The sequence below is a fragment of the Taudactylus pleione genome, unplaced genomic scaffold, assembly GCF_031769625.1.
Source record: "Taudactylus pleione unplaced genomic scaffold, aTauple2 ptg000021l, whole genome shotgun sequence".
Classification (NCBI taxonomy): Eukaryota; Metazoa; Chordata; class Amphibia; order Anura; family Myobatrachidae; genus Taudactylus; species Taudactylus pleione.
Genome location: NW_028284423.1, coordinates 13,827,688 through 13,971,866, shown reverse-complemented (window position 1 = coordinate 13,971,866; position 144,179 = coordinate 13,827,688).

The window sequence follows — 144,179 nt, the reverse complement described above, 5'->3', positions numbered from 1 at the left end:
TACGAACTAAAATTCCTTGTTGCAATAATCGCTCGATTATTGGAAACACCCCTAGTTCCACTTCCTGTTTTAGTGGGTACTGGGGAATTTTTGGAGCTTGCCTTCCGCTTTTTAAGTTTATCATTACCGGGCTTACGTTTGCCATTAATCCAGTGTCCTGTCCATCTTTTGTCCAAAGGGAATCTGGAATTTGGGACAACATTTCATCTACTTGTGATGGATTTTCTTTTAAACCTGTAGATTGGTATATTATCCTTTGAGGGGTGTCTAACATATCCTGCACCTCGTATACCATTCTCTCTGGGATATCTAAATATACACCATCAGGGGTGCAATATATGACACATCCCATTTTACATAACAAGTCTCTGCCCAGCAGGTTAGTAGGAGCCGCGGCAGCCAGAAGAAAAGAATGTCTGGTATGCAACGGCCCAATACTAACCTCTGCGGGCCTTGTTAAAGGATAACGTTCCACTTTACCTGTCACACCCATTGTTGGTATTGTCTCGTTGGTCACCTGTAAATTAACGGGAGATTTCATCACTGACTTGGTCGCCCCTGTGACTACAAGAAAAGGATATTCAGTACCAGCTACATCAACCATCAAGACTGGTTCTTCCCTATTACTTCCCGTTAACATGACTATCTGTAGACTACAGGTATGACCTGACCCCTAGCGTTGGCTACCATTCTCCAATAACGCATTTACGGCTACAATTGAAGCTGGTGCTTGCTGAGCATTTGCTGGTCTCTGTGCATATCCCTTATGGGGGTGTCCAGATTTTCCTTGATGTGGGGTCCATACTCTTTTTACTGTGCAGTTTCTACTTAAGTGTCCTGTTTGTTTGCAATTAAAACATGTCCGTGATTCAGGTGAAAGCATGTGTTGTTGTGAAGTTTGAGCAGAGGGTAAATGTGGTGGATATGGGTAAGGATAGGGAGGGTAAGGGTATTGTGGGGGAAAAGAAGTGGGTGGATATCCTGGGACCTGTGGTTGCATTGGGTTAGTGGGATAGAGTTGTGTTTGTTGTTGAGTGGGGTTAGTGAGAGCAACTTGTTCTGACATGAGTGTGTGTGCAAGTGCAAGCGTGTCTGTTGGCTGTGATGTTAACGTCATTCTCTCCAGAGCTTGTATACTGACAGCCATTAATTTTTCGCTCTGGGTCTCCCTCTTTTTTGAGATGTTTTTGTCATGTTCTATGGCAGACTCTATGAGGTTATCTATTGTAAGTCCCCGCCAGCAAGGCTGTGAGGTCTGAACCCGAGTTTTTAAATTCTCTTTTAACCCATCCATTAATATCGTGACTATCATTCCCCTGTGGTGAATGCCATCTTTAATCTCTTCTATCCCAGTGTACTGGGTGATAGCCTGCAGAGCCCGGTCGCAATATTCTTCTGCAGTTTCACTCTCTTTTTGTTTGATTGTGAAGATTTTGTTCCAGTTAACTACTACTGGAAAATGTACACCCAATTGAGTCACAATGCGGGAAATGTTACCTTGGTTTACTTGGTCTGTTAAGGGAACGTCGCCATCCAATACACAGTCCGTGATAAATTTTGTCACGTCGGTATTGCGTGGCAGGCAGGCCCTTAACACCACACGCCAATCTTTATTTGTGGGCTCATGAGAACTACCCAAATTTCTCAAAAATCTTTGACATTTGGCTAGTTCTTTTTTTGGATCAGGGAAATCATTTATGATGGAATTTAGTTCTGCCCTTGTCCATGGACAATGCATCACTACTTCCCTCATGGGTACTATACCATTTGCATCCGCATTTCCATTTGGAACAGTTATTGTCCGAATGGGATGCAGACCGGCAGCGTTGCCACCTCTGACCTTGTTACCTGGCTGGGGGTTTAATCTGCTGCTGATACGTATGGTATTAACAACTTCCTCAATGGGTGCAGAGTGTATTAACACTTCCCTTGCTGTTACCGATGGAGATGGCGGCACCATCCGTGATTGTGGTGATGCAGCATCTATCATTTGCACAGCATGGGAAATGGCAGACATTACAATAGGCTCATCTTCTACATCATAAACATTTTCTTTATGGTTACTTAAGAGGGGGTACAAATTACTTGTTACATTTTTATTGGTATTTTTGGTAACTGTACTTGCACCTCCATCCACATAAGGTGGGGGAGGTGAGCGTGAACTGCTGGCAATACTCTCCACGACGCTACTTTGCCGCATGTGCGCGCCAATTTGCGGCTCGCCCGTATTGTAACTCAGCGTCGTGGATGTATTTTCTGACAATGCGTTCGCAATGCTAGTTTGCGTCGTTTGCACATTTTTAAGCCAAGCATCCCCTTCATGCTGCCATATTTTTAAACATTCAAAATACTTAATCTTTTTCTCTCGGGATCGCACCATACTGGTGTGATCCTGGACATTATCTAACACATTTTTGTCAAAACTAGCAATTCTGGTAAACGGTCTAACACTCTTTCTCGTCATATTAAACCATATATTACAATACCTTATTGCATAAGTACCATATTTGGTATGCATGATACGACGGGCCGACCCGATCGGCGCTTCCATTAGCAGCACATAATTGCCTAACATTTCTACTGTTTGCGTGGCTCCCATTCTGAGACAACTCCTATGCTTTTCAATAAAAATTTAAGCTGGTGAAAGACAATCAAGATACTTTCACTTACCTGTGAACGATTTAAGTCGGCGGCGTCCACACACCTGGATAAGATTTGATAAGGCAACTTCCACACCTAGATAAGATTTGAAACAGGCAACTTCCAGACTCGGATAAGCTTTAGTAAGGTAACTTCCAGACCTATCAGAGTTTATATGTCGGCCACTCTCACGCACCTCTATACAACAAAGACAACATGTACACCTGCTACTGTGTTTAGAATGGTAAAGCTGCTTACCGAGTGACTAGGCTAACCCTTGCACCTAGCCCTTAAGGATCATATGGTACCCTTAACTTTAGGGAATAAATTACCCCTACCAACAATACACTCACTGTTACACACTTTTTCTCTGTGCAGAAAATAAACGTTAACCCAGATATTGGTAGATAGAAAAAAAAATGTAAACCTCAATGGCTTTGTTCAAACACATGGCAGCAGAACCGAAAGTGCGTATACGCTATTGTGCGATCGGCCGCATACACAACTATGCGACTACCACACAAGCGTATAATTACTTTTTTTTTAACTGCGTACACAAAAATGCATTTTAGCTGCGTACGCAATACTGCAGCACCCCTCTAAACACAAGGTTCTATCAACAGAGGAAAAAAAACAAACTTTTTTCCTCTCTTGTCTCTGGATTCTAATCAGCACTTCCTCTACACAATAACCGGTAGTACGCTCTCAGCAACACTGTGGTAATGAAAGACTAATGAGTCTCTCAAAAGGCGCCTCCACCCTTTTGCTGAGAGAGGACTGACCGAGTGTTATTGTGTATCAGATAGTGTGATAAACCTACGAGCCCCCAACTGTTGAATCGTCCCTATTAACCTTTAGTATATTCCTTCCTATAAACCTCTAAGATTCACCTGCCTAGAACCTCCTCGACAAAAACCTGCCTATAACCTCTAAACAGAACGCTAATTGCATACGCAGTATAACCACAAATAAAAACAGGAGTTGAATCTGTGGTTCCAACGCACAAGTATTATTCAGGTAAAAGTACAGTCAGTTACACGCAATCTATACATACACAAGTTAGGTGTAAAAGGAAATAATACAGACCCAAGTACAGTATACTTACGCTGCGCCTCCGGACCCAGAGATAGACCTCAGACTAGAGATCCTCAGTACACCCAAAATTCAGCATGGACTGGAAAACCAGTATTCAGACACATGTAATTATTCCCCCCCAGACTGAAGCAGGACAAAGGGAAAACTTCCTGCTGATCTCATTGATTCCCAGAGGAGAAGCATATGTTACAGCACATTTAACAGGTTGTTTCAAATAGACTTCCCTGCCTCCAACAGGGGTCTTTCTAGTAATGCCTCCTGTAACATTCCATCAGCTAAACATTTTGTTGCTTGTAAGTTCTGCGATCCGTAACTTGAGTTTGCATTATGTGATCTCTCCACCGATAACACCGGGATGCTGTAAAAAGCGTACGCATCAGAACGAAACCAAACACACCTTGCTTATCATGTATAATACCTTAGTTATCAAAAACCTCTATTTCTTAGCATTTAAACTAACTTAACCAACTTGAATCATACAATTTGATGCTAATGGAACCTTGTGTGCAAATATGTAGTGTGTGAGTATTCGGGGTTTGATATAAGGACGCTAGTTAATTTGGGGCAGATGCGTGCGCATAAAGCTACTTTTTCAGCGGTTTCATACTAAGTCTCATGCATTCGCTAATATGCGATTATTTAATTACGCCCTTGTGAGTATAATTGTGCGTATGAAAAATGGTGAAAGAAGCGATCGCATAGTGCTAATAAAAATATTGCCACATGTACTATATTGTGAGTTCACCTAAAATGGCGCTTTAGGCGGCCTTTCGCAAAATGGCGTCTTGCGATCGCATTTCTAAAATGGAGTCTTGCGGCCATTCGCAAGATGGCGTCGCTGTGATTAAATTTTAAACTGAACTTGTCTCAGCCAATTATTCAGCTTCGACAGGACATATATACATTGTGTAACTTGACACACACTCTAGCACAGAACAATGCCCAGATGCGTACAGATCCTAAGGGGTAAATTCACTAATATTCGAGTTTGGTCAAGATTGCAATCTCATCAGAGTTTAGGCATTTTTTTCATCTCGCAAATTTACTAAAGACAAACTCGGGTGAGTTTGGGAGAGATATCTAATTTTTCACTGAAAAACTCGGGTGAGATTGCAAACTCAATTAAACTCACCAGTGGCCAAACTCCAAAGTACTTTTCATGAAAAAGATACAACTCAGAAATTTACTAAGAAATGAGATTACAATCTCGGGAGTAATTGTAGCAAACTCGCAGCTAATTAGAATGATCAAATATACCACCTTCTGAGCTGCGAGCTTGCCAGAAACATACACAGTTCAGAATGATTTGTGTATGTTTGTGCATTGCAACAATCTCTGAAGTGTTAATTTAAAAAATAAAATGACGTAGAGTCCCCCCCCAAAAAAAGCATAAACAGCCCCGGGTTGCTTAGCCAGTCCTGGTTCCTATAAATATGGGGTAAAAAATTATCCCCCAATATTTTAGGAACCAGTGCCTGGCTGCTTAGCCATTGCAGGTTTTAAATATAGGGGGGGATTGTGTAGGGGACCCCCTATATTTAAAACCAGCATCAGGCTCAAATCTGGCTGAGTGTAATGTCACAGCCAGGGGACCATATTACCAGGTCACCGCAGCCAAAGCATTTGCACCCCAAGCTGGTGAGCCAAAGCCGGGGATCTCAGGGGAGGTGGGGACCCCCCAATAAAAGGGTCCCATCTCTCCTGACACTCCAGGCTTCATTTGAAGCCCGGGGCTCTTCCCCGCACCTCTGGGCTATGGGTATGAGGGTAATAGTATTTAAGTAGTAATAAACTATTGTGTTTTACTATGAAACTACAGGTGCCAGCATGCCTGCTCTTTGGCACTTGTGGTACTACAAGTGCCAGCAGGTGGCCGGTACCCTTACCCCCACTATAATAAAAAAAAAAAGCCACAACACACACTGTAGAAAGTCAAACTTTATTACATACACTTACCTCACTCACACATACTTACCTGCTGGCCATCACTCGGTCCGCTTCTCCAAGTAGAATCCTGGGTGTACCTGAAAAAAACAACACTCACCTCCTTCCTGGTGCTGGTCTCCGTTGCATCCCCGTGTCTTTGCAACAAACAAACCAGCAACCAGACCAGACACTTACATTAGCGGTGTAGTTTATTACGTTCTGTACTGAACCACACCACCAAGCTCACATGTTTGTTATATATATTGAATACTGAGAAGACTGGGTTCAAATTATAGTGCCTGCATCTAGCCCAACACCCACAGGAGTAAGCACAGATTTTTTACTATAACATATCTATCTATCGATCTAGATAAATATATATATATATATATATATATATATATAATCAAATGGCTGGCACTCCACATAAATGCAAAATAAATTACTTGCCTTGGTGCCTTCCTGGGAGTTCAATAGAACACCCACTTACATATGTAGAAAGGGAAAGATGGCACTCACATGTCTGATGAAACGAAAGAATCAAACTTGACAACTGTGTCTGCCTTGTTCAACGTTTCAGTCTCACATGACTTTTATCAAGAACACAATGAAAAAAACAAATACACATACCTTTATAGTGGAATGTCCAAGGTGATTGTTGCAGTGTAATGCTCCATGCTGCCGAGGGCCAGAGTCTGACATCATCACTATGCATCAGACACTCAGGCATCACACAGCATAAAGCAGTCTGAAGCCCCCGATGGATAGGAGGAAAAATGAACACTGTACATCATGGATATGTGTGAATAGATAGTGAGGCACTGACATGCAGTGCTAAACATGATGAAATGTCAACATTGTGTCAACCACTGTGTTCCATAATAGTGAATGTGAATAAAGTGAAAATGTAAAACTATTATTCTAAGTGGAAAACAAATGAGAATAATAATACATATACAAAAGATAATAAAAAATTAAGAAGATATAGATAAAAAAACTAAGTATGTAACCATTTTACATTTTCACTTTATTCACATTCACTATTAAGGAACACAGTGGTGTGGAGTTTTTATGTTCCTTCTTTTTATAGGAGCGATTTGTATTTTGTTACTTTGTTTCTTCAATTTTTTATGTGTGGGCATTGACCCACACCTTGCAAATTGCATTATATATGGTGACACGATGTTGACATTTCTCATTACGGGTGGGAAGAGCTGAGGACCATGCCAAAAAAGGCAGGACATGCTGCGCCTCAGAAGCTGCAAACATGTCAAATCTATCTAAAACAATAACAGAATGCAGGCTAGACCAAGTAGCAACTCGGCATTGAAAATTCCTTGGGAAACCCTTGTGAGCAGCCGTCCATAAGGAACTGACTGAGCGAGAGGAAAGCTTAGACATAGAAAAAGCGTTGGCTCCATAGGGGAAGCCAATCTGAAGAACAGACAACTCCAGCAGGCCAGCAGCTTTGTGGAGGCTGGTAAGCTAGGACAAACAGTAGCATACAAAACAAAAAGAGTGTCTGCCTTACTTATGGCTGCAGACCTGTCCACAGAAATACTAAGGACCCTAACAACATTTTTAAGGGTCTAGAATGCAGGTGAATTTTGAGGAAGAACCTGTACCACAATCAGATGTTGATGTGTAAAAACCGAAACCACCCTTGGAAGAAAGTCCATTGTCATATGGGAAACCACTTTATCCTTGTGAAAAACCAAGTCTGGAGGATGACAGGATAGAGCTCCTAGATGAACAACTCCTTCCTGGCAGAGGCCGGTGCGAGAAGAAATGTAACCTTCCATGAAAGGTATTATAACTCCATTGACTGTAGAGGTTTGAACAGAGAAGACTGTAGGAAGGAAGTATGAGATCCAAATCCCATGGAGCCGAAGGAGGAACATAGGGTGGTTGAAACTGAACCACACCTTGAAGAAAGGTTGTACTTTAGCTGAGATCTGAATTTTCAGAGAATCCAGCCATGAAGAGAAACTAGCTAGCCTAAGAAGCAGAAAACTGGCTATTTTAAATTCTGTATGGAGAATCTCTCTATGTCCGCACCTTGAAACATAAAACCTCCAAAACTGGTGGCAATGTTTAGAATAAACTTCTTTTTGGGTGCTAAGCCTAGCAGGGCTTACCCTGCATGGGTTCCCTTCATATTTTAAGATGGCGCTTTCAACAGCCATGCCATCAAACATAGCTGCTTTAGGTCTGGATATACAAAAAGACCCTGTAGGAAGAGATACCCTCTCTGAGGCACTGGCCATGGATTGCTGATGAACAGGAGTAGAAGGTGAATCTGGAGCTACCAGTAGAACCCTGGCCATCACCCTTAAGATGCATTGTAGAATCTGAGGGAGAAGATGAAACGGAGGGAACAGGTAGACAAAATTGGAACTGTCCCAGCATTGACAGGGCATACCCTGTCACAATCTCCAAGTCTCTCATCAAACAGCAGTAGAGAGGCAGTCAATAATATTGTGTTAAAGCCATGAGGTCGACCTGTGGAAGACCCTAACATAGGACAAGCTGTTGAAACACCTGTAGCTGTATCCCCTGGATCCATCCAGGCAGCCAAGGTTGTCTGCCTACCAATTGTCTACTCCCATTGCAAACTCTTTCGCCCAGGTGTGAATTTGGCTTACCTCTTCATAGCTGTCCAACCTCTAGAGCCGCCGTGCATGAATGCCATTGTTGTGGTGAAGTCCGACTCTGTCTGCTCTGCCCCGCAACAGGTGATCTGCTGTAAGAAAAACTTAGAACACCATCTACAATTCCAAAATATTTATCAGCAGACTCACTTCTTGTGATGCTTAGCGGGCTTGGATCCTTAATTTCAGCCTCCCATCCTCTCAGACTCACTCCTGTGGTAAAAAGAGTCCAATCCCAGACTCCAAAGCTCTTCTCTCCAGTAGGTATACTAAGTTGAACCTCAAAGAAGAGATATTCGAGTTCTGGAACCTAACCTAACCTGTTGGTGAATGAAAAGGTGGGATTCTGTACCCCGAGAGGTGGTGAAGCTGACATGACCTGGAGAAAATCGTCCGTAAAGAAGGGCCTTGAATGCCGTAACCATCTATCTCAGGAGGCATATGGAAACATGCACCAAAACTAGATAACATAGAAAGACTGTCCTTAACATCTCTTGAATGGAAGTTGCTGTTTTGAGGAACAAACACTTGCTGACATAAAGTGTCCCTGATCATACCCAGAAATTGTAACGTCAGCTAGTTGCAGATGAGACTAGGGAAAAATTCAGAATCTACCTATGATGAATGAGACTGCTGTGAGTTACTGAGATTTTGTTCAGTAATGGGACCCTGGAAAGGGCCTCCAGCAGAAGATCGTCCAGATGAGGGATGATAGTTATCCTTTGTATTCGAAAGAGAGTCCTCAGCACAGCCATGATTTTTGTGAATACCCTGGGGGCTAAGTAATAAGCTGAAGGATAAGTGGAATTGAGAGTTTCAATACAAATCTCAGAAATGCCTGGAGAGTCGACTAGAAAGGGATTCTTGATATCCAGAGATACCCTGATAATTTCTAGTCCCACACTCCCCGAGAAAGGAACTCTATTCTTAGGAATAGATGGAGATACATAAAGGTCAGAGTAGGTCTGACCAAGCCGCCCGGCTTTAGAACAATGATGAGAGCAGAATAAAACCTATTTTCCCTGGTCTGGGGACCTGGACCACCACACTCATGGTATAATACAGTAAACGATGCTCCTGTCATGCAAACCTGTGGTAAAAATACCAAGGTAGAGGAGGAGACTAAAAATTCAAACTGTATCTCGAGTGATAGGAACCTGGACCCAAGCGTCCATACCAAATTCCATTCCTACTACTCTAAAGTCCATAAGATGCAGTCCCACTCTGGGGACCCCAATTGAGAGGAAAACCCAGCAAGCACTATGCTTAGTAGAGATGCTGCTGTGAACAAGCTGGGGCACTAAAGGACCTAGGCAAGGGTGCTTAGAAAGAACTACTAGGGGGAGGAACTGCAGGCACAATATAAAAAGAGTTACCTCCAGTAGCTTTAGAAATACAATTATCTGGATCTACTGTAAGTAATACACTACACACCCCTCCATTTGATGGCCACATCTACCCAAGGCTTGTCACACCCCTTCCCAGGGCCCCTGGCATTGCATTCCCCTGTAGGTTCTTCATGTCCCTGTCCGATACTGCATAAGCCTATAACAACTGGTGTTCCCAGGGTGTTTATAGGGAGGTGTGGCCGTAGGTTATATAATAGGGAGAACATACAAACTCCACTCAGCCAGAACTGCAGTGGCAACTGAACCCCCAGCGCTGCAACACAATAATGCCAACCACCATGCTACACAATAGGGAGTTAGATGATTGTACCATGTGTAAGCTATCATGCACAATATTAGCAGGTAAATAATCGTAGATACGACATAATACATACAGACCCCCAAACACACAGCAGTGTAGTCAAAAATGTCAAAATAAGAAATTTTGATATATAGAGGAGCAGGAGAGAGCCACACTAGCCTAATAGCGCTCCTAGCAGTGCCACAAAATACTAGGCATTGAAGGAAGTATTCACAGATACTTAAATGCTCTCCTGCCTTGCCTAAACCCTGCTGTTTACTTACAGTCCTGGATTAGGTTACCAGTTCTATGCAGCAGCCTTTTATAATTCAGCACACAGGGTCTCTTCGGGTAATGGCCGCCAGCACTTTCAGAGAAGTGCTGGGGCCGCTGTGAGGGAGAAGCAGGACTCAGGAGCTAAGCTTCACCCCTGGAGCTAAGCGCTACCCCCACAGGACTCAGGAGCTATGCTCTGTCCCCTGCTATGGCGCTCAATCTTAGTGATGAGTGCACTATGCACATATACTGTATATGACAAATAACATATGTGATGGTGGTCCGGTACTAGCATTTCCCATAGTGTTGAAGGCTTGACCTCTAGAGAAAGGGAAACCTGACTGGGGACTGCCCGGGTACATTAATGGCTATGAGAGTCAGCACAGCGCTACACATATGGGACACTGCTCTCTGCCCATCTTAGGGAATGCTGTACTGATTAACACTGGCTTTTTTTTACAGCCAAGTGTAGTGAGCAGCCACAGTGCCTCCAATATCCTTGACTGTGCTGTGTGATAGACCCCATGGATATTGTTAGTCAGAGCATGTTGCAATATACACTGCCTTGTAATATATTAACCTGGCTCCCCCACTACTCGGGGAGCCAGGTTTCTCCTCACTGAGATGCTCTTGCTGCCTGCGGCAGTGTGACTGATGGGGGCTGCTATGCATGCTGTACGCAGTGGCATTTGGGGCAAACTGTATAGTAGACAGAGGTCTAAGCAGTCAAGGACCCCAGGCGAAGTGCATGCACTTGCGAACAGGTCCCCCCTACAACTCTTTCATTGCAGACAGGGAGTGCAGCTACTGCCTGTCTGTCCTCAATGTAATCTTCTTACTTCAGCGCAGCAGCGCTCTTTCAATTAAAAAACCCTGAGGAGAGTGTGGCCCTTATTCAGAGCCGGATGCTCTGACAGAGCGCTCGCTCTGAATCAGGGCGTCTTTTTTTTTTTTCATGAACGGCCTCCTGCCCACTCGCATTGCAGTGGGTTGCCACCCACAGCTAATGCGAGCAGCCAGGATGATGGTCATGATGGTCAAGACCATCGCGACCATCGGGCTTGCGACGAGACCCTTGTGGTAGGGTCTTGTGGCCGCAAGCCCAAGAGAGCTTTTGGCTCAAAAAGAACAGAAAGCTCTCCCACTGGCATCACTTGTAGCCCCAAATGGTAGGTGTTCCCATGGGAATGCCTACATCTGGGCAGCCACCCCCCAACCCACCCGCCAAAGGGGGTGTGCTGTCATTCAACATCGACAGCACGCCCCCTTTGGTGCGAGACCCGGAGCGATGGATTGCCCGTCGCTATACGGGTCTCATGCATGTGCACGACGGAGCCGGCTCCGTCGTGTGCATGCGCTCTGGGCCACCATCGACTCAGCTGTAAGCGCTCTGCGCTTGTGACCGGGTCTGAATCAGGCCCTGTGTCTGTACATCCAGCTCCACTCAGGCACAAACTTAGGACCTGATTCAGACCTGCTCGCTAGGATGCGATTGCTCGTTGCTGAGCAATATTTGCATTCTGCGCATGCGTATGCATCACTTTGAGCATGCACGAACCTCGACAGATCAGGAAGCACTCACTTGCTCAGCATAGACAGCCCAGTTGAATGAGTGCCAGGCGAGGCCGTTTGTGGGTGGTAACAGGGGCAGGCCACTAGAAACGGGGTAGTGGAAGTACGAACGCAGGCGTGCCTGTGTGTTTCAATGCCATTTCATAGGCGTGCATAATTAACAGGCAGCGTCATTGTACATGTCACCTGGTTGTATTTCACACTGAAGGGATTGCAGTGCTTGAGGCAAGGTATAGTCAACTTCAAGCGCTGCGAGCACATCCGATGGTGCTTGATGTACCAATGTTTTCATGCACTTCCTGGAGATGACGTGGGCAACTGGGCTTCTTATGAATGGCTGGTGGGCATCTGCATACACAAAATAATCACTCGCCAAGACATAGTGGGCATGCTAATGCCTTGTGATAGCCTGCCTTGCTGGGCGTGTGCTGGATTTGCATACGCTGGGAGTGAGCGATCACATCTAGCAAGCAGGTCTGAATCAGGTCCTTAGACTTGGGCTTGTAGGGGGGTATAGAGGGGGAGGAGCTAGTCACACTTAAAATTTAAAGTGCCCAGCTCCATTTAGCACCATCTATACCCCACTATCTTTAGCCTCCAGTGTCCCCTGGTGGATGAAGGAGAAAGATATGTAGAGTACAGTATAGGTAGCAGGGCACCTAGCATTGCTTAGCGTGTGTAGTTGGCAGTGGGGGGTGGATGAAGCAGGGTTCCGCCCTGGACACACAGAACATATATAGCAGCAGCTTCAGATCCACCCTCACCTGCACCACATATAGCAGCAGAACCCGATTGCTCCCCCATCCCCACCCCCTCACACCACATATTATCTGCGTCAGATCCCAGAAGGCAACACATAATATAACAGAGGTCTCCGGATACCCCCCATCCCCCCCAGTACAAGGTCACAACAGTGGCAGGTGGCCAGCTACTGCTCCAGGATTCCTGTCTGACCGGCAGCAGCCTCCCTAACTAGCCCAGCACTTGCACTTGCTGGGCTGGGGAGGGAGGGTAATGCTGCTGCCAGCCAGGCAGGGATGCTGGAGCGGTAAAAATAACCTTTCAGTGCTACACACATGCACAAGAAGATACATATTAATCGCATCTCAGCACAGATGACTTCGCCGGGAGAGGCCATTTTCACTTTGCCTGTCCCCGCAGCAAAATTCTCTTAAATATGATGAAAACAAAAATGCAATAGCAGGCATTATTTATTAATGGAGAAGTTTTTGTTTATTAAATAGCCCCCTAAATTTTGTTTTATACTTGGCTAAATCTTGAGATATTTTTTCTCACTTTGAAATTTTGTATAACCTCTGCAACTGAAAATTACCATTCTGCTTTCTAATTAGTTTTACCTGAATGTACAAAATTAGTTTCCTGTAAAACATCTTGCTAGCTGCATCCACTACTGTTATCTGCCCTACAGCTTTTACTCATGCAGAAATGATTATCTGTGTTCTGAATGCAAAGCTAATGTAAAGTAAGAAAGAAGACAATAAAAAGTGATTGTGCACAGAGGGTGAAAACAAGCTAGAAAAGTTTAAAGTGGAGTTTTCTTTATATACGGTTAGTAAATCGAATGCCCACAGACTAATTACCAGTTGTACAGTGCTCAGTGGTAGAACATTAAAGCTGCAATTACCTCAAAATTAAGTGTGTTGCTTTAAAATATATCTCTTTGATTAACTGTGTGAAGACACATTTTTTATTAGAGTTTTCAATCAAGGTGACATTAATGATTTATAGTTTGATAAGTATCACAATAATATGGCACACAGTATAGGAGCTTATGCAGAGCTGAATGTATGCCTGTTTGTGGAACATGTATAGTATGTTTTTGCATATTCTCTGGAACTGAGCATTCGCAAGTTGTTCTGTCCTCTCTATAAAATTCCCTATGGCTTGAGTATAAGTTGATGGAAACCCCTTCTGCTTTCCAATAAATACCAATGAGATGTGAAAATCTAAAAAATAGTGTTTCATTGTAGTAATTAGATTTGTAAAGAGTTTTGGTAGAGAATTTTTAAAATTGGAATGCAAACAAGCAATGGAATGGAATTACAATATTCACATATAATTTAAATTTGAAAAACATGCAATACGTACAGTATGAGTTATGGTAAGGTATGCAAACAAAATTAAATACATACAGAAGAATCTGCTACAGTATAATAATGTACTGACTTTAGCATGCAAATGCATACATATATCAAATATGAACTGTCAGCAAATCTAATGGTAGCTAATTTAATTCAAAATTATTACAATTCTTGTTGCTAAGGGGAGAATATAGCTGCACCTGTTTTATGGGAAATGCAAGGCTAAAAATGGTGTACCTATGCTATTATATACCCAGGATGCAATGGGGTGCTTCATTTGAAGCCTTTGAGGTCCTGTGAAGCAAGTTATGGTAGCAAACAATAGGACAGCTCAGATTTTCTGTAAAGTGGAGATGCTTGTAGCCTGTAGCCTTATGAAGCCCTCTCTCAGTCAATATGCAATGAGTTTGCAAACTTCTAGGCTGGAATCACCACTATGTCATCAAATGAGTGCCAAGTCTCCAAGCCTGCAAATGTAAGCCACTTGTCTTCATGAATCAATTGATGTAAAAGACATTGCTGAAATTATCCGAATGTTGCGGCCCTCCACCTGTGATCTGGATCTGGACTTTGCCTCTACCAGGCTTCTAATAGGGTGTATGGACATATTTTGCCCTGTATTTTGCAAAAATAGTACAATGCTCTTTGCAGACAGACATTTCTCCTGGACCACTAAAGGAATCACTTGTTAAACCTCTTCTTAAAAAAAACTAATTTAGATACCAACTGCATGCCATCTACAGACCTGTCTAAAACCCTTCTTTTCTAGGAAGGATATTGAGAAAGAGGTTGCATCTCAACTGGAAACACACCTGTCAACCCATGATATTTATGATCTATTCCAGTTAGGATTCAAGAGAAGACATAGCACTGAAACAGCCCTTGAATGAACTGATTGCAAGTAACAGAAGTGACTGTTCAATCTTAATTCTTATGGATTTCTCTGCAGCATTTGATTCCATGGGATGCTAATTGAGCACCTGAAAGATTTCTGTGGACTGGATGGCACGGTCCTTAGCCGTTTAAAATAATTTCTCACTGGCAGGTGACAGAGAGTTTTTTTCTGGAGTATACTCATCATCACCAGAGCCACTCCCATGCAGTGTTCCACAAGTTCTAAACTATCTTCCATGTTTTTTTGAAGTATACACGCTACCACTGGATTAAATAATCAGATGCCATGGCCTGATCCACTACCACAATGCAGATAATACACAACTATCTTTCACTCCAGGTACTGACAATTCAATAACAATCCTAAAATAGAGGTCCTTATGATAGGAGCTCACTATTAAAGGTCAAGACTGCAGCTTAGCAAACCAACTGGATGTATTCTTGGGGTTCAGAATGACAAAACACTGAACATGTGCAGAATCTGTCTTGGAGTTGTCCTGGATTGTGGCTTGAAAATTAAACACAAGGATAAATCATTCTTTCTTCTGATGAACATAGCCAGAGTCAAGCAATTTATTCATTCAGAAGCCTAAAGTCATATTGTACATTCATTTGTATAATCACATGTACACTACTACAATACCCTCTACCTTCTAGTTAAAAAAAAAATTGCACTGTTTGCAGCCTTTACAAAATGCAGCTGCCAGGCTGTTAACTAACCAGCCACATTCCAGCCACATAACTCCCATTCTCTACTCCCTTTACTGGCTGCCTGATAAGTGGCAAAACTATTTCAAGATTGACTTACTGAATTTTAAAATCCTACATAACCAGGGTCCAAGGTGTCTTAAGCAAATTCTGATTCATTATTTCTAGGGGTGAGCGGATTCGGATTTCTGAAATCCGAACCCCCCCCGTGCCCCCCCGATCCGAGGCCGATCCGATTCAGGCTCGACTTTTCCCGCCTGACTCGGATCTGAAATCGAGGCAAAATGTCATCATCCCGCCTTCCGGGTCTCGCGGGTTTTGGATCCTATATAAGGTACCCGCGTCAGTGCCATTTTCTCACTCGGCTGTGGACAGAGAAGAGGGAGGGTGGGAGTTAGGGCTGGCTTGGCTGTGTAGTGTAGTGTAGTGTTGTGCAGTGTAGTGTTGTGCTGTGCTGTGCTGTGCTGCTGTTGTCCATACGGGCTGGGTCCACTCCTTCAAAGTCCATAGGGGCTGGCTGGACTGTGTTGTGCAGTCAGTTGTCCATAGGGGCTGTGTCCACTCCAAAGTCCTGTGCAGTGTCCCAGTCCTAAAGGGGTGCTGTAGTATTGTCCACAGGGTGCTCTGTCCTTCAGGGGTGCTCCCCCCAAGTGCAAAAAAATTATATTTTTTCTGTGTTTGTGAATTGTGTGCACTGTGGCTGCATGTGCATCAACAAAGGAGCAGCGCCAAGTGTGCGCCTGTGTCCCATAAGAAAAGGGCTGGCTGGCTTGTCCGCTAAAGGGTGCTGTAACCCCCAAAGTACACTCCAAATAAAATAAAAAAATATTTTCTGTGTTTGTGAATTGTGTGCACTGTGGCTGCATCTGCATCAACAAAGGGGCAGCGCCAAGCGTGTGCCTGTGTCCCATAAGTAAAGGGCCGGCTGGCTTGTCCGTTAAAGGGTGCTGTAACCCCCAAAGTACACTCCAAACAAAATAAAAAAATATTTTCTGTGTTTGTGAATTGTGTGAACAGTAGCCGCACATGCATCAACAAAGTAGTGCCAAGCATGTGCCTGTGTCATAAGTAAAGGGATGGCTGGCTTGACCGTTAAAGGGTGCTGTAACCCCCAAAGTACACTCCAAACAAAATAAAAAAATATTTTCTGTGATTGTGAATTGTGTGCAATGTGGCTGCACATGCATCAACAATGAAGCAGCGCCAAGCGTGCGCCTGTGTCCCATAAGTAAAGGGCTGGCTGGCTTGTCTGTTAAAGGGTGCTGTAACCCCTAAAGTACACGACAAACAAAATAAAATAATATTTTCTGTGTTTGTGAATTGTGTGCACTGTGGCTGCACGTGCATCAACAAAGTAGTGCCAAGCGTGCGCCTCTGTCATAAGTAAAGGGAAGGCTGGATTGACCGTTAAAGGGTGCTGTAACCCCTAAAGTACACTCCAAACAAAATAAAAAAATATTTTCTGTGTTTGTGAATTGTGTGCGCAGCAGCCGCACGTCAATCAACAAAGTAGTGCAAAGCGTGCGCCTGTGTCATAAGTAAAGGGCCGGCTGGCTTGAACATTAAAGGGTGCTGTAACGCCCAAAGTACACTCCAAACAAAATAAAAAAATATTTTCTGTGTTTGTGAATTGTGTGCGCAGTAGCCGCATGTGAATCAACAAAGTAGTGCCAAGCGTGCGCCTGTGTCATAAGTAAAGGGCCGGCTGGCTTGACTGTTAAAGGGTGCTGTAACCCCCAAAGTACACTCCAAACAAAATAAAAAAATATTTTCTGTGTTTGTGAATTGTGTGCGCAGTAGCAGCACGTGCATCAACAAAGTAGTGCCAAGCGTGCGCCTGTGTCATAAGTAAAAGGCCAGCTGGCTTGACCGTTAAAGGGTGCTGTAACCCCCAAAGTACACTCCAAACAAAATAAAAAAATATTTTCTGTGTTTGCGAATTGTGTGCACTGTGGCTGCATGTGCATCAACAAAGGAGCAGCGCCAAGCATGCGCCTGTGTCCCATAAGTAAAGGGCCGTCTGTCTGGTCCATAAAAGAGTGCTGTAACCCCCAAAGTACACTCCAAACAAATTGAAACAATCTTTTCTGTGTTTGTGAATTGTGTGCGCAGTAGCCGCACGTGAATCAACAAAGTAGTGCCAAGCGTGCGCATGTGTCATAAGTAAAGGGCCAGCTGGCTTGACCATTAAAGGGTGCTGTAACCCCCAAAGTACACTCCAAACAAAATACAAAAATATTTTCTGTGGTTGTGAATTGAGTGCACTGTGGCTGCACGTGCATCAACAAAGGAGCATCGCCAAGCGTGCGCCTGTGTCTCATAAGTAAAGGGCCAGCTGGCTTGTCCATTAAAGGGTGCTGTAACACCCAAAGTACACTCCAAACAAAATACAAAAATATTTTCTGTGTTTGTGAATTGTGTGCGCAGTAGCCGTACGTGAATCAACAAAGTAGTGCCAAGCATGCACCTGTGTCATAAGTAAAGGGCCCAATGGCTTGGCCATTAAAGGGTGATGTAACCCCCAAAGTACACTCCAAACAAAATAAATACATATTTTCTGTGTTTGTGAATTGTGTGCTCAATAGCCGCACGTGCATCAACAAAGTAGTGCCAAGCGTGCGCCTGTGTCATAAGTAAAGGGTCGGCTGGCTTGACCATTAAAGGGTGCTGTAACCCCCAAAGTACACTTCAAGCAAAATAAAAAAATATTTTCTTTGATTGTGAATTGAGTGCACTATGGCTGCACGTGCATCAACAAAGGAGCAGCGCCAAGCGTGCACTTGTGTCCCATAAGTAAAGGGCTGGCTGGCTTGTCTGTTAAAGAGTGCAGTAACCCCCAAAGTACACTCCAAACAAAATAAAAAAATATTTTCTATGTTTGTGAATTGAGTGCACTGTGGCTGCACGTGAATCAACAAAGGAGCAGCGCCAAGCGTGCGCCTGTGTCCCATAAGTAAAGGGCCGGCTGGCTGGTCCATTAAAGGGTGCTGTAACCCCCAAAGTGCACTCCAAACAAAATGAAACAATATTTTTCTGTGTTTGTGAATTGTGTGCGCAGTAGCCGCACGTGCATCAACAAAGTAGTGCCAAGCGTGCGCCAGTGTCATAAGTAAAGGGCCGTCTGGCTTGACTGTTAAAGGGTGCTGAAACCACCAAAGTACACTCCAAACAAAATAAAAAAATATTTTCTGTGTTTGTGAATTGAGTGCACTGTGGCTGCACGTGCATCAACAAAGGAGCAGCGCCAAGCGTGCGCCTGTGTCATAAGTAAAGGGCCGGCTGGCTTGACCGTTAAAGGGTGCTGTAACCCCCAAAGTACACTCCAAACAAAATAAAAAAATATTAACTTTGTTTGTGAATTGAGTGCACTGTGGCTGCACGTGCATCAACAAAGGAGCAGCGCCAAGCGTGCGCCTGTGTCCCATAAGTAAAAGGCTGGCTGGCTTATCCGTTAAAGGGTGCTGTAACCCCCAAAGTACATTCCAAACAAAATAAAAAAATATTTTCTTTGTTTGAGAATTGAGTGCACTGTGGCTGCACGTGCATCAACAAAGGAGCAGTGTCAAGCGTGCGCCTGTGTCCCATAAGTAAAGGGCCGGCTGGCTTGTCCATTAAAGGGTGCTGTAACCCCCAAAGTACACTCCAAACAAAATAAAAAAATATTTTCTGTGTTTGTGAATTGTGTGAACATTAGCCGCACGTGCAACAACAAAGTAGTGCCAAGCATGTGCCTGTGTCATAAGTAAAGGGATGGCTGGCTTGACCGTTAAAGGGTGCTGTAACCCCCAAAGTACACTCCAAACAAAATGAAAAAATATTTTCTGTGATTGTGAATTGTGTGCACTGTGGCTGCACATGCATCAACAATGAAGCAGCGAAAAGCGTGCGCCTGTGTCCCATAAGTAAAGGGCTGGCTGGCTTGTCTGTTAAAGGGTGCTGTAAACCCTAAAGTACACGACAAACAAAATAAAATAATATTTTCTGTGTTTGTGAATTGTGTGCACTGTGGCTGCACGTGCATCAACAAAGTAGTGCCAAGCGTGCGCCTCTGTCATAAGTAAAGGGAAGGCTGGATTGACCGTTAAAGGGTGCTGTAACCCCTAAAGTACACTCCAAACAAAATAAAAAAATATTTTCTGTGTTTGTGAATTGTGTGCGCAGTAGCAGCACGTGAATCAACAAAGTAGTGCCAAGCGTGCGCCTGTGTCATAACTAAAGGGCCGGCTGGCTTGAACATTAAAGGGTGCTGTAACGCCCAAAGTACACTCCAAACAAAATAAAAAAATATTTTCTGTGTTTGTGAATTGTGTGCGCAGTAGCCGCATGTGAATCAACAAAGTAGTGCCAAGCGTGCGCCTGTGTCATAAGTAAAGGGCCGGCTGGCTTGACTGTTAAAGGGTGCTGTAACCCCCAAAGTACACTCCAAACAAAATAAAAAAATATTTTCTGTGTTTGTGAATTGTGTGCGCAGTAGCAGCACGTGCATCAACAAAGTAGTGCCAAGCGTGCGCCTGTGTCATAAGTAAAGGGCCGGCTGGCTTGACTGTTAAAGGGTGCTGTAACCCCCAAAGTACACTCCAAACAAAATAAAAAAATATTTTCTGTGTTTGTGAATTGTGTGCACTGTGGCTGCACGTGCATCAACAAAGGAGCAGTGCCAAGCGTGCGCCTGTGTCCCATAAGTAAAGGGCCAGCTGGCTTGTCCGCTAAAGCATGCTGTAACACCCAAAGTACACTCCAAACAAAATAAAAAAATATTTTCTGTGTTTGTGAATTGTGTGCACTGTGGCTGCATGTGCATCAACAAAGGAGCAGCGCCAAGCATGCGCCTGTGTCCCATAAGTAAAGGGCCGTCTGTCTGGTCCATAAAAGGGTGCTGTAACCCCCAAAGTACACTCCAAACAAATTGAAACAATCTTTTCTGTGTTTGTGAATTGTGTGCGCAGTAGCCGCACGTGAATCAACAAAGTAGTGCCAAGCGTGCGCCTGTGTCATAAGTAAAAGGCCGGCTGGCTTGACCATTAAAGGGTGCTGTAACCCCCAAACTACACTCCAAACAAAATAAAAAAATATTTTCTGTGTTTGTGAATTGAGTGCACTGTGGCTGCACGTGCATCAACAAAGGAGCATCGCCAAGCGTGCGCCTGTGTCTCATAAGTAAAGGGCCAGCTGGCTTGTCCATTAAAGGGTGCTGTAACACCCAAAGTACACTCCAAACAAAATACAAAAATATTTTCTGTGTTTGTGAATTGTGTGCGCAGTAGCCGTACGTGAATCACCAAAGTAGTGCCAAGCATGCACCTGTGTCATAAGTAAAGGGCCTGCTGGCTTGGCCATTAAAGGGTGATGTAACCTCCAAAGTACACTCCAAACAAAATAAAAAAATATTTTCTGTGTTTGTGAATTGTGTGCTCAATAGCCGCACGTGCATCAACAAAGTAGTGCCAAGCGTGCGCCTGTGTCATAAGTAAAGGGTCGGCTGGCTTGACCGTTAAAGGGTGCTGTAACCCCCAAAGTACACTTCAAACAAAATAAAAAAATATTTTCTTTGATTGTGAATTGAGTGCACTATGGCTGCACGTGCATCAACAAAGGAGCAGCGCCAAGCGTGCGCTTGTGTCCCATAAGTAAAGGGCTGGCTGGCTTGTCTGTTAAAGAGTGCAGTAACCCCAAAGTACACTCCAAACAAAATAAAAAAATATTTTCTATGTTTGTGAATTGAGTGCACTGTGGCTGCACGTGAATCAACAAAGGAGCAGCGCCAAGCGTGCGCCTGTGTCCCATAAGTAAAGGGCCGGCTGGCTGGTCCATTAAAGGGTGCTGTAACCCCCAAAGTGCACTCCAAACAAAATGAAACAATATTTTTCTGTGTTTGTGAATTGTGTGCGCAGTAGCCGCACGTGCATCAACAAAGTAGTGCCAAGCGTGCGCCAGTGTCATAAGTAAAGGGCCGTCTGGCTTGACTGTTAAAGGGTGCTGAAACCGCCAAAGTACACTCCAAACAAAATAAAAAAATATTTTCTTTGTTTGTGAATTGAGTGCACTGTGGCTGCACGTGCATCAACAAAGGAGCAGCGCCAAGCGTGCGCCTGTGTCATAAGTAAAGGGCCGGCTGGCTTGACCGTTAAAGGGTGCTGTAACCCCCAAAGTACACTCCAAACAAAATAAAAAAATATTAACTTTGTTTGTGAATTGAGTGCACTGTGGCTGCACGTGCATCAACAAAGGAGCAGCGCCAAGCGTGCGCCTGTGTCCCATAAGTAAAAGGCTGGCTGGCTTGTCCGTTAAAGGGTGCTGTAACCCCCAAAGAACATTCCAAACAAAATAAAAAAATATTTTCTTTGTTTGAGAATTGAGTGCACTGTGGCTGCACGTGCATCAACAAAGGAGCAGTGTCAAGCGTGCGCCTGTGTGCCATAAGTAAAGGGCCGGCTGGCTTGTCCATTAAAGGGTGCTGTAACCCCCAAAGTACACTCCAAACAAAATAAAAAAATATTTTCTGTGTTTGTGAATTGTGTGAACATTAGCCGCACGTGCAACAACAAAGTAGTGCCAAGCATGTGCCTGTGTCATAAGTAAAGGGATGGCTGGCTTGACCATTAAAGGGTGCTGTAACCCCCAAAGTACACTCCAAACAAAATAAAAAAATATTTTCTGTGATTGTGAATTGTGTGCACTGTGGCTGCACATGCATCAACAATGAAGCAGCGCCAAGCGTGCGCCTGTGTCCCATAAGTAAAGGGCTGGCTGGCTTGTCTGTTAAAGGGTGCTGTAACCCCTAAAGTACACGACAAACAAAATAAAATAATATTTTCTGTGTTTGTGAATTGTGTGCACTGTGGCTGCACGTGCATCAACAAAGTAGTGCCAAGCGTGCGCCTTTGTCATAAGTAAAGGGAAGGCTGGATTGACCGTTAAAGGGTGCTGTAACCCCTAAAGTACACTCCAAACAAAATAAAAAAATATTTTCTGTGTTTGTGAATTGTGTGCGCAGTAGCAGCACGTGACTCAACAAAGTAGTGCCAAGCGTGCGCCTGTGTCATAAGTAAAGGGCCAGCTGGCTTGAACATTAAAGGGTGCTGTAACCCCCAAAGTACACTCCAAACAAAATAAAAAAATATTTTCTGTGTTTGTGAATTGTGTGCGCAGTAGCCGCATGTGAATCAACAAAGTAGTGCCAAGCGTGCGCCTGTGTCATAAGTAAAGGGCAGGCTGGCTTGAACATTAAAGGGTGCTGTAACCCCCAAAGTACACTCCAATCAAAATAAAAAAAATATTTTCTGTGTTTGTGAATTGTGTGCACTGTGGCTGCATGTGCATCAACAAAGGAGCAGCGCCAAGCGTGCGCCTGTGTCCCATAAGTAAAGGGCCATCTGGCTTGTCCTTAAAAGGGTGCTGTAACCCCCAAAGTACACTCCAAACAAATTGAAACAATATTTTCTATGTTTGTGAATTGTGTGCGCAGAAGCCGCACGTGAATCAACAAAGTAGTGCCAAGCGTGCGCCTGTGTCATAAGTAAAGGGCCAGCTGGCTTGACTGTTAAAGGGTGCTGTAACCCCCAAAGTACACTCCAAACAAAATTAAAAAATATTTTCTGTGTTTGTGAATTGAGTGCGCAGTAGCTGCACGTGCATCAACAAAGGAGCAGCGCCAAGCGTGCGCCTGTGTCCCATAAGTAGAGGGCTGGCTGGCTTGTCCGTTAAAGGGTGCTGTAACCCCCAAAGTACATTTCAAACAAAATAAAAAAATATTTTCTGTGTTTGTGAATTGTGTGCGCAGTAGCTGCACGTGAATCAACAAAGTAGTGCCAAGCATGCGCCTGTGTCATAAGTAAAGGGCCGGCTGGCTTGACTGTTAAAGGGTGATGTAACCCCCAAAGTACACTCCAAACAAAATTTAAAAATATTTTCTGTGTTTGTGAATTGTGTGCTCAGTAGCCGCACGTGCATCAACAAAGTAGTGCCAAGCGTGCGCCTGTGTCATAAGTAAAGGGCCGGCTGGCTTGACCGTTAAAGGGTGCTGTAACCCCCAAAGTACACTCCAAACAAAATAAAAAAATATTAACTTTGTTTGTGAATTGAGGGCACTGTGGCTGCACGTGCGTCAACAAAGGAGCAGCGCCAAGCGTGCGCCTGTGTCCCATAAGTAAAGGGCTGGCTGGCTTGTCCGTTAAAGGGTGCTGTAACCCCCAAAGTACATTCCAAACAAAATAAAAAAATATTTTCTTTGTTTGCGAATTGAGTGCACTGTGGCTGCACGTGCATCAACAAAGGAGCAGCGTCAAGCGTGCGCCTGTGTCCCATAAGTAAAGGGCCGGCTGGTTTGTCCATTAAAGGGTGCTGTAACCCCCAAAATACACTCCAAACAAAATAAAAAAATATTTTCTGTGTTTTGTGAATTGAGTGCACTGTGGCTGCACATGCATCAACAAAGGAGCAGCGCTAAGCATGCGCCCCTGTCCCATAAGTAAAGGGCTGGCTGGCTTGTCCATTAAAGGGTGCTGTAACCCCCAAAGTACACTCCAAACAAAATAATAAAATATTTTCTGTGTTTGTGAATTGTGTGCGCAGTAGCCCCACGTGCATCAACAAAGTAGTGTCAAGCATGCGCCTGTGTCATAAGTAAAAGGCTGGCTGGCTTGACCATTAAAGGGTGCTGTAACCCCCAAAGTACACTCCAAACAAAATAAAACAATATTTCTGTGTTTGTGAATTGTGTGTCCAGTAGCCGCATGTGCATCAACAAAGTAGTTGCAAGCGTGCGCCTGTGTCATAAGTAAAGGGCCAGCTGGCTTGACTGTTAAAGGGTGCTGTAACCCCCAAAGTACACTCCAAACAAAATTAAAAAATATTTTCTGTGTTTGTGAATTGTGTGCGCAGTAGCCGCACGTGCATCAACAAAGTAGTGCCAAGCGTGCGCCTGTGTCTTAAGTAAAAGGCCGGCTGGCTTGACTGTTAAAGGGTGCTGTAACGCCCAAAGTACACTAAAAAACAAAATAATAAAATATTTTCTTTGTTTGTGAATTGAGAGCACTTTGGCTGCATATGCATTAACTAAGGAGCAGCGCCAAGCGTGCGCCTGTGTTCCATAAGTAAAGGGCCGGCTGGCTTGTCTGTTAAAGGGAGATGTAACCCCCAAAGTACACTCCAAACAAAATAAAAAAATATTTTCTGTGTTTGTGAATTGTGTGAACAGTAGCCGCACGTGCATCAACAAAGTAGTGCCAAGCGTGTGCCTGTGTCATAAGTAAAGGGATGGCTGGCTTGACCGGTAAAGGGTGCTGTAACCCCCAAAGTACACTCCAACAAAATAAAAAAATATTTTCTGTGTTTGTGAATTGTGTGCACTGTGGCTGCACGTGCATCAACAAAGGAGCAGTGCCAAGCGTGCGCCTGTGTCCCATAAGTAAAGTGCCATCTGGCTTGTCCGCTAAAGGGTGCTGTAACACCCAAAGTACACTACAAACAAAATAAAAAAATATTTTCTGTGTTTGTGAATTCTATGCACTGTGGCTGCATGTGCATCAACAAAGGAGCAGCGCCAAGCGTGCGCCTGTGTCCCATAAGTAAAGGGCCATCTGGCTGGTCCATTAAAGGGTGCTGTAACCCCCAAAGTACACTCCAAACAAAATGAAACAATATTTTCTGTGTTTGTGAATTGTGTGCGCTGTAGCCGCACGTGCATCAACAAAGTAGTGCCAAGCGTGCGCCTGTGTCATAAGTAAAGGGCCGGCTGGCTTGACCATTAAAGGGTGCTGTAACCCCCAAAGTACACTCCAAACAAAAAAAATATATATTTTCTCTGTTTGTGAATTGTGTGCACTGTGGCTGCACGTGCGTCAACAAAGGAGCAGCGCCAAGCGTGTGCCTGTGTCTCATAAGTAAAGGGCCAGCTGGCTTGTCCACTAAAGTGTGCTGTAACACCCAAAGTACACTCCAAACAAAATAAAAAAATATTTTCTGTGTTTGTGAATTGTATGCACTGTGGCTGCATGTGCATCAACAAAGGAGCAGCGCCAAGCGTGCGCCTGTGTCCCATAAGTAAAGGGCCATCTGGCTGGTCCATTAAAGGGTGCTGTAACCCCCAAAGTACACTCCAAACAAAATGAAACAATATTTTCTGTGTTTGTGAATTGTGTGCGCTGTAGCCGCACGTGCATCAACAAAGTAGTGCCAAGCGTGCGCCTGTGTCATAAGTAAAGGGCCGGCTGGCTTGACCATTAAAGGGTGCTGTAACCCCCAAAGTACACTCCAAACAAAAAAAATATATATTTTCTCTGTTTGTGAATTGTGTGCACTGTGGCTGCACGTGCATCAACAAAGGAGCAGCGCCAAGCGTGTGCCTGTGTCTCATAAGTAAAGGGCCAGCTGGCTTGTCCACTAAAGTGTGCTGTAACACCCAAAGTACACTCCAAACAAAATAAAAAAATATTTTCTGTGTTTGTGAATTGTGTGCACTGTAGCCTCACGTGAATAAACAAAGTAGTGCCAAGCATGCACCTGTGTCATAAGTAAAGGGCCGGCTGGGTTGGCCATTATAGGGTGATGTAAAGTACACTCCAAACAAAATTAAAAAATATTTTCTGTGTTTGTGAATTGTGTGCTCAATAGCCGCACGTGCATCAACAAAGTAGTGCCAAGCGTGCGCCTGTGTCATAAGTAAAGGGTCGGCTGGCTTGACCATTAAAGGGTGCTGTAACCCCCAAAGTACACTTCAAACAAAATAAAAAAATATTTTCTTTGTTTGTGAATTGAGTGCACTATGGCTGCACGTGCATCAACACAGGAGCAGCGCCAAGCGTGCGCTTGTGTCCCATAAGTAAAGGGCTGGCTGGCTTGTCCGTTAAAGGGTGCTGTAACCCCCAAAGTACACTCCAAACAAAATAAAAAAATATTTTCTATGTTTGTGAATTGAGTGCACTGTGGCTGCACATGCATCAACAAAGGAGCAGCGCCAAGCGTGCGCCTGTGTCCCATAAGTAAAGGGCCGGCTGGCTGGTCCATTAAAGGGTGCTGTAACCCCCAAAATGCACTCCAAACAAAATGAAACAATATTTTTCTGTGTTTGTGAATTGTGTGCGCAGTAGCCCCACGTGCCTCAACAAAGTAGTGCCAAGCATGCGCCTTTGTCATAATTAAAGGGCTGGCTGGCTTGACTATTAAAGGGTGCTGTAACCCCCAAAGTACACTCCAAACAAAATAAAAAAATATTTTCTGTGTTTGTGAATTGTGTGCACTGTGGCTGCATGTACATCAACAAAGGAGCAGCGCCAAGCTTGCGCCTGTGTCCCATAAGTAAAGGGCCAGCTGGCTTGTCCATTAAAGGGTGCTGTAACCCCCATAGTACACTCCAAACAAAATAAAACAATATTTTCTGTGTTTGTGAATTGTGTGCGCAGTAGCCGCACGTGCATCAACAAAGTAGTGCCAAGCGTGCGCCTGTGTCATAAGTAAAGGGCCAGCTGGCTTGACCATTAAAGGGTGCTGTAACCCCCAAGGTACACTCCAAACAAAATAAAAAAATATTTTCTGTGTTTTGTGAATTGTGTGCACTGTGGCTGCATGTGCATCAACAAAGGAGCAGCACCAAGCATGCGCCTGTGTCCCATAAGTAAAGGGCCAGCTGGCTTGACCATTAAATGGTGCTGTAACCTCCAAAGGGCACTCCAAACAAAATAAAAAAATATTTTCTGTGTTTGTGTGCGCCTTAGCCGCACGTATATATCAATTTAACATATATGGAAGACCAAACTTTCTCCGATAAAAATAAAATACGGAAAGATCAAGAACCACTTCCTCCTAGTGCTGAAGCTGCTGCCACTAGTCATGACATAGACGATAACATGCCATCAACGTCGTCTGCCGAGGCCGATGCCCAATGTCATAGTAGAGGGCACAAACAATCCCAAATGACAAAGTTCAGGAAAATGACCTTGAAAAAAACATTTAAATCATCAGAAGAGAAACGCAAACTTGCCAATATGCCATTTATGACACGGAGTGGCAAGGAACGGCTAAGGTCTTTCCCTGTGACTAGTGTGTGTCATACTAGTATGACTAGTATGTTCTTGACTAGTGGTTCAGCTTCACATGACGATGGAAGCCCTCCTCCCGCTAAAAAAATCAAACAAGTTAAGCTGGCAAAAGCACAGCGAAGAACTGTGCGTTCTAAGAAGATATCACAAATCCCCAAGGAGAGTCCAAGTGTGGTGGCGGTTGCGATGCCTGACCTTCCCAGCACTGGATGGGAAGAGGTGGCTCTTTCCACCATTTGCACTCCCCCTGCAAGTGCTGAAAGGAGCACCCACAGTCAACTTGCTGATATGCAAATTGAAGATGTCACTGTTGAAGTACAACAGGATGAGGTTACTGGTGTAGCTGGCGCTGAGGAGGAAGTTGGCGAGGAGGATTCTGATGGTGATGTGGTTTGTTTAAATCATGCTCCGGGGGAGACAGTTGTTGTCCGTGGGATAAAAAAGCCCATCACGGTCATACCTGGGCAGAATACCAAACATTCCACCTCTAGGCAATATTTCTATCCAAATCCGGACAACAACTGTCTTGCCATATGTACCATATGTAAAGGTGAAATAAGTAGGGGTAGGGACGTTAACCACCTAGGAACATCCTCCCTTATACGGCACCTGCAGCGCGTTCATAAAGAGTTACTGTCAAGTTCAGAAACTTTGGCTAAGACTGTAAGCAGTCCAGGGACACCTAAATCCTGTTGTCCTGTTGTATCCAAGCACCTGCAAACCACACCGTCAACTCCCTCCTCGTCAATTTCCTCCTTAGTCAGGATCGGAAGTAGTCCTGCAGGCCATGTCACTGGCATGACTGACTCTCCTACCCGGGATTCCTCCGAAGGATCCTGCATTGCAATGCCTCCTGCTGCTGCTGTTGCTGCTGCTGGGAGTCGTTCATCATCCCAGAGAGGAAGTAGGAACACCACTACTTTTACTAAACAATTGACCCTCCAACAGTCCTTAGCGAGGAGGATGAAGTACGACAGCAGTCATCCTAAAGCAAAACGTATAACTGAGGCCTTGACTGCTATGTTGGTGTTAGACGTGCATCCGGTATCCGCCATTAGTGCAGTGGGATTTAGACAATTGATGGAGGTAGTGTGTCCCCGGTTCCTAATCCCGTCTAGATTCCACTTCATTAGGCAGGCGATACCGAGACTGTACAGAAACGTCAGAAAAAGTGTCCTCAGTGTCCTGAAAAATTCCATTGTACCCAATGTCCACTTAACCACAGACATGTGGACAAGTGAAACAGGGCAGACTAAGGACTATATGACTGTGACAGCCCACTGGGTAGATGTATCACCTTACGCAGCAACAGCAGCAGCGTCACCAGTAGCAGCATCTCAGAAATGCCAGCTCGTTCCAAGGCAGGCTACACTGTGTAGCATCGGTTTTAGTAAGAGGCACACCGCCGACAACCTCTTTAAGAAACTGAGGGAAATCATCGCCCAGTGGCTTACCACACTTAGACTCTCCTGGGGATTTGTGTGGGCATTACATCTGGGCAAATTCCAGCACGTCCCATGTTTTGCTCACACAATAAACTTGCTGGTGCAGAATTTTCTGAAAACCGACAGGGGCGTGCAGGAGACGCTTTGGGTGGGCCGAAAAATTTCTGCCCACTTTCGCCATTCAGCGACTGCGTGCCGAAGACTGGAGCGCCAGCAAACACTCTTGAACCTGCCCCACCATCTCCTGAAGCAAGAGGTTGTAACGCGGTGGAACTCAACCCTCTATATGCTTCAGAGGACGGAGGAGCAGCAAAAGGCCATTCAAGCGTATACATCCACCTATGACATAGGCAAAGGAGGGGGTATGCACCTGACTCAAGCACATTTTAGAATGATTTCCATGTTGTGCAAGGTTCTCCAGCCCTTCAAACTTGCCACACGAGGAGTCAGTTCAGACACTGCCAGCTCTTGAGTCAGGTCATTCCCCTCATCAGGCTTTTGCAGAAGCAGCTGGAGAAAGTGAAGGAGGAGCTAAGATGGAGCGATTCCGCTCGGCATGTGGGACTTGTGGATGAAACCCTTCATTCGCTTTGCCAGGATTCCAGGGTGGTCAATCTGTTGAAATCAGACCACTACATTTTGGCCACCGTGCTCGATCCTAGGTTTAAAGCCTATGTGGTGTCTCTCTTTCCGGCCGACACAAGCCTGCAGAGGTGCAAAGACCTGCTGGTGAAAACACTGTCAGCTGAAGCGGAACATGACACGTCAACAGCTCCTTCTTCATTCTCCTGCAACTGGGGCTGCCAGGAAAAAACTTAGGTATCCTAAGCAACCCGCTGGTGGTGATGTTGGGCAGGCAGGACCAAGTTTGGACATCTGGTCTGGACTGAAGGACCTGGCAACAATTTCTGACATGTCTACTGTCACTACATATGATACTGTCACCATTGACAGAATGGTGGAGGATTACATCGGTGACAGCATCCAAGTAGGCATGTCAGACAGTCCATACCTGTACTGGCAGGAAAAAGAGGCAATTTGGAGGCCCCTGTACAAACTGGCTCTATTTTACCTGAGTTGCCCCCCCTCCAGTGTGTACTCCGAAAGAGTGTTTAGTGCAGCCGGGAACCTTGTCAGCGAAAGGCGTAGGAGGTTGCTTCCACAAAATGTGGAGAAGATGATGTTCATAAAAATGAATTATCAACTCTTCCAGGGAGACCAGCCTCCAGAACGTACAGAGGGACCTGTGGTGGTGGATTCCAGCGGGGACGAGTTAATACTCTGTGAGGATGAGGATGTACACAACACTGAAGAGGGTGAGGAGTCGGGGGATGAGGTGGATGAGGATGACATCTTGCCTCCGTAGAGCCAGTTTGTGCAGGGACAGATTAATTGCCAGCTTGTTTTGTGGGGGCCCAAACGAACCAATCATTTCAGCCACAGTTGTGTGGCAGACCCTGGCACTGAAATGATTGGTTTGTTAAAGTGTGCATGTCCTGTTTATACAACATAAGGGTGGGTGGGAGGGCCCAAGGACAATTCCATCTTGCACCTCTTTTTTTTCTTTGCATTATGTACAGTTTGGGGCCAAGTTTTTCAAACTGCCATCCTGTCTGCCACTGCAGTATCACTCCTAGATGGGTCACGTGTTTGTGCCGCCCACTCATGTCGCTTAGCATAGTCATCCAGCTACCTCGCTGCAACCTTTTGGACATAAAAACACTATTGTGAGGTGTGAGGTGTTCAGAATAGACTGGATATTAGTGTAAATTAAGGTTATTGAGGTTAATAATAGCATAGGAGCAGGAAAACCAACACATTCTGTGATTTTAGCTGTTTTTATGCTTTTTAAAAAAAAAATACAGATCCAAAACACAAAACCCAGAACCCAAAACACGGAAGGGTGGTTTTGGCAAAACCAGTCCAGATCCAAAACATGAAGAAAGATCCAGATCCAAAACCAAAACACAAAACACGAAAAGTGGCCGGTGCACACCCCTAATTATTACCCAGGTTGCTAACTGCAGTCTGTTGATGAAGGTCTATTATCAGTACCTAGAATCTCCCTGAATTAATTTGGAAATCAATCTTATAGCTTTGTGGCTCCGACTATATGTAATTTGCTTCCCCGCACAGTTCGAGAGACCTCCTCTCTAGAAACCTTCAAAAACAGACTCAGGACTAACATGTTTACTCAAACATTTCACTAACGTCCCTTTAGTTCGTATAAAAAATACAACTCAAATGTTAAGTTCTCTTTTTTGTTAAGCTTATTTTGTACCTTACTGTATGTGTTTTTTTTCATGCAAATGTTAAGCACTTTGAGGCCCATTGGGATAAAAGTTCTATATAAATAACATTATTATTATTATTATTATTATTATTATTATTATTATTATTATTATTATTATCATTATCATTGTGAGTAAGTGGTACAGTATGTGGTCATACCTGCTAGAATAATCTGGTTCAAGCCAGGCTGTATCATATCACTTTTGTATGCAGGAGATGTTGCTTTTGCTATACAATAGGTTGCAGACTCGAAGAAAAGGATAAAGGAAAAGCTCCATCTCTAAAAAATCATCTTGTAACAAATAGTATAGAGACCAGTAAGCGAACAAGTATATGCTCAAAAGGGTTTTACAGATGTGGTATCTATCTAATGTGTCAGACTGTTAAGGGAACTAGTAAAATTAATGAATTTAGTATCAATGGTAAAACATATATAATCAAAGATTTTATAACGTGCAACTCTAAGAATATCATTTATGTATTAGAGTGCCAGTGCTGTCTTTTTTATGTAGGCAAAACAAAAAGGAACCGACCAAACTATATATAATATTAGAAAGAGTTTGGAAACACACTCAGTTTCCGCACACTTTAAAGAAAGGCACAATTCCAAAAAGTGTTACATTAAATCTTTTTGTGGGATACAACAAATCTCACCATCATGGAGGTGTAGAGATACTGAATTATGTCTATCCCAAACTGAGATGAGATGTATACATAAACTAAAGACACTAGCCCCCTATGGCCTGAACGGCGATTTTGAAATGAAATGTTTTTTTATAAGTTTTTTAAGTTTTTTATAATTGATTTTATTGATTTTTATTAACTCCACTTATCTATTTATCCCTTATGTGCAATATGGACTTATATTACAATGGACTTCATCCCATTGAAAATTTATCCCCTATGTGCAATATGGACTTATGAGAAAAATGGACTTTATCTCATTAAAAAGGATTGATTTCCAGTAAATCCTATTATGGAATGCATAAAGAACAAAATGGAATGCAAGCAGGGGCCATCTTGCTTCCGGAGGATAGAAGGGTGAAACGCACGGAAGTGGCAAAAGAAATGTGAGCCGTGAACATCCAGCTTTCGGGAATTCGTCACTTCCGGTATGAAGAGACACCACCAAACGAACATTTGTAGGAGGTTAGTATCATTGATTGTATTATTGAGTAGGGTATTTAAGGTCGCCGCCATTAGCAATCACCGGGCTCCTGATGAAGGATTGATTCCGAAACGCATTGAGAGCTGGTGATTGCGACTACTATAAGGACTCTGGATCTACCCACCCTGGAAGAGTACTATAAAGGGGGAGGTGTACAGGAGTGTCCGGGACTCAGGTTTTACCATCCAGACACCACCTTCCACTCTCCCAAAGGGACAGTGAGATCACTCCAGAGACTTACATCTCAAAACGCTTACATGCTGTTTTATTATGTGAATAATATGAGTGTTTTTTAAACCAAATGTTTATTTTTGTGTGAAAACGTCTGCACCATTATTTGTTTCATTGCTATTTTGGGTAAACCGGACATCTGAGAAAACACAGAAAGGAGGTCCATTGGTTTTATCAACTACATATTGGTTAAATGCCCTTATTCGTTATGGAATATGTGAGTGTAATAAATAAGCAAAGTGGATTACAATTGTAAAAGGTTCTGCACCATTATTTGTATCTTTTTATTTTGGGGGGGCAATCTACTTCTGAAAGGAATAATGTTCCAATGAAAAACAGAGGATATGAACAACATGTATCTCTAGAGTAAAAGTATTTAAAACGTTCATGGGCAGTTGTAGTTAATTTCACATTTTGCCATTTCTATACACTGGTGTATATCCCTTATTGTTTATTATCAATCAGCACCAATCTAGGCAATTCAATTATCATTTTTGAATATCTGTGTTTATGAGTGTGGTGTAAACTGATTTGGATTTACCTATAGGCTGCTGATTTTGTTGCGCAAAGATTAAGGTCATATTACTTTTTCAGACTCAAACACCTGGCAGGGGGAAGGTTTATCACTCATGGGTTCACCTTATCTACAGTTCTATTGCTTGTAAATTTGCAGTATGTCACTGACTTGTGGTTGCACTGCACAGCATGATTGGCTTGTTTCACTGATGAAATCTGGTTGTGAACCTTGCACTGATGGATGATTACCACATGTTTTATAGGGGATCAGTATGATTTACCACCGACCGCATGGCCGGTGGTTCAAATCCCGACAGCAGAAGCCCGGCAGTGAGATCCCGACAGGAAAGTATTTTTTTCTATTTACTAACCTAATCTCCCCCCCTAACCCTCCCTTAGGGGTGCCTAACCCTAACCCCCCCTTCCTCTAGCCTAACCCTAACCTCCCAGGAGTGTGCATAACCTTAAGAACTCCCCGAGAGCCCCTAACCCTTCCCCCCATGGCTGTCCACGCCTGACGCCCGGCTTACCTTTGATCAGAAAGCCGGGTGTCGGCGTAGTTGGGCTCCCGACACAGGTCTAATGACCGGCGTTGGGATTTTGATGCCGGTCATTAGACACTTGCCGGGATTAAACAGTCGGGATGCCAATGGTCGGCATGCAGACCGTCGGCATCCTGACTGCATCCTGTTTTATAGACCTGATGGACATATTCTGTGTGTTGCAGTGAATCTTGGGATTCAAGCTGTGAGCCAAGGGCCTGATTCAGAGTTGGGAATAGAGTGAGATATCTCTCTCAACTGATCATCTTGGTGAAACCATGCTGCACTGCAGGTGTGGCAGATTTAAAATGTGCAGAGAGATTTAGACTTGGGAGGGAGGTGTCCAATTGACATCTAAATTGTAGAGTAATAATAAAGCTGTACAGTATTTGTGGGCTACATGTAAAAGCAGCCAGTATTTATCTACATGCAAAAAAATATATGTATTTACACCCCTTGCATTGTAACATGGTTTATCCAGGTACACAGTTAAGTGCTATCTCTCTCTCTATTCCCAACTCTGAATCAGGCCCCAAGTACGTTGATGGTTGTTTTAATATCATGGACTTCTGCAGTCTCCAGAATTTGGTTTTAGCTATGGCTGCTGCAGCTTCTTTCTACAGTCTGTAGCAAACTACTCAATGATTGCCTCTAATATGTTTTTCTTCATAGATTTTTCAACCTTCAGACATGATTTCTCTACTTCTTTCTCAGCTTTCAAATGTAACCTGTCTACTTCTTTATCTACTTCCAAATGTGATTTCTCTATTTCTTTCTCTGCTTCTAAATGTGATTTTCTGGGCAAAATTTTCTAAGCGATGGGTTCTAAACCCAAGCAGTTTGGTAGCGGTTTGACAGCGGGTTCTAAGGTGGTTTAGTGGCGGTTTAACCACGGTTTCTAAATGACACCAAAACCGCTGACTAGTAATTTTAGCCCTAGCCCTGTTCTATTCTATTCTAAAATGTGTTTTAATGTTGGTTTTGTGGCAGTTTTGCAGTGGTTTTGGCTTTACTAAATCTGATGATAGCAAAATTGCTGCCAAACCACCACCAAACCGCTGGGGTTTAGAAACCGCTGCTTAGTAAATATCGCCCTCTAGATTCAATTGCATTTCTTGTTCTGCAACTTTTGCCCCTACTTTTGAGGCTTCAGATTTTACAAGGGTAATGATAGCTGCATTACATATGAGGAGTTTGAGGAACCACAGGACCTTGTTTTGTATGAAGAAGTCATTTTCTGTGACATGGTGCTGATGTGTTGATGCTTGACTGTGTAAAGACTACTAAATTGCAGTATGCAATACTTGGGTGCTTTCAAAATTGCATACATATTTTTCCTGTGCATACTGTATTTTGGAGCAACATACTCCTGATTTCTGTCCAACCTGCATCAGGCCCATGGAGAAGAGATGCTTTAGAAAGTTCAAAGCAAAACTGCCATCACATGACTACTGAGGAGCATCGCAACTTACAGGAGCGCACTAATGGCCTGATTCTGAGTCACACATACAGTAAGTTCGAATGTAACTGCATCTATTGAGTTTTAGCTAACTGCACATGCACCATAGCAACATATGCCTCTTTGCACATGTCAGATGCATCACTGCCTTTCCTCTCTATCCATGGAATGGGTTTTTCTGCGTGACAACTGAAAGGGAACTGTGTATACGCATGTAAGAGAAGATAACTGCTGTGGAAGTGTTGTGGGAATATAGCCAGAGTTATACCATATTCTAAGTCATGTGTATGCCAAGGGCTCACCTTTTTTGGTTGTACCGTATCTCCTGCACCTAGCATTGGGTAGATGTAAGTGCAGATAATATTGATAACTATACATATGTCCTAATGCGTATATCACTAGGACTTACAGATAAGGCCACCATACACCTACTGATGGATAGCCACATCCTGCGATGGGATTGAAAATGCTTATCCACCGGTCGGAAATGCTGTCAATGTTCTATGATCGGTCGGTGGATCTGTAAAATTCTGCATGTTAAATTTCATTGATTTGCTAATCACGATCATATTCTGATCATGATCGGCAAATCAGTGAAATCCAGCATGTTGAATTTCTCCAATCCTGAGATGCCAGGTTCACAACATCGGGGCGATCCATCGCATATGTATGGGCCCCTATAGTCACATTAGTATGCCATTTACAATCCATTCATATTCATAATGAGGCCACATTCGGTGAGATTCAGAAACAGGCTACACTCTTCTGGTAATAAGCAGTGGCTACAATATAACTGTCCCTGACATAGCCATTTTCAATTTTCAAATGGAATTATAGGGTTAATAATAAGTTAACATGTAAAAACTAGTTTTAAAGAAAATAACACAGTATGTGACATTACACCTTTAACTGGGATTTTTTTTTACTTACTGAAACAAACAGCTGCATCTGTTTATCTGATCATTCTAATGAACAGTTATTAACCAAATAAAAAAATCTTCCTATTTCCTCATACAGAACATGACCAAATATCTCAATTACCACTTCTCTATGCTAATAAGAGAGAATAAAAAGAAGCTGAACTCATATTAATAATTTTATGCATTACAATAAAAATATGTAAATAGGTGACATCAAACTGAGGAAGAACACAACACTAAATTGAAGGAAAACATTTCTACATGATTCAATGGTGATGTGAATGCCGTATAAAATGATACATTCTAAAATATCACACCACAGGGAGCCATGAAAACTGTTACATTTGAATAAAGGGGATGTATCCACTTCAAGTGCTAGATACTGATTTGTGTTATGATTTCTTTTTTCTAATGCCCACTTTCCAGAAAATCCATAATGGCACACTTGCATTTCCATATACATATTGCACTACTTCATTTCATTTTTAGTATTTTGTTTATTTTTTATTATGAAAGAAATAAGACATTCCTAACAAGATTGGAAACCTGAAAGAATGAAGGGAAAACAATATTAACATTATTAGCACTTGCAATATGGGAGAAATATGCTTTCAGCTTACACACTTTTCAAGCAATTAAGTATTTTGGTTTAATCGTTGGCTAGTGAATAATATTATAAATAGGATTATAAAGAAATGAATGAGAGTTTAGTGTTAGCTTCACTCAGATGGAACAGAAAATATATTTGGCCATTTATCTTATTTTAAATAGGTTGGAAATAGCAATAAGTGCTCATAAATAAATAATAAATAAATGTCCAGCTAAGTCATTAAAAAAATAATCTATTTTAATACTGCAAAGGTAGTTTATTGAAATTAGTGTTACAAATACAGTATAACGTTAATATTATTCCTTTTGTTTGATGGGTACTTGTGTACTTTACAGACTCATTGCAGAGAGAACCCAATGAGTGTATTAAATGGCACTTGTGTACTTTACGTACACAAGTACTGAAAGTTGTCCCCACCTAAAGAAGATAGTTGTCCGCTCGCCATGCTTTGGGCTCGGTGGCTCGCTACGCTCGCCACAAGGTTATGTTCCCCCTCTATGCCCACTTGGATGGTAGGGAATGACATTGGATACTGGGAATGATGCTGGACACTGGCTGATGATGTCAGGGTCCTCTCTGTGAAGAGGATTTAGACATTACCATGATTGATAATAATAATGAGTGTAGGACACTTGTGTTCTCTGTGCAATGAGTCTGTAAAGTACACAAGTACCGTTTGATGAATTTGTAATTACTTTAGAAGGGATGTAGATTTGAATACCAGTCAGTATTGCAGACAGATCGTGCATGTTTTTGCACTGTGCATGTCGCTTAGCCAATTGTAGCCAGAAGAAAGGGAAAGTCATTTACCCCTATCCAGTGTGTCTGTGTTAGAGCACCTGATTCCACAGAGGAGAGAATCTGTACTCACCAACACATTCTGTAACAGTAGTGATTCATCGGCTCATGACTGGGACCACTAGCTAGCACACTCTAAACCCCACAGGAAAAGTCAAAGAAAAGGCCCACTTAAACAAGGTGATCTCATAAATAGAGGAACAAATGTTTTCTAAAGATGAAAGCAAAAAGGAAAGAAGGAAAATGTCAACAACATCCACTGAGAATGAGGTGATTCTTGCCAAACATTTCAGTTTTGAAACCAGAAAGCTCTTAGTCGGGTTGGGGTGGCCATATACGCACATAAAGGAAATACTGGCAACATACTTTGCCCAATTAACTAGGACCACTTCTGGACATAGAGCCCCCAACAAAAGATAGCATTAATTGATTATTGCTCTAACCTCTATGACAAATGTAAGTGTAATACCCTGCTGTGTGAGGTATTACGTCTGACATTGTGTTTCACACTACAGCACATGTGTATGCCATTACACAGGCAGCCCACAAATTCCAGCAGCCTCTGCAGCTACTCAAAGGGTTACATGGGCAGTGTCAAATGGTCATACATGTGACAGTTGGCAGTGTGTGGGAGTTGCTCAGGAGAGAGCTGAGGTAACTGATTAGGAGTAGGGATGGGCAGAGTGATTCACTTTACTGAGTTGAGCAGAAGTCAGTTGAGTGTCTCGAGACAGTGGCTCGGGACATGGCTCTTCAGAGCTGGAGCAAGCTGGGGTGCTGGCGACTCTGAGTGTGTCACTGACAGCTCTGCCCCCCGCAGCCCAGCAGTGCAGATCATGCTCCTGCACTGACTCTCCTAAGTCAGTGCATACCCCCGAGCCCTGTCAGTAGCAGCATGATTCCGTGTGAGTCGCTGACAGCTCCGCCCCCTACACTGCTGATCCGACCTCATCATACTTCTGCACTGACTCAGTGCAGAAGTATGATAAGATCAGATCAGCATTGTAGGGGGCCGTGTTGCCACTGACTTAGGCTCCCATTGACAGAGAGGCTAGAGAGGTGGGTGTCTTGACACACCAATCATTGAGTGATTCGAATCATTCGAACATCTGAGACACTCACTCAGGAGCCATCTCTAATGAGGAGAGCAGAGCTATGGTGTGAGGAGGCGGATGTAAAGATGTGTGGCTCTTTCCCTGGGTGCCTGTGGTAGATAATCTGTGTTTGCTGGAGGGTTTGCCATGCTGTGCATCAGCCCATTCAATGGAACAGCTATGAGCTGAAGTAGTGATTCCTGACACTGAGTCTTATTCAGTGGAGCCAGATAGAGAGCAGTGAATACAGCTCTGTAAGTAGAGTAATCCTCCATGTAACTGCACCTTACAATACATACCTAGGACATCCAATAGCTGCTTACCCTCCCAAAGACAGTCACTGTTTCAGCATAACAGCTGGCCACAAGAGGAACTGCCTTCTTACAGTACTTGCAGGGAGGTACTGCTGCTTAGCCAATTGTTAATGCAGGGGGCAGTTGCTCCATAGTTGGAGGATAGATAGAGCAATTTACGGATACAGACTCTCACCCTAATGCAGCTGGAATATTGAAAGAGTTAAAATATCTCCAAATAATTGCCCAGAAGTAAATAACCTTGACAACAGCAAGACTACCAAGCACCAGAAAACCTTAAGAGCAAGGAGTTTAAGGAAGTTGCTAGTTGAATTCTGTAAAGTAAGGGTTAGTGCTAAATAATACTGATCGATCATATGTGAGGAATATTTTCACAGAATTACACTACTACTTATTGGTTCAATGCCTGGAGTCAGCGACTTGGTAGCCATTAGTTGCTATACTCTGCTAAAACAGTTGCAATTATTCAGTTAAGCTTTCATCACTCCTTAGAAAAAGCTCCAATGCTTACATTAAAAATAACAGTAACATTTTCTAGCTCAACTAGGTCCAGGGAAAGTTGTAATTATAGCCATTAGCCAGTTAGCAACTCTGGAAGCACTAGAAAAAAATGAAGCGAGTTGTGCACCATCGAGGCCATGACCTGGGTTAATGCCCTGGGGGATATATAATTGCGATTTATATTTTATACTGCAGTATAAAGTCTTGTTTGCAATTATATTGGAGTTATTTGTGTTCAAATTGTAAGTAGTTTCATTTTGTAAAGGCTTTACCACTTATCTCTCCAACTGTACTCTACTGCCAGATTGAGTTAATAATATTTTATTGGAGAGTTTTATTCATAAGTTTGAACTAAGTGGTGAATTTCATAAGTTTTTTAACTTGAACTCTATATTCTATGGTTGTCACAATATTGCTTTACATAAATTTGCTTGCTCATATGTTAATCAATTTGTGGAGAAGTTCCCTATCTAAAAGTTTCTGAAAAAGTGCTCCTGAAAAATAAAGTCAAAACCGATTTCTGCTTATTGTAGTTGACAAGTTGTGTTGAGAGTATTACTCCAAGAATGAAAAGGGTTACAAAGGTATAATGGTAATTCACTCATTTTGGGTTTAATAAGATAGAATGGAGTACCCAAGCACAATATGCATAGACACAGGGATTTAGCTTAAAGACTAGTACTTACCTGCACATTTAGGAAAATAGGGGAACTTGCTTCTCTGTCCTAGATACAGTAGATATTTGAGGAAGAGGTTAAAGGAGAAGATCAGAAGAGATCCCTGGCATATCACCTTCTTGTGTATCAAACCTGTAAGTAACTCAATACCTTGAACAGTGGTTGTATATCACATAAGCACAAAAATTATCCCATACATTACATAAATTACACCCCCCCCCCCCCCAATTAGGAACTTAACAGCTTTTGGCCCATCACCAATATGTCAATCAAAATTACCAGAATTTAAAGGTACAGATGGCAGGTGAAAACCCCAATGTCCCTTCCTCATGGTTTAATAATCCTCAGGCTAACAGACTTCTGTCCTTCTTACTGCACAAGATCACTTTCACAGACTAACAGGACACCCTTTTGTATCAGAATCTCAGCAGTCACACTTGGGTTAGGATATCCTCCCCCCACGTCATAAAGCTCACATAGAATAAACATTTAGATTACTCCCAATTCACTACTAGAAGGAAGCAGTGCTATATTCATTTTTCACACTACTTCATTATACAATACTGTATTTCACAAGTAAGACTTATTTTTAAAATAGATATATACATGTAACATTTTACTATAGAAACACAGGCATAATTAATGGCTGATTTCACTTGAGATCAATAACACTTGTCCACATGGTATAGCCATCCACACTTCATAAGGCATATCAGATAAGACATTTCTACATATATGATATGCAAAATATATTAAAGTGCTCATTAGATATGGTTTACTTTCTTGGTGTCCACCAATAGTTCCTAAGTCTTGAGAATATGCCGCAAAAAAAACATAGTGTAGTAGGTTCATTCAAGAGTAATCAGATCCAATTAAAAAGTTGCATATCTCAAATTATATATATAGTAAGCCCTTCTTATTTTTTAAAATTCCTGGGCTTTTAAACCATTAATCTCTCATAGGGCACAGTAACTGGATTTTAATAAAACTAATATTATGTATCTGAGGCCAGAATTCCTCTGCATCAAAAAGCTTTCTAGTAGACAACACTATATTGTGGAATCTGTCTGTGTATAAGCTGCACATACAGTATAACACATCTTGTATGGAGCGTTTAGACAATACTGTGCAAGTTATATGCTACGCAGTAAGCATGCAGCTGAGTGGACACAGGGGATTCACACTGCTGCATGATGGCTCTTTCAATGATGCACTTCATGTAGCTTTACATTAAGTTGGATAATGAAAGTAATGTAAAGTAGTACAGTAATTCACAAGTAGTCTTTCTATTAGGTTTTTAGTTTTACTTATTATTTACAGAAAACCTGAAGATAATTAAAAGCTGTAATACTGTATTCAAATGGCTTCCAAATACAGCATTTTAAATTAGATGCATTATTGAAGATTTATAGGTGTCAAAGGAAAGGCATAACTAAACTGTATGGGGTTTATATAATAGTGTGCATGTTGTGAGAATCAGCGTGATATTTGTGATTTCGGCTGCAGTTTTAAAGCGCCAATAATAAGTAAAACCAACCTAATTTTACCTTTTAGATTATTGCTGCTTTAAATTTACAGTAAAGATCATCAAAATCACACTGCTTCAGACAATACACACCTACATAAACCCATATGTCTTTCTTTAGTAGATAATCAGTGTTTGAAGATATAAGTGAATATAATTCTTATAGTAAATATAATTCTTAAAGCAGTAGACACAGGGGTTAAAGTGAGCCATAACACAGTTCCTTCAGTTCTATTAGAAGACGGAACCAGTTCTGCCTCCTCCAGCCCACCATTCTGGGTGAGTCAGCCCTGTGCCGCAGGGAGTTGCTGGGCGCCCGCTGAGATTTTGTTACCAGCGGGCACCCAGCACCTTCCCTACAGCGGCAGCCAGAGGCTGGAGTTCACTCCTGAGCTCCGGCTTCTGGCTCTCGCAGTGGGCACTATGGGACAGATGTCATGACGTCTCTCCCATAGTTTTCAGGAGCAGCCAGTCAGCGGATGCAGAAGCGGGGCTTAAGGTATTACTGTTTTTTTTATTAAGGGGAATTATTACAGGGGGCATTACTACTGGGGGAACTAGGAGGCATTACTACTGGATGCACTAGGGAGATTTGCTACTGGGGGCACTACTACAGGGGGCATTGTTACTGGGAGCATTACTACTGAGGGCAATACTTCTGGGGGCACTACTACTGGTGGCACTACTACTGGGGGCATTACTACTGGGGGCACTACTACCAGTGGCAAACACAGGATTTCTAAAGGGGGGTTTCCAAATGCTTGATTTTAGAGTGAGTGTGGCTTGTCCATGAAGAGGGCAGAATTAGTACTTTTCCAGCTTTAATATGTAACATACTAAAGTATATTGTGTGGCATAATTCCAGCATATACAGGACCAGCGATCACAGTAAGCCATTAGATGCGGCAGTAGGTCCATCCTGTCTGAGCAGAATGTTTTTCTTCAGATGTGGGCACCATTCCAGAGCATTGGAGCAAGTCTGGGGGAGCGGCAGAAGAACCTAGCACTGCCCTGGACATATATATGTACATATTGGTCTCTTATGTACTGGTTAGTGTATTATTATACAGTATTAATAATTTACCCTATTGATGGTCTATAGCAGTGTACCCATAACAGTGCATGTTTTTCACATGTCCTAGTTGGTGCACAGGTATATTTATTATAGGGATGTGCAGGCTCGGTTCTACTCGGTTCCGTTCGGTTCTTTTACCGAATCTTATTGGCTATCCAAAACTCGTGACAGCTGAAACCCAATAAGATTCGGGAAAAAAATCCGAACGGAACCGAGTAGAACCGAGCCTGCACATCCCTAATTTATTACTAGCTGACACATTTTAAAAGATCCACAGGTGGTGCTAATCATTTAATTTGTGATACTGAGAAGAACATGCAGCGCTAGTAACATTCTATTATATTACTATTTCTATTGTGGTCATGGTGTGTGCAGGGGAGGGGGGTTTCCAGGCAGACGGAAACCCTCCCTGCATTTGCCTATGACTACAGGGAGCACTATTACAGGGGGCATTACTACTGTTGGCACTACTAATGGGTGCATTTCTACTGGGTGTACTACTAATGAGGGCATTACCCCTTGAGGCATTACTAATGGGGACACTGCATAGGGGGCACTGCATAAGGGGCATCACTCCTGGGGGAACTACCACTGTGGGCACTGCATAAGGGACACCACTACTGGGGACATTGCATAAGGGGCACCACTACTGGGGACATTGCATAAGGGGCACTACTGCTGTGGGCATTATGTGTAAGGGGCACTACTACTGAGGGTGCTATGTGTAAAAGGGGCACTACTACTGTGGGCATTGTCTCCCTATCAGATTCTCCTCCTTTTTACAATCCTTCAAACGGGCTCTCAAGACCCACTACTTCATCAAAGCCTTCCAGCTCCCATCCTAACTTGCTGCAACATGCTCCTTCTTCCGTTTACCCCATCTGTGTCACACCTGTTTGTTTGTCCCTCCCCTTTAGAATGTAAGCTCTTACGAGCAGGGCCTCTACCCTCTTGTGCTTCTCCTTACTTTCACCTACTTCTTACCCCCCACCATGGTACCTAACACTTGGTTGCTTATGCTCTGTTGCATATCTAGGTGTTATGGTCACTTATGTATCAATGTATATTATCCATGTCCTTGTCCTATTTTTTACTGTAAGTCCGTTGTCAAATTATTTGTTTATGTACTTTGTAAGGTGCTGCGGAACACTTGTGGCGCCATATAAATAAACGATAATAATAATAATAATAATAATAATAAGGGGCACTAATGTGGGCATTGTGTAAAAGGGGCACTACTGTGTGTTATAACATGAATAAGGGACACTACTATGTGGTGTAATGTGAATCAGGGGCACTATGTGAGGTGTAATGTTAATAAGATTGTACTACTGTGTGGTGTCATTTTAATTGGGGATACTGTTGTGTGACCACTCCCCTTTCTTTTGAGACCATGCCCATTTTTGCAGCACACAAAATGGATGCCAATCGGCATTTTAATAGCTTTTTGTCATAAACAGTGATTATCTGAACTGTACTCTTGTTCACACAAACACTTATTTTGTGTTTACTGCTGTCCAGTCTTGTTCATCTTCTAATGTATTTGCAGGGGTTGATCCTGGTATGGTCTTCTGCTGCTGTAGCCCATGCACTGCAAGGTTCCTTGTGCTGTACATTCAGAGATGTTCTTCTGCACACCACTGTTGTAACACATGGCTATTCCAGTTACTGTCGCCTTCCTCTCAGCTTAAACCATTCTGGTCATTGTCCTCTGGTCTTTCTCATTAACTAGCTATTTTTGCAAACAGGACAATGGGCCTGATCTAGAGACGGATGGTAATGCAAACGCACCTGCATACTCTCAAGGATCGCACTTGCTAAAATATGCAAATGTAGCAGATTTTGTATTGAGATGCCCACCAGAGCCCTTTTAGTTGCCCACATCTACGTACACAAACACAGCATTGTATGCAGATCCTTAAAACATTGACACCTCGAATAATTCTATGGTCACTCAGAGTAGACATTGCAAATTGAGTTGCTGGTGCTTTGTACTCTGGGCCTGATTCAGAGCCGCTCATAAGCGGCCGCTCGCTCGCTCCGAGCAATGTTCGCACATCTGCGCATGCGTATGGGTCGTAATGCGCATGCGCCAACCAGTCATTGCGGTCGGAAATCGTGCACTCGCAAAACAGCGAGGGCCTGCTAATTTGAGTGACAGAATGAGGCATTTGTGGGTGTTAACAGGGGAAAGTGCTTGAAAACGGGGAGTGGAGATCCAAACGCAGGCATGCCAAATGGTCAAAATGGGCGTTTAAAGGGTGTGCATAATTAACAAAGCAGCGTCATCGACCACGTCACTTGGTTGCCTTTTAGCCTGAACTGCTCGCAGTGATTCCGGGAAGTAAAACCTACCACAAGCACTGCGAGCAGTTCAGACGCCTTTCGATGTACTCGATTAATCTAATAAATAGCGGAGATGACGTATGATGCGAACGGCCAGGGGGCGTCTTTACAAAATAGCGAGCGGATGTTTCGTTCACTCGCTCAGACATAGAGGCGTCAACAGACCGCAAAGAGCGAGCGCTCAATTTAAATAGCCGGCACCTTTTTCTGAATGACCGTTCACAAATAGTGACCGGCTCTGAATCAGGCCCTCTGTGTGCATGATCGTTAACACCCTGACACGACCATGTTTTGGCCAAACTCTGTGTAACCACCCACAAAAGAGTCTCTTCCTGTCAATCAAGGAAGTGAATCCTTGCAGCAATTGCAATTCATTCACAGTGTGTTTGTAATGCGGCTGCAACGCATGCACAAACCACTGATAATTGCTCAACTGCGTAAAGTTCGGAATAGCGTTCAACTCTGAGTCAGGCCCAATGCTCATTGGATGTTTTTTGTTTTATGCACCATTATCTGTAAATTCTAACAAATACGTTTGTAAGTCTTATTTGAGTTCCAGCCCTACAACTTAATGTTATCGTGAAACAAATGATTGTGGAGAGCCCTGATGAAGGACCTATCATATTTAGAAATTATATATTGAAGAGCTATTAAATTATGGTAAATAGATTAAATGCTTAGTAGATGATGTATTCCAGTCATGTTTCATACATGTTGATGGGATTAATGAACGATGTTATTTTGCTATGACCAGTTTACATAAATCTTCTTTTTCTATATAGATGAGTCCGTAGGAAAAATGTGTTGTGGATTTTATGATCTCTTTTGCACAGAGTTTAACATACAGCGAATAATGAAATTGAATGTTATAGATTAATATTTGATCAATGAGTTTGAATTAATTAGTTCACAAAGTCCTTGTAATGGCTGTTTATCCTGATTAAGTAACTTCAGTGTTAATATTTTATAATATCTAATTCTATTATCTGCATGTGAGGAGACTAACAAATAATAATGACACATAATATTACAATTTAAGAAATATTTTGACAGGGACTGATCATTAAATATCTCAGTCAACTTAGTTTGAAAGAACCACTTCAAGAAGTCCATGAGATCAATGTGATTCCTGGCTAAGGGTCTGATTCATAGATTGGCGTAGTGCCGATGTTTACACAGGTGAGCAATGTTTTGCTACTGTGCAAAAACTCCAAAGATCCCTTACAATACACGCGCGAAAACCAAGTGTCCTGTGCAATTCATTTACAATTGCATACAGCATCGTTGACAGTTGAGATGGGGTTTGCGATCCCTGGGCGTTTCAGGGTGGAGACTGGAAGGTGACCTAAAGTGATCGCAAAAAGGGGTTGTTTTCTGGGTGTGTTATGGGAGTGTCACGGGCATGTTTGGGAACTCTGCTGCATTCACAATTGAAATCCACAGCTTCAGAGGCCATGTTTAGTTGGATTTCTGGAAAGTAGATAAATGTCGATGGTGTGACCAATGTTGCATCGATGTTGGAGTGTTTACAATCTCAGTGCAAATGCCCAGTCCATGGAGCCTGACAGTGGGCATCTCACCACTCACACACTCCATCGCACTGTCCAGCACAAAAGAAAGGCTGAAATTAGCATTTGCATATTCCAGCAACACCTATTGTGAGAGCAGCTGCAAATGCGGCTGACTTGACCTGCAGATAGCAAAGGTAAGTCATGGTACATCACTTAGAAAATGAGTACTGAAAGTCAGGATCATGACATAAAGCTTTCGTGTTTTGCATATCCTTGTGTACCTGACCAGCATTTATAATTTATTTATTGGTACATTAGTATTGGGATCATTGTCATTGAATACCGACAGTCAGAATCCTGACACATTTTTGTAAGTATTATAACCCTTACCCTCACCAAACCCTCCCACAACCTAGCCCTAACCGTCACGTCCCACAGCCTAACCCATCCCTCCCCTCCTGCAGACTAACCCTAACCCTCAACTTCTGCAGACTAACCCAACCCTCCCCTCCTGCAGATTAACCAAAACCCTCCCCCTACTCCCTAACCCTCTCCCTAACCCTAACCCTAAGTCTTCTGCCAACCCTAATACTTACCACCTGCATCTGTAGGGATTCTGACATTCGAGATGCTGCTGTGAGTTTAGTGACTGCCGGCATCTTGACTGTCAGGATGTTGCATTAAAATCAATATGGACCAGTATTACGACTAGGCAACTTTAGGTTGTCGACTAGGTTGCTAGCGTTTAGTGATAATATAACTCTGTCAGTGTCTTAATTTCATTGCCCCAACACAAAGCACATACTACTGACATGGATGAACGCAACCAGCAATTTACTACCTGTGAAGCTGCTGATTGCTGCTTTTCTATGTTGGAAATGGGCTGGGAGTGCAGATTGGGATATGTTGTCATAGCCCAGTGCTATGCTCCCAGGAGAAGATACCACCCCACCCCCACACAATGTTACTAGCATAAGAGGGAGTAAGATTGTACCTATGTAGAGTTACCTAATGATAGGTTCTCATCTAGGTTATCCAGGATCAGTACCATCATAACAGCATTGTAGGCCCTGGCAAAGCAATGCACTGGGGCCCCTAACCACCCATTCATGGGAATATAAATGTAAACAGTCAATAAAAATATGGTATTTTCAACAAAATCAATGATTAAATGTAAAAAAAAATGATGTAAAGCAAGGATTACGAACTCCACCTCTCTATTTACTTCTCCACCTCACAATGTAGTTCCTGCTTTGCATTTAATTAGCTGTGAGTAAAGTATTGGGGCCCCCCGAGAGAGGGAGGCCTAGGGGGATGTTTTCCCTGTGGTCCCCCCTTAATCCAGCTCTGTGGCTGCAGGCTGGGTGGCTGGTAGAGAATGTTGCCTGGTCGCTTTTATTATAATAAACAATCAGAGAGACCGGGAAGCATATTTCTCTACCTTAAAGAGGAAGAGGTGGTGCTGTCACTCCTTATATCAGTGCATCTCAGAGCTGTCACTCCTTATATCAGTGTATCACAAAGATACAATCACCCAAATAAAATACAATTAGTAAGAATTTTTTTTTAATATTATCATATAAAATTTCTAAAATGAAACTTCATGAAAACCTACTGTAAAAAATTGCTGTTGTTCAAATTTAGGAAGTCACATGTAGCAAGGAAAATTACAGAGAAATAGGAAAAAATAGTGCAAATGTTGCAGTGGGTGTTATAAATACTGAGTGAGAAAATAATGTGGATAATAATATTACCCTTTATTCACATAAAATAATAAAGTCAGACAGTGTATAGGATATATAAAATATACACAAAAACGCATCCTAAAAGTACAATTGCACATGCAAATATAAAATAATTAATCCAGACCTATTGTGTCATGAAAATAAAAAAGTAACTGTGATGAAAGTTCTAAACTAGCAGTGAGGTAAGGAATGGTGAAATTACTGTGTCCACTTGGATAGACAAAGCAAATAAATTAATAATCCTGTAGATGGAAGAAATATCTGCAGCGTCGTGCAGCCCCTATAGGGAAAGTTTCTGCAGTCCACCTTGTATATGGATATACTCTAATTGAATTGCAGGTACAGTATAGTTGAACTGTACAAGATAATCCCTGCAGCTATGTGCTCTCCTTCTGGGGTAAGCTCCATATATCCACCTTAGATGAAGGAGTGGGGGCTTCGGAAGAGCCCACAATTGTGGACTCTAGGTAGCTGGTGTATTATAGCCAGTAAATGAGTGTGAGCAAAAGTACAATAAATGTCAGCTTGGAAAGTCTGTCTAACGCATTTCCCTGTGAATCAAAGCTTCATCAGAGGCATACTGATCCTCATTCAATGTGTATACTAAATACTCTCCATAATTACCCTGACATGTACCTGTGGAGCACCATGTGCCATTGATGTGAGCATGAATGTCAGCTTCGAAGGTGCACAAGGGCCAACCAACATGCTACAGTGGAGCAGCTCACCATCAAAATTAACCTGGAGGTCACCAGACGTGTGTCTAAAAATTACAGTTCAGAGAACCCTGCTGCGTATGGGGCTCCGAAGCAAATGGATAGTCACTGCACCTATACTAACGAAAGTGCATAGACGGAAAAGGCTTCAATTTTCATGCCTGCATCGGAATTGGACCTCCGCACATTAGCGAAGGGTTGCCTTCTCCGATGAGTCACGTTTTCCTGTTCATCGAATGGATGGACATTGGCATGACAGGCGAGAAACATCGGAGAACTAACACCCTGCAACTATTGCTGGAAGAACACAAGCTGGTGGTGACAGCATTATGGTCTGGGGAATGTTTTCATGGCATTCTCTGGTCCCACTCATCCATGTGGAAGGCACCCTCAACAGATTTGGTTATGAATGTATCCTTGCAGAGAACGTACACCAATACATGCTGATTGGCTTTGCTGAGGTGGATGGGATCTTCCAACAAGACAATGCAGCATGTTACATGGCTAGATATGTCCGACAGTGGTTGGACGAGCACAACCAAGACTTCCAAGTACTTCCCTGGCCCCCTAATTTCCCAGACTTGAACCAGTTTGAGCTTGTATGGGACCACCTCAATCATTGTGTTCACTCTTTGGATACTCCAACATGCACCCCCCATTAGCTGTGGGATGCACTGCAGTCAGCATGTCTCCAAATACCTGTGCCAACCTCCTTGCACCTTATTGAGTCACTCCCACGTCTAGCTGCTATCAGTGTTGCATATGGCAGTTACTCTGGCTATTAGTTGGTGGTCATAATAATGTGAATCGACTGTATATATATATATATATATATTCCATAGACAAAAAACCTTACGGTTTCATATGTCCCATTAAGGCTGCTTAGACATGATCTGAAAATTCACAAAACCTATTGATGTTCTGCCACTCAAACTTCAAAAAGCAATGAAATTACGATCATTAAGGCTGACGCCTTAATGGATGTTTTCCTTGCGCAAAACTGATATGGTATGCCATCACACCCTGTGGTTAACGGTAGATTCAGCACTCTCACATAATGAGATTGCTGTCACTCACAAAATGGTGGAGCTGCTTATTCACAGAATTGTGTGCTCATTGGAATACGCACATGCAGTCTATGCAACTGGGGTCAAAGCTGAAAATAGAGCTGTGCAGATGGGATAAAAGTGGAGTGGATGGGAGAAGGAGACACAGCAGCGTGAATAGGTGAGACACAAAGGCGTGTAGAGGAGGGAAGGTTATGCAGTACAGAGGGGGGTAGCCAAAGTAATGCAGATGGGTGGAAAACAGTGGTGCGGATGGGGAGAAACAGAGTGGCATGGTTTGGAGGACAGCGACGTGGATGGGGAAGAGAGTGGCATAGACATGGGAAGACAGAGCAGTGCAGATGAGTAAAGACAGATTGGTGCGGATAAGGGAATACAGGCTAGCACAAAAAGGAGAACACACAACAGTAGGGATTGCGTAAGAAACACGTCAGCTTTAATGATCGTAATTTCATTGTTTTTTGAAGTTTGAGTGGCAGAAAATCAACATGTTTTGTGAATTTTCAGATCATGTCTAAGCAGCCTTAATGAGACATATGAAACTGTAAGGTTTTTTGTCTATGGAATTTCATAGCTTTTTTAAAATGTATTAACTATCAGGGTTTGGATGAGCAAACCAGGCCACCTGCAGGGAAGAAGGGCAACAAAATGGTACTCTAATGCAGGTAGAAGAGGGGACAGCACACAGGAGGTTGGTTTGGGAGGTGCAGAGTGCGAGACGGATGTAGGCGTGTGGGGTAGCAGCAGCAGTAGTGGTGCAGAGCAGCGGCAGTGGTACACTGCAAAAAGGGCATCAGTGGAAGACAGAGGGCTCACTGGTAGTGCTTATGCACATGAGAAAATCAAATCAATAAGCCACAGATGGACGAATGCAGCAGTGAGATCTATGCATCTATGTTAAAAGTTGAATGTGTAAAAAAAAAAAAATGCATAGCCCCCCCCCCCCAGAAAACAGCCAGCCACGGGCTTTGGGACAAACAATGTGCCCTGTATTAAGCACAACCAGCACTAGGCTTTTGAGAACCTGTCCTGGTTGCCAAAATATGGGGGACAAATGACGTATTTACTACAACCAGCACAGAGCTCTGAGCCGGTCCTGGTTCTGGAAATACAGGGGGAAAAACAAGCAAGTGCTCCCCCTGTATTTCCCAACAAAAGCACCGGACTCTGTTTAGCAGGGGGGTGATGCCTTTCACCAGGCCCCCAGCTGCAGCATCACCCCTGACCGCTAGTCAGCCCAGGGTGGGGATCCCTGGGGGCCCCCCCAAGGGGTCCCCCTCCTCAGGGCACCCCAGGCTGATAGCCCGGGGCTATCCCCGGCACCCCTGGGTGGTGGGTGCTGGGTTGATTATGTATAGTGTGGTGCATAAGAAAAGATAAATATTGTCTTTTGCAATAGTACTACAGGTCCCAGCAGGCATCCCCCACATGCTGGTACTTGGAGAACCACAAGTACCAGTAGGCGGGGTATTAAGGGCCTGCTGGCACCTATAGTACCCCTGCAAAAGAAATATTAAAATAAAACACACAGACACAGTCCTCTACATCTTTTATTTACTGGGACCTTCACCTTGAGCGCAGCGGCCAGTAAGCTCTTTTGCACAGCAGCCGCACATCCAGGGTTTCTGCGGCATCTTCACCTGGAGCACGGCAGCCAGTAAGCTCTTTTGCATGGCTGCCGCTTATCCAGGGCTTCCCGTCATCTTCATTCTTAAGCTAGTCTCTCCAGCTCCTCGGCCGAAGGACTGAATGGAGGCAGCTCGCACTGCTGGCTGTATTTAAGCCAGCCGAGGGGGCGGGGCGATGATGTCGTGAGCCATGATTGGCTCACGGTTGCCATCTTTGAATTTCAAAAATGGCGCTGAGGCGCCATTTTTGAAAAGAGCACGCTCGGTTCTCACCATTGAATTCAATGGTGAGAACCGCTCATTGGCTGATAGGCGGAAGGCTCGCCTCTCTCTGCCAATGAGCGCTCTGCATTGGGATTTCTGTACTGAAATACCGGGCAGAGCTGTCATTCAGGCAGCTCCGGGTATCTCCGTTTTTTTTTTTTGCCAAGACCATGGATTGTGATGAGGACCTAATCCACGCATAGGAGGAGGTGATTATGGAATTTTTTTTCACAGGTAATCCATTGGTTTGTCTACTGGAGAAGAGGACAGATTGGCTTCAGGGATACATAGGTGAGTATGTGAGATAGTGTGTATGCATGTGTGAGTACATGTGTGTGTGCATGTATGTTTTAATAAAATTATACTTTTCTACGGTGTGTGTGTTTTTTTTCAATATTGCTTTTGCTGTGGAACTAAAGGTACCAGCAAACCCGTAATGCCCCGCATGCTGATACTTGTGGTTCTCCAAGTATCGGCATGCAGGGGAAGCTTGCTGGGAACTGTAGTTCCACAGCAAAAGCAAATATTTCTATTTTCAAATGCACCACATTTTACCGGGGAGCTGGAGAGACCAGCTGAGGAATGAAGACTACAGGAAGCCCTGGATGTGCGGCGGCCACGCAAAAGAGCTTACTGGCTGCCGCGTTCCAGGTGAAGATGCCGTAGAAGCCCTGGATGCTTGCGACATCATAGCCCCGCCCCTTGGCTGGCTTAAATACAGCCAGCAGCGCGAGCTGCCTCCATTCAGTCCATCGGCCAGGGAGCTGGAGAGACCAGCTGAAGAATTAAGATGATGGTAAGCCCTGGATGAGCAGTGGCCGCACAAAAGAGCTTACTGGCCGCTGCGCTCCAGGTGAAAACACCGCAGAAGCCCTGGATGTGCAACGGCTGCACAAAAGAGCTTACTAGCCACCATGCTCCAGCTGAAGGTCCCGGTAAATAAAAGATTTAGAAGACTATGTCTGTGTTTTTTATTTGAATATTTCTTTTGCAGTGGTACTATAGGTGTCAGCAGGCCCTTAATACCCTGCCTACTGGTACTTGTGGTTCTTCAAGTACCAGAATGCAGGGGATACCTGCTGGGACCTGTAGTACTATTGCAAAAGACAATATTTATATTTTCTTATGCACCACACTATACATAAACAACCAGGCACCCACCGCTCAGGGGTGCCGGGGATAGCCCCGGGCTATCAGCCTGGGCCTGGGGTGCCCTGAAGAGGGGGACCCCTTTATTGGGGGGGGGTCCCCAACTCCCCAGGGATCCCCAGCATGGGCTGACTAGCGGTCAGGGGTGATGCTGCAGCTGGGGGACCGGTGAAAGGGCTCCCCTGGCTGTGGCATCACCCCCCCCCCGCTAGACGGAGTCCGTTGCTGGTTCTGGGAAATACAGGGGGAGCCCTGTGCATTTTTCCACCTTATATTTCCAGAACCAGGACTGGCTCAGAGCCCTGAGCTGGTTGTAGTAAATACAGGGGACCCCTAAGTAATTTGTCCCCCATATTTTGGCAACCAGGACAGGTTCTCAAAAGCCTGGTGCTGGTTGTGCTTAATACATTGGACCCCTATGTCATTTGTCCCCTGTATTTAGCACAACCAATACTGGGGCTCCAAAGCACGGGGCTGGTTGTTTTCTGGGGGGCCACAGGCAGCCAGTCATTGTTGTACTTAAATGCAGGGAACAAATGACACTGGGTTCCCCCATATTTAAGCACAACCAGTACTGGGCTAGTCAGAACCAGCCCTGGTTGCCAAAATAAAGGGTGACAAATGATGTAGAGGTTCCCCGTAAGTTATGCAACTAGCACTGGGCTCTGATCCGGTCCTGGTTCTGGAAATACAGGGGTAAAAAATGAGTAGGGTCCCCCTGTATTCTCCAGGACCAGCACCAGACTATTTCTAATGGGGGGCTGATGCCATAGCCAGGGGAGCTCTTTCACCGGGACCCCCAGCCACAGAATCAACCCTGACCAGTCCAGGCTGGGGATCCCTGAGGAGCTGGGTAACTCCCCAATAAAGGGGTCCCCCTCCTCAGGGCACTCCAGGCCCAGGCTGACAGCCCAGGGATATCCCCAGCACCCCTGGGCAGTGGGTGCTGGGTTGATTATGTTCTGTGGTGCATTTTAAAGAATATTTTCTTTTGCAGGTGAATTATAGGTCCCAGCACATCTCCCTGCATGCTGGTACTTGGAAAACCACAAGTACCAGCATGCTGGGCATTAGGGCCCACTGCTACCTGTAGTCCACCTGTAAAAAAAATATTAAAATAACACAACACACTTTAATATTGTAATATTTTATTTTACAGGTCTTCACATGGGGGACGGCAGCCTTTAGGCTCTTTTGCATGGCCGCCACCACCTCAGGACTTAGCCGCCAGGGCTTCAGCATTTTCGCCTGGCGGGCACCACCCCGCCAGGGCTTTGGTGCCTTCACCTGGTGGATGCCAATCCACCAGGCCTTCGGTGTATTCACCTGGCAGGCACCAACTGACTTCAACTAGTGGGCGGTAGCCTGTGATAGCTCTTTTCATGGCTGCCGCCCACTAGGACTTCTGGCATCTTTGCCTGGTGGGCGCCAACCTGCCAGGGATTCGGTGTCTTTGCCTAGTGGGCGGAAGCCTGTGATAGCTCTTTTTCATGGCTGCCTCCCACTAGGACTTCTGGTGTCTTCGCCTGGTGGGCACCAGCCCGCCAGGGGTTTGGCATCTTCACCTGGCAGGCACCAACCCACCAGGGCTTCCACATCTTCACCTAGTGGGCGACAGCCTGTGTGAGCTCTTTTTCATGCCTGTCGCCCACTAGGACTTATGGCGTCTTCGCCTGGTGGGCACCAACCTGCTAGGGCTTCGGTGTCTTTGCCTGGTGGGTGCCAACCCGCCAAGTCTTCGACGTCTTCACCTAGTGGGTGGCAGCCTGTGATAGCTCTTTTTCGTGGCTGCCGCCCACTAGGACTTCCGGCATCTTTGTCCAGCAGGCGCCAACCACCAGGGCTTCGGCATTTTCACCTGGTGGGCGCCAACCTGCCAGGGCTTTGGCCTCTTCACCTACTGGGTGGCAGCCTGTGTCAGCTCTTTTATATGGCCGCCGCTCACTAGGACTTCCGGTGTCTTTGCCCGGTGGGTGCCAACCCACCAGTGCTTCGGCGTTTTTTGCCTGGTGAGCGCCAACCTGCCAGGGCTTCAGCCTCTTCACCTAGTGGGCGGCAGCCTGTGTCAGCTCTTTTACATGGTCACCGCCCTCTAGGACTTATGGTGTCTTTGCCCGGCGGGCGCCAACCCACCAGGGCTTCGGCATTTTTGCCTCGGGCGCCAACCCGCCAGGGCTTTGGCCTCTTCACCTAGTGGACGGCAGCCTGTGTCAGCTCTTTTGCATGGCCACCACCCACTAGGACTTCCAGTGTCTTCGCCCGGCAGGTGCCAACCTGCCAGGGCTTTGGCGTCTTTGCCTGGCTGGTGCCAACCCGCCAGGGATTCAGCATCTTTGCCAGGCAGGTGCCCACCTGCCATGGCTTCTGGTGTCTTCACCTGGGGGGTGGCTGCCACCTCCCCAGGGCTTCTATGGTCCTCTGCAGGTGCCGCTGCTGCCTCCAGTGACGTCACGAGTCATGACTGGCTCGCGGCGGCCATCATTGAAAATCAAAGATGGCCGCTGTGAGCCAATCATGGCTCACGATGTCATCGTCGGTGGCAGCTGCGGGATCGGCGCCTGTTCTGGGGTCGGCGCCAGGCCTGGATCTGAGAGAATCTAGTCCCCGCCAGCCATTCTGCCGAGTACAGCAGAGGCGCCAATTTCAAAAATAGCGCTGAGGCTCCATTTTTTAAATGGGTGCCGCTGTCGTATTCGGCATAATGGCTGGTGGGGTCGGAATCCTCTCCGGTCCAGGCCTGTCGCCAATGCCCTCACCGCCGCTGGAGCCTCCATCACCAACATCCGTGCCCCCACCATCACTCGCGTCCCCCGCCAACAACCGTGACCCTTTGCCCGCAGCAGCCGCTGAGGTTCCCACCGCAGCATCCGTGTCCCCGCCGCTGCTATGCCCGCTACCACCTGCAAATGACAGCCATCTTGGTGCACACAAGTGAAGCCACTATGACTACACCTGCTGGAAGCTCCTACTGCGGCTGCGCAACAAGTTGAAAAGCTCTATCTTTATAATGGCACATTCTTGAGGTAATAGTTTAAAAACTGTCACTTTCTAATTTACCTGAACCCCAAAAGCACATACCTTGGTAAAATAGCTACCTAATAAAACAAACCTCAAGTCTAAATTCTACCACTACCCTCAGTTTTGCGTTCCCAAAAAACCTCCATAGACTATAGCAGAAAAGTTGTCCTAATTGAGAATGTCAGAAAAAAGTGACAGTTGGAGATTTAAATTACTCCCAAATCCTCATTTTTTATGTTTATGCCCTGAAATTTGGCCCTTATAATATTTATATATATATATATATATATATATATATATATATATACACAAGCAACAAAGAGGCAGCGGCACTCAAGTTTAAATAAACCAAACAGACAGGGTCACAGACTCGTTAGTGTGTCTTCAACATTTCAATCTGGTAAGATTTTCAGCAGGAATATAGACAATAGCTAAACAACACTTACCTATATTCATGTACAATCTCCCCAAACGTGTTGCAACCGGAGTCCATCTGCGCAGCATGTGATGTCAGCATGTCGCACAGCATCAGCGCATGTGACATCAGCCACTCACAGAAGTAACTAGGTAACAAAAAACATTGTGTGTACCATCACCGACTTACAGAGAATCAAAATTAAAATAGTTTCAACTGAGATGTAGAGAAATTATATGATACTGAATGCAGTCAAGGAGTGGTAACGATGTATACACATCTAATAATAAATAATATGCATGTGCAAATGTAAGTAACTAAAAAAACACAACAGGACAGCTTTTCATTCATGCCATTAGGTTACACTGAGTTTATTATGTGGATCCAGCATCCTTCACATCGCAACAGCGCTTTGGCTCTGTCACCTCCTCTGATACTCTCTGGCACTGAATCAATAATTTTGTATCGTAATGTGGAGAGAGAATGTCTGTGTTCAATGAAATGCCCACTATCCTTGCCCTCCAAGGCTTGTCTAATGCCTTGTCTAATGGACGACCTATGGAGAGCCATTCGTTCTTTGAACTGATGTGTGGTCATAGATTCCGAGGGGATTTCGTATTAAAAACATCCCGCCCATTGGACGTTTCAATCTGGAGATCTGCTGTAGATGGGCAGCCATTTTAAATAAGGCATCATTTGGCCTTATTTACCAGATTGAAATGTTGTAGATGCATTAACGGGACGCCTTGACCCTGTCTGTTTCTTCCTTTTTTTCGGTATATTTCTCTGCCTGCCTCTCAGCTGGCTGCCTTATGCAAAGAGTGAGCGGCCACTCACTCCATGGTCCAGTTGGTCTTTGCCTGAAAGCCCCTAGGATTGTGGGGCCCTGGGCAACTGCTCAGTGTGCCCATATGTTAAGATGGAATCAGTATGTAATGCTAGCAGCTGAATAGCCGTCAGATCATACACCAACACGAGTAGACCGAAGGAGTGAAATCCCAATGGGGGTTGGTAAGTATCCTAACCCTCCCCCTACCCTGCCTTAGCCCTAACCCTCCCTTAGTGGTGCCTAACCCTAACCTCCCTCCTAGTGCCTAACACTAACCTCCACCGTTAGTGCCTAACCCTAACCCCCCCTCCCCGCACCCTAAACCTAACCCTCTTAGGGGATTGCCTGACCCTAACCACCCCCTAGTGGTGCCTAACCAACCTTTCCCTACCCTAACCCTCCCGGGGGGTGCCTAACCCTAAGTCCCCCCAGGGGTCCCTAAACCTAACCCTCCCCCCCAGCAGCTAGAAGCTAAGACACATGGATTACATTCGTTCGGAATGCCAGGTTTCGGGATTTCGTAATGGGGCTAATAATAGGCGTCGGGATTTCGATGCGTATCTTTAGTCCCACGTCAGGTTTGCAGTGTCTTGATATCGGTGGGTGGGATAGCACCCATCGGTATCCAGACTGCATCCCAGTTAAGATGGCCCTGCCCAGGATGTTCACGCCAGCCTGTGTTGAATGGATTTATAATAAATAAACAGAATCAATTTACATATCAGCCCTCATATAGAAGCAATTCCTTCACAGTAAAGTACATGGTCTGGAGTCATAAAGCCAGTTGACCATTCATTATTTATGCTACTGTTTGAGAAGAAACATTTCAGTGTCTATATGATGACTCTTGACTGTTGTGTACTTCTTTATAATATGATCAGTGTCACAACAACACTGATAAGTGGGAACTTTAAAAACATATACCACTAAAGGGTTGAAGTCAAGATACTAGAAAATATTGTATTGTATTTTCAAAAGAACATTGTCTGTTTTTCAAAAGCCTATTTCTTCACTGAAATATTATGCCTTATTATATAATGTGATTTTTAGAAATGTCCTTGTTGTTGGCAGTGCCTCAGAGGATGATTAATATTCCACAATCAGTATTTACAAAGCATGTTCATGTCATTGTAGAGGATGAAGATTACGTTTTAATGTGAATTCACGTAGGCACAACTTAAGTGTTCTAGAACAACATAAAGAAAAATGTTTCAGCCCCAACACATTTATCATTGATGACCACAATCCAAAACAAAAATAAATAAACAGTGGGAGAAATTATACCATCATAAACAATAACTGAAAATGACTGCAATAAATTAAAGTGCCATGAACATTAGTTCTCCAGCACACATACTTTTAAACAACTGCCAAGAACCCTTTCAATACAAGTAATGTAGGTTGAAGGTCATCCTAGGAGCCAATTTCTATGTTAGTGAGAAAATCTTAAACCTGGACAGTATTATAATGGCCAAGTGCATAGTGTGTGGACAAATGGTTAGGTAAGACAATCAGGGAATAAACCTGGAAATGTCAGCAGTGTAGTAGAATGTGTACAGTATTTCTCGACAACTGCAGGTTTTTGCTCTATGCACTGCCAGAAGTGGATAGAACTGGGGGTAGATGAGACATATACATATATATATATATATATATATATATATATATACTGTACATCTGAGAAAGCCATATTATTTGCTGATGATCAAGGTTGGTACAAAATTAAAAGCCCACAGCTGCAAAAAGATAAAGATAAATAAAAAATGCTGAACAAGTTTTTGTTAAAAAATAGAAAATACTCCTAACACAACCTACTTTACCAGTTATAGGGGCATATGTATCAAGCCATTTTTTATGCAGAAACTGCAGTTACTGAATAATTTTATGTAGTGTACTTATGTACTAGAACCACAATGCAGGAGATTTCACAGAAATCTCTGGCAAAGAGCTAGTTATTGCTGCAGATTGCAGTCCCCATTATTATCAATGGGGACTACGATCTGGCCCCTATGTACTAAACTCCAAAAAGCAAAGCTTTTCAGTGTTTATCCCCAGTAGTTTACACATCTTCAAATGTTGTTAATTGCTTTGGGCCTATGGAGGTTCCATGACATGAGAGAGATCTTTCAATCTCTCTCTCTCGCAGCCCCTGGCCAACTCCGGAAGCTGACACTGTGCGCATGCACAGTGTCAGCTTCTTTCTGGGAAGTCTTTCACTTCTGCGAGTTCCCCTTTGTACATAGCGGGCATATTTTCATTAAAAATTTAAATATCCCATGTGAGTTGGACCAATAATAATCGTGACAGTACCGCGACTATTGATACATAGACCTCTTAGTACCTAAATCCAGGAGTTAGTCTCAAATTCTTGTTGAGTACATGATCATCCACTGTCCACTGGCCCACAGAGAGCTGATATAGAATTGGATGGAAGCCCACCTTCAAAATGAAATTACATTCTTCCTTATATGCCTGTACTGTATGTGCACATACAATGTATACAGTATCTATACATCTGTATGTAGACCCCATACATTCTATCTCCCTGATAGCAGCCTATGATATTGGCACTAGTGGTAGTACTTTTTTTGAGGAGTCTGGTGGGGGTTTTTTTGTTATTGATTTATTTACTAAAGAACAACTTTTAACTTTAATATACCTGTAACTATGCATATTGTGTAACAATTTTCTTTGACACAATTTTCTTTTCTTAAATTGTGTCCATTTCCAATCCTGTCAACCCTATTATGTCCTTAATTGTAATTCTTATAATAGAAGCACAGCATAAGCGTCTTCATCCTGAGCCATTCTTTTAGCATTCTGAGATATGAGGTAAATGCATTCCATTATACATGCCACTCCAATATCATGTACTGTACATGTCAACGTTTCTAATCATGCTATTTGTACTGGTTGTAATCTGCATCATTAAGATGCCTTGACAAACCGAGGCATCAAATTTGCTAATTACGTATAAATATAATGTGGAAAAAGAAGATGTGTGGCCTGGCAAATTTTCAAATTTTCTATATTAGTCTGCATTCCCATAAATTAAATACCTTTGATAATAATTATATTTTGTCGATGAATTAGCTTAAATGTACTGGTCGTAAATTAAAGGCTTATTTAATTCCACATTCATCATTTATTTCATAACAGCAGACCAAACAATTTTATACATAACACAGTGGGGAAAACAGTCCCAGCATAACACATGCAACAATGAATTAAAGCATTCTTGGATAGTCATCAAAGCAGTAAAATAAAAACTGTAATGTAACACATAAACAAACATAACTGCTGCAATTACAAAGCCTTTCACAGAACACAAGCTGTTTTTATTATCATCTCATACAGACCATAAAAGCACATGAAATCAAAATATATTTTGCATGCATTTATACCCTGTGTTTATCGCCATTTCATACAATGCAGCTGTTTCTGAATGCAGACATCCAGACTGTGTGAAAGTGGGATTATTTAGAGCAACATTTTTTTCCTATGAATGGATCGTCGATAACATTGCATTTATAGTTACAACAATGTGTCCCACAGTGCTGAACAGTACTTTCACAATCCTTTCAGTAAATGGAAATATGTAAAAGATATGAATCTAGTCTTATGCTGGCCATACACCTGCACGACCAGCTTAAGATAAGATTCACATACGACTCCCCGGAGCTCCCTGGCAGTCCTGGCGGGATGATTTGTTGTTTTCCATTGCACACGATCTGTAGTAGGATCGATCGTGTGCCTCAGGCGCTCATCAGGGAAAAGTCATTGAAATTACATGAATGGACACGATTCATCGCATGCACAAAATAAATGGTATGATCTGCACACGATACGATGGATAATATGAGAAAAGTCATTGAAATTACACTAATGGACACGATTCATCGCATGCACAAAATAAATGGTATGATCTGCACACGATACGATGGATAATATGGGCTGCACATTTGATTATACAATCCATTTTAGGAGTTGCGGGAGCGCGCATCGGATTGTATCCTACTCCAAAAATACACAATTTCTACACAATTCATCATAAGGCTCAACGAAAATCGGGCAATCGGCCCAAAATCGTGCAGGTGTATGGCCAGCATAAGGGCAGTGATGATAATAGAATACCTCGCAGATCTGCAAAATGCAATATGGGAAAAGCTTAATGCAGCTTGGGTCCTGGATGCATTCACAAACGCATGCAACTGTGTCCACTGCAAACCAACTACTGTATGTTGATACCTCATGAGAACCACATATCAACACACAATATAATGTATAAAATGTATATGCATATATTTGGTGCAAACTAAGTGAAAGACTAACTATAAGCTGTCGTCCACATATACTTTTCCCAAATTAGAATTGATTTTGTGAATTAAAATATTTAATTTATATTCAATCATATGTCATATACTGGTTAGAGGATTGCTACGGAGCCCATCTTCTGAGTAACTACAATCTACCTAATTACTCAAGTGAATTTCACAATGTTTTTAGGTCACATGATTCTCATTTCTTTCATTTTAATAGGTGTGATTGGTTACTAAAAATTAAAGCTTAGAATTAGTATTGGGGTTTTTCTTGCAAAGAAATGCATGGTAAAGTTACAATTACAAAAATAAATAATAATTTAACTGCAGAGTGACTAGCCTTTTCCTAACAGACAAAGGGGGTAAATTTACTAAAGTGAGAGTTTTTAGAAGTGAGTTTTAGAAGAAATGTTGCCCATAACAACCAATCAGATTCTACTTAACATTTAACTAGCTCCTTCTAGAAGATTATAGTTAGAATCTGATTGGTTGCTATGTGTAACATCTCTACTAAGGTCTGTATTCAATTTGAGGTGAAAAGTCCAGACTTTCGCCTGCTGGACTTTTCTCCTCCTTCGCCTGTTTTCCAGGCGGAAAAGTATTGCGTGCCTGCCCGCTATTCCCTGTATTCAAATCCAAAGTAGGCAAAATCGGGAACCGGCGAAACTTGGATCGGCGGAAAAAAAATGGGAATTTTCGGGAAATCATCCTAGGACCCCCCCTAAAGATATACAGACATGGGGGATCACTATGGGTACCCCCATTTTTGCCTGCAGAAGAAAGTCGGATTTTTAAATAGCCAAGGCAGGTGCATAAATGCAACTTTTAAGATGGAGATGCAGAAGAGCATTTAGAATTTTTTGGGGGGAAAAATAACTATGGCCATCAAATTTGGGGTACATGACAATGGGTGCAAGCATATTTTTAAGTCCCTGAAAGAATTTTTTTTAAATTCTGCAAAAATGCACCTGCCGCTACTCCCTGCAATGAAGAAAATACCTGCCGCATTTAAGGGAACCCCTCTGGACTCAATTCCACTAATTTATAAGTGTGTTCCCTATTTTTTTTTAAACCCCCAAAATTTAAAATAATTTTTTGGAGTGTCCCTATTTTTTTTTAACACAGATCGTTTTAAGGGGACATTCCTAAGGGTGCAGGCTATTTTTTTAAGCCTGCACCTCTAAACCCCAACTCTGAACTTTTTTTCGCCAGCAAAAGGCTGGTGAAAAATTATCCCCGGTTTTTAACATTGACTTTTCGCATCGGCGAAAAGTCAATGTAATTGAATCCGGGGATATTGGAAATAGGCGAAAATGACGTTATCGTTATCGATAATAAATTATCGACGATAATTGACTTTTTGCCCCATATTGAATATGGCCCTAAAACTCACTTCTAAAAACTCTCACTTTAGTAAATTTACCCCATACAGTACATAAAATGCTAACCTTAACTTATTCACAATTATGTCCAAAAATATAAACACTACAGTAGTGTAAACATCATATACAATAGTATTAATGTAGTAATTCAAATGTAAAATATACACATACTGTATTCAAGGCTGTAACTAGAGATGTGTGACCGGTGCCACCACACAGAATGCAGGGCTCTGTGGGCAGCACCACCACTGCCCCATGGTCCTTCCTTATGGCCAGCTAGGTACCGGAATGGCACCCTGCTGTGGTGCTGCTGGATTGTCTTTTAGATGCTCCAGACAGGCACCCTGCAGCCTGTGCCACTGATTGGTGCACCCTCAACCCTGTTAAGGCTCTGCAGATATTACTTCACATTATACTTACTGAGTTATTAAAAGAGATTAGGTTTAGCAATACATAAAGGAGCACACTATAAACATTAGAGCAAAACCTATCACTTTGCATAGATGTATGTGTTATGGTGTTAAATGTCAAATAATTTAAGAATCAAAACATTGATTTGAATTTCCTTGATAAGGTTGATTTAATATTTATTATTGACAAAGTATGTCAGTAATTAATAGAGTTTTTGTAAGGTACTGTATCTGAATCATGATAAATTTCCCTTCTGACATTCACAAACCAATTGAAGTGGTTCAACACCTACTGTAAGTTATTACACATTTGGGAGTACATAAAAAAAAACACAAGGAAGCACTATTCAACCAAATATTGTAAACAGTTATTCTTTAATCATATACATATAAATTTTCTTTACACTTAAAAAAACAATTGTTAAAACATAAAAAAATATAATAATATTTGGACACTGGCAATGCTTCATAACCATTCATAAGCAATAAACATACATTGAATAATATTATGGAAATTTCATTCTGATTAGGCAGATGATCTATAATTACAGACAGATGTATTAGTTGATGTCCATGTTAGTACTCTCAATTATTTAGTGTTATTAAGACAAAGTCCAGTCTATATTATATAGTGTTAGTAGAACAGAGTCCAATCTGTATTGAGGCTAATTTATTTCACATGCCATTATAAATGTTTAGGCTCTTTTAAGTAATAAGCAATATGTGAGTGTTTGCTGTAGTTTTTCAACTGTAGCTGTTAGTGTCACAGCCTCTGAGGGGAGTTAGGGACTGATTCAGACCTGCTCACAAGGGCATAGCGCTCGCAAGCTGGTCGATATTTGGCCCCTGTGCATGCGCCGCATCCGGTGTGCGGATGCGCGAGCCCCAGCGAGAGACTGAAGTTCAGTCGCTCTGGAGCTCGGTACAAGATGGAACAGCTGTCGATGTTGATTGACAGCTCACCCCATTTTGTAGGCGGGGAGGGGTGGTGGCTGCACAAATGCAGGCATTCCCTTAGGAACTGCAAACAAAAAGTATGCTGGTCGCTCACATCAGCTTAATTACATTGCACAGGTGCTTGTAAAGGGCGGAGTTTAGACTGAACTACAGAAAAAAAAGGGATTTTCCCTCCAGCACACTACAGCAATATCAGCAAAAATACTTGAATCCTACATAATAATAGAAATTCAGAGGTATTAGTTACATACATTTGCAAATATATGAATAAGCACCGGGCCAATGTCAAGGCTCCTCTATACCGGTGTCCCTAGCATTATGGGGTTCATGTCCAAGGCGCAGGGAACCCCAAAAGACTCTAGCCAAGGACCATCCACAGGGCATCACATGAAAAAGGGAAAAAAGGTGATAGTGAAGTTTAAAGTATAGATGTGTAAAGATAAATCAATAAGTGTTAATATAATGAGAAAGAGTTAAAATTAAATAAATAATAGAAAAACAAATATAAAAGTGATGAAAACATATCTATGTGAACTAAGTGTTGATGTCATGAAAAAGGCCCAGCCAGAGCAACTCTTGTGGCCCCACGTCCAAACGCTCACCCCAAAATAATTGTTGCCACCTAATAGTAGTACCCACTCTGGGTCATATAATTACAAATTAATGTACTGCATGATAACAGCACATGTATAAGCCAAGAGCTGACTCACCTAGGAGCTACCCCAGAAACCTCCAAATAGCACTATACGGACCAGCACATCCCCCCAATGCTGGCTCCCTTCATGCCTCACAGAACTGCAAACAAAAAGTATGGAGGGCACTCATATTAGCTTAATGACATTGCACAGGTGCTTGTAAATGGCAGGGTTTACACTGAACTACAGAAAAAAGGGATTTTCCCTCCAGCACACTACAGCAATATCAGCAAAAATACTTGAATCCTACATAATAATAGAAATTCAGAGGTATTAGTTACATACATTTGCAAATATATGAATTAGCACCGGGCCAACAGCGTCCCTAACATTATGGGGTTCATGTCCGAGGCACAGGGAACCCCAAAAGAATCTAGCCAAGGACCATCCCCAGGGCATCACATGAAAAAGGGAAAAAAGGTGATAGTGAAGTGTATAGATGTGTAACAATAAATCAATAAGTGTTAATATAATGAGAAATAGTTAAACTTACATAAATAATAGACAAACAAATATTAAAGTGATAAAAAAATATCTATGTGTATTAAGTGTTGATGCCCTGAAAAAGGCCAGGCCAGAGCAACTCTTGGGTCCCCACGCCCAAACGCTCACCCCAAAATAATTGTTGCTACCTAATAGTAGTATCCACTCTGGGTCATATACTTACAAATTACTGTACTGCATGATAACAGCACATGTATAAGCCGAGAGCTGACTCACCTAGGAGCTACCCCAGAAACCTCCAAATAGCACTATACGGACCAGCACATCCTCCCAATGCTAGCTCCCTTCATGCCTCACAGAACTGCAAACAAAAAGTATGCTGGTCGCTCACATCAGCTTCATTACATTGCACAGGTGCTTGTAAAGAGTGGAGTTTACACTGAACTACAGAAAAAAAAGTGATTTTCCCTCCAGCACACTACAGCAATATCAGCAAAAATACTTGAACCCTACATAATAATAGAAATTCAGAGGTAATAGTTACATACATTTGCAAATATATGAATAAGTGCCAGGCCAATGTCAAGGCTCCTCTATACCGGCATCCCTAACATTATGGGGTTCACATCTGAGGCGCAGGGAACCCCAAAAGAATCTAGCCAAGGACCATCCCCAGGGCATCACACGAAAAAAGGAAGAAAAAGATGATAGTGAAGTGTAAAGCATAGATGTGTAAAGATAAATCAATAAGTGTTAATATAATTAGATAGAGTTAAAATTACATTAATAATAGACAAACAAATATAAAAGTGATGAAAAAATATCTATGTGAATTAAGTGTTGATGCCCTAAAAAAGGCCCACCCAGAGCAACTCTGGGGGCACCACACCCAAACGCTCACCATAAAATAATTGTTGCTACCTAAAGGTTTCGATAGTAATATGATTGTCCCTTATGGTAATAGCAAAATGCAGAAAATTAGGGGAATTGTGAATCATGCTAGGAAGCTTAATACCATACAAATTGTGATTAGCAAAAAAACAAGTGAAGTGCTTACCCTGAGTTTAGTATATGAGTCAATTAAAACATTTATTAAGGTCTCAATAGTATTAATACAGTCATATATCAATTGCATAAAAATACAGATATAAGAAACATCCATAAATAACACTCTGGGTGGTGCAGCAGAAAAAAAAAATGTATATAAAAGGTATCTGAAGGTCTTTTCTTTGTGTATGCTTTTGTGGGGGGGCACTGTGAAGTTAATACAGAGTGCACCATTACTTCTTGTGTTTTTGCTTAAATTGTGATTCAAACTATCTATAATTGGTAAATGGAATTAATATCCCGATCCCAAATAAAAAAAAAATCGTCAATATACTAACCAAAAAGGACCAGACTCACTGTGAGTCCCTCCCTCCACTTGTGGTAGTCTTCAAACTGATCCATGAAGATGTTGGCATAACGGAGTGAATCTTGTCCACATAGTGGTACCTCGAGTCTGAAGAAGAAAAGACAATACAAAAAATAATAATAGTGATAAAGTATAAATTTGATGCAAAATCTTTTGTGACCTGTGATAAAATCATCTATTGATAGATAGTGATCTACAGCTCTAATCCTTCATTCATGTTCTATATTGGAATAACGACATTCCACATCACATATTATAAAGTTATAACTCAGTTTCCATTCTATATTTCCAATTAACCTTAGAAAATATATATAGTGTCTTTAATGTATGCTTTTACATTTTTAACATATTTCTGTAGATTACTATCAAAGAAATGACCAGCAAAATTATAGGCCTTCCCAGTGGTGAAGCTAAAGACTTGTGAATTTCCAGTAAATAATAAAACGTGGGTACAAGATGTATACAAAAATGTAAAAGTTTCTCTGGATTTTGCATCTACCATCATGGCTTGCTCCAACATGGATTTAAACTCCTTTTGAAACCAGAAAGTCTCTAATAGAATAACTCATAATTCAGTTGCTTTCTTCCGTCAAATAATACAGAGTATTTAGAACTACCATCCCCCTCCCTTGTCTGCTTATTTAATAGTGATTGTGGAATCACTACATACATTTTTAAGGCTGATATTTCTCTTTTATTTAAATAGCTTTTTAAAGGGTTCTTGTTTGTTTTAGTACACATTTTTCTGAATTGTACCATGGTAGCCTTATAGAAACTTTTGATGATGTGTTTCAATTTAAATTTACTTTGCCTATCCTCTCTTACATCGTATATATGTTCTACCTTTATTTCCTCTACTGATTCTGAGGCTAGGGATTGTAGCATTCTACTATCTCATCATAAATTTTATCCAAGATGATAGGGGACCCTATCTCTCCATTCTTATTGATTGATTTTAAAGCAAAATACCTCTTTCTGCTCAGAGTTCTTACAATCCTGTTCAAATCAATAACTAGATCAAATAAATTATATATAGATGCTGGTGCAAAATTAAATCCCTTCTCTAGAAGCCTTTTCTCTTCGTCTTTCAATATTTTGATGATAGGATAAATACTCTCTTACCCTTCAATTCAAGAATACACTTTTTATTTGATTTTCCTCTGCTTCCTTTCACTCTCCTGATTCCCTTTGTCTTTTTACAGACAATCTTGTTCTTATTTGTTTGTGCTGGGGCGATTTTGGTATCTGTACCTTTCCCCTAAAAAATCCCTTTCCCTGGGTGATTGTCTGATTCTCTCCTTCTTACCAACACTCCTCACCTTGCCTCCATCTGAGTGTATGAGGGCCATGTTGCGGTGAATCATATTAATTCAGAATCTTGGATATGTTTTTAAGGGGGAGGACCTCCCTATTATAATAATCCTTCCTATGGGTATCATTATCACCCATATAATTTTCAGATTCTTTTTGTCTGTGATTCCTATAGGGTCTTTGGAATCTTGTTAATCTGGGGGATCCTGATCTATAATGGAAAGTTTCCCCATATCATATCAACACCTAAGTGTAAGCAGTAAAGTATATATAAATTATTGATGTGTGCTGATCCTCATGTTATGATTTCAGTTCTAATTCATCATCTTTTAGTTTTGATTTTGCAAAACCACCCTCACATTTTTTTTTTTCAAAAAATTATAAAAACATCTAAAATAATTAATAGTAGTTTCCAGTCAATTTTTACCACCACACAGCTCACAATATTGTGTATTACTATTGGCCAAAAGCTGGCTGGCTGGCTAAATTAAGCAACAGAGCAATGGCACAAACACAACAATTTAAAAGAATATAGCATATCTATGAAACATTGTGACACAGCAGTGGCATACAGGATGGCAGTTTAATAAACTATACAACCCCATAGAAAGAATGTTTTCATTAAATTAAGAACTAGTTCAGAGGCCTGATGGAGGTGGAGTATGTACAGTATGTATGAAGAGAGATAAACGATTGATTGATCGATTGATTAAGAAAATGTAATTTGAGACATGACTTTGTTTTGCAGCAACTGAGAAAAGGCCATAAAATAATAAAATGTATCTTGTTCATATTACTCAATAATACTAAATATGCTCCATTATTTAGTAATTTTTTATTTTTTGTGAGGCACCACATGATTTCTGGTTAGAAATGTGTTGCAAATTAGTAACGTATTATAGAAATAACCAATAAAAATGTTTGTCTATGCAAAAAGACCATCGCCAATGCCCCCCAAAATTATAATCTATAACAAAAAGAAAAGTGGTGCATAATGGAATTGTCCTTGGGCCCTGCCCTTATGTTTTAAATTTTAAAGGACATGCACAGTTTAACAATCCAAGCACTTCAGTGACATGGACTGCTACTTTTGTGGCTGAAGTGTTTGGTTTGTTTGGGCCCACACAAAACAAGCTACCATTCGGCTTAAGGTGGATAACAGCATAATTGACCATTACTACATTGGGAAGATGTCATTATCATCCTCACCCTTATTTAGTGTTGTTAGTATCATCATCACACAATATTAGCTGATCCCCACTGGTATCCACTATTACAGAAGTCTCTGTACTTTGTTGTATTTGGCAGCAAAATTAAGATCAATTCTATATACATTGGGCCTGATTCAGACCCACTCGCGAGCGGCTGTCCACTCGCGTGGGTTGATGTTGTGCACTGCGCATGCGCACGTCGGCGGGAGCTCCGTCGTGCGCATGCATCAGACGCGACGAGCGAAGGACTTTCCTTCGCTCGTTGTGTCTGATCAAAGGGGGCGTGCTGTCGATGTTGATTGACAGCACGCCCCCTTTGGTGGCCGTGCCGGGGGCGTGCCTCCCTGACGGGAGCGCCTACCATCGCCTACCCAAGGGAATGCCTACCATCAGATGCCGGCCCCACTGACATCACTAGTGATGTCAGTGGGAGTGATTTTGGCTCTGATGGAGCCAAAATCACTCCGGGCCTTGCGGTTTAAAAACTCAACCGCAGGCTCTGGCTCACAGTGGCGATGGTCGCAATGGTCAAGACCATCGCAGCCATCAAACTGCATGCTCATATAGGCTGTGGGTGGTGACCCACAGCTATATGAGCGTCCAGGAGGACGCTCCATAATTATGGAGGGCGGCCCTCATTCAGAGCGTGCGCTCTGCTTAGAGCGTACGGCTCTGAATGAGGGCCATTGTCTTTTCCACATTTTTAGGAATTAGCACCCTACAGTACGTCGAATGCTCACATGGTTCTTGGCTGTACAAAACACTGTTTTCAAGTACACACTGGCGGGTGGGCAGCTTAATTACACCTAAGCTAGTTGGTAGAAGGGGCTCCAAATTGCCTTTTTATCCTACCAGTAATCAAAAAGACTGTGGCCCTGATTCAGAGCCGATAGCAAGCGCTGTTCGCTCGCAAGCTGCCCAATATTTATGCACTACGCATGTGCCCCGTCCGGTGTGCACAAGCCCCACAGAGTGACTGAAGTTCAGTCACTATGGGGCTCGCAACAAGACGGGGTGGCTGTCGATGGTGAGTGACAGCTCACCCCGTTTTGTGGGCAGGCAGGGGGGGTGGCTGGACAAATGCAGGCTTTCCCTTAGGAATGCCTGGCATTTGTAGGGACGTCTTACTGACATCACTACTGATGTCAGTAGAGGACTTCCTGCTCTTTTAGAGCAGGAAGTTTACTTGGCCTTGTGGCAGCCTAGACCCTACCGTAGGGTCTTGTCACAAGGTCGATGGTCGTGATTATTGCCATGGTCTCCTGGCCAAAAAAACACCCACAATCCCAGTGTTCGGGTATCGGCAGTGAGCGGCTCTGAATCAGGGCCCGTGTGTCATGTTCATTTGTACATTACTCCACCATTCTAATGATGCTTAGTGTATCAGATTAAATCATGGTAGAGGTGTCAATAATTGTCGGCAATTATTTTATGCCTGACCAAATGTCAAAATTATGTTTCACTTTGGTGTGATTCATGATCCTCTCCTCCAGTGGGTCTCTTGGAAATGGTAATTTTTTCCTGGCAGTAGCATTTTCAGGAGAAACTGAAGCAGAAGATGTCATTGTGTCATGTGCCATTTGAGTTGGCAACTTGCTGGCAAGAAGCTTTTTGCATCTCTTAAGATCTGTGTCAGTTGGAAAGAAAGTCATTATGCATAACTTAAACTTAGGATCTATCATGGTTGCCAAAATGTAGTGATCAGTTTGCAAGATCTTGAAAACCCTTTGGTCCTGGTGCAGCAAATAAGAACTTGATCTACAAGTCCAACATACTTAGCAGAATGACTGTGTTTCATCTCAGACAGAATCCTCTGTATGACCCTTTCATTTTAGAAAAAATTCTGAACCACCAAGTTTATTGTGTGGGCAAAACTTGGGATGTGTTCAAAATCACACAGTTGTAATGCTCTCACAATGTTACTTGTGTTATCAAATGACAAATCCTGAGGAAAGACCTAGTGGGGTAAGCCATTTTACTATTACATTCCTGAGTTTTTGTAACAGATTGACACCAGTATGCCTCTTAGTGAAGCTGGTGATACAGAGAGTAGCCTGCCTGTGAATGAGCTGGCATTCAGTGTTAGATACTGCTGCTGCTGAAGGTGATACACCCACACAGTGTCTCAGTCAATTTTTTGACTAGTACCACTAGTCCACATATCTGTGGTTAAGTGGGTAGTGGGTACAATGGCATTTTGTAGGCCAATAACTATTTTTTGAATGTCCCGATGCAGGCACGGAATTGCTTCTCTGATAAAATGGAATCAAGACAGAATTTGGTAGTGGAAACACAGGACTAAAACTGACCCAAACCACATGTTTTGATGAAAGATATTAGATGCAGATCTAATGCTAGAATAGCCTACATGGCTTCAGTGATCCACTCTGCAACAGGATGGTGACTGTAAAACGTGGTTCCTTTTGCAAATTATTGTTTCACAGTCAATTGTTGTTTGAAACTATTAGTGTCCTTGGGCCCTTTCTTCATGAAGATCAAACCCCAGCAGCCCTAGTGTGCATGGATTCTTTTGGGGAATCCTGGATATGGGAGGAGTCAGCATTGACAATTTAGATGCAGGAAGACTACCTCCGATTATTAATGAGGAGATTGATGATGAAGGTGTTAGCGATGGAGATTGCATGTGCTGGGATCTATTCATGCTGCTGGCAGTTGATGCTGGACTGCTTGTTATTCATTTTTACAAGATTTTTTTTGAGTTTTCCAAATAATGTGAATGAACTCCCTGCAAATGATGTAACAGGGAGGCGGTTAGATGGTTAACAGCCCTACCTCTACTTACTTTAGCTTCAAAAATGGTACAGATGGCCTGACAAATGTTGTCAGGATTTGGTTAAAAATAATTCCACATGAAAGAGGTGGCTTATTTTGGTCTTATGCCCAGGCATGACAATTGCCCTCATTTTATTACAGGCAAGAACTGCTGCCAATGGTGGCTGACTTACTTTTACACAAACATCATCATCATCATCATCATCATCATCATCATCATCATCATCATCATCAGTGTTAGATGCATCCTGTTGCACTTACACAGTATCATCCTTAATTCTAAGTCACCATCTTTACTTTTACTGCTGCTTATTCCCACATGTGCAGAAAATGTGGACATGGCGGAAGGAGGCTTCTCTATAAGTACAGTGTAAGAAACATCAGACTCACATATAACACTTGTGGACACACTGAGACCTTCCTCAGGGATTTGTGAAGTTTGTGATCACACAGTTTGTTGTTCAGTCTTAGTTTTATTTTGATGAACTGATTTACTTGGTTTAAAGTTGACACATGTAAACTTAAAGTAAGAATGTGTTGTATGTGAGGTTTCAGAAGATGCTTGACTGTGTTTGGCCCCCAGCTTTTGTAATAAGCATTCTAGTGCATGAAACATCAGTAGCAGAACCACTACTCACAAAGAAAGGCAATGGGCTTAGACTTTCCTTGCCACTGTGTGTGGTATATGGAATGTTGCCAATTTAAAATTTTCAGCAGTGATTTTTTTCTTTATTATTAGAGGTGATGTTTGCTTTAACTTTGTGAAATATTGTTTAAATTTCATGTGCCATTTCTTTAACTTTATTACCCCTGGACCACCTTTAGTAGATGTTGGAGTATTATCTTGACTGCTGGCAGCACTATTGGGGTGCCGCTTCTGCTCTTCTATTGACTGATCCATATCGACTCACAGCAGTGGTAGTATAAAGGTGACACCCTAATGACGTTATATTTTTTTAGCACACACATTTTTATAATTTTAAATATTGATAACTGAGCCTAACAAAGTGCCACATAGCGCTCCTAGTATTGGTGGCACTCTAATGATGTTATCTTATTTAGCACACAAGTTTTATCATTTTAATATTTTATAACAGTGCCTGAACACATCATAGTGCCTCACAGAGCTTCTAGTAATGGTGGCACCCTAATTACATTATATTTTTAACACACATATTAACATTTTAATTTTTTTAACACTGCCCATGTAGGCTTTAACTTAATGTTCCAGTCCACTCCAGGCCTAATGCCATTTCTTAGTGCCTCACAGTGCTGCAGCCCACAGTCCACAGTGCCTCTATAAGTACAGTGCTCCTAATCATGTTTTTTTATGACAAAGTGCCCCTGTAGGGATTTTTAACACAATGCTCCAGTCCACTCCTCCTAATGGTGTTTTTTAGATGTATTTAGCCATCTAAACAGTGGAGAAATTGAGAAGTTGCCCACTGCAAAAAACAGCTTCTTCCTATCATTTTATAGAATATACTTGATAAATGTTAGTTACAAGCTGATCGGTTGCTCATGGCTACCTCTCCAATTGTCCACTTCTCCACTCTTTAGGATGTTTGGTACATCTTACCCAAAATCTAAAATTGTGTGATACCTAAAGAATCAAAAAATGAAAAGCTCCCAAACATGGTCACAGATTTAGAGCAAATTACAGCATTTCTTTGAGCTAAACTGGTTGTAAGTTCATAATTTTCTAGGGATTTCTGGCTACGTGCTGTTGCTAGTAAAACAAATAAAATTTTCTAAAGAAAGGAAAGAATATAAGTAGGACAGATTAATCAACAAAAATAATCATTACAATAATTTAACAAGCCCCAAATCAGCAAGTAAAATGTTATTTAAGATAGTCTGGAAGAGTCTAATGAGACAGAAGTTGAACAGATTCACGAAGGTTTAGAATAAATAGAATGAGCTAGCTGTAATCCTTCATCTCTCAAGAGTGAAACATGAGCTGCTGATGTACAGTAAATCCAAAATAATTTTCTAAGATCAACCTATCCAGCTCTGCAGCTAGACACACTGGGCCATATTCAATTAGAAGCGAAAAGTCCCATACTTTCCTCATGCCGGACTTTTCGCCGACATCGCTGGTTTTGCATACGAAAAAGTATTGCGCGCGTCCTCGCTTATCCCCGTATTCAATTCCAAAGGATGCAAAAACACATCCGTGTGAAAACTCAAACAGGCGAAAAGTGCTGGAAAATATGGGGAAATCAGCCTGACACCTCCAAAAAGATGCACTGAAAAGGGGGATCACTATGGATACCCCCGAATAGCCCTGCTTGAGGTATTAGCGGTGTTTAAATGTTCTCAATTGGTGTTATTTTGCATCTTTGCACAAGTGGTGAAGAATAGCATTTTGCAGTGTTTTCTTTGCCAAAAATAAGTAGTCCCAGCAAATTTGTGGTACATGAAAATGGGTGCAAGCATGGTTAAAAATAGCTAAAGTGAGGTCTTAACAAGTGTTAAAAATGCACCTTTACCAAGCACCTGCAATCAAAAAACCTCCCCCATACTTGCAGACCCCCCAAAGTCTATTTCACTAGTCTATAAGTTTGTACCCCAACTTTGAACTTTTTCACTCCTTTTTTCAAAGTCATTTTTTTGGGTGTTCTTTATTCTTTTTTGGATTTTTTTGATGCAGTTTACCTTTGGGGACCTGTAATAAGAGTGCAGGGTGGTTTCCCCACCTTTGCACCCCAAAATTCTGCATTTTTTTCTGCCAGCTAATAATAGGTGAAACTTTTCAGCCGGAAACATTGCATTGCGTTTTCACACCGGTGAAAAGTTGCAAAAATTTAATAAGTTTCCTCTGGCAAAATGACGTCAACGGCAAAACTTTTTCATAAAAAATGTTTTTTGCCGCTAATCGAATACGGCCCACTGAGAGATAAAGACAGAGGAAGTGCCATAAACATTGAAGACTATACACAAATTAAAATACATGATAAAATGGTTGGCCAAGTATTGTGAAGTACATTATTATTATTATCCTTTATTTATATGGTGCCACAATGGTTCCGCAGCGCCTTTCAAAGTACATAAACAAATGACCACACAAGAAATACAGTTATTAACAGTACAAACAATGCGGGACAAAGATATGGTTTATAAACATTGCTGCATAACACTTACATAAGCAGCATGGTGTCAGCAACCGAGTGTTGTAAATTAAAGTATAAGTTAGGAAAAGAAGCACGTTATACATGTCCTGGAAAACCTACAAAGGACTGTCTTGCATTTCTTCCTGATTTCAGCAAAGCTGGCAGTTATCTCTGTAAGAAAGAAGGATTTAATCCCTCCAAAACTCAATGGCATAAATTATATAGAAGACTCCAAAAACGTAAAAAGAATATGCAGCACCTATAACGTTATTAAGGTTGGACAACCCTTCAGAAGTCTATTGGAGGGCATGGCATGGACCCTGATATAAAAATGGAAAAACTTTGCAGTAGTACATTGAGGAGAATATGAAATACATAAGCAACATACAAATCTAAGCATTGTGGGAAACAAATGATACATATGGTAGCAGAATACCAATGGATGTGAGATTTTATTTTTACCTCAAGGAATTTGGGACAATACTAGATTCACATAATGTTATTTTCATGATATCACATTATAATCTAGAAAACAATGCAGAGTACTAACAGAAAGGGAAAAAAGTTCAAACCTGTTATCTGTTTTAATGCTGTCAAAGGTTTTTCATTTTTTCATTAATTAAGTAATGAAAATCATGTTCTATATATAAAAAATAAAAGAAGCCATTTTTTTGTTACAGGTGATGCCAAACCAGATGTTGCGCACACAGAAGACAATGTTATCACTCTATGATAAGTTCACAGAAACTTGTCATAAAAAGATTAGGGGACTAATCTTGATGTTAATTATCGGGGTCCAAACGGACCCCAAACATTAACATTCTAACTCGCCGTGGACGCCAGAGCAATTCATAATTTCTCTGGCATGGAGACAGCTGATCCGAAAATAATCTGTCCCCACGAGTGGCTTCACTGCTCCTTTCAGAGCAGTGAATCTTTTCACTGCTCCATGCATGACCTACAGGTCACGCATGTGCACAGGACACCAGACATCCAATAGAAAGAGCGGGTAGCAGGAGCACTAACCATCTGAAGATGGTGAATGCTCCAGTAATCAAGGGATTTTCGGAGCTTGATGAATTCTGTCCCCATACTAGTGTATGGGGACAGCGGGCCATTCCGCAAGAGGAAGATAAGTAGAAAATATCTGTGATATCTCCTGTTTTACCTTCTTAATGAATGGCCCGATAACTTAAATTTTAAAATTGCAGGTGAAAATGTGCATTTTCACCTGCTTTTGTAAAAATTAAGTGATGATGAATGGCCTAGGTCATTCATGAATTGTATGTTGAGGTCCTCATGTTTTTCCTGACTGGAGTGGGGACAGAAGGCATGCTATAATCATGATTAAACAGAGAATGATTCAATGCTAAACTTTACAGAAGACAAAGCATTGATAATGGTGCTAATATTTCTGACAAAAAGTGATAAAAGCAGACATGCAAGAAAAACTTTCAATTGCTGTGTTTTGTCTCTTTGTAGCCCATTCTTTGAGTCTTGCAAATGTGCATGTGTTTTCCTGAAGCAGAACTTGCAACAGGGGAATACAAATGGGACACTCAGAACCCCAGGCCACTCCAGTGTTTCCATCGCTGCTTAATGGCTGCACTGCTGGAATAATCAGAAAGTGCAGGCATGAAGAGGCTGGGACATCACCCAGTGCAATAAAGTGTTTGTTTTCAGCGCATGCACATACCATCTAATTTCCCATGCTACTGTGATTAAAGAACAGAGGAGGAGCCACTACCACGGTAAAGAGGAGCAGAGCAAGTAGCAGATCCAGGGGAGGTAAATGTTGCTGCTGCAGAGATGGGGGAGAGGGAACAGATACAATGGATAGACACAAGGGTGAGGCCATGTAGAGACACAGGGGGGTTGGGGAGCCATACAGAGACATGGGGGGATGGTTGAGGCCATGAAAAGGCAGAGTGGGGAACTTAGGTCATGAAGAGACACAGGGAAGGGGGAGCTGAGGCTGCTTTAGAGACATAGGGCAGGGGGAAGCTGTGGCTGCTGGAAAGACACAATTGTGTGGGGGGATCTGTGTCTGCTGGAGAGACATGGTGGGGGGAAACTGAGGATGCAGGAGAGACATGATGGGTTGAGACAACTGGAGACACACAGGGGGAAGCGGATGGAGATTTTCTTTGACTTTTAAGATTATCAGGAAAAGGCTGGGGCACAATAATCTTCATTAAGACACTAATTCCCAAAAAATACATATTACCTCTGTTGATGAATAGAGAATACCGAATTAAGTACCATTTTTCCAGGGAGGATTAATTTCTTCAGAAGTTGCCCATTGCAGACAAACCACCATATAGGTAAGAAAAGCCTCAAGCCGACCAGCCTCTACCTAGCGGAAGGAGGGGGGGTAAAAAACATGAGTGTACAGGGCCCCAATATTTCTGTTGCTGGCCCTGTCCTGAAGTGATCCCCTTTTCGGATGTGTGAATCGCTTTATTGTTCTCATCAGTGTAAGCCCTGACAGGTGGTAGAACTTGTCTGGGAAAACATACTGTCTATTTCATGGTCTAAATAAAACCAAGTTGAAGGAATGAGAGCAAGCAGTTCATCCTTTAAAAACAAAAAATACTCCCAGGGATTATTGAAGCTTTATGTACCCTCTCTGAAGCAGGGAGCTCTAAAGTGTAGCACAAGCCCTTGTCACACTGATCAAAGCAACATTGCAGTCTAGCCAAATAATTTGCAGGTAATTATCCCTTAGTTTGTTTGGTTTGGAATTGTGTATCTGCTGTGTATCAGTAAGTAGTGGCTGTGGCACACAATCTGTTTGTGTGCTGTAAACTTCCTGTTGCTGTACCTCACCTGCGCCTGATTTGCATAAAATCATTAATTCAATTTTCCTACTCAACCTCTAGAAATGGTTGATCTATTGTGGATACAATACTGTCTGTGAAGTTACAGCAATAGGTTGTGGGCATTGATTAACACTTCCCTTGACATTTTCTCTTTTGGCATTGGTTGTCCCTCGTGAGTAATTTTAAACTTCTTAAAACAGAACGAGCATATTTCTTATCTTATACTTTACTCCAATCACAGTAACTATTCTATTGAGCCAGGGGAATTTTAGAACCCTTTGACTCAAGAATTCTGAAGAGATTTTGTACCTTATCCATATAAAATGTTAATTCTAAAGGAGACTGTCATTTATTAACTTGTTAATGCTGAAATGTAAATATTCTAAATGCCTGCAACTGCTTTTTTCCACTCTGATTGTGCATAAATATCTGAAGCTGATGCTCCTGACAGTGGACACTAAAGGGTATGTATACTAAAGTGCAGCACTATAAAAGTGGAGATGTTGCCCATAGCAACCAATAAGATTATAGCTATTATCTTCTAGAAGATGCTAGATAATTGATAAATAGAATCTGATTGGTTGCTATGGGGAACAACTCCACTTCTATGCACCCACATTTTAGTAAATATACCCCTACATGTTTATTTTTTCTTCCTATCTTAATTCTCAGGTCACACAAGACAATCAAACAAAGTGTCTTATTAAGTGATTTGCTGATTACCGTAGTTCATAACTCAAAGAATCCAGGACCTCACATTGACTAAGACTTTAAATATAGGTTAGCTGTACTGTACATTTACAGCGTATTACTGACGCCTGAAGACATTTCTAGGTTGACCAAAAAGACTAATTGCACTGCAGACCTTGCACTGCTTTTTTATATGCACTAATGTATCATTTTTTTCACAAAGCACACTGCAGTATGTGTAACTATCCCCTGAAAACCAATATGCACATAGTTCATTTTGTTAACCCAACTGAAATAGTGCATCATGGAAAGAGTGAAACTGTCCTTTCAGAGTGTAACACAAAATCCACTTCAATAATTAAAACTTTTTTGTCCTAAAATATTGACCTAAAATATGGCCTGGTTACACTTCATATGTTTTCATTAAAATGCTATAAGTGCTCCTAGAATTTCTTTATTTCCATATAAAAATGAAACAAATTGAAAAAAAGTATCGCATGAGGCTCATTATTTGCTTCCAAAGAGTTTGTAGGAAAATTAAGCCCATGTGCAAGGATAAAAAGGCTGTTCTCCAGCCTGCAAAGCAGGGAACATCACTAGATGCACCTTCTCTATTCATTTATCTAATTACATGATCTAAAGCTGGCCATACACTAGACCAACTTTCATCCAACCATCCAACTAGTTGGCTGGTTGGAATGAAAATCTGGTAAGGTATGGGAGCAAATGATAATCAGCAGTTTGCTCCCAAATGCCAGAAAACCATCTTGTCTGAAAGATAATAGTTGGAGGGTTGGATGTAAGTTGGTCTAGTGTATGGCCAGCTTAAGCGGTCCAGTGGTTAATGGCTTTGTCTAGGCAACACGCCAAGCTGTACCTCATCTGCAATATTAGATTTGGGCAAAAACTGGATACAAACATAATACATAATAAAACAAACAACACGAATAGAAGAAAAATGTAGGGGCTGGAAATCAGAAGATGATGGGTGGGGAACATCCAAATGCAAAAAATAAGAGGTATATTTACTAAAGTACAGGTTTTTAGAAGTGGAGATGTTGCCCATAACAACCAATCAGATTCTAGCTATTAATTTCTAGAAGGTGCTAGATAAATGTTAAGTAGCTGATTGGTTGCTGTGGGCAACATCTCTGCTTCTAAAAACCCGCTCTTTAGTAAATATACCTCTAAGAGACAAAAAAAGGTTGGTATTGTTGGAAATGTGTGTGTACAGGTGCGGTGGTATGGCTGAGTTATGTACATGCCAGCAGATGTCTTTTCACTACAGAGAGCCTAGTTGCTTAACCAGTAAGATAGTTATGTGAGGTACACCTGTACTCACTCTGATACACTGGTTTGGATAGAGCATAGAGTGGAGTGGGGTGTGATAAAGATCAACAGCCGGTGACTCTATACACTTGTGGGTAGCGGTGCAGGATCCTGGAAAAGCGATAATTGCTGGATAACACACGAGGTCTCTCAGAACTAAGTTGAAGACATCGATTACCCACTGTGTCACTTTCTCACAGTAGCAAGATGGCACTGCACATGCACAGTACTGACCTAGGTGACTATTTTGGATCAGGGAATGAAACCTCCTTGGAGGTACTTTAAGCATGGAGTCTCTGCAGTAGCATGCACCACTATCAACAGGTAGCAGCAGGCAGAGTTGCCATCAGAAATTATGGGGCCTGGGACTGCCAAGATAGGCAGCCCCACCCCCCACAACCCCAGACACTTACCTTAGTTACCACACTCCTCTTCTTATTCCGTTCTAACTGCTCCTCAGTCTTCACATGCCATGTCTCCTCTCTTATTCAGTGACGCGGCATGACTTTATGACAGCCGTCGCAGCAGCTAACAAGAAACGCTTTATTGTGCAGGACAGGCGTGACATAGGTTGGAGGTGGAGCAGGAGGGAGACCCTGGGCGGCTGCAACTGGACTGTTTGCATAGTACCTGTTTCAAATAGAATTGCACATGGTACATATGCTGGGGTTTTGAAATTGCAGAGAGAGAACAGAGCAATGAGCTGCAACACAAAACATGTGATCTGTGGAATTGCTTTTCCACACCTTTTGTTTTGCAGCTCATTGGACTCTCTCTCTCTGCAATTCCAAAATCCCGGCACTTCACGTATTATGTGCAATTCTAATATATTTGGCACAGGCACAGCATGTGAATATGAAATAAAAAATACACCTTTTTCTTACCTATATGGTGGTTTCTATGCAATGGGGAACCTCTGAAGTAATTGATCTTCCCTGAGCAGACGGTATCTTCAGTCGGTATTCACTATTAAAGTAGGATATCCCATTGTCCGGAAGATGCCTGTTTGTGTAGGAATATAATTAACATCATTATCATACAACACTGGTTCAACCAGATGGTGTCACTCCTGCCTCCTGCTCCATGTCCCATCTATCCCCTTGTCTTTCCAGCTACATACCCCATGTCATCTGCAGCCTCCTGTTCCCTATGTCACCTCCAGATCCCTGTAACATTCCAATTTCCTGCCCTATCTCCCCTTCAGTACCCTGCATCATTCCAGCCTCCTGCCTTGTGTCACCTCCATATCCCTGTACCATTCCAACTTCCAGCCCCATGTTTTCTGCAGCCTCCTACTCCCTGTGTCACCTCCAGATCCCTGCAACCTCCAGATCCCTGCAACATTCCAGATTCTTGCCATGTGTCTCTTCCAGCCTCCTGCTCCCTGTGTCACCTCCTGCCTGCTGCCCCCTCTAGCCTCCTGTATCTCTCCTGCCTCCTGCCCTCTGTCGCCTCCAGTTCTGTTTCACCTCCAGCTTGCTGTGTCATTCAAGCCTACTACTCTGTATCATTCTAGTCTCCTGATCCCTGTGTCACCTCCTGCCCCATGTCACCTGAGCTTCCTGCCTTATGGCACTCCAGCCTTCTGCCCCTTTGTCTTTCAAGCCTTTCACCTTTTGTCTTTCCAGGCTTTTGCCCCTGGTCTTTCCAGCTCCCTGACTTTCCAGCCTCCTGCCCCCTTTCAGCCCCTTGTCTTTCAAGCCACCTGCCCCCTTGTCTTTCCAGCCTCATGCCCTCTTTCTGCCCCTGACTTCCCAGCCCCCTGCCCCCTTATCTTTCCAGCCTCCTGCCCCCTTTCTAGCTTTGTCTTTACAGCCCCTGTCCCCTTGTCTTTCCAGCCTCCTGCCCCCTTGTCTTTCCAACCTCTTGTCCCCTTGTCTTTCCAGCTTCCTGCCCCCATCTTTCAAGATCCCTGCCCTTGATTTTCCAACCTCCTGCCCCCATCTTTCAAGCCTCCTGCCCCCTTGTATATCCAGCCTCCAGCCCTCATCTTTCAAGCCACCTGCCCCCTTGTATATCCAATTTGCACAACAGGTACAAAGTTACTGATAGCAAATCTATAATCCACAAACAATAACCTTGTGTGTGAATCCCTAATTTTGCAGAGAACTGTAAGAACACATTTCTCTGTGTATCTGTTTGGCTTATATACAAAGTGATGGTAATCAAAACCCACCAGAATGCCATTCTTAAGGTGTCCCAAAATCACTCACTCAAAATACTTTATAACAAAATGAGAACAATGGGATGATAGTCATTTAAACCATATACTGGTGAATTTTTAGGGACAGGGACAATCAAAATAGATATTAAACATATTGGAATAATACACCGAGCTAATGAGAAATATAAAACATCCTAGTAAAAATACCCACTAACTGGACAGCGCACTCATGCAAAATTTCTATGGCAGATGCAGTTTCTTTGTGTGTACATGGACTTCTGTGTGAGCGGCTTTGTGCCTGCATGCCCACAAAATGCCCATGTCTGCATAACCCACCATTACGTCCCAGATACACCCACTAAAATCCACACTTCCAGCACTCCCAAATGTTTTCTGCGTTTCAGTGCAATAACAATTGGGATGCATGTGCAGAGCAACTTAGACACATGAACAGTACTACTAACATCAGCCAACTACGTGAATATCAACATTGTATGCTGTTAGTGTGCTACACAGAATCGGGCTCATTAACCAAGCCTCAATATGCCATGTAGTGCCTGGCCTGAGTGAGCTGACAGGTCACATGCGATTCGGCTTGCACAAAGCTATTTTCCATCTTTTTCACCTGAAAAGATTCAGACTCAGTTGCATACAGTTATACAAGTGGAATCAGTATATAATGCCGGTGGCTGTTTAGCCGCTGGATCAAATACCGACAGCAGCAGACCGATGAGTCAGAATCCCGACAGCAGCAGGTAAGTACTCTAACCCTCCCCTCTCCCCACCTAACCCTAACCATCCCTTAGGGGTGCCTAACCCTATCCTCCCCCCTAGTGCCTAAACCTATCCCCCCCACACCCTAAACCTAAAACTCCCAGGGGGGTGCCTAACCCTAACCCCCCCTAGTGGTGCCTAAGCCTAAACCCCCCTTTCCATACCCCAACCCTCCCAGGGGCGTGCGAAACCCTAAGTCCTCCTGGGGGTCCCTAAAGCTAACCCTCCCCCCCGTGGCTACACGCTAAGACACCCGGCTTACCTTCATTCAGTAAGCCAGGTGTAGTAGTATGGCTAATGATATGTATTGGGATATCGATGCCTAACTTAGTCCCATGTCGGGATGTGGCTGTCGGGTTATCGGCAGGCGGGATAGCGCCTGCCAGTATCCTGACTACATCCCATACAAGTGCTGCATATCAAATTAATCAGTGCAGTCTCGTGAAATATTTTTTCACATCTGTTTCACCCGAAAAGACCCGTTTTCATGCAAAAAAAAAATGCTCAGAACAAGCCACGTTAGACGGGACCTGGAATGCAGAGATGCTTTGTTTGGTGTGACTGCGGCAATAGTGCATGGACACACATCTGTATCTCTTCAGCAATCTTGTGAGCAGTGGTCTGTGAAATGAAGAGTACATTATACAGAAAATTCTCTCTGAATAAACCATTACATGTCTGCTTGACATTGTTCATGAAATATTCATGAGAATGTACACATTATATGTACTGGCAGGAGCATGACCATAATGCACTTTAAACTATCCCAACATTTGCTTATAGATTAACAATTTACAACATAGATGTACTATAAGCTCTTATTATAGACATATTTCTGAATCACATGGCAAAAGAGGAACAATGCATTGCCAGGCTCCATAGCAAAAAGTAGGGTCTGGCAAAGCTGCTCGAAACTCTGAGGCCTCCTGCTCTGCTCTCTTGCCTCAGGGAGAGGGTTGGCCTTTTAGAGGCCATGACCTGGCATTAACAGGTTACATGGGATTACAGTATATTGTATAGCTTTTATGACACCATCCTATAACAGGTAATTTGCATTATGCCTTAAGAAAATAACAGAAAGCACATAACACAGTGGGAGGGGCACAATTAGCAATTTATCTTCTCTTGAATATCTGTTAACCGTTTAACGGATGATTTTTTTCTGGCAAAACCGGTCAGAAATTGTCAGGTCTGCAGGACAGTTCGGGGAGTCAGAGAAGATCTGTTCTGCACAATGGTAGAATGGTTTCCTCTTCAAAAGCACAGCGGGATGGTGTTGTCTCACCTTGACAGCTGAAGCACAGATGACTGCGTTCATATCCCATGCGACCACATCAGTTAAGTGCTTAATAACCACATTGGATAAAATCTACTAAAATTGTACCAATAGTATTTTATTTTTCAAACCTGCATAACAAGCCTGCTTTAAGTTTTTATATCTGGGCAACAAACATAGTTGTGGCTATAAAATCAAATATAGTTCTTCAATCTGTGGGTGAGCAATGAACTGTAAAACGAAGAGTAGATTATGCTTGAAAATAACAATTGATTTTCTTTTCTTTTCTTTTTTTCAGAAATAAACCTTACATTTCCTGAAGTCACTAACTGTTTCAATCATGCTGTTTTTTTCCATTCTAACCTACAGTTATCGTAAATAGCAGTGCTGATCATTAAATATTTAATAGTGTAACTCTAGAGTAATACAACCTTCAGTTTTTGGGTTTTTTTCTGTAATAACATATTCATACTTCATAATTTTAAGGAAATAAACCTCAAGAAATTTTCTTATAAAATAATCTATAGTTCCAGAGTAAAACACCTTCAGGATATAACCTTTATATAAAAGGATACAGAGTTTGAGAAATACTTATTGTCAGAAATAGAATTGTAATCGGATGGTGTCTACCAATGTTGCAGTCATTATATATGTTTAAACACTTTAGTTTATGTTTACTGTACATTCATTTCAACAACATAAAAAAATTATAAATAACTTGTTCTACTGAAAGTCTTGCGATCCCCAACTACACATCCGGGGCCGTGTGTTTACTAAAATTAATGTGGACACCCTATGAGAAACCTAGTTTATATAATTGCATTTGTATATTACTTTCCTCTGTATTGACATATTAATTATTGTAGCAATAGCATGAATCTTTGCACTGATGAAACCTGTTTGTCAAACACACATTCATATTATACTATCACAGTTTATAAGAACTTAACTAATAGGGTAACACAGAGCCGTAACTAGACTTATTGGTGCCCTGTGCCAGGGAGAGCATTGGTGCCCCCCCCCCATTTTTTAACAGGGACATAAAATTCTGCAGCTGACAAAGGGCATTGGCCTCATGGGGAAGGGCCAGGGATGAGATAGGAGAGGACAGGAGATGCTGGAGATAAAAGAAGAGGAAGCTACAAGTAAGAATGATAATAAACAGGAAAATTGACAGGCCCAAACAGTGAACGCACGCTATGGGCGATTATCACACCTTTGGGTATGTGTCAAAGTATGCATGTGCGAATCAGTGTGGCCGGGAATCGTGCTCTCATAGTACACAGACTGGATGCTATTTTGTTTGACAGATTGTGACGTTTGTGGGTAGTAACAGGGGAAGGTGCTTGTGAACAGGGTAGTGGTGCTGCGAACACAGGCGTGTCTGGCCGACAAAACTGAGTTTTATGGGTGTGCATAGTTAGCATGGAAGCATCATTGTACACATCACTTGGTTGTTTTTCAGCCTGCAGTGATCGCAGTGCTTGCAGCAGGGTAAGGTCTACCTCAAGCGCTGCGTGCAGCTCCGATGGCTCTCGATGGTTCCGATTGTTCACACACTTCCTGAAGATGACGTGAGTTAAGAGATAAGTGTGGTCGTCTTTATACCGGCATGTGTTCGCTGTGCCGTCGCTCTCTAAGACATAGAGGCTGTCCTTACACCAGACAGTGCGATTGCGGCATTTGCATACCTGGCCCCTATTAGCTGCGTGAGAGCTCAGCTTAGCATCCTGTGCCCCCTGCCCTGTAACTAGGGTAGTGCGACCATGGCACTGGTCGCACTACCCTAGTTACGGCACTGGGGTAGCAGGAGTAGCAGCCCCAGCGGGGCCTGAAAGTTGAGAAGACGCTTGAAATATAAACTATGCTCAGAGGAGAAGGGAACTCTGTTATTTTCCTCCTTTCAGACAATAAAGCATAGAGTAGCATGTAAAAGAGCTGGAGGGGAACAGTTGACAACTCATTGAGGTAACTAAGCTGAGGGAAGAGGAGTAGAGAGAAGGACCGGAAGAATGTCCCTACCTAGAAACCTTGAAAGGATTTTTTTTAAATGATGTTGTGGGACCTCTAAATTATTGGTTATGCCCCTTATAGCTTCTTTTAAAAGTATTTTTATTTTACATAATTTACATTCAAAAACACAGTATTAATTTTTGTGTACTCTGTGTGAAGTTTTTGGATTTGGTAGAAGACAAAACATTAAGGGGGTCTATTCATTACAGTATTGCAGTGTTTCCCAAACTTATTCCTCAGGGAGCACTAACAGTGCATGGTTTCCATTTTTCCTAGTTGATTCACAGGTTTGTTCATTACTAGATGACATATTGTAAAATATTCACAGCATTATTGACACCAGATTATGTCTCCAAGTTGCCGTGAGACACGGCAGCAGACATTATTGCACCAGAGCAATTCAGTATTGCCCTGATGCCGTGACAGCTGCTCCCGAAAACAGCTGTCTTATGAACCCTACCTCTGCTACTTTCCCCGCTAACTAATAGTGACAAAACTTTACACTGCCAGGCAATGTTAGTGCGCATATGCAAAGCTGAAGTGTGCAGGAAAAAATATGTTTCATTTTTTAAAACTTGATGACTGGACAATGGCCACATCAAGACTGCAGTGGTGAGTGGGTCTGTTACATAGAAATTAGTGATGTGCGCTGATCCTCATGTTTTGGTTTTGGATCTGGATCTCCACTGATTTTGGATCTGGATTGGTTTTGCCAAAACCTCACCTCCGTGTTTTGTTTTTGTGTTTTGGTTTTGGATCTGGATTTTTTCTTAAAAAATCAAAGAAACAGCTAAAATCACATAAAATGGGCTTTTTTTTGCTCCTACAGTATTAATAACCTCAATAACATTTATTTCACTCGTTTCCAGTCAATTTTGACCACCTCACAGCTCACAAAATTTATTTTTTTCATCTAGTTAAAGGGCCAAAAGGTTGCATCCAGCTTGCTGGCTCAAAACTGACTGATACAATTATTAATAGAGTTGAACACTGTGCAAAGATGATGGTTGGGATACACTTAAGGATTGAAGAATTGATAGTTGACAGTTAGTGCAGCCCGTGGCTGTAAAATAGATAATACATTAATTCAAAAACAATTAATTTGTGCAGCTCCTGGCTGAGTAATTAATAATAATTTAATTAAAAAAGTAAAAAACAATTCATTGGGTGCAGCCCCTGGCTGAATAATTAATAAAAAGAAATTCATTGGTGCAGCCCATGGCTGTAAAATTGATAACAAATTAATTTAAAAACAAATCATTGGTTCCTAAACCAACCATAACATTAATTTAAAATGTCAGGCAGCAATGCCCTAACCCACACATAATAGAAAGGAAATAGGTGCAAGATGGAATAGTCCTTGGGCCCTCCCACCCACCCTTATGTTGTATACGAAACAGGACATTCATAGTTTAACAAACCAATCATTTCAGTGACAAGGACTGCCAATTGTGGCTGAAATGATTGGTTTGTTTGGACCCCTATAAAACAAGCTGCCAATGTGCATTGGACATGGAAATGAAAATTATCCAATACACAAACTGGCTTTACATTACAAGTTGTTGTCATCCTTGTCCTTGTAATCCCCATCAGTGTGTACATCCTCTTCTTCACACAATATTAATTCATCCCCGCTGGAATCCACCATAGGCGGCTCTGTAATTTTTTCATGTAATTGTTGATAGAGGTCTTCCTCGTGGAATTTGTAATTCATTTCAATGAACATCATCTTTTCCACATTTTGAGGAAGTAACCTCCTATGCCGATCACTGACAAGTGATCCCGGCTGTACTGAAAACTCTTTCGGAGTACACACTGGAGGGTGGGCAACTTAAGTAATGATAGCCAGTTTGTGTATGGGACTCCAAATTGCCTCTTTTTCCTGCCAGTACTGAAGGGGATTGTCTGACATGCCTGTTAGGATGTTATCTCTGAAATAATCCTCCACCATTCTGTGAATGGAGACCGTATCACACATAGTCAAAGTAGAAGATGTCTATAGTAGGCAGTTCTCTCAGGCCCGACCAGATGTAATTTTTTGGTGAAATGATCTGTATGACCAGCAGGCATTCTGTAAGGAAAATTGAGTTTTTTCCTGACAGCTGCAGAAACTGAAGGAGGAGATTATGGCGTTTCACGTGTGGCTGCAGCTGACAATTTATTTACCAACAGCTCTTTGCATAGTTTTAGATCTTGGTCTGTTGAAAAAAAACTCACAAGGTAGGACTTAAACCTAGGATCCAGAATGGTGGCCAAAAAATATTTTTCAGATTTCAATTGATTGACAACACTTGGATCCTGTTGAAGTGAATCAAGGGCTTGATCCACCTGTCCGACATACCTTGTGCAATCGCTCAGTTTCAGTTCCTCCTTCAGTTTCTCCTGTTGTTTTTGCAAAAGTCTGATGAGGGGAATAACCTGACTCAAGATGGCAGTGTCTGAACTAACTTCATGTGTGGCTAGTTCAAAGGGTTTGAGAACCTTGCACAACACGGAAATTATTCTCCATTGCACTTGAGTAAGGTGCATTCCCCCTCCACGGCCTATATCATAGGCCATTGAATAGCCCTGGATGGCCTTTTGCTGTTCCTCCATCCGCTGAAGCATATAGAGGGTAGAATTCCACTGAGTTACTACCTCTTGCTTCAGCTGATGGCAGGACAAATTTAACAGTACCTGCTGGTCATGCAATCTTCGAGAAGCATTTGCCGAATGTCTAAAATGTCCAGATATTTTGCGGGCCACCGAGAGCATCTCCTGCATGCCCCTGTCATTTTTGTTTTAAAATGTTGCACCACCAAAGTAATTGTGTGAGCAAAACATGGGATGTGTTGGAATTCGCCCACCATGTGTATTGCTCTCACAATATTGGTGACATTGTCTGAAATCACAAATCCTGAGGAGAGTCCAAATGGGGTAAGCCATTTAGCAATGATTTCCTTGAGTTTTTCTAAGAGGTTCTCAGTGGCATGCCTCTTTGTGAAACCAGTTATACAAAGAGCAGCCTGCCTCTGTATCAGCTGTCTTTTGGTAGATGTTGCTGCTGCTGTTGCTGATGTAGGCAATACACCTACCCAGTGGGCTGTCACAGTAATGTAATCCTTAGTTTTTCCTGTCCCACTTGTCCACATATCATTGGTCAAGTGGACAGTGGGTACAATGGCATTTCTGAGGACATTAATAAGGATTATTTAATGTCCGTGTACAGACTTGGAATTGCTGTCCTAGCAAAGTGGAATCTAGAAGGGATCTGGTAGCAAGGACACAGGAATTTAATTAACTGTTGAAAACCCACTGCAGTAATGGCGGATACTGGATGCACATCTAATACCAGCATAGCTGTTATGGCATCAGTAATCCACTGTGCAACTGGGTAGTATTCTTCCACCTGGTCCCCTTCTGGGATGAAGATCCACTCACAGCAACAGCAGCAGCAACAGGTATAGTCATCAAGGATCCTTCTGAGGAATCACGGATAGGAGAGGAGTCAATCATGCTTCGAATAACAACATTGGATGCAGCTGGACTACACCCTGATGATGAATGAGGATGTTGATGATGCAGGTGTTGGTCTTGGATATCAAAGGTGCTTCAAGTGACATAACAAGGAGGAAGTTCCTAGGTTGTTTAGGTCCAACCATCTACTCACTCTTGCTTTGCAAAGGTTACATATGGCTTGACAACTGTTGTCCAGATTGGGGTGGAAATAATTCCACACGTGAGAAGTGGATTTTTTTGTCTTTTGCCCCGGCATGACAACAATGGGCTTTGGCTTTTTCAATCCATGGGCAACAGCTGTTGCCTTACTTACACAAAGGACATCCTTGGCATCACCATCCTCATCACCAACATCTTCATCATCAACATCCTCATCTTCCTTAGCACCTTCAACTACCAAAATATCCTCCTCCTCCATGTGCAATTCCAAAGAAGCATCCTCACTGACTACATCTGCAAGATGTTGACTGCCCTTCCCGCATTCACAGAGTGCACACAAATGTTGGAACTTGGAGGATCATCCAGTACACTAGTATTAGGTCTGGCTCACACATGGCAACCGCGGACACACTTGCACTCTCCTCTGGTATTTGTGATTTCGATTTCTCAGGGCACACAGTTGGTTTTTCCGGAGCTGTCTTACTCATCTTAACAACTTTACATTTTTTAATGGTACCACCACCACTACTACTACCAGCAGAAGGGCTATCAGAATCAGAACCAGCAGTCATCATAATTAAAGGCCAAGTCCTTATCCTTTCCTTGCCACTTTGTGTAGTGATTGGCATATTGCCAATTTTTTGTTTATATAAAGGCGTAACTTATTCCCTGGGGCATGGGCCTTCATAGATAATGAGGAAGTTGACAGCCTTAACACTGCTGGCGGCAGCTACAACATGTGGTTCTTGGTCTTGCTCTCCTGTCATGTGACAGCCCTCCATATTTTCTGCAGTCTTGAAGCAGTGTCACAAGCACCAATAATAGTGTAGCCAAGATGCTGTTACAAAATTCACACATGTGCAGTCGTGCGCATACAGAAAAAAATTTGACAAAAAATACACTATGTTTTATTTTTTTATCAGGTACAGAACTTAGGCCCAGAGCACAAATTGATGATGACTGGAGTCAGGCAGCACTAGGTTGCATTGCTGAGTTGCTGTATGTTGTGCGGCTAAGCCTAACATGCACACACGCAGACAAATTTTAGACAAAAAAAGACAGTTTTGAAAAATTTTTTATGGTCCAGAACTTGGGCCCAGAGCACAGATTGGTGACGACTGGAGTCGGACTGGAGTCGGGCAGCACTAGGTTGCATTGCTGACTTGCTGTATCTTGTGCGGCTAAGCCTAACAGGCACACAAAAACACACAGACAAATATTAGACAAAAAAATACCCTTTATTTAAATTTTTTTTTCATATCCAGAACTCGGGCCCAGAGCACAGATTGATGATGACTGGAGTCGGGCAGCACTAGGTTGCATTGCTGACTTGCTGTATCTTGTGCAGCTAAGCCTAACATGCACACACACAGAAAATTATTAGACAAAAAAAGACACTTTTTATTTTTTTTCGTGTCCAGAAGTTGGGCCCAGAGCACAAATTGATGACGACTGGAGTCGGGTAGCACTAGGTTGCGTTGCTGTATCTTGTGCGGCTAGCCTAACACACACACACAGAAAAAAAATAAAAAGACAATATATATTTTTTTTTTTCGGGTCCAGAACTTGGGCCCAGATGAATGCATCAGACAGCACAGCACCAGCCCAGATGGATCAGCAGCAGCCCAGATGGACACAGCAGACAGCACAGCACCAGCCCAGATGGATCAGCAGCAGCACCAGCCCAGATAGACACAGCAGAAAGCACAGCACCGGCTCAGATGGATCAGCACCAGCCCAGATGAACGAGGCAGACAGCACAGCAGTGACAGCACCAGATGGATCAGCAACAGCACCAGCCCAGATGGATCAGCAACAGCACCAGCCCAGATGGATCAGCAACAGCACCAGCCCAGATGGACACAGCAGACAGCACAGCAGTGACAGCACCAGATGGATCAGCAGTGCACCAGCCCAGGACACAGCAGACAGTACAGCAACAGCACAGGTAAGTACCTCCCAGCCCTACACTACCCACCCTCCCTGTTCAGTCTCCACAGCCAGAGTGAAATGGCGGCCGCTGAGTGGTCCCTTATATATAGAGATGAAAGCTTGTTAGCCACGAGATTTCATCTCTTTGGATTTACCTCGGTTTGAGAACTGGGCCCTGTGGAGGAACTGAATGCACGTTTGGTTCTCGCCCCGGATCTCAAAATTCGGGTGGGTTCGGATCTCTGAACTCTGAGATCCGAACCCGCTCATCTCTAATAGAAATATGTGAAAACTACTGTTTCCGCATGGACCTTTATAGATAGCCCTCTTAGTGATTTCCTTATTTCCTGCCTGTCTTGGTTAATCCAGAATATAGAGCTTCTGGTAGAATAAGCACAGTTTTAGCAGCTTTTTTTTCAATTCTTATACTATAATAAGGTTGTTAGCCGAACACATGTGAACAGAGGGCCTGATTCACTACGGATCGCTATTGCGATTGCAGCTGTGATTATGCCCACATGTCTTCTGTGAAAATATGCTAATGAATGCAATCGCAAAGCCATCACACAGCCAGAATAGAGATGACCACTACCGCTATCTCACATCCGTTATTACTAGAGATCACCAGGACCGGTTCTCAGAGAAGCGAACCCATCCGATCTTCAGGGATCCAAGACACAGCTCGGATCTCCCCGCCCACCCCGGGTTCCTTTCTGAGGCAAAACCTCGAGATCCCGCTGTCAGATCTTGAAGTTTTGCCTCCAGTGGCCATTTTACAAAGTCCCATTGAATTCAGGGCTTACCGCTGATTGGTCAGCCAATAAGCGCTTGCCCATAGACTTCAATGGGCACAAAAAATGGAATATAGATACCACCCATCCCCCGATGCCAACACCCCTGCCCCCTGCTGCCTATACTGCCAGCACCCCTGTGCTGCCGACACTCCCTCTGTCCCCCTGCACTGAAGACAATGCCAGAACCCTCACACTGCGAACACAGCTGGCACCCGTGCACTACCAACCCCTGTACTCCCTGTCGAAGCCACAAGATTGGCTGTGACTAGACCTTAAGTCAAAATCAGGCGATGCCATCTTGTGTTGCCCCTGATGATGCCATCTTGCATCGTCAGCATGAAACCAATGAGTACGATGCTTTATTAGATTATTAGCGTTGTGCGTCTGCCTTGCTACCGCATATTGTTGAAAGTCTTACCATACTCCATACGCACATTAAATAAAACAAAAAATATTAAGATGCACAGCTGCGCTGTTTATCAAAGCACTCTACACATAAACGCACCACGCATGTTAGTGACTTTATGTAATATTCTCACACTTACACATACAAAAACTTATAAAAAGGTTCCTCCACATTAAAAGCTTAATATTAGAGGTTTTATTAGCGAATACTTATGTTGTGAAATGTAATGTATACGATATTTAAGGTACATAAGCCAGTAGACATATCATGTTTGGTACCATTCTAAATCACTGTTTATTTGCAGATTTCCGGTTCGACCCGCAAGGAAATCGCATAATGCACTCGCAAGATATGAACTATATGAACATAGTGGTTAGAATGTGAAGCTGTATGAAGTGTTTTTTACTAGTTTAAACCAGTTCTTCGGTGGGAAAACCACACAAAGCAACTTCTGAGGAACCGGGACATACCGCTAGTGATTCTATATGAACTGTCTATTGACCTGCATTGTACCAGAATGTCCAGGAGCCAGACCCAATTAACTAGTTTATTTGTTCTAGGAGGGTGTATAGCTTGCATACTGGTTCTAGTATACAGCCATTCTCTTTAGATGACCACAGGCTTCTGGACTGATGACTGTATGCTGGGACCAGTGCACATGCGTATGTATTGGGCTGTATCGTATATTCTGTATTTAATTCTCTTTGCGCTAATTGTGCTAGATGAAAGCATGTAACTTTCTTTTATTGCAGTAAGAACTTTTTGTGCATTGGAAACACAATTATTATCTGGACAGCGATTATTTTTCTCTAGCAATTTAAGGGTATTCATAGTGGGACACTGAGGACACCGCCGACACCCTTGCACTGCCGACACCACCAGCACCCCCGCACTGAGGACACCACCGCCACCCCCGCACTGGCGACACTGTTGTCACAGTAAGTGCACTATTGGTGTATCCAGCCCATACTGTATCTGACCCACACTGTAACCAACTCACACTGTACCCTGTACTGTTTATGACCTGCACTGTATCCAACCCACACTGTATCCAGCCTGCACTGTATCCAACCCACGCTGTATCCCGCACTATATCACACCAGCACTGTATCCCACACTGTATCTGACCTGCACTGTATCCAAACGACACTATATTCCACACTGTATCCGACCCCCACTGTATCAAACCCACACTGTATCCGACCTGCACTATAAACTGCACTGTATCAGACCTGCAATGTAACCGACTCACACTGTAAACTGCACTGAATCCAACCCACACTGTATCCTGCACTGTAACCGACTCACACTGTATCCAACCCACACAGTATCCAACCTGCACTGTATCCAACCCACACTGTATCCGACCTGCACTGTATCCAACCCACATTGTATCCTGCACTGTATCCGACCCGCACTATGGGCCTGATTCATACTTGGGAATAGAGAGAGATATCTCTCTCAACTGATCATCTTGGTAAAACCATGCTGCACTGCAGGTGGGGTAGATTTAAAATGTGCAGAGAGATTTAGATGTGGGAGGAGTGTTTCAAAATGGACATCTAAATTGTAGAGTAATAATATAGCTGTGCAGTATTTGTGGGCTACATGCAAAAGCAGCCAGTATTTACCCCACATGTAAAAAAATGTATGTATTTACACCCCTTGCATTGCAATATGGTTTGTTCAGGTTCACAGTTGAGAGAGATATCTCACTCTATTCACAACTCTGAATCAGGCCCTATATCCTACCCACACTGTATCTGACCTGCACTATAAACTGCACTGTTGCCGACCTGCACTGTAACCGACTCACACTGTACCCCACACTGTATCCAACCTACACTGTATCCAACCTACACTGTATGCCGCACTTTATCAGACCCACACTGTATCCCATACTGTATCCCACACTGTATCTGACCTGCACTGTGGGCCTGATTCAGAGCTGCTCGCTCTGACAGAGCGCTCACTCTGAATAAGGGCCGAGCTTTTCTTTTTTGGAGCGGCCTCTTGGCTGCTCGCATAGCTGTGGGTGACCACCCACAGTTATTGCGAGTGGCCAGGATGATGGTCACGATTGTCAAGACCATCGCGACCATCGGGCTTGCGACGAGACCCTTGTGGTAGAGTCTCGCCTATCGCAAGCCCCAGAGAGATTTCGGCTCTAACAGAGCCGGAAGCTCTCCACTGACATCACTTGTAATGTCAGTGGGGCCGCCCCCAAATGGCAGGCGTTCTCATGGGAACGCCTCTGTTTGGGCAGCCACCCCCCCAGCCCGCCCACCAAATGGGGCGAGCTGTCACTCAACATCAACAGCTCGCCCCCTTTGGTGCGAGACCCGGAGTGACGGAGTGTCCATCACTAGCCGGGTCTCACGCATGCGCACGACGGAGCCGGCTCCGTAGTGCATATGCGCTTTGGGCCACCATCGACCCAGTTGCGAGCACTCAGCGCTTGCGACCGGGTATGAATCAGGCCCAGCATTCAAACCACACTGTATCTCACACTGTATCCAACCCACACTGTATCTGACCTTCACTGTAAACTGCACTGTATCCACTGTGCAGGGGGCATTTATATCTGCTGTTGCGATTTACACATGGTTTAGGGTTTTTTGTTTGCTGCATTGTTACTATGACTACTGGTTTTGAGCAAGGATATTCCAAGCACGATTTTTAGAAAATTTCTGTGTTGTCATGAAATCTATTGATCGTACTTGTGAGTTGGTTCGATTGGTTATTGCTATTACATTACTAATTTGGAAAACATTTGTAAACAGAAATAACTGCTGTGTGTTTGTGCCACAGCTCTTTAGGGTCTGATTCAGCAAGGAACGCAGTTGCTTATATGCACACAGTCGATTGTTGTGTTCTGCGCATGCATATACATTGCAGTGCACGTGCGTGAACTAACCAGTATGATTGGGACAGAGGGCCTGATTCAGAGCCTCTCGTAAGTGGCCGCTCGTTCGCTCCGAGCGATGTTCGCACATCTGCGCATGTGTATTGGGTGTAATGCGCATGCGCCAACCAGTCATTGCGGTCGGAAATCGAGCGCTCGCAAAATAGCGAGTGCCTGCTAATTTGAGTGACAGGATGAGGCGTTTGTGAGTGGTAACAGGGGAAGGTGCTTGAAAACGGGGAGTGGTGATCCGAACGCAGGCGTGCCAAAAGGTCAAAACGGGCATTATAAGGGTGTGTATAATTAACAAAGCAGCGTCATCGACCACGTCACTTGGTTGTCTCTTAGCCAGAACTGTTCGCATAATTTCGGTAGGAAAATCCTACCACAAGCACTGCGAGCAGTTCAGATGCCTTTCGATGTACTCGATTAATCAAATAAATAGCGGAGATGATGTAGGATGCGAGCGGCCAGGGGGCGTCTTTACAAAATAGCGAGCGCATGTTTAGTTCGCTCGTTCAGACATAGAGGCATCAACAGACCGCAAAGAGCGAGCGCTCAATTTAAATAGCCGGCCCCTTTTTCTGAATGAGCGAGCGCAAATAGCGTCCGGCTCTGAATCAGGCCCAGAGATCACAGAGGCATTTCAGACCCATGGCAGAGTGATTGACAGGAAGTGCCATTTGTGAGTGGTGATGGGGGGTGGTCGGCTGAATGCAGGCATGCCAGGGTGTTTCAATGCCGTTGCATGGGCATGCATACATTAGCCACTGCAATGCCAGTTACTGGACCACATAGTGTGGGCTGAAGTAAGCAATTCCTGAGTGAAGTCCGATGTTACCAATTGTTTGTCTATGTTGGCAAAGTGTACGGATGTGAGTGAGGGGAAGTGGGCGTCCTTATGTCAGGCTGCGATCGCAATGCACATGCACACATTTACATGTCACCGCTGATATTAGCAACTGCGTATAAGCAGAATAGCGATCCGTAGTGAATTAGGCCCTTAATTGCTTAGTTTAGCAAGCCAGCCTTTGGACTATGTTGGTGAACAATATTGTGAGCTGTGAGGTGATCAAAATTGACTGGAAATTACTGGAAATTAATGTTATTAATGTTATTAAGGTTAAAAATACTGTAAGAACAAAAACAGGTCCAAATTATGTGATTTTAGCTGTTTTTATCATTTAAAAAAAAAATCCAGATCCAAAACTAAAACCAAAACACGCCCGGGTGGTTCTTCAAAACCAAATCCAGATCCAAAACTAAAACCAAAACACGCCATGGTGGTTTTTCAAAACCAAATCCAGATAAAACTAAAACCAAAACATGCCTGGGTGGTTTTTCAAACCGAATCCAGATCCAAAACCTTGAAGATGATACAGATCCAAAACCAAAACACAGGGGTTTGCGCAGGTGTGATATGAATGTTAGTCCGGTGGTCAAAATCCTGATGCCAGCAGCCCGTTGGGTGAAGATCCCGACAGTGCCCATAAGTATACTATCCCTACCCCTATCCCTACCCTAAGCCTCCCTTAGGGGTGCCTAACTCTAACCTTCCCCACTAGTTCCTAACCCTAACTTCCCTCCCATGGGTGCCTATACCTAATCCACCCTCCCCACACCCTAAACCTGACCCTCCCGAGGGGTGCCTTACCCTAACCTCCCCCCAGGGGTGCCTAGCCCTAACCCTCCCCCTTCCCCTAGCTTAAACCTAACCCTCCCGGGGGTGTGCCTAACTCTAAGTCTCACTGGGAGCCCTGAAACCTAACCCTCCCCGACACCTGGCTTACCTTTGTTCGGTGTGCCGGGCGTCGGGATTTAGGTGGGTGGATAATGTTAGGCGTCAAAATTTTGACGCCTATCACTAGTCCCATGCCAGGATTTAACAGTCGGGAAGCCGGCAGTCGGAATTTCGACCGTTGGTTTCCTGACTACATCCCATTGGCGCACATCTATACCTTGCAGTGCTGCATATACATCGGAAACATCGGCCCCTCACGCACAATTACAATAGGTCTGACCTTATTTAAAAAGTGCTAACCTCATCACACGCAGTGAGTACTCAAGCTGTGTATGCCATTGCAGTGGCTAATTTATGCATGCCCAAGCAACTGTGGGCCTGATTCAGACCCACTCGCAAGCGCTGAACGCTCGCAAGCGGGTCGATGGTCCCCTAGTGCGCATGCGCATGACGGAGGGAGCTCCGTCGTGCGCATGCACGAGACCCGGGGAGCGACGGGGAAGCCGTCGCTCCAGGTCTTGCACCAATGGGGGCGTGCTGTCGATGTTGATTGACAGCACGCCCCCTTTGGTGGTTCTGCCGGGGGCGTGGCTGCCAGATGGAGGCGTTCCTATGGGAACGCCTACCATCTGGGTCCGGCCCCACTGACATCACTAGTGATGTCAGTGGGAGTGATTTTGGCTCTGATAGAGCCAAAATCACTCCAGGGCTTGCGGTCACCGAGACCCTACCGCAGTGTCTCGTCGCAATCCCGATGGTTGCATCATCATTGACGCTCGCATAAGCTGTGGGTGGTAACCCACAGCTATGCGAGCATCCAAGAGGCCGCTCCAAGTTTAGGTAGGAGAGCCCTGATTCAGAGCGATCGCTCTGGTCAGAGCGTCCGGCTCTGAATCAGGCCCTGTGTTCAAAAGGACAGGTATGCTTGCATTTCTCCAACCACCCATGGTCTGCGATGGCTTTGCATCTGCTTAGGTGATTGCAGTGCGATTGCAGTGCTAACTCACGCACGTGCACTGCGGTGCATATTCATGTGCAGTACACACCAGCCAATCTGCGTACGCTGTTGCGATCCATAATGAATCAGTCCCAGAGATCTCTGTGCAATTATATTAGCCTGTGTTTAGCTGAAGTATGCAGGAATAAATGTAAACACATGAAAAACAAAAGTATTATGAATGTGGGGTCATACTGTCTTTCAGCTTCACGCTGTGAGTCAGCATTTTGGACCTCATTGATTCCTTGAGTCAACCTCTTGCCATCAAGAAGCAGAGGAACATTAATAAATTAACAAAATTAAGGTAATGACATAAATCAGCAATGACAGATGATAATGTGATTAACAGAATGTTAGCCATAGGTAGACTTGAGAAATAAAATACAATAAATGGCAGTATACAATGTTTTGAAAGCTGCTAATATAAAACTAAAACACAGAAAATACTTTAATTTCATTACATCCAACTTACTGAACTATTCTTCTGTTCTAGCATTATCGACTAATATTTGTACTGTATATGTTATTTTCTTTTTGAGAAAAATAATGCCTATGGACACACAGTGACGTGATACAGTAGTGTGATCAGCTTGTACAGTACTGTAGTTAGTTTTCAACAGTATGATCCACTCAGAACACTGTACATTCTGTACCACTGCAGGTGCTGTCATTTTAGATTAAAAAATTATGCATGTTTGTTTCTGTTTCTGTGCATAACAAACTGTCAATAAATTTAGTTGGTATGCTCTTTCCAGGTCTTTTTCCAGACCGGTAATACTATTTGCTTGTCGAAATTGGGGAGGAAATAATTTCATATATCTCTTAAAGTATAATTTAACAGGGAAAGGCAGCATTCTTTGTTGAATAAAAGACCAACATTAAAAAGGACACACCTGTTTTGACAGCTCAGAATAGTCCCTCAAAACCTGGACTGCGCAATCCGAATACAGATAGGTGTAAAAGAGTGCTGCTTTTCTACATGTTCTTGCAGCTTTGACTACCTGTGCTGCAAGTGTGTTAGGGGTATATTTAATAAGCTAAACATACATTTGTAGATAAGTAGTTATGATTTTTGTATTTTTATTTAAATCATAGTTATATAAAAACATATATGCAGTAGGGGTGTGCATCGGCCACTTTTCGTGTTTTGTGTTTTGGTTTTGGATCTGGATCTTTCTTCGTGTTTTGGATCTGGATTGGTTTTGCCAAAACCACCCTTCCGTGTTTTGGGTTCTGGGTTTTGTGTTTTGGATCTGTATTTTTTTGAAAAAAAGCATAAAAACAGCTAAAATCACAGAATTTGTAGGTTTTTCTGCTCCTATGCTATTATTAACCTCAATAACCTTAATTTCCACTCATTTCCAGTCTATTCTGAACACCTCACACCTCACAATAGTGTTTTTATGTCCAAAAGGTTGCACCGAGGTAGCTGGATGACTATGCTAAGCGACACGAGTGGGCGGCACAAACACGTGACCCATCTAGGAGTGACACTGCAGTGGCAGGCAGGATGGCAGTTAGAAAAACTAGGCCCCAAACTGTACATAATGCAAAGAAAAAAAGAGGTGCAAGATGGAATTGTCCTTGGGCCCTCCCACCCACCCTTATGTTGTATAAACAGGACATGCACACTTTAACAAATCAATCATTTCAGCGCCAGGGTCTGCCACACAACTGTGGCTGAAATGATTGGTTCGTTTGGGCCCCCACAAAACAAGCTGGCAATTAATGTGTCCCTGCACAAACTGGCTCTACGGAGGCAAGATGTCATCCTCATCCTCCTCATCCACCGATTCCTCACCCTCTTCAGTGTGTACATCCTCATCCTCACAAAGTATTAACTCGTCCCCACTTGAATCCACCACCACAGGTCCCTCTGTACCTTCTGGAGGCTGGTCTCCCTGGAAGAGCTGATAATTCATTTTGATGAACATCATCTTCTCCACATTCTGTGGAAGCAACCTCCTACGCCTTTCGCTGACAAGGTTCCCGGCTGCACTAAACACTCTTTCGGAGTACACACTGGAGGGGGGGCAACTCAGGTAAAATAGAGCCAGTTTGTACAGGGGCCTCCAAATTGCCTCTTTTTCCTGCCAGTACAGGTATGGACTGTCTGACATGCCTACTTGGATGCTGTCACCGATGTAATCCTCCACCATTCTGTCAATGGTGACAGTATCATATGCAGTGACAGTAGACATGTCAGAAATTGTTGCCAGGTCCTTCAGTCCGGACCAGATGTCCAAACTTGGTCCTGCCTGCCCTGCATCACCGCCAGCGGGTTGCTTAGGATACCTAAGTTTTTTCCTGGCAGCCCCAGTTGCGGGAGAAAATGAAGAAGGAGCCGTTGACGTGTCACGTTCCGCTTCAGCTGACAGTGTGTTCACCAGCAGGTCTTTGCACCTCTGCAGGCTTGTGTCGGCCGGAAAGAGAGACACCACATAGGCTTTAAACCTAGGATCGAGCACGGTGGCCAAAATGTAGTGGTCTGATTTCAACAGATTGACCACCCTGGAATCCTGGCAAAGCGAATGAAGGGCTTCATCCACAAGTCCCACATGCCGAGCGGAATCGCTCCGTCTTAGCTCCTCCTTCACTTTCTCCAGCTGCTTCTGCAAAAGCCTGATGAGGGGAATGACCTGACTCAAGCTGGCAGTGTCTGAACTGACTTCACGTGTGGCAAGTTCGAAGGGCTGAAGAACCTTGCACAACACGGAAATCATTCTCCACTGCGCTTGAGTCAGGTGCATACCCCCTCCTTTGCCTATGTCATAGGTGGATGTATAGGCTTGTATGGCCTTTTGCTGCTCCTCCATCCTCTGAAGCATATAGAGGGTTGAGTTCCACCGCGTCACAACCTCTTGCTTCAGGTGATGGCGGGGCAGGTTCAAGAGTGTTTGCTGGCGCTCCAGTCTTCGGCACGCAGTCGCTGAATGGCGAAAGTGGCCAGAAATTTTTCGGGCCACCCAAAGCGTCTCCTGCACGCCCCTGTCGCTTTTCAGAAAATTCTGCACCACCAAGTTTATTGTGTGAGCAAAACATGGGACGTGCTGGAATTTGCCCAGATGTAATGCCCGCACAATATTGGTGGCGTTGTCAGATATCACAAATCCCCAGGAGAGTCTAAGTGGGGTAAGCCACTGGGCGATGATTTCCCTCAGTTTCTCTAAGAGGTTGTCGGCGGTGTGCCTCTTACTGAAACCGGTGATACACAGCGTAGCCTGCCTTGTAACGAGCTGGCGTTTCTGAGATGCTGCTACTGGTGACGCTGCTGCTGTTGCTGCGTAAGGTGATACATCTACCCAGTGGGCTGTCACAGTCATATAGTCCTTAGTCTGCCCTGTTCCACTTGTCCACATGTCCGTGGTTAAGTTGACATTGTGTACAACTGCATTTTTCAGGACACTGAGGACACTTTTTCTGACGTTTCTGTACAGTCTCGGTATCGCCTGCCTAGTGAAGTGGAATCTAGACGGGATTTGGAACCGGGGACACACTACCTCCATCAATTGTCTAAATCCCACTGCACTAATGGCGGATACCGGACGCACGTCTAACACCAACATAGCAGTCAAGGCCTCAGTTATACGTTTTGCTTCAGGATGACTGCTGTCGTACTTCATCCTCCTCGCTAAGGACTGTTGGAGGGTCAATTGTTTAGTAAAAGTAGTGGTGTTCCTACTTCCTCTCTGGGATGATGAACGACTCCCAGCAGCAGCAGCAACAGCAGCAGCGGCAGCAGTAGGTGTAGCAATGCAGGATCCTCCGGAGGAATCCCGGATAGGAGAGTCAGTCATGCCAGTGATATGGCCTGCAGGACTACTTCCGATCCTGACTAAGGAGGAAATTGACGAGGAGGGAGTTGACGGTGTGGTTTGCAGGCGCTTGGATACAACAGGACAACGGGATTTAGGTGTCCCTGGACTGCTTACGGTCTGAGCCAAAGTTTCTGAACTTGACAGTAACTTTTTATGAACGCGCTGCAGGTGCCGTATAAGGGAGGATGTTCCTAGGTGGTTGACGTCCCTACCCCTACTTATTTCACCTTTACATATGGTACATATGGCAAGACAGTTGTTGTCCGGATTTGGATAGAAATATTGCCAGACCAAAGAGGTGGAATGTTTGGTCTTCTGCCCAGGCATGACCGTGATGGGCTTTTTCATCCCACGGACAACAACTGTCTCCCCCGGAGCCTTATTTAAACAAACCACATCACCATCAGAATCCTCCTCGCCAACTTCCTCCTCAGCGCCAGCTACACCAGTATCCTCATCCTGTTGTACTTCAACAGTGACATCTTCAATTTGCATATCAGCAAGTGGACTGTGGGTGCTCCTTTCAGCACTTGCAGGGGGCGTGCAAATGGTGGAAAGAGCCACCTCTTCCCGTCCAGTGCTGGGAAGGTCAAGCATCGCAACCACCACCACACTTGGACTCTCTTTGGGGATTTGTGATATCTTCTTAGAAAGCACAGTTCTTCGCTGTGCTTTTGCCAGCTTAACTCTTTTGATTTTTTTAGTGGGAGGAGTGCTTCCATCGTCATGTGAAGCTGAAGCACTAGTCATGAACATACTAGGGATCGACCTTAGCCGTTCCTTGCCACTCCGTGTCGTAAATGGCATATTGGCAAGTTTACGTTTCTCTTCAGCTGATTTAAATGTCTTTTTCAAGGTCATTTTCCTGAACTTTGCCATTTGGGATTGTATGTGCCCTCTACTATGACATTGGGCATCGGCCTTGGCAGACGACGTTGATGGCATGTTATCGTCTATGTCATGACTAGTGGCAGCAGCTTCAGCACTAGGAGGAAGTGGTTCTTGATCTTTCTCTATTTTATTTTTATCGGAGAAAGTTTGGTCCTCCATTTATGTTATATCGATTTGATATATACGTGCGGCTAAACACAGAAAATAAATTTTTTTTTGGTTCGGACTGGAGTGTACTTTGTGGGTTACAGCACCCTTTAACGGTCAAGCCAGCCGGCCCTTTACTTATGACACAGGCGCACTCTTGGCACTACTTTGTTGATGCACGTGCGGCTACTGCGCACACAATTCACAAACACAGAAAATAATTTTTTTTTGGTTTGGACTGGAGTGTACTTTCAGGGGTTACAGCACCCTTTAACGGTCAAGCCAGCCGGCCCTTTACTTATGACACAGGCGCACGCTTGGCACTACTTTGTTGATGCACGTGCGGCTACTGCGCACACAATTCACAAACACAGAAAATAATTTTTTTTTGGTTTGGACTGGAGTGTACTTTCGGGGGTTACAGCACCCTTTAACGGTCAAGCCAGCCGGCCCTTTACTTATGACACAGGCGCACTCTTGGCACTACTTTGTTGATGCACGTGCGGCTACTGCGCACACAATTCACAAACACAGAAAATAATTTTTTTTTAGGTTTGGACTGGAGTGTACTTTCGGGGGTTACAGCACCCTTAACGGTCAAGCCAGCCGGCCCTTTACTTATGACACAGGCGCACGCTTGGCACTACTTTGTTGATGCACGTGCGGCTACTGCGCACACAATTCACAACCACAGAAAATAATTTTTTTTTGGTTTGGACTGGAGTGTACTTTCGGGGGTTACAGCACCCTTAACGGTCAAGCCAGCCGGCCCTTTACTTATGACACAGGCGCACGCTTGGCACTACTTTGTTGATGCACGTGCGGCTACTGCGCACACAATTCACAAACACAGAAAATAATTTTTTTTTGGTTTGGACTGGAGTGTACTTTCGGGGGTTACAGCACCCTTAACGGTCAAGCCAGCCGGCCCTTTACTTATGACACAGGCGCACGCTTGGCACTACTTTGTTGATGCACGTGCGGCTACTGCGCACACAATTCACAAACACAGAAAATAATTTTTTTTTTGGTTTGGACTGGAGTGTACTTTCGGGGGTTACAGCACCCTTAACGGTCAAGCCAGCCGGCCCTTTACTTATGACACAGGCGCACGCTTGGCACTACTTTGTTGATGCACGTGCGGCTACTGCGCACACAATTCACAAACACAGAAAATAATTTTTTTTTTGGTTTGGACTGGAGTGTACTTTCGGGGGTTACAGCACCCTTAACGGTCAAGCCAGCCGGCCCTTTACTTATGACACAGGCGCACGCTTGGCACTACTTTGTTGATGCACGTGCGGCTACTGCGCACACAATTCACAAACACAGAAAATATATTATTTTTTTAGCACTTGGGGGGAGCACCCCTGATGGACAGAGCACCCCCTGGACAACACTACAGCACCCCTTTAGGACTGGGACACTGCACAGGACTTTGGAACTGACTGCACAACACAGTCCAGCCAGCCCCTATGGACTTTGAAGTAGTGGACACAGCCCCTATTAACAACAGCAGCACAGCACAACACAGCCAGCCCCTATGGACTTTGAAGTAGTGGACAACAGCAGCACTACACTACACTACACTACACAGCACTAACTCCCACCCTCCCTCTTCACTGTCCACAGCCGAGTGAGAAAATGGCGCCGACGCGGGTACCTTATATAGGATCCAAAACCCGCGAGACTCGGAAGGCGGGATGATGACGTTTTGCCTCGATGTCAGATCCGAGTCAGGCGGGAAAAGTCGAGCCTGACTCGGATCGGACTCGGATCGGGGGGGCTCGGGGGGGTTCGGATTTCAGAAATCCGAACCCACTCACCCCTAATATGCAGGAATGCTAAATGCTATCAATGTCTACACATTTTACATATGCAAATCTGTTTCATTCAGCACTGCACATGCGCTAGTTCCCACATATGCAGAGTGTGTGTTATGGACTGTGAGTCATAGTCCTATATGAATCGGGCAGTGCTGGTCATATACGGCCTGTCACAGTGGTCATCATCCCTAGGGGGCTGCATGTGGGAGTTGCTTCCAGCTTTGCTTCTCTCAACTATACAGTGTATATATCACATTCCTAAACATCCCTAATAACAACTTATGGAAGTTGCAGGATCAGTACAGAGAAATGGAAAGGCGACACTTTTCATTTAACTAAAATTAGGGAATCAAATGAATGGCTTTCACCAGCTAAATACTGTAGAAAAGCTAGTATTTCATTTATTAAATAGACCCCTAAATCTCAGCTGCTGCTTGGTCAGATCCTGGAATGTTGTGGCCCTATTTGGAAATCATAGTAAACACTCTAGTTCCCTCCCCATCCTGCTCTTACATTAAATCAATAGCATCATATTTAATAATTAAGCACCCTTCCCACCAATCAGCACAATATTAAATAGCATTCATATTTAACAAAAAGGGATTTTTACCCATAGCCAGTCCAAACAATAAATCAGTGGCTTACAAGGGTTGGTTACGAAATCCCAGTGGTGACCATCCTGATGGTCATAATACCGACAGCGGAATCTCCTGATGGTCAAAATTCAGATGCATGCTGGCAAATATTCTAACCATTACTCTAATCAACACCTCCTGCAGCCTAACCCTAATCATCCCTTACCACAGCCTAACCCTGACCTCCCTGCAGTGCCTAAATCTGACCTTAACCTAACACTCATGCTATACAGCTTGTTTAAACTCTACACCTTCAGTATATTCACATATTGTATTCAGATACTCCAGCCTAAAATCCTGTGATCACTTGTTTAATTGTATAATCTACTATCCTGAGTCAAGTCCTGGTGGCATCTCAGTACCGGTGAGAGCATCTCTCTCTATGGGAAAAAGGGTGGCTGTTATAGGTGAAGGTATATGTAATGTGTAACACATATTTAATAATTAGGCTTATTTGTCTATTTTCAACAGGTTTGCAATACTACAAAAGTAAGCACAGCATGATTTTACAAGGACAGTCTCCAAAATTAGAATGACACTTATGTTTTTATTATGCTATTTTACTAGTATATAAATACTTTCTGAATAATATATTATCTATACATACTTTGGCATGACAAAAGTATGTTCTAAAATGAACATCATAGTGAAAGATATTGTTATTTTTGTCACCCACTGGCATCACTAGTTACCGAAGATAGAAATTGAACATCTTATTTCAAAACCATGGGCAAAAACGTAGTAGTATATAAACTGCTGCAAGGGTTCCATAACACACATAATATTTACCAAAGTGCACGTTTTTAGAAAAGGAGTTGTTGCCCATAGCAACCAAACAGATTCTAGCTATTATCTTTTAGAAGGTGCTAGATAACTGATAAGTACAATCTGATTGGTTGCTAAGGGCAACAACTCCACTTCTAAAAACTTGCACTTTAGTAAATATACCCCATATACCCCATAATTAAAGTGAACAGTTATCATAATTATGTAGAGAAGATAAGGAAAAGAGATCATGTGAGTTTACAGTTTATAAGGGATATGGGTGGACACAATGGAGAAGTGGGTATATAATGCAAATTTAGTGGAGGAGTGGTAAGCTAGAAAGAAAATATGAGTTTTTAGGAATAATTGGAGACTGGATGAAAGTTTAATGGAGAATGTGTATTCTGGAGGTTAGGAGCAGCCCTGGAGAAATCATGAAAGTGAGAGTGGGATGTAGTGATCAAGGATGAGGTCAGGTGAATATCATTAGCAGAGTGAAGAGGACAGGAGGTAGTTTATGAGGAAATTAGGCTGTTCATGTAGGGAGGAGCTGTGAGGGAGAGAACTTTAATAGTGATAGAGAGGTTTTTGAATTGATTTCTGAGTGCTATAGAGAGTCAGTGAAGTGATTGGCACAGAGGGACAGCAGAGGTACAGCAAAAACAGAGGAAAATGAGGCAGGCAGCAGAGTTGAGGATAGACTGAAGATATATGAGGCACAAATTAGGAAAACCGTAGAACAGTTTTTGAAATATTGAGTTTCATGGAGCATTGTGCCATTCAGGTGGAATTAGTTGACGGAAAGATGGTGACACTAGAAAGAACAGAGAAAGAGAGGTAAATTAATGTGGTAGGCATAGAAGTGGTAACAATGTCTAAATAAACTGGTAAGCTAGCCGAGAGAAGATCTTTAGAGGGAGAAGAGAAGGGGTCCAAAGTTAAAAACCTTGAGTGACCCTGACCCTGAAGCTACCCCACTGAAGCAGTGGGGAAGTAGACATACTAGTTGCTATGGAGAAGAAGCAGTTGAACAAGTAGGAGGCAAATCAAAAAAGAGCTAAGTTGCAAAGCCCAATAGAGTGGAGGGTATGGAGGAGCAGGAAGTGGTCAACAGTGTCAAATGCAGCTGTGAAGTCGAGAAGTATAAGAAAGGATAACTGGCCCTTGGATTTGGTAGTAGTATATATTAATAGAAATTTAGATACATAATAGTATTAAATTAAATTATAAGGGTTATATTTACCAAAGGTTGATATTAATCAATTTTGATTGATTCAACAACATCAATGTTGTGTTTTGGGGCTAAATCACATATTTATTAACAGACATTTGTGATTTGTTTTTTTAAGTATTAGTAAATTTGTGATTTAGCCTCCAAAACACAACATTGATTTTCATACTTTTTCATTGATTTAATAATGATCAAAATTGACCTTTAGTAAATGTACCCCCAAGACTCTGCAGGGGGAGGGGTGCAAAATGAAAATGTGTAGACAGATGTTGAATTAGCATCTTGATTCAACCTAGCCCTACTAAATATCACATCATTAAAGCCATTCAGTACTTTAGTCAGTGGCATTTTAACCCCTGGAGGGCCCATGTGCACAGCCTGCTTCTACTTCATGCAGTGTGGCACCTATTTTTGCTATCATGTGCTCTGGTGCCATCTTTCTAAATATATCACACAAAATATGTTGATACAAACAAAAAGTAGTGGTATTCTGCTTCTGGCATGTTGTTCTGGGTGCATGGTGTGCAGTGCACCCTCATGACCCAGGTGCCTGTGTGCTACACATACCCTGATATCATTTTAGTTATGACAGTAAATTTAGTGCTACATGTAAACTGATAAAATGATGCTGGAATCACCAGCTGTCACAGATTCTTCCTCATGGTCCTATGCAAACGTGGCTAATTATCACATTGCATAGGACTACAACGGAAACATTGGTGGCAGCTGGTGATTTAAGCATTATTATACACTGCAATTAAAAGACATTTCAATTGTGTTTAGTGACTAACTTATGACATATGTGCCTAACATCTACAGTATTTCACACATCAATAGTGAAACTTGATATATTAGACAGCAGAGGCCATACTAAATTAATTGGCCTTATATGTGTAGCAGTCAGTGTTATTGCATGTACTGTAACATGGGGTTATGATAATAGGAATTGTTGAATTTGGCAAATGAAAACCACAACATTGTATGAAATAGTTTCTTCATTCTGGAAACTGTTGCATTGTATCAACAATAACTATACCATGAGTAGTTGTGAATATTAAGATATCTCCACCTGGTTTATGATAAGAACATTGAATGATATGTTTAGGACAAGTCATAAGGAACTCAATTACAATTATTGAAAGCTGTGGCTTTTATCAATGGATTTACATTTAAACCTAGCCATTGAAAGAGAATCTGCTCATGTCAAATTCATTTTGTGGCACTAATCTATTAATTTTACTATTTTGTACTTGAATATACATGTTAGGAATGTATCACCTTTGCATCACAACATGGTTTGTCCAGAATCTGCTCCAACTCAATAAAGTTGAAGCAAAAACATATTTTAATATATTTCTCATTAAACTTTATTTTACTAACAATTTATTACTAAGATTAAATGTACTTTACAATTTGTTTTATTTTATAAAGTTGTTGTTTTAGATGATACTTTAGTTCTATTCACTTATTTTTATATTTCTTATATAACCAATACATTTTTAATATTACTGTATTATAATGCAATGGGTCCCAAGTTCAATATGTCTCATAGAGTTCCCATATTTTAAAAATTAAATTGATAATTATTGTTGTCATTTATGTCTGTCTGATTGTGAAAGGTTGAGGGTGGTGCAGTACTTCCTTAAAAATCAACTTCTACGTCACTCTGCTATGCATTTCATCATTAACTTCACTTGCCATGTATATAAATTTATTTCTGTGATTACTGTATGTATTTCCTCTGATACTACTTTATTTAATTTCTATCTTAATAAATCCCTGTTAATTCAGTCATATACTGTTGTCGGGAATTTATTTGGGACCAATGACCAATTTACTAAACTTGAAAAGTAAATACGATACAAGCACTTATTTATATGGCTCTCTTCCTTCTCAACATTGAGTTATGTACATGTATATGTGAATGTAAATGTACTGTACCTATTTATGCATAATTATTGTTTAATATAATCTACAATGCTAATAAACATTATTTGTGTAAAGTAATAATGCAAATCAGACCATTTTCTGTTATTAGCAATTTTAAAAACAAAACAAAGTAAAGTCTCTGAAAATCAATAGTAATGTTTAAAATTCATAGCAGTGTTCTTTCCTGAACATTTTTCCTCAAGGCCAGAGAAATAGACTGCTTACTAGGAAGCAGTGTAATGTATTTCTCTAGCCATGTACAGTGAATCAAACAGATTAACCCCATGCCCCCCTCTAAAACATGATTTATAACATAATTTGGCTGGGCCTTTTGAACATCTTAGTACCTGTCTTCATTTTGTTAAAAACATTCATCAACTTCAATTATGTTCTTTGATGTCTCACATCTGTCCTTGCAGCAGAAAAATATTTTATTGAGGAAAAATGGGCAGCATGCAGTATTTTCTTTTTTGTTTTAGATGTGTATACTGTAATTACATTAATATGATAAGTGTTGATAACCATCAGCCATGATTAATAAACTGAAATGCCAACTATTGGCATTAAAAACAAATCAAATTAAAATTTAATTTGCGAACCAAAACAAATTGCATTATTATTATTATTATTATTATTATTATTATTATTATTATTATTATTAATACTAATTATTATTTAATAACAAAAGTGTGGGTGTCTTCTTGAACTGACAATACAACCATTTCTTTGATGCTAATTTTACATCAATGATTGTACATGTCCAGAAAAATCTAAATTATTGGGACAAGCTGTTAATTCTTATAGTAGGATAATTATTTAGATATAAATGAATTAAGCTCTGTAGGATTTTATATTTATTTCTAACAATACTTGTAAATTTCCCTCCTATGTAAGGCAAATATTGTAAAGCTATGGCATATATTAACTAAGCATTGAATTGTTATTTTGTGGCAGATTTTCAGCATTGCTGTGGTCTGATGATTTACTAAAAGCAAATACAGCAGAAATCCACTGCCAATACAGACTTTATAACACAATGAACATTGGGGCTCATTCAGACCCACTCGCGAGCAGCAGTACGCTCGCAAGTGGGTCGATGGTCCCCACTGCGCATGCGCATGACAGAGGGAGCTCCGTCGAGCGCATGCGTGAGACCCGGAGAGCGAAGGACTTTCCATTGCTCCGGGTCTCGCACCAAAGGGGGCGTGCTGTCGATGTAGATTGACAGCACGCCCCCTTTGGTGGGTGTGCCGGGGGCGTGCCTGCCAGATGGAGGCGTTCCCATGGGAACGCCTACCGTCTGAAGCCGGCCCCACTGACATCACTAGTGATGTCAGTGGGAGTGATTTTGGCTCTGATAGAGCCAAAATCACTCCTGGCCTTGCGGTTGAGAAACCCGACCACAGGGTTTCACTCGCAAGTCCAATGGTCGCGATGGTCAAGACCATCGCGACCATCTTGTTGCACGCTCATATATGCTGTGGGTGGTGACCCACAGCTATACGAGCGTCCAGGAGAACGCTCCATATTAATGGAGGAGGGCCCTGATTCAGAGCGAGCGCTCTGGTCAGAGTGTCCGGCTCTGAATCAGGGCCATTGTTTCACTATCAATGTATTTTACAATAGAGGTATTTGCTTAGCGTTGGGTTTAAGACCCACTACAAAACCAATGGCAAACCTGAAAAAATATGTTTTCTGCCTCTGGCAGGTGATATTGTATCAAGCACTTCACAGAGCAACAAGATCTGTACAGACTTTGATGTTAAAAGAGTTTAAATAATGTTGGGGTCCCCCTGAAAATGATAACCAGAACCAGACCTTTTAGCCAAGGCTGGCATTGTAAAATAAGGAGGGAATATAGTGAAGAGCCCTCCCTATTATTCTCTAGCCAGCATTAGGCTGAACCAGCCAAGACTGTTGAGGGAGAACGTGTGGGAGGCAGGGAGTGTGGGTGGTACAGAGTGAAAGTAGGAGTGAGTAAGGGAGTTTGATTGGGAGGCAGTGATGGAAGAAGGGTATTGTGGGTAGGAGGGAGTGTGGAAGTGAGGGATTGTGGCTGGGAGGGAGTGAGGGAGGGAATGTGGGAGAGATGGTGGGATAGAGGGACTTTGGGAGAGTTGGTGGGATGCAGAGAGGGAATGTGAGAGGCAGCAAAGAAGTGTGTGTGGAGAGATTATGGGATGGAGGGAGTGCAGGTGGGAGTGTGGGTGAGAGTGAGTTTGGAATGGAGAAAATATGGATGGGAAGGAGTGAAGAAGGTAATGTAAGAGTGAGTGAGTGTCAGACAGATAGAGTGAGGGTGGGTTTGTGGATGGAAAAGAGCATTGGATGAAATAGATGGATGGATGGCAGAAAGAAAACAATACAAAAGACTATATTAGAATATAAACAAAAACACATTTAATGTGATAAAAAACATCAGAATGACATTGCTTGCTATAAAACTCACTTATCTGCATCTACTGATATGACAGGGTAGAATACAATAAGCTTATGTTAACTTTTGTTAGATGGAAATTTTGTTAGATGGATAGAGAGATATACTTTAGTCCAGGGGCAAACACAGGGCCTGATTCAGAGCTGCACGCAAAAAGCGTGCACTCGCTCTGAATCAGGGCGGCCGCTTTTTTAAAAAAATCCGGCCTCCTCGCCGCTTGCATAGCTGTGGGTGACCACTCACAGCTTTTGCGAGCTGCCAGGTGATGGTTGTGACCATCGCGATCATCGGGCTTGCAACGAGACTCTTGTGGTAGGGTCTCGTTCCCGCAAGCCCCAGTGAGCTTTCAGCTCTAATAGAGCTGGAAGCTCACCCACTGACATCACTCGTGATGTCAGTGGGGCTGCCCCCAAATGGCAGGCTTTCCTTCGGGAACGCCTCCATTTGGCCAACCACCCCCCCTACCAGCCTCCAAAATGGGACGATCTGTCAATCAACATCGACAGCCACCCCTTTTGGATGTGAGCACTGGAGCGAGTGCTTCTTGCGCTCGTTCCGGGGCTCACGCAGGTGCAGTGCGCACGCCATGCATGCGCGCTGGTCCACAATCAACCCGCTTGCGAGTGCAATGTGCTTGCGAGAGGGTCTGAATCAGGCCAACAGTATGGCCACTTGTCTAAATCCAGCCCCTGTCCAGAATTTAACAGCTCTGAAGACTCTCTAATCATGGATGGGAATCTCACTAGCAAGGTGCTGATGACATCACTGAGTGTATCATGGCAGGGCTGGCCCTCTCTGCTGCTCAGCCATTAGGAAAAGGTTTAAAATAAATGCCTTATGAACATAGCTGCTGCATATGTTGAATATATAAAGATCATTTCTGCTTTAAATTGTGTTTTTTGTTTTTTAGTAAAACAGTGTTCTACAGTATGAACTATCAGCACAAACTGCACATAAAGCACATCATGCTATCAATGTTACATCTCCATTGTTCTTATTAATACATCAACTCATCACAGTGTAATAAGATTCTCTTAGCAAAGAAACCTTGGCTAATTACTTGTAGGAAAACTGTGAACAAACAAACAAACATGTGTGGAACATTCAAAGTAATTTTCTTAATATTGCACTAAAAAAAAAGGTTTTGATGCCCCTGCTGTCAACAGATAGCTATATGGACATACTGTATATGTATACAGACGATGCATAGACAGAGAGATAGATTGATAGATATATAGATAAAAAGACAACAGTGGCAAATTAATCTAATCTTGTGACAGGCTCACATCATAAAAAGCTTTTGTGATGTGAATCAAGTGAGTTATAAAAGTCACTGCTTGGAAGCTGATCATAGGACAAGCATACATAATAAATAGCCATGTGATGTCAGTTATCTTTGGTACAAATGTCACAGCTTGGCATAAAACTGTCAGAAAGGAGAGGGAGGGAGTGTGGGTGGATGGAAGTGAAAAAGAGATGTGGGAGGGAAGGTAGGATAGAGGGAGAAAGTGTTTGGAGGGGGAGTGGGGGAGCAATGGAGGGAGGAAGAGAAGAAGGAAGGCTCCTTTTAACAAAGGTATCTTGTTTACAGCGTGTAATTATGGTATAATACACTACTCCAAAAATACTATGACTATTGCTCACTTGCAGGCACTATGCTCAGAATGAATGGTCATGCTGTGATTGGTCATGACTCCCCTGCTTATTTTAGTGTCAGATACTGAGATGTCAGTTGGGCTCCCTAAGGGAAAAGTATTACTGCGTTTGACAATATTTTTTTCCAAATGAATGTGGATTATGTCAGGGCCTTTATAATAAGTACTATTAGTATTTATTAAAAGATTGCTGAAAGTCAATTCGTGTTTGTTGTCTTTATTTTAAGTTTTCTTTTCATAAACTATTGAGTGTGTCTTTATTTGAATTGTATACTATAGATCCCATCTGGCCCTGGTGTCAAGGCATGCTGCAAGATGTGGTTATACAAGTTCCAGTGGGATGTCACAGCCATGTTTGGCAACAGATCCATGTTGGGACTTGTAGTTCACTAACAACAAAGTGTCATTTTTTTATTACATTCATACTCTCATGGGAAAGCCAGCACTTATGCCAGTTGGCCTGGGGCTGGTTGGAAGCATGCTATGCTTTTCCAGCCAAGACAAATCCTGCAAAAACTAGTTCTGAATAATGGAAAATTGAGGGGGCCACAGCTCTTTACCTCCCCAATCTTTCCACTACCTACCTACTGTAGGCTTAAAATAATTTGGGAAGCATAATCCACACACATACTTTACTTGTTACTACTTATCTGTATCATTTTTTATAACAATAAAAGTACTTTATTATAGGCAGGACAGCATGACCCTTATTTTTATTCTACGATTTGGCACATTATAGTAAACATATATGATACTCAGCCAATTGCAACTAGTACAGTGACCATACAATGAAAAACAGTATTCTGGAGGAATGAGAACAGCTATTTAGCAGACTGAGTAGGAGAGGAACAATGAGGTGCAGTAAGAGGATGATGAGGAATGTAGTGATTAGTAGAGATTAGCGGGTCCGGTTCTCAGAGATCCAGACCCACCCGCACTTCCAGATCTAAGGCGAGAACCAAGCTAGGCTCAGGTTTTCCCACCTGACTCGGATCTAAAAACAAGGCAAAACATAATCCTCCCGCTGTCAGATTCTAAGGGTTTTGGATTCTATAAAGGTCCCGGTGATCGGGGGAAATATTACTCCGGCTGTGGATAATGAAGCTAGCAGATGAGTGTAGTCAGTGTCACTAGTGTAGTTAGTTACTTACAACTTGTCAACTTACTGGGTTGTCCAGTTGGGGTCTGGGGCTGAAGACTGCTGCTGTGTTGTCCATAAAGGGGCTGGGCTGCAGTATATAAAAGGGGTACTTCAGTGGGTATTGCAGCTGCTGTATTACTTGTCCTGTCAATCAAGGGGCTGCTGCTGTGTTGTTGTCCTGTCCATCAAGGGGCAGGGCTACAGTCCATAAAGGGGTGCTGTGTTGTCCAGGGAGGTGCTCTGTTAATCAGGGGTGCTCTTCCCTAGTGTAAAAAAAATAAAAGTGTTTTTTGTGTGTGTGTGTGCGCGTTAGAAACTTAGCTACACTATTACTGTTTGGTGACACTGCCGGCCAGACTGCAGTTTATCATCCACGTATTTCTGACTCTGCAGGTGGTCTGTCCGCACTCCGCAGGGGTGATTTGTTGTCCATCAAGGGGCTGCTGCCTCGTCCAGGGGTGCTGTAGTTATTCTTGTTGTTATACTTTTATCATTCATAAAAATCTTGTGACACTAAGAGGGGTATTCAATATGAAACGTTAACTTCACTGTCGAAGTTAACGTTTCATATCGGAATTTTTTTCTGCGTTAAGGTATGGTGCGCGCTCCTGCTTATCCCCGTATTCAATATAAAATTAACGAAAACGGGAAACTCCGAAGTTGGATTTGCGTAAAGTTACGAATTTTTCCTTAAAATAATTGTAAGACCCCCCTAAAGTTGTAAAAACATGGGGGAACACTATGGATACACCCGTTTTAGCCTTTAATTGAAAGTCGGGGATTTAAATAGCCGCAGCAGGTGCTTTTTTCCCGACATTGAAGAAGTGATGCAGAAGAGCACTTAGGTTATTTTTTTCATTTTTTTAAGTGGTCCCATTAAATTTGGGGTACATGAAAATGGGTACTAGCATATTTTTAAGTCCCTAAAGTAAGTTTTCAAAAATTCTGCATTAGTGCACCTGCCGCTATAATTCTATTCTAGAAAACATCTGCCGCATACTTGCAGAATAGCCCTGAACCTATTTCCCTATTCTTAAACAATTTTTTCCCATTTTTTTTTTTTCACCCCAATTTTTAAATACATTTTTTGCGGTGTTCCTATTTTTTTTTTAACTTTTTTTGACACAGTTCTTTTTTAAATGTCATTCCCAGGGGTGCAGGCTATTTTTTTTAAGCCTGCACCCCTAAACACCAATTCTGCACTTTTTTTCGACACCTGTTCAATGGTGAAAACTTATCCCCGTTTTTTAGCAAAGACTTTTCAAAACTGCGATAAGTCTTTGAAATTGAATACGGTGTAAATCTAAAACCAGTGATATTAACATAAAAAAGTTAAAAAGTGCGATATTAACGCAAAAAACGATGTTATCGCACCCATATTGAATACCCCTATAAGTATAAATGCAGTGTAATATTCACAATTTTACAATTTAATAACACAAAATTAGCAATAAAAAATAAAACTTTTCACTTCTTTCCTCAATCGTGAATAAATTATTAGTCTACCAGCCGGCTACAGACAACAACAAAGTGCTAAATAGCGTGAGTAATATATAAAACATAATGACATCACAAATACCTCAGCTGAGATTCACATAAACATATTTTCAAAAAGTGAAATTAGAGGCTATGGTTTAAAAAAACAGAATAAAACAGCTAAAACTGCATTCTTTAACATAGTGTCACTACCCATGGCCCCTCTACCTGAATTTCAGTGAGTCAGAGGGGCAACTCCATGCAACCATACTCCAGAGTGCAGCTGCTCCTCCTGTAGCCTAGGTCAGAAGATGTGTAGGGGGTGTGGTGATATGGACTAATAAGCAGCTCACATCAACTGAAGTAGACAATAAATCCCCAATCTAACAAGGATGGCAGCTGTAATTTACAGTATATACAACACAGGATGGGATGATGATATAGGCTTGGGTGCTGGTATAATCTGGGGTGATGGTATAGGCTGGGGTAATGATATAAATTTGGGTTATAGGCTGGGGTGATGCCTGGACAAAATACCAGAAAAGCCACGTCTTGGGTGTGGAATTATTTTAACCCAAATCCTGACAAAAGTTGTCAAGCCATCTGTACCCTTTGTAAAGCAGTAATTACATGTTCCTGCTGAATGGCAAAAATGTACAAAAAAATTTCAGGCCACAAAGAGCATCTCCTGCACAGCCCAGTCATTTTAAAAAAAAAGCACCACCAAGTTGATTGCGTGAGCAAAACATGGGATGTGTTAGAATTCACCCAGCTGTAATGCTCTCACAATATTGGTGGTGTTGTCAGAAATCACAAATCCTGAGTATAGTCCAAGTGGGGTAAGCCATTTTGCAATGACTTCCCTGAGTTTTTCTAAAAGGTTGTCAGCAGTGTGCCTCTTAGTGAAACCAGTGATACACAAAGTAGCCTGCCTCTGAATGATCTGCTGTTTATTAGAAGCTGCTGCTGCTGTTGGTGTCACTGAAGGTGGGCTGTTATAGTCATGTAATCTTGTGCTTTTCTCTGTTCTTAAGCGGACAGTGGGTACAATGACATTTTGGAGGACACTAATTAAGTTTTTTTAACATCCCTGTAAAGCTTGGGAATTGTTTTCTAGTGAAGTGGAATCTAGATGGGATTTGGTAGTGTAGACAAATGACCTCAATTAACTGTCTAAAGCCCACTGCATTATTGGCAGACATTGGACGCACATCTAATACCAGCATAGATGTTATGGCATCATTGATCTGCTGTGCAACTGGGTGACTGCTGTCATACTTGCTCCCACTTGCAAAGTATTGTTTAACAGTCAATTGTTTTTTAAAGTACTACTAGTAGTCTTCCTGGTCCCCTTCTGGGATGAAAATCCACTCCCAGCAGCAGCAACAGACATAGTGCTCAACGATTCTACTGAGGCAAGGAATGATGTAAATGATTTAAATATTTTTTGTAAATACCTCCCCTTCTCCCCTCCCATCCTCCCTCATAAATTTGCTTCGGAATCAATACATTTTATGACATTTACAACTAATCAAATATGTATTTCCCTGCCTTCAACTACATACATACTCCAACTCCCTTAGACCTCTTGTATAAAAAAAAAAAACATTTGTTTCCTGATGTACCATGTTGGAAGTTGAACTACCAGCATCTCCTGCATGCCTCTTTAATTTAAAAAAAATATTCTGAACCACCAAGTTGATTTTTTGGGCAAAATATGGGACATATTGTTCACCTTGCTCTCCCCTCCTCCCTCATAATTTTGCTTCAGAATCAAAAAATTAAATAAAATTTACTACCAATCAACCTTTCCTGTCCCTGCCATCAACTACATATATACTCCACCTTCTTCAGACCTCTTGATTAATGAAAACATATATTTCCTTTTGTGCCATGTTGGAAGTTAAACTGCCACGTGTTTGTGCCACCCACTGCTGCCGATTAGCTTAGTCAGCCAGTTAGCTTAGTTAAAATATTTGGCCTAAACAGATTAAAACAATATTGTGAGTTGTGAGGTGGTCAATATTGACTGGAAATGAGTGGAAATTAATGTTATTGAGGTTAATAAACCTTTTTGTAGGAACAAAAAAAAACAAATTATGTGATTTTAGCGGTTTTTATGATTTTTTAGAAAAAATACAGATCCAAAACCAAAACTGAAACACTCAAGGGTGTTTTTGGCAAAACCAAATCCAGATCCAAAACACAAGGAGATACAGATCCAAAATGAAAACATGGGGGTCGGCGCACATCCCTAGTGATTAGTAAAATGTAGAGTAGTTGTTAAGTCTCCTTTGTGAGTTATCCTGTACAGTGACTGTACAGTAGGCCATTAAAGGTCTAATGTACTCTATGTTGTTATGCACAGGATTACACAAGAGTAACACAAAAAAACAGACAAACCATGTCACTGGATCACTAGCTACCTTTGGTATTTTGGGAGCTCACTATAATGCAGATGAAATGAACTGCCACAATCAGCCAAGAGAGGTGCCTCCACTGTGTGCCCTAGAACATGTGCTGTATGTACTGTAGACTACAGTATGAATAAGATGCAATACTGTGTTTGATATCCAATGACAAGCAAGGTAGATTCATCAAGGATGATGATTTTATCCGATTATCAAATTAACCTCTAATATGCATATTGGGCTTTCGTTTGTTACGAGCTATTGGCATCACAACTATGGTATGTCAGTGATTAATCATCTGAAGACAGAGCTCCAAGACACGCGACATGTACATATCATGTGACTGTGATGTCCCAGAAAGTTTGCAGGGGATACCATGGTTACAGAGGGAGGAGTTGCCATAGTACTATTATCAGGTATGTCAATTGTCAAGTAGTTGTGGATAGAGTTCTGAATCATGTGATGTAAATACATCATGTGACTATGACATCCTGGTTAATTTTAGCGAATACCGTGGTTACCAATGACAACAATATGGTCTTGTGACTGAAGTGATCATGTGATCGCTATCACAGCTGCTCAGTAGGGATTCTTTTCAACACATTTACCTATTTACTAAAAATATTTTTTTTTACTCATGGTTATTTGTGATCTTTACTGTTCTATTTATCTTTGGACCAGTGTGAATTCTTAAAAGCATTAAATGATTATATTGGTCATTATACTCAGGTGAATTGTTTTATACTATTTACAAGGGGTATATAAAGGTGTCTGAATGGAGCACACATTCACTGCCTTTCAAAAGCTGTATGTAGACAGGGAAACGTGTCTGGCTATCTATTCACATACAACAACGCTAACTATCATTGGAATTGCCCCTTACTACTATTTTCCAAAATTGGGAACTGCAATCTACCTCTAATAAATACCGGAAAAATACAAGTCCAGTTCAGCTGTTTCCAGAAATAGTGGGATAACATTTGTCATTCTAAAAGGACTGCACAGGCTGCAGGTTATTATATACATACATTTGACAACTTTCATCCCTTATTTCAGACTGTACAGAAACGGTAAATATTACTTGCAGATTATATATGGCTTTCTGATACATTCCTGAGAGATAATGGGGGAATATATATTATATAACACTACATTAGTTCTGGTGGACATTTAATCTACATATATACAGTATGTGGTCAATTATCCCTGCCTTTTTTATTGCATATTTGCATTGATCTTTCATGGCAATTTCATGTATGTTTTTATTTATATGTGATTATTTTCTGGTTTTATGCTGCTTACATTCACCATTAAATGGTTATTTTTTGGAGTATTCAAACAGTTCCTCTATCAGTTTAGATTCTTGATCCTTACTTGTGGTCTTTTATTTTTTATATATTATTATCCACTTTGTGATGTTTCCTTTAATTTTTATATGATTCCATGATAAGGGATGTCAATAAGGAAAATAGAGTGCAACAGGCTATTCAATGGATTGAAAGTGAAGAGAAGTTCAGTGATATAATTTTTAGAAATTAAACTTCTATTGCACTTGAAATTTTCTCAAAGATGTCTTTCCACAAGCATGCACATACAGTATCTCTATCAACCCACATCCAAAACATCCCTTGGAATTACATGTTTGGGGTGGCATCTTAAGTAGGATCATATGACCCTTGGTCATTTTTGAAGGTACTGCTATTGAATTGTTTTATTATATTGTATATATTGTTTACTAACTGTCTTTTCACCATGCATAAACCAACACACAAACCATGCTGTATGGTATTGAACAGTATAATACAGTCAGTAATGAAATAGCCTGTTTTTCAGCTCTATGACAAGTATCTTACAACAGAAAATTGTCACAGATATAATTGACAGACATGTGAGAGCTTTTAGTTTATCTGGCCACTGATTATTATGGAGGAGCAAAGTATAAATTGGCAACGCACTGGAGTGAGTATTGTTGTTTAGTTTAAAAAACTATGCAGTAGTTACAGTGTGCATTGTCAACAATAATGTAAGTGTAATACTTTTGAAACTCTTTACCTTTGACTGCTCCACAGGTCACCGGACATGAATCTAGTTGAGTTAATGCCCACATACATCAGCAATCGATTGTGGCAATTCTGCATTTGCAGATGATTGTGTATAAAAATTTGCAATATATGGGGTTCACAGATCGCAGATTTCAACCAAAAAGTTATTGTAATTGTTAAATTAGGTTGTCCAACATCAGGGGCAGATTGGGAATGTAAAGTGGCCCTGGAAAAAAAATGTGGAAGAGGCCCTAAGTGCGTGCGTCCTGAAAGTGGGTGGGGCCTAATTACAAGGGGTGTGGCCTAATGAGAAATGCTATGCTCACAAGCCACTCCCCCCATTGCTTTCATGCTGGGGGCATGCCCACTGCTCCAGGAGATGATAGCCATGCCCCCAATCCCTCTCTCCAGTGAATAAGCACAGCGAGCAGGTGAATGAGTATTTTCTTACCTACATGATCTCTCTGCAGCGGAGAACCTCTGAAGAAATTGATCCTTCTTGGACAGGCAGTTTCTTGAGTCGGTACTCACTATTCATGCTGAGATCACATGGTCCGGAAGCCGCCTGTTTTTGTAGCAATAAAGCCAATGTCATCATCATGCAACAAAGGTTCAACCAGATAACACATTGTAACAGAAGTTTTGGGGCAGGACAAGATGGGAGTTTCCTATATTGAACAATTTAACATTAATAAAATATATTTGCTCATTTGGTACCATGTGCATTAGAATATGGTTTCATTAGAATTGTTATCTTACTGAAGATTACTGTGCCCCAGTGTTTTCTTCTAATAGTACCAGAGTTCCTACCATCCTATATGTGTGTCTCCAGCACCATCGCCTTGGTGCGTCTCCAGCCTATCCCCTCTCATGTGTTTCTTCAGTGCTATCCCCCTGTGCCTCTCCAGTGCCACGCCCAATTCTCTCTGGCACCATCTAAATGTGTCTTCCCACAGTGCCATCCTCCTGCATCTCCCAGGCGCCATCATCCTGCGCCTCCCCAGTGCCATCATCCTGCGTCTCCCCAGTGCCATCATCCTTTCCTAGTACAGAATAGCCCTTCTTTATCACACTCAGGTCATCTCCCCTTAGCACAGAATACCCCTCTCCCCACAGATTATCTCCCCCGCCCCTAATATAGCACACTCCCCCTCCCCTTCAAACAGATTATGATCTCCCCCGCCCTTAGTATACCAGAGCCCCCTCCCCCAGACAGATAATCATCTCCCCTGCCCCTAATATAGCAGACCCCCATCTCCACAGACAGGTCATCATCTCCCCCTCCCTTAGTATACCAGAGCTCCCTCCCCCAGACAGATAATCATCTCCCCTGCCCTTAATATAGCAGACCCCTGTCCCCACAGACAGGTCATCATCTCCCCCGCCCCTAGTATAGCAGAGCCCTCTCCCCACAGACAGGTCATCATCTCCCCCACCCCTAGCATTCCAGAGCCTCCTCCCCACAGACAGGTCATCATCTCCCCCACCCCTAGTATACCAGAGCCCCCTCCCCACAGACAGATCATCATCTACCCCACCCCTAGAGTATTAGAGCCCCCTCCCCACAGACAAATCATCCCCCCTAGTATAGCAGACCCCCCACAGAAATATCATGTCCCCCTAGAACAAAATGAGCCCACCCCACCCCAGACAGATCATCTCAGTATTGCAGCCCCCTCCACAAAATATCTCCCCTTAGAACAAAATGAGCCCACCCCACCCCACAGACAGAACATCTGATCACAGTATGGCAGGCCCCCATACCCCCCAGAGACAGACCGTCTCCCACAAGTTCAGCATATCTCCCCTGCAGATCTCCCCTCCCCCTTAGACAGATCAACTTCCCTCCGGCCTCCCCCTTAGACAGATGTTATTATTCTCCCCTTAGCAGGGACCCCACCCAAGATGTCCTGAGTCTCACACCATCTCCCAGCCCCATTGCCCGGCACAGTGCACTGCAAGTCTGCCCTGCTGCACCTAGCCAGATTGTCTCCTCTCCTCTCTGCCCTCTCTCCAGGCTGTAAAATTAAACTTGACACTTCACAACCTGGGGAGGGAAGAGTAGAGAGGAGACGATCGGGCTAACAGACTGCCTGGACGGCCCCCACCCCCGGCACAACTTACCTCCATCACATCGTGGTCACGCCAAAGGCTGCTGTCACCCACGGGCCCTGCCACTTCCAATCTTGTTAAGTCCTCTGCAGCATGTGCTGCTGATAGCATGCGGGGCGGGGCTTAAGCAGGCTGCTGCTGGCCTCTCCTTGCGAGAGGCTAAGGCACGGCCACAAAGAGCTGACAGGCAGCCGGGTGCGCCTGTGAAATAAACACAACGTGGTCTCTGCAGGAGCCGGCTGGTGATGCAAATCACGGGGCGGGGCCTCAACAGAAAAGCGGCCCCACATCCAATCGGCCCACCAGGAATTTTCCCGCAGAAAATACCTTCCAATCCGCCCATATCCAACATGTTAGATTTTACAGATCAATTGGGGTTATAGATTGCTATGTAATGGCAACAGTCAGCAGATTTGCACACCGTTACTAGTAAAAGGATGGGCCTTTCAAGATTGGCTGAAATCGATCTGCAAATCACTGAAATAGATCTGTAAATGTATGCTAGATTGGGAAATCCTAACATTGAGCTACAAATTTATAAGATTGGAGGCCAAGTTAATCATGAAACAGCAACTTGTATATGGCATACTGAAGTATTGGGACAATGGGCCTCATTCAGACCCGGTTGCAAGCACTCAGCTCAGGTCGATGTTTGCTCACTGGGCATGTGCACGTTGGGGCCGGCTCCGACATGCGCATGCGCGAGACCCGGCTAGCGACGGCCGCTCCGTTGCTCTGGATCTCGCACCAAAGGGGGCGAGCTGTCGATGTTGATTGATAGCTCACCCCATTTGGAAGGTGGACAGGGGGGGTGGCTTCCCAAACGGAGGTGTTCCTGACGGAACGCTTGCCATTTGGGGGCTGGCCCAACTGATATCAGCAATGATGTCAGCGTGGAGCTTCCTGCTTGGGGCTTGCAAGTGCTGAGACCCAACCTTAGGCCCCGATGGTCGCAATTGTCCTGACCATCACCCTGGTCGGTCACTAAGCTGTGGGTGGTAACCCACAGCTTAGCTAGCGACCAGGAGGCCGCACTTCAATTTGCAAGCGGCCACCCTCAATCAGAGCGACTGCTTGCATCTAATGACCGGGTCTGAATGAGACCCTATGTGCTAACTTCACAGCAATGTAATAATTATATTGATGACATGTATGACATGTTACCACTTTTAGTTGAAACAAAGGGAAAGTAACAACTATGTAACTCAACTTCATGTACTGATCAGTACATAGTAGATTCGTTTTTGTTATGATTTTAAATAACAAATACTGTAACCCATTGCTTGGATTTACCCCCTACTGTTATACAGTACTATCAATGGTAGACTGTTACAGGGCAGCACAGATGGTGTAGTAGTTAGCAGGGGTGTATCTAGGGGTCCAAGCACCCCAACAAAGAAAGGGACTGCCACCCTCCTTACCCCTCGGACCCATGTTTTCAGAAAAACAAAAGACAAAATAGAGATTAGTGCCAGCACCCATGGTGAGTGGCATCCTGGTCTAGGGGTAGATACAACCCTGGATGACACACACTGAAGGTGACACACACACACATAGGAGGTGACACACACACACAGAAGGTGACACACACACATAGGTGACACACACAGGAGGTGACACACACAAACAGGAGGTGACACACACAGGAGGTGACAGATAAAGGATGTGACTCACACACACACACACACACGAGGTGAGACACGCACACACAAAGGAGGTGACACACACACACACACACATAGGAGGTGACACACACAAATAGGAGGTGACACACACACATAGGAGGTGAGACACACAGGAGATGATACACACAGGAGGTGACACACACAAACAGGAGGTGGCACACACAGGAGGTGACAGATAAAGGACGTGACTCACACACACACACACACACACACACGAGGTGAGACACGCACACACAAAGGAGGTGACACACACACACACACACACATAGGAGGTGACACACAAATAGGAGGTGACACACACACATAGGAGGTGAGACACACAGGAGATGATACACATAGGAGGTGACACACTTTCGCAGAACGTGAAATGCACAGGAGGGGAAACTGGCATCAAAGGGTGTGGAGGGAGCACAGGGAACGCTCAGCGCCAGCAGCCACTGTGCAGTGATGAAAGAGGGTGGTGTACAGGTTACAGAGACCCGGGAGCTCCCCCAGACACCAAGGTTGGGGAAGTCACATGGATAAAATATTTTATGTAGATAGAGAGGAAGATGAGGGCACAGCAATCTCCATACCGCCGCCGACGCAGTCTCCATACCGCCACAAGCCAAGAGCACTGCTGCAGCCAATCCACCACTTCCTCACCACACACGTGGCTTTGACCGCTGCGCTGCACCCTGGGACTTACTTTAGGATGCCGCGCTGCACGTTAGGGTGACTTTTTAAAGTGTTATGGTGGGATGGAGTGTAGTGATTCTATCCCCGGCAGAGGGTGGCACTGTCAGGTGGCGCCCCCCCTCCAGCAGGTGCCCCCCCTGGCAAGTGCCATCCTGGCCAATGGCTAGATATGCCCCTGATAGTTAGCATTACTGCCTCACAACACTGAGATCATGAGGTCATGGGTTCAATTCCCACTATGGCGCTATCTGTGTGGAGTTTGTAATATATTCTCTCTGTGCTTGCGTGGGGTTTCCCCTAGGTCTTCCAGCTTCCTCCCACACTCTAGAAATATACTGCTAGGTTAAATAAACCCTTTGTTTGTGAGCTGGGAATATACTGTAGAGTGTAAGCTCCACTGGACAGGGACTGGTGTGAATGGTCAAATATTCTCTATAAAGTGCTGTGGAATATGTGTGTGCTATATAAACAACTAGTGATAAAATAAATATCTCTACTAGCTACTGTTCATTTGTGTCTTTGCCTCATCAACCCCCCCAAAATTATATTATAAAACTGATATTATGGGCCAAATGTAATAGGGTGAGAGTTTTGAAGATGTGAGAGTTTAGCAGTAAATGCTAGCTTTTTTTTAACCCAGCCAATGCAATAGAGTCAGAGAACATGCAAACTCAGATGTTTTTATACTCAAAAAACTGTCACGATTTAAACCAGTGGTGGAGAACCTTTTTTCTGTCAAGGGCGATTTTGATATATATAACATTATTTGTGGGCCTGATGCAGGCCATGACCCTATATGTGACATCACATGGGGGTGGGGCCACAATTGCAGGTGATTACAGCAATGCCTGGAACATTCTGAGGATGCTTTGGACAGCTGTAAGGGCAGCGGTGTAACCATCTGAAGCATCCTAAGGATGCTCCAGATGGCACTGCTGCATAGATTCTGGCTGCAAGATGCCATTCTAGGCACCCTGCTAGCCAAATGAGGCTAGCAGATAAAAGCTCCGAGGGCCAGAGCAAATGATTCCAGGGGCCTTATATGGCCCCAGGCCTGAGGTTCCCCATCCCTGATTTAAACTCTTATCCAGATGTTTTCCCATTTTGAAAATAAAACTTAACCAATATGACAGTTTACTGCTAAACTCTCACATTTTCTAAACTCTCACCTTATTACATTTGGTCCCATAAATCTAAATCACATTTACTGCATCACCAGACCACTATTGTGATAGTAGGATCCATGTTACTGTTCAAAATGATAGCCAGTCAGTGTATTTTAGCAAAAAAAAGTGACTAGAGTATTTATAAGTCATCATCATGTTTTGTTTTTTGTAATTTGGACCTGTTTTTGTCCCTACATAATTATTAGCATTAATAGCATTCATTATCAGTCATTTCCAGTCAATTGTGACCACCTGACAGCTCACAATATTGTTTTTACCAATATTGGCCAAAGGCTGCAGTGAGCTGGCTGGCTGAACCTAGCAACAAAGCAGCAGCAAAAACACATGGCAGATTAACACAATATAACACATAGTGGCACAGCAGTGGCAGACACAACTGCATATTAATAAACTGTACAACCCTAAAGAATGTTTTCATTAATCAAGAACTACTTTAATAGCCTAAAAGTAAAAGCCCAGTATAAAATATAATATATTCCAAACAGCAAATCACAGGCCTTAGACCAGTACACTGTGCTATGTGTGGACATTTTTCCAGTAATAAGTTTTCTAAGTGTATAACAGGTCTTTAATAAACTACAATCAAAATAATAATAATAATAATAATAATAATAATAATAATAATAATAATAATAACAACATATTGACACCTTCACAAATCTATATTCAGATTAGACTCATGCTCAACTACAGTATATGCTATACTGTACTACTTCACAGTATATCCCTCTCACTCTCTCTATCATCACTGTATTACCTGGAGTCTCCTCCTCCACCTCCTCACAAGAGTCCACATGGTCCTTGTCGGTGACAAGGCAATCAGAGCCTAATTGAATAAAATAGAAAATGTAGTATGTACAGTATAGTATACTATTGCATATATAATATAATGTAGTGTTGCTATAACAGCAAACTGTATACAGTTGGCCTTTAAATGACTATATTATAATAATACCATTATTTAGCATATTGAACCATTCTTCAAATAATAGTTGAACAATGTTCATATTACACTAATATGCAACTGTGATACAGTACATTATATTGTATACACTATATACATCTCACCAGTATTTACAAACAATAAAACCAACATACATTTCTTATGTAACGTATCTATCTAACCAATTACTGTATGTGACAGTACAGTTTTACACATTACCCACATGCATTAGTCTGTCCATAACAGCATGTAACATGTACTGTACAATTAGCTTTAATGTTGCTGTAATAAATAAATTGAAATAGCTGGAACCATATTGAAAATACAAAAAGCAGTACCAAACCTACATCAAAATACAATATACAATGTTATATTGTTGATATAGCCAACTAGGTGGGAATTTAGTGTGTCCACAAAAGCCGGCTGTAATCAATGTTACATTATAGTAAACAATAACAACACAATGAAGACACAACAAAGATTTTTTTACTAATAATTAAGTTAATCACACACTGTATACTGTATCCTCCCGTCCTGCTGGACCTCCTGTCCCTGCTCCTAGGTCAGCTCCTAGGAATGCTAGGTGTGGTGGGCCTAGCAATAACATGGTGTTCCGCATGTTAGCTTAGTGACATGGTGCTCCCCTTCTTAGCTTAATAACATGGTGCTCCCCTACTTAGCTTAGTGACATGGTGCTCCCCTACTTAGCTTAGTGACATGGTGCTCCCCTACTTAGCTTAGTGACATGGTGCTCCCCTACTTAGCTTAGTGACATGGTGCTCCCCTACTTAGCTTAGTGACAGGGTGCTCCCCTACTTAGCTTAGTGACATGGTGCTCCCCTACTTAGCTTAGTGACATGGTGCTCCCCTACTTAGCTTAGTGACATGGTGCTCCCCTACTTAGCTTAGTGACAGGGTGTTCCCTTTCTTTCCTTAAACACATGGTGGTCCACTTCTCAGCTTAGTGACATGGTCTTCCTATTTTTAGCTTAGTGTCATGGTGCTCCTCTTCTTAGCTTATTGACATGGTCTTCCCATTCTTGACTTAGATACATGGTCTTCCCCTTCTTATCTTATTAATATGGTTACCCCATTCTTAACTTAGTGTCATGGTATTTGCCTTCTTAGCTTATTAACATGGTATTCCCATTATTAGCTTAGTGACATTGTCATCTTAGTTTAGAGAAAATGTACTGTATTTTTAAACTGGGAAAAAAACTTTTAAAGCAAAAAAACTCACATTTACAAACAAAAACCAATTCCAAAGGCTAATAAATCTATAAAAAACACTTGTGTGTTGCAACTGGTCATGCATACAATCAACATGCTGTACACTTAGTAATACATGCTGCTAGATGTAAAAAGGGGCCAGTGTTGGATTCCAAGGTTGAATGGCCCGGCAATATAACCCGGGTATCTTTCAGGATTTAACATGGGAATGAACCATGTAACCCTGCAGTGTAAATGGGTAACCTGGGTCGTCCAGCCCAGGTTCTGTTTACAGCATGGAGATTTCTGGATTTTCCAGCATTTGGAAATTTGTGTAATCTCCAAGCGCCGGCAGACCAGTTCCATTGCACCCATGTGCAGTGTGAACGCTGCCGACCCAGGAATAACCCAGGTCACCACTACTGTCTGAAGGGGGTATGTCTGACCTGGTTTGGAAACTTGTTCCAAATACCAGGTCAGACCTGGGACCTTAGTGTAAAAGGGGTATAACTCAGCTATTTCTGGTTTCTGGCTATGCCCCAATTCACAATTACAGTATACCCATAGCAAATAACCAAGAAAAAAAAGCAAATAACCAATTCTGCCATGTCATACAGTTGTTAACCTTCAGAAATGTAACACTCCTTTCCCCTTTACTGTATTATTTCTGACTGATTTAACCCGGGAAAAATTCAATATTCAGTAATTCTGCTGTTAAATCCAAACAGGTGTTGGATATACATTAAATGAATTGGCCAAATAGATTCTTTTGTTACATTTGCAAATACTGTTGAACTTTGAAAACAGGTGTTTTTCTATGTAATAAAAAAAACAGCTACAAAATATAGTAAAAATATCTACTTTGTGTTTATAATTAATATTTAAATGCTATGGGTTCACTATCAGAATATGCAAATATATACATTTCTCAAAATTGATAGTAACTTACATTTTGGAGCTTTTTAAAAAAAAACCATTAAGAAAGAAAAAAATTAATGCATAGAAGAATGCCTAACTACAAAGTGCCAAAGGCTTGTAAGTACTGTCTGTGGTTTCACTGAGTGGATGATTCCTAAATTAGAAATCTGCTTGATTATTTTTAATTAATTATCTTACGAAATGCAATTGACGTACACCACTTATCACTGGCACAGCACCTGGCAGAAATGCTACAATTGTATATTTAACTTCTTAAACTACAGCGAAGAAGGATGGATTCTAAAGTCTGGTGTCAGTTGTAATCACCAGTCATGTAATTGACTCACAGCACTGTGTTCTACACAGTTTTTGTTGAGTAATTAATTTTATTTAATTTATTAGCAAAAGTCTGTTTTTACTAGTAAAGTGCATGCCAATGTATTGCTCAGTCATTTGTACTCCATTGGGAGAGGACACACTGCTACTGTTCATGCTAATGAGCCATTACTTATTTTAGCAGTGTTTTTTTTTTTTTAATTTAGGATATGAAATAGCCTTGGCATTTTTATAAACCTACAAATAAAATGAAATACAATTCAAAGTGAGTATTTTAAATTCCTAAAACTACAAACTCAAGCAGTTGTTTTATCTTTTGGCACCATTTATATTTAAACTATAAATAAACACAGGGTACACACTATAAAGAGCACAATAAAATGTATAGTCCTACAGTGTATAAAAGATATAATACGTCAACGTAATATAAAACTAAACATAAAGCACTTCCAAGTGAACTATAAAGAAACAGGATTTAAGATTCTTATAACTTATTTATATTTTTCACTGTTTTTCTCAGTCTTCTACAATTTTGTAATTTTGCCATATTGTAAACAATGGGCCTGATTCAGAGCCGTTCGCTATTTGCGGTCGTTCGTTCAAAAACAAGGGGTGGCTATTCAAATGATCCGTTCGCAAATTGCAGTCTGTTCACACCTCTAAGTCTGAACTAGCGAGCAAAACATACGCTCGTTTATTTGTTAAAAACGCCCCCTGGCCGCTCGCATCCTACGTCATGTCCGCTATTTATTAGATTAATCGAGTACATCGTACAGCGTATGAACTGCTCGCTATTCTTGTGGTTGGTTTTTGCTACCACAATCTTGCGAGCAGTTCTGGCTATAAAATAACCCAGTGACGTGGTCAATGACGCTGCTGTATTAATTATGCACACCCATAAAACGCCCGTTTTGACCTTTAAGCACGCCTGCGTTCGGATTTCCACTCCCCATTTTCAAGCACCTTCCCCTGTTACCACCCACATACGCCTCATTCTGTCACTCAAAATAGCAGGCATTCGCTATATTGCGAGCACATGAATTTTGGCCACACTGACTGGTTCGCGCATGCGTATAACGATCCGTACGCATGCGCAGATGTGCGAACATCGCTCGGAACGAGCGTACTGCCGCTAGCGAGAGGCTCTGAATGAGGGCCAATGTTCCATCTAATTATTAAGATGACATTTTGTCTTTTGTTTAGATTTGCTTAACAATAGTAAACATTTGTGGTGTGTGTTTGACAGATACAAATGCACACCAGTAAATATGATGTAGTAATAATAATAAAATGAGTTATAACACGAAATTATATGTTATTAGTCCTGCAAATCCTACACAGAACATAATATGATTTTGAGGCGGACACTATTGCATAGCCACAGTGACTTTGTACACAGTGGCTGTGCAAAAATATGTTAATGCCACAGGAGACATCATGTGTAAATAAACGCCTGCTGCCAGCTTCGGGTCATCTTTGTGACCATCGTCCATCTGAGTAACCCTCAAGTTACTCAGGATGGCTAGTGTTTTATCACTGCTTGTGGTAAACACGGTTTTGGATTACTAAGGGGATCCTGCAGAAAACATCCATGAATAAATTACTACACGCTATACTTTTAGTATCATCTGGTATGCAGCTATATTGTCTACTATTATATCAAGCGTGAGAAAAAAAGTAATACACTATATTGTTGTTTCCACTCTTGGGCCTATATTGAGCCCCTGTAAAGGTTTTTTCAATTGACGAGTTAGAGATGCTCCGGCTGATGGTAACGAGATTCCTTGTTCCCCGCCAAAAGGAAACACATTTTGGATATCAGATAACCTTTGAAACACTATTATTTGGTACATACAATTTACTTTGGGCACTAAAACCATTTATGTTAAATACCACACTATTAGACACATGTCTTTTTAATATTCATACACACACATATATATATATATATATATATATATATATATATATATGAATGAGAGAGAGAGAGAGAGATACAGGCCCGACAAGAGCCGCGGCGGGCCCTGGTAACAGGGGGCGTGGCCTAATCGTGGGAGGCGTATACTGTAGTATTGTGAGTGTGTGTGAGTGTGTAATAAAGGATTAAATCATGTGGTGTGTGAGTCCTGCATTTGTTTTAAATATATTGTTTAAACTGGTAGTATAAGTGTCAGCCACCAATTACTGTCCGGACATCCTGGCACTTTTAGGTGCCAAGATATCGGGATGGGCTGGCTGAGACCTGTAGTCCAACTGTACTTTAACTGATAATATCAATCTTACACCCACCACCAGTAGGAATAGTAACAATACGCTTACCATCCACTTGTTTCTCCCAGGTCTCTTTGTTGATTGACAGAACTTCTGCCTCAAAGGTTGGGAGGGTGTCTGCAGTCAGCAGAATGGTTGGTGGTACTGCTGCCTCTGCAGCTTGCTTCTTGGGCTTGCAGCCAGGTCAGGCTGTAAGATTGCTCCTATTTAATATGGACAAAATGGGGGTATGCGCAATGGGAACCATATCGCTCGTAAGCGGTACATTGACAAACAGCTCTGTTTGTTAAATACTTAAAGGAGGACATAACCCCTTTAGTGAGTGCTAAAGGGATTATGTCTCATTGTGAAATGGGGCCCATTGGCTCCACATAAAAAAACACATACACACTCATGAAAAAAACACAAAATATACACCCACAGAAAAAAAAACACATATAGGCACCCACATGAAATATTACTCACCAGTGGCGCAATCTTATTCACATTACACCGCACATAGTGCCCCTTATTCACATTATACCACATAGTAGTGTCCCTTATTCATGTTATGACACACAGCAGTGCCCCTTTTACACAATGTGCACAGTAATAGTGCCCCTAATACACATAATGCCCACAGTAGTAGTGCCTCTTATACAATGCCAACAGCATTAGTGCAACTTATGCAATGCCCCCAGTAGTGGTGCCCCTTATGCAGTGCCCCCCAGTACTAGTGCCCCCTGTGGTAGTGCCCCCAATAGTAATGCCCCCTGTAGAAATGACCCCAGTAGTAGTGTTCACAATATTAGTGCCCCCAGTAGTAGTGTCCCCAATAGTAATGCCCTCTATAGTAGTGCTCCCTGTAGAAGTGCCCCCAATAGTAATGCCCCAGCACTAATGCCCCCAGTAGTAATGCCCCCTGTAGCAGTACCCCCAGAAGTAGTGTCTCCTGTAGTACTGCCCCAATAGTAATGCCATAGTAGTTGTGCCCCCTGTTGTAATGCCCCCAGTAGAAATTTCCCCTGTAGTAGTGCCCCCAATAGTAGTGCTCCCAGTAGTAGTGCCCCCAATAGTAATGCCCCCTGTAGTAGTGCCCCAGCAATAATGCCCCCAGTAGTAATGTTCCCTGTAGTAGTTCCCCCTGTAGTAGTGCCCCCAATAGTAATGCCCCAGCAGTAATGCTCCCAGTAGTAATGCCCCCTGTAGCAGTGCCACCAGAAGTAGTGTACCCTGTAGAAATGCCCTCAATAGTAATGCTCTAGCAGCAATGCCCCCTACAGTAGTGCCCTAGAAGTAGTGCCCCCAGTAGTACCCCCAGTAGTAGTGCCCCCAATAGTAATGCCCCTGCAGCAGTGCCCCAGCAGTAGTGCCCCTGTAACAGTGCCCAGTAGCAATGCCCCCTGTAGCCGTGCACCCCATAGTAGTGCCCTATGTAGTGAAGCTGCTTATGTGGAAACACAAGAAAAAAAACACCATAAGCCCCGCTCCTGCATCTGCATCCGTCTGGCTGCCCGCTCCTTGGAACTATTGGAGAGACGTCTGCACTGCAGGAGCCAGAAGCTGGAGCTCAGGTGTGAGCTCAAGCCTCTGGCTGGCACTGCGGGGAGGGAGCTGGGTGCCCACTGGTAACAAAATCTCAGCAGGCGCCAAGGTTAATGGAGCCTTCCTGCTGTGCCGGGGTTAGGTGGGCCGGAGGAGGTGGAACTGATTCCGTCTCCCATTCCAGCCCACTTTAACCACTGGTGGGTGTGGGGGCCCTTATGCGTGGGGACCCTGGGACAGCCACCCCTGTTGCACCCCCTTTCATCCGGCCCTTGCTCTCGCCTCCTCCTCTTCCTCGGTGGCCAAAATAACTGGCACATTGTATCACATAATGAAACTACCATTGCAGCATTATTCATTACACTGGGGGGGGGTGGTGGGTGGTCTTCCTTTGTTCACTTGTTTTTTTTGAGTAGCTGCACTTCGCCAGCTGCTGCAGGGAATCACATCACATTTAGGCACTTCAGCCCCGTTTTGTGCTCCTCTGAACCACGGGCCCCTCTCAACCTAAGGACCCAGGATGGTTGTACCCTTTATACTCACCTGTCACCAGACCCGTTGGTGACAAGTGGGTACAAAAGGCCTGCAAGGCTGATTTTCCAAGGGCATACATGTCCTGGCAGCAAATAGGGGACTACAGTACACCAGTAAAAAAACAATATTATTTATGTTGTTTACGAACTTTTATTAACATTTATTAACTCCACCTGAACATTTTAAATCTGCCCCACCTGCAGTGCAACATGGTTTTTACCAAGATGCACATTACAAATACTTGAAAGCTTGCATAAGTTTGAGAGGCTATAAGTACTCTGTTTTTTATTTGGAGTAGAACTAGCTAGACCTGGTTTTTGGTGATATTTTATAAATGTTGGTTGGGAATTGTCAGTCATTAATTCTAGCCTTTTAGCTGCTCCGTTGAGGTGGGTTTAGCAGTGTTATATTAGAGCTGGAGGAGTCAACTTCCTCTTTGCAGTTTGTGATCCCACCCACCCACCTGATATATTTCTTAAATTGGTTTACACCAATAATTATCATTGGAATACATTATGTTTTCTCTTCCAGCAGGTGAGGCGCTGCTGGCGGAAAGCAGTGCTCCCCGGAGGCTCAATTTAGCGCAGCAGAGCTTGGCTAGTATTTCCCTTTCGAGAGCGATGAGTCGGTTACTACTTTAGGGGAGGACCAGGTCTCCATCCTAGGCAGGGACCAGCACTGTGCTAGTTAAGGGGACGTGGTACTACCTAGGATGATTTGCACATGGAGAGGAAACTCCACCCCATTTTTGTAGATAAACACTTATTATGAGCTGTTGATCGAGGTAGCACTGCTTTTTCACCACCAGGATTAATTTGACAATTCTAATTCGATATTAATAAATTTGTCTGTGACCTCCTTTTTTCCAATCTATACAGTTGCCTGTGTCTTTATTTATTATTTAAGTTAAGCTTAAGAGTGGTGTGAAAAATAATAAAACTATGGGTGACCTATTGCTCTTTCTTACTTTATTCCCAACTCTGAATCAGGTCCTCTATCTTTATAAAATTGTGTTGGTGAATTGCATCCAGTCTAGATTAATTCTGATCAGTTTCTGGCGACTTTGCATCTGTTCCCATTCTATTACATACTGAGACTTGAAATTCATTAGAAAACCACATCAGTTTTGCAACATCGAAAGCTAATACATTTTGCCCTATGTATGCAAGCATATAATGCTTAGCAACACATACAGTCAGTTTGGTGTCACAAATTATTTGTGTGTAATGCCATCAGCAATGGAAGTAAAAAAAAAACCTTATAAATAAATGAGACATGAAGGTGACATTGGGTAATTGAAAGCATGGTGGTTTATGTACAGTACATTGTTGTACTATGTAGCCATCACTACATTGTCAGTATTATTACATGACCAATTATATTTTTCCACATACAGTATATTCTCTCGGGTTTTTTTTTTTGCTATAGGTGTGAAAATTCTGCTGACAATCCTATTTTGCACCACTGGAAGATTTAAGGAAAGAACCCTTGACAACTCCCCAGTTTATTCTAACTTGTTTACCTCTGTTCTATTGGCTTGCAAGCTTGTCGAGTCTGTTCATCCGTGAAGGATATAATGTAGTGCTGCAGAGATTGTTTATTTTGAAGATATCTAACTTAGACAGTTGATCAATTTTTATTAAAGGTTCTAAGCAATTTAAGGTCAGAAAAGTTTTGAATTATAGGAAGACAATAATTGTCTGTTCTTATAGAACATTGTGAGCTTAAATTTGCCATCAAGCTAGTTTAAGCTTGAAATTAGTATATATTGTACGCATTTATTTTTCATTCATGTTTTTATCTGAAGAATTTTCTGGGAATAATATGCTGTTATAAAGATACATATTTTAGATTTTCTATAATATTGGAGCTGGTGGTAGGTGGGTTATATAGTATATAGCTATTTTTGGTAAAATTCTATATATAAATATATATATATATATTGATGATGCCGGCACTCCAAACTGTAGTCATAAACAATAGGTACCCCGGTGCCCTCCTGGGGCCACTCACGTGTCCTTAATGCAAACAATACTGGTAAGGCGGCACTCGTGGGTTTTGTAAATGAGAGTCAAAGACACTGGGTCTGGTCCAAGACCAGGCCCAGTGTCTTTGACTCTCATTTACAAAACCCACGAGTGCCGCCTTACCAGTATTGTTTATATATATATATATATATATATATATATGTTGCTATCCATAAATATTTGTTGTAACTAGTACAAAGCTAGAACAAGACTAAGCTACAGCACTTGTCCAAAAGTCCATAAATAAAGATTGAAGACATGCTAGGTAAATTGGTTTCCAGTGTAACCAGATGTGAAAAACAGAGTAGTGGTATGTAAAGGTGACATCATTGAGGGGTGAGTGATTATATCATATTCAAATATTTCAGGAACCGATATTTATATATAGTTCTTTGAAATCCAGCATATTTGTTTAGGTATTTCTGCTATAGCATAATGGGGTGCTACCATGGCTACCTGGCAATACCCAGTTCCCTGAATGGGCATCCAGCTCCCGACAGCTCCTGTATAGTTTGGAGCAAAGAAGTGAAAGGGGGGACATGATAGAAATGTTCAAATATATAAAGGGTTTTAACAAGGTAAAGGAAGGAGACATTCTTCAAAGAAAGAGAAGTATAAGAACCAGAGGACATGTTCTGAAACTGGAGGGTGGTAGGTTCAGGGGAAATTTAGAGAAAAATTACTTCACAGAGAGGGCAGTGGACAAGTTTAATAGCCTCCCATCAGAGGTGGTAGAGGCTAAGACAGTACAGCAATTAAAACATGCATGGGATAGACATAAGGATATCCTTCAGAAGAAGTAAGAATCAATAAGGGTTGAGGTAAGAATATGTTTAAAATAGGTGCAGACTAGATGGGCCAAGTGGTTGTTATCTGCCGTCAAATTCTATGTTTCTATGACAGCATCATGTATATGACCTTATGATGTTGTGACACACTTGTAAGTTGAGAGGAACTGACAGAAAAAGATAGGGCATGAAGAGAAGAAACCTTAAAGTAAATAAACTGTTTGAAATGATGTGTGTGCAGGTGTTGATACTGCAGTTATATAGGCACATACCAGCATATGACAAACTATGAACAGTCCAATTACTTAACCAGTGGTGTTGGTTTATTGAAAGATAACAGGTAGAGCTATACTCACTGTTACATGTACACTGATAGCAGAGTGAAGCTTGAGGGCAATGAGGTCATATACAGTTCACCAGCCAGTAAGTGTATGCTGCTTGCAGGTAGTGGTGAAGGATGCTGGAACACCTTTATGGAGGTATTCACTGGGGTCTCTCACCAGCTAAGCAGGAGATTTCTGTCTCCTATCATGTCATTATCACCCTGTCTCTCCAGTCAGCACCCCCTCTTTCTCCCCAGCCAGCACCCCTTCTGTCCCTCCGAGCCAGCACCACTTCTGTTTCCTCAGCCTGCACCACATCTGTCTTTCTAAGCATCATCACTTCTGTCTCTCTAGCCAGCACCATTTCTGTCTCTCCACCCAGCACCCCTTCTGTCTCCCCAGCCACCACCCCTCCTGTCCCCCCGAGCCAGCACCCCCTCTGTCTCCCCAGCCAGCACCCCTTCTGTTTCCTAAGCCTGCACCACATCTGTCTTTCCAAGCATCACCCCTTCTGTCTCCCCAGCCAGCACCCCTTCTGTCTCTTCAGCCAGCACCTCTTCTGTCTCTCCACCCAGCACCCCTTCTGTGTCCCCAGCCAACACCCCTTCTGTCTCCCCAGCCAGCAACCCTTCTGTCTCCCTAGCCAGCAACCCCTTCTGTCTTCGCAGCCAGCATCCCATCTGTTTCTCCAGCCAGCAACCCTTCTTTCTCCCCAGCCAGCACCCCTTCTGTATCTCCAGCCAACAACCCTTTTGTCTCCCAAGCCAGCACCCCTTCTATCTTCACAGCCAGCACTCCTTCTGTCTCTCCAGCTAGCACCCTTCTGTCTCCACCGTCAGAAACCCTGTTTTCTCCTCAACCAGCACACCTGTTTCTCCAGCCAGCACCTCTTCTGTCCCACCTTTTGACTTTACAGTCAGCACCCCTTCTGTTTCTACAGCCAGTCTCTGCATCTAGCCCCCTGTAGCTCACAGACACTTACCTTCTCCTCTATCCTCTGGCTGCTCCTTTTTGCACTGGGCCAGCTCCTCATTCAGTAGTGCTGTGCACGTGACAAATTAAATCACACATGCTTTGTCAGAATTTAAAAAATATATATTATTGTAACAGGCAGCTGCCAGCAAGTGGCTGCCCAGACTGATACCACAGTAATGTATAGCATAGATCCATCTATAACTGCTGCCCAGTGGTGTCACAAGGGGGGTGCGGGGGGTGTGGGCCACACCGGGTGTCACCCTCCAAAGGGGTGAGACAAAAAGCCACACACTCCTGCCCACACCCCCCCCTCCCCTGGATTACCACAATAGGGCAGGACCGCGGGTGGAGCTACAGCTCCAGGCCACCCACGAGACCACTCATCACAGTGCTGCTGTATACAGGAATCTTCTTTTCCTGCTTACAGCAGCCTGCCAGTGTTCATGTGAGGCCCTGCCCCCTGGTTATAGGCTCCACCCCCATGAACACTGCCCGCAACCCCCTCTGGGTCCAGGTCGGATCATCGGCACCTGCCCCATGTGGAAGTATGGAAAATTGGGCTCCCCTCTCACATGCAGTTCCCCCCCTCAGCCCCCCGCTAGCTTCCTTTCTTAGCTCTGCCGCCCTGTACAGCTGTCCCACCGCCCAGCTCTCCTCTCCTGCACCCATTCGCTGGGCAAAGTGTGGATGCAGTGCACTGCACAAAAGAAGATATTTACAGTATGTGAAAGTGACAACGCTGCCCATGCAAAGAGGTACCTCTGCCCTTCTATGCTGTGAAGTCTGTCCCACTCCCACTGTCATCTTTGCCATTCCTGCCAATGCGACCTTCCTATATGTCTGCCACTTCCCCATATATGTGCTTTTGCCCATCCCCAAATCTGTAACTCTGCCCCCTGTCCCCATATTTGACTCTGCCCCTCTCTCCATATCTGTGACTCTGCCCCTGTCCCCATATATGTGACTCTGCCTCTCTCTCCATATCTGTGACTCTGCCCCCTGTCCCCATATCTGTGCCTATGCACCCTCTTCCCATATCTGTACCTCTGCCCCTCCTACCCACTTGTGCATCTGCCCCTTTTCCTCTGTGTGCCTCTCCACATTGTGCCTCTGCCCACATTATCTATATGTGCCTCTGCCATTGGCTGCTGGCTGGCGATGAAAAGAGGCAACACTGAACAGAGGATCAAGTTCATTCAACACCACATAAATTAACATACGGGTGCCAAGTAAGCACAGTTTTCAATTACTAAAGGCCTATATATATTATTAACGCTGATGTGGTCTCTTCACTCCTTGCACATCATAGGGATGCACTCCATTCGGATCCCCTGTCCCTGCAGGTGCTATTTCATAAATCCCGGCGCTGTCATTGCATACTGCAATGCAATCTTGGGCACTAATTTTATGCCTAGATCTCATGTATTGATAAATTGGTCCCCGAAGACTTTATGGATTTTTCTCCAGTTTAAAAAAAATCTTTTTCCGTTTTTTATCATTAAACTTTTCAAAAGATTTTTTTTAAATAGTTAATCTACTCTTTGACTTGTTGTGTGTGTTAGCGTATATACTCTGTGTGTGTGTATATATATATATATATATATATATATAACTATTTTCTATATGATAAATCATTCTGCATGCAGCACAGGGGCTGCGATGGGCTCTAGCGCAGCTCCTGTGTATGTAAATATTGTAATGTTTGAGGTTGAAAATGACCTGTTTTTCTCTAATTCTAACATTGCAGCTCAAATTATGTTATATTCACGCTGTATTGACGATCTTTTAGTGTTTTGGTGTGGTGAAGCTGCAGAATTTCAAGCACTTATGGTAGATCATAACCAGAGCAGCTCTCCAATTAAATTTACCTATAGCATGAGTTTGACAGAGGTGAATTTTTTGGATGTAAAGATTTCAGTTAGGAACAATGTCATTGAGACGACACTCTACTCTAAACCTACGGAAAGAAACCTGTTGTTACAGGCCCAAAGTTGTCATCCGAGGAAACTTATCCAGGGTTTACCACATAGTCAAATGATCAGGGTCAGACGAATTAACAGTGACCCAAATGTGGCCATTATTCAAATTGATGATTTAATCGAGTGCTTTTGTGCTTGGGGGTATTCATTTAAGTCCCTACAACTGACTAAAGCTAAAGTCCTAGCATTGGACCATAAACAACTATTATCTAAAAAGGACAAGTGTCAATCTCTTGATAATAGATTTCCTTGGGTCAATAGATTTAATACATCATCTTCTAAGATTGGCCACATCGCTAAATCTAATTGGTCTCTAATTGAATCAGATAATACACTAAATTTACATGGCAGCCAGTTGATGCCCAGCTACTCTAGAGGGCGTAATTTACGTGATTTCTTAGTTAAGACAGATATATCAAAACTGGGTAATAAACCACAATCTTTCCTTAATAAGAAACTTGGCTGCATTAAATGCACATGTGTAACTTGTCAATTTATGATAGGAGGAGATACTTTTTTACATCCCCATAGTGGAATTTTTTTTTTCATCAGATACCAATTGAACTGTAACACTTGCTTTGTGGTATACCAGGTTATTTGTCCCTGTGGATTATCTTATGTTGGTAAAACCGAGCGGAAATTTAAAGAACGAATGGCAGCGCATCGTTCAGCCATTCGCAATGCACTGGTACCAGCGAACAGCCGGTGGCGCGTCATTTTGCTGAGCTTAATCACCATTTACCTAGCATCAAGTATAGAATGATTGACCACATTCCCCCTCTAATGAGAGGTGGAATGTGATCATGCTACTAAGCTATTACAATGCGAGGCACGCTGGCTAACCCGGTTAGACATCATCTCTCCTAAGGGACTTAATGAGAATATCTCATATAACAGCTTTCTATAATCTATTTATGATTAATCTTTACATTTAATAATATGCCCTGAGAGGGTTAAATCATTTTTTGACTTGTGATACCTTTGCCGTCATGCTTGGAGATTATTCATTAATATTGAAATGATATTCACTGAAGGACATTATTTGCTAATACTATATAATCATTAGTATGATTGATCCTGTTTGTGTTATCTGTAAGTTGCTTTATATTTGAGCCGATTGATTTTAGATTTTGTTTTTGTTTATATGGTAGCTATGGTGATGGTGACACGATTGAGGGAGGCCGAGCCTAGACGCTTGTGCATCATGACGTCATCTTTTGGTGCCGCCAGACGGGTGGGTGGTCCCGGTCTCGGCTCCCGGTTTTACACGTGGTGCTTTTCATGTATAAAGGTATGTTTGTCATGTATATTTGTTATCTTGATAAAAGTTCCGTAAAGAACTGAAATGTTGAACACTAAATGTCACGCATCGTTTATTTATTGAAGATATGCCGCGAGTGCCGCACCTTGGCTATTTGTATTCTAGGAATCTGTGAGGGCACTGGCAGCAGATACTTTTCAGGTGTTATTGGGAGTGCCAGGCCATCTGTGATTGTGTATATATATATATATATATATATATATAAATCCACATAGGGCAGCACTCCCACCTTGAATCGATAATGTTCTGGTGCCCTCCTAGGTATACCTCATAGGATCCAACATATCCAGACGTAGAGGCGGCATTCAGAGATCAATCACCAGACTTGAGACAGAATAATATTTCTTCGAGACCATTTATTATCTCGTCTTCAGGATAAACAGTACAAACAACCACTGACCTTAAATACCCTCCTCGTGCAACGCCGGTCTGCTCACGCGACTGATGGCGCCCACATACTGACGTCATCAAACCGCGTGCACAGCCAGCTGATACATAAATCATTTACAATGTAACACATAACAATCACATTAACAAACATACATACCATCCCCATAAATACATCAAATAGACATGACTATCACAGTATCTATTACTACATCAATATTCATCCTATTGTCAAACCCGGATCCCAAAGCACCGTCGTCTTTTACAAATTCTATTCCATGAGCCATTTGCAGGAGTTTATACCCATAACCAATTCACCAAGACACATCGATAATCAATCCATTCATTATCCTTAATACCTCGTACATCAAATGGTACCAATGGATCTTATTACAAAAAACAATGTAGCCCCCTATTTTCATTCAGTCCCCTTGGGGACATAGGCCCTCATTCAGAGCCACTCACAAGCGGGCGCACGTACGTTAGGCGTACGTACAAAAATATTTAAATTCAAGGGCTCGCTCGTATTTTTGATCGCATCTAAAAATCCTCCCCAAACTCAGACGACCCCTCCTCTAACTAACGAGCGTGCGAAATAGTGAGCGTACATCCCCGAAATGGCTTGAAGGGAACGCACGCACAAGTATAAACCGGAAGTGGCCATGTCAGATGTCGATTACCTGCTCCTTTATTCTGCCTACCTCCATCAATCGTATCATGCCAATCAATGTATCAATTAGCTTAATGTTGTTTTTTTTTCAACACAATGCAAGAAACTTTACTCTTGTCCGTGTTTGTGTTTACCCGCAGAATACGTACGGCTTAAACATTCGCATTTATTGCTCAAAAAACATGTTAGCCACAATGAGACAATTGTTCTATTGCTGTGGATCCCCGCATATTTTCCGGGGTTCATTTCTTTATTTAAATTTGCTTACGCATGTCACTGCATCAAGCCTATCATAACTCTCCAGAGATTTCTGGCCCTGTCGAACACATGACTCATACACTAACCAATCAAATTGCTCCTGTTAATTTCCAAGCTACATTAGCCAATCAGAAATTTTTGGCACACTTTATCAAAAATGAATTTTAAGAAAAACACCATTGCCATCATGAGAGCCTCCGCATTCACCAGGCGCGAGCTGCTGGAGCTAACGGAGGTGCTGAATCGGCGTATCACCAGCCAGCCTCCACCCATCACCAACCGGCAGAAGCGTTCCGCGTATGCGGAGGCACGGGCCCGCCTGCGCTCCTTCGGCTCACGCCGCAACATCGGCCAGCTGGAGCGCAGGTGGTCTGACCTGCAACGGCGAACGCCCCGCTTGCTGGCATGCTTTCGCATGCAGATATTGGAAAGTAAGTGTTATGTATTGTGGTTTTCATGTTTGTCTTTGTGGGGCAAACTGCATGTGCATGTTTTCATGTCTGTCCTATTTTTTCATTCTCATCATATCTGCGTGTGCATGTTTTTATGTCTGTCCTATTTATTCATTCTCCTCATATCTGCATGACCATGTTTTCCCTCTATTTCTGATATATTCATTCTACTCATATTTGCATGTTTTTTGTTGGTGGTGGGTGAT